Below are 144,179 nucleotides of genomic sequence, written 5' to 3' on the forward strand. Positions count from 1 at the left end.
ATCACATGGTACTTCTATGTACAGTGATGTACTAGAACTTTTGTTTTTGTTTTGTTTTGTTTTTGTTTTTGTTTTTTGAGACAGACTCGCTCTGTCACCCAGGCTGGAGTGCAGTGGTGCGATCTCAGCTGACTGCAACCTCTGCCTCCCAGGTTAAAGGGATTCTCCTGTCTCAGCCTCCCAACTAGCTGGGATTACAAGCACCTACCACCATGCCTGGCTAATTTTGTATTTTTACTAGAGACAGGGTTTCACCATGTTGGCCGGGCTGGTCTCAAATTTCTGACCTCAAATAATCTGCCCACCTCAGCCTCCCAAAGTGCTGGGATTACAGGCATGAGCCACCATTGTACTAATACTTTCTCATGATCAAGTTATTAACACACATTCATGAATTTATTTATTCATATACTCAACAGACATATATCACACACTTACTGTATGCTGTATGCTGATGAGATTAATAAGGCATGATTCTTGTGAGGCTGTACAGTATAATGACTAGACAGGCTACTGAACAACTTTGTTTAATCAACCAACATTTCCCAAGTGCCTGATGTGAGCCAGGTGCCATTCTAAATGCAGCAGTGCTCAAGAGAGACAAAAATACCTCTGCTGTTAGAACTTACATCCCTGTGAAGGAAACAGATAGTAAACAAAATAAATTATATATTAGAAGATGTTAAATGCTATGGAGAAAATAAAGCAGGGAAGGGTGATAGGGACTCCAGGTAATGTTGCGATTTTAAATAGGATGGTGTGGTAGATTCAGGAATACACTGCACAGATGTGCTTTCAGGGAAGAAGAGTGATCAGCAGAGAGCCTCTAGCCTTCAGCTCCTTCAGGGACTGCCCCAGATGCTGAGACCCATTGGGTCTCAGTTGTTCCCTTCACAGGGAAGCCCACATTCAGTAAGTGAACAAGATAGGAAGATAAAAGCCTGACCATTAAGACAGACCGATGGGCAACACTTGCTCTAGAACTCCCTCCTAGATTGGACAAGGCTTTGTAAGGCGTGTACTGCAGCCGACTTCTCCTGCCTAATCCTGTTACCTCCCCCTCCCTTCACAGGCATTGATTCCTAATAAATACCCTCTGAGCCAACCTCTGTCATCATATCTGCTGCTGGAGAATGCAACCTGAGACAGGTGGCCAGTAAAAGCCTCACTGTAAAGTTACATTTTGAGCCAAGAAGGAGAGGAGGGAGTAAGCCATGTAGAAATGTGGGCCAAGTACTGTTCTGGAAAAGAAAAGAGCACGTGTTAAGGCCTTGAGGTGAGCACATGCCAGGGGTTTTGTAGAGACAGCCAGGCACCCCATGAGGCTGGAGCAGAGTGAGGGAGTGCTCAGAGAAAGACAGTACACACAGGTCACCAGACAGACCATGTTGAGCCCAGAGACCATTGATAAGGGCTTTGGTTTTTACTTTAAATTAGATGGGAAGCCATTGGAGAGTTTTGAACAGAAGGCTGGTTTAATCTGCCTTCAATTTTTTAAAAATGTTTATTCATTTATTTTTCGAGACCAAGCCTCACTCTGTCACCCAGGCTGGAGTGCAGTGGTGCGATCCTGGCTCACTGCAACCTCCACCTCCTGGGTTCAAGTGATTCTCGTGCCTCAGCCTCTCAAGTAGCTGGGATTACAGGCACCCACCACCACACCCAGCTAATTTTTGTACTTTTAGTAGAGACAGGGTTTCACCATGTTGGCCAAGCTGGTTTCGCACTCCCAACCCCAGGTGATCCACCCACTTTGGCCTCCCAAAGTGCTGGGATTATAGGCATGAGCCACTGCGCCTGGGCTAATCTGCCTTCAATTTTAAAAGGCAAGAGTAGAAACAAGGTGTCAGTCAGGAAGTTAACTGAGAAATTAACAGGGTAATTGAGAAATGATGTGGCTTTCTAAGGGTGCTGCTGGTGAGAGAACATCAGATTCTAGACTTAGCTAGAAGGTGGTGCCAGTGAGATTTGTTGAATATGGAATATGAAGGAGTTAAGAATGACACCAAGATTTGTGGGTTCAGCAACTGGAAAAGTGGAGCTGCCATTTACTGATCTGTGGAAGACGTAGGAGGAGGAGCAGGTTTGGAAGGGAAGAAGGAGAATTCACTTTTTGACATAGGAAGCTTGAGATGAGTATTACGTCTCCAAGTGAAGGGGCTGAGTAGGCAGTTGGACACAGGAGGTGTTTGTTTCTTTGTTTGTTTGTTGTGAGATGGAGTCTTGCTCTGTTGCCCAGGCTGGAGTGTGTTGGTGTAATCTTGGCTCACTGCACTTCCACCTCCTTGGTTCAAGCAATTCTCCTGTCTCAGCCTCCCCAGCAGCCAGGATTACAGGCGCGTGCCATCATGCCCGAATAATTTTTGTATTTTTAGTAGAGACGGGGTTTTGCCATGTTGGCCAGGCTGATTTTGAACTCCTGACCTCAGGTGATCCACCTGCCTCAGCCTCCCAAGGTGCTGGGATTAGAGGCGTGAGCCACCGTGCCCAGCCTGAATATAGGAGTTTTGTGTATGCTACTGAATAGTAGAGAGGTCTGGACTGCAGCCATTATTCTGGGAGTTAAATGCACAGGGATGGAATATGCTGGGCCACCCTCTGCAGCGTCAGCAGATGCTCACTGGATGGTAGCAGAGTACAGGAGCCAAGTTTATGCTTGATCTTAAGGCAGCAGGATGGTCAAAGTTAAGTGAGAGAAAGGCTCTCTACAAATAATTGTTCAAAAATTTTAATCAGGGCTTTGCCTGTTAAACTAAATTAAAATGGAAACCAGGGCTGAAGAATGCCTGAAGAGACAAAGTCAGTCAGTCTCCCTAAGTGATCTTAACCTTGCTTGATTTGCAAATGTAAGTGAAACTTCACTTAAGCTATTTCTTGTAAATGCCTGTATTAAAGAAAAACAAAACTTCAGCTCAACCGTTCAGATGCAGTCAACAGACTTATAATTAAATAACTCGGGATTTTCCCACAGGATAGACCAAATAAAACCACTTTATAACTGTAATCAATTATTTTCTTTGCATTATTTCTGCATTCACTCTTCCAAGCTTCTCCAACAGAGCCCTGGAAACACTTGCGGTTTAGAGCAGCCCAATTCATGAATTGCTGTTTGCACAAATAAGCCCTTTAAAATATTATTGTGCCTTGGTTTACTTTTTTTTTTTTTTTTTTGAGACAGAGTGTTACTCTGTCACCCAGGCTTCAGTGCGCTGCTGGGATCTAAGCTCACTGCAACCTCTGCCTCCCGGGTTCAAGCGATTCTTGTGCCTCAGCCTTCTGAGTAGCTGGAACTACAGGCATGTGCCCATCATGCCCTGGTAATTGTTGTGTTTTTAGTAGAGATGGGGTTTTACCATGTTGGCCAGGCTGGTCTCGAACTCCTGGCCTTAAGTGATCCATCAGCTTCAGCATCCTGAACTGTGAGGATTACAGGCGTGAGCCACTGTGCCCAGCCCTCTTTTTTTTTTTTTTTTTTGAGGCAGGATCTCACTCTGTCACTCAGGCTGGGGGGCAGTAGCTCAATCTCAGCTCACTGCAGCCTCTGCCTCCTGGGTTCAAGCAATTCTCCTGCCTCAGCCACTGGAGTAGCTGGGAGGAGGCATGCACCACCATGCCTGGCTAATTTTTGTATTTTTAGTGGAGACATGGTTCATCATATTGCCCAGGCTGGTGTTGAACTCCTCAGTTCAAGTGATCCAACTGTCTCAGCCTCCCAAAGGGCTGGTACAGGTGAAAGCCACTGCACCTGGCCTAGTTTACCTTTATAATAGGCCTTATGTATTGAATTGTCTTACAAATAAGAAAAATCATCACCCAGAATGGTTCAATGTGAACAATAAGGTAAGGCCCACATAACTCTTAGCTTGCACAATGACAGTGAACTGACCCAAAGATGTAACACAGATCCAGTTTATTGAAAAAGCAGTTACTCTGTGTGATTTCTTCCAAAACACATGGAAAACATCTCAGCTACAACATATTTTGAAGGCAATTTACGTAAACAAATTAAGCTCTAAATTTAATTCTCCTTTATACATTTTGCAAAATCAGTGCTTAAACACAAAATGATTTTATCAAGTATAGCATGTACACTCGTAAGAGTACATGAAATCCAAGAAGGAGTATGTGTGTAAATAGCGAAGAGGTACGAGGACAGAAGCCTTGGAAACATCAACAAGTCTGGAAGAGAAGGAGGAACCAGAAAAAAAGACTGGAGAGGAGCCAGCCTCCTCCTGCTCCCCTTCCCCATGACTCCATGAGGTAGGAGGAAAATGGATATTGTGTGTGTTGTCCTGAAGACAAAGGAAGAAGGTGTTCTAAGGAGGAGGAAGTGATCAACTGTGTCAAATGCTGCAGATCAACCAAATGAAATGAAATGAATGGAAGTTTCCATGAATGGCAGGGGTAAAAGCTGATTGGAGTGGGTTCAAGTGGTGATGGAAGAGCCTTAGCACAGCCTCTTGGAACTGAAAGACTCTAGGTACACGAAGAGAATTTTTTTTTATATCAATGGCTTTTGGGGAGCAGGTGGTGTTTGGCTACATGGATAAGTTATTTAGTGGTGATTTCTGAGATTTTGGTGCACCCGTCACTTGAGCAGTGTACACTGTACACAGTGTGTAGTCTTTTTTTTTTTTTTTTTGAGACAGAGTGTCGCTCTGTTGCCTAGGCTGGAGTGTAGTCGCGTGATACATTGCAACCTCCGCCTCCTAAGTTCAAGCGATTCTCTTGCCCCAGCCTCCCGAGTAGCTGGGACTACAGGCACCCCGCTCCACACCCAGCTAATTTCTGTATTTTTAGTAGAGACGGGGTTTCACCATATTGGCCAGACTGGTCTCGAACTCGTGACCTTGTGATCCGCCAGCCTCAGCCTCCCAAAGTGCTGGGATTATAAGCATGAGCCACCATACCCAGCCCAGTGCGTACTCTTTTATCCCCAACCGCCCCCTCACCTTCCCCCCAAGTCTATGGTATTATTCTTATGCCTTTGCGTCATCATAGCTTAGCTCCCAGACACAGAGATAATTGATTTCTGAACTGCCCTGCTGAGTTAGAAGGTGGAATCTATGAATAAAGTTCTACCATCCACTGACAGCTATGTGATCTTGGACAAGTCACTTTACCCTAACAGTAGAAACAGCATGGTCTTTATAGTCAGAGAGCTTTGCTGTTAACTAACAGTAAAATCTTTAGCAAGCTAGTGTCTTTGTCAATTGCGCATTTCTAAAGTAAGAATAATAATGTTACCTTTTCGTGGTGTTGCAGAGATAACCTGTGGTATTTATTGTTAACTCGTGCTTCTTACCTTGGACTTTTTTTTTTTTTTTTTTAAGACGGAGTCTCACTCTGTGGCCCAGGCTGGAGTACAGTGGCCCAGGCTGGAGTACAGTGGAGTACAGGGAACCTCTGCCTCCCTGGTTCAAATGAGTCTCCTGCCTCAGCCTCCAGAATAGCTGGGATTATAGGTGCATGCCACCATGCCAGGCTACTTGCTGTATTTTTAGTAGAGACGGGGTTTCACCATGTTGGCCAGGCTGGTCTCGAACTCCTGACCTCAAGTGAATCCACCTGCCTCGGCTTCCCAAAGTGCTGGGATTACAGGCTTGAGTCACCGTGTCTAGCCCCTACCTTGGACCTTAATCTCGAAATGTCTGTCCCGCCATCACCTCTTCTGACTCTAAATACCTGTATCATGCTAGACTTCCTTAAAGGAGTATTTTATAGTTGTACTGTAAGAATGATAATGATGATAATAATAAATGCCAATATTATTTCTTGTAATAAGAAGTTCCTATTTTCCTGAAGCCATACATTTCAAGTGAAATAAGTAATTCTAAATAGGATAATTTACATTGGATAATTTTAAACTATCTATAATTGCAGTGGTTTATTTGCAAAATTCCTAAAAGGAAAAATGTTATCACTGCCATCACAGCAGGTTTCCTCATCCAGATAAGGAAATTAGACAAATGCTAGTGTGTTTTAACTAGCTAAACAAAACTAAGTTAAATCAATATTTAAAAATTTCCCTAGTGGGCCATTCCTTAACAAAATGTTGAAATCCCTGTTGCTACATTGACTGAAAGGTCATGATGAATGGAATATGTAAGGCTTGGCTCATATAAACCTAATCAGATGGTTAGAGATGTTGGCAGTTTAGGACCTGCTGCCACAAATGTGTGAACAACCTTTTGTAATCTATTGACCTGCATGTTTTTTCTTTACCCCAACTCATTCCATACATGTAGGCTGAATCTTCAGTTATTTGCTTTACTGGTTCAACAAAAGCCAGGAAGAACAACTTTGTAGTAATCAGAGTGTTAGCCAACTGTATATTGTTTACTTTATTGTAAATACTGGTGAACTGTTGTTAATAGCTTTATATTCCTTTATGCAAAAAAATAATAATAATAAATAAGTTCCTACCTTCAACATTTGGATGAACTAAGGTATGTTAGCTTCATGGGTCAGCATTCTAATGTGGCCTTGACTTTCTACTCTTCACATTTCAGATACTTTGAGTGTAATCACAGGCTAGCCATTTGCCTGTTGCTATCAGATCCACTCTATGTGTACCTTGCTTGGTCTATATTGCAGGGAGTTGACTTCTGCAAACTACATATCCCAGACTTGCTTCCTGATAAGTTGGTATGATGGAGGCAGTGGTGGGACATTGGAAGGTAGGAGGAAAGAAGAAACCACGGTATTTCTCCTCCACTCTTTCTGCTTAGGGAGTGTGCCTTCTCTGTGGCTCCAGTCCCCACTGGCTACAGCTTCCCTCTTTTGTCCCAGCCCTCAACAGGCAGTCTCTGCTGGGGTTCTTGGTCCCATTGGGCTTACCTAACTCCTGTGCTCTGGTACCATCTGTTCCCTTTGTCTCTCCAGTCTTGCTGTCCCTAATCTCTTAAGCCTTTCAGTTCTTCTAACACCTTTATAACTAGTTCCTTGTATTAAATTTCCTTCCTGGAGCCATCTGGTGTGCCTTTGTTCTCTTGTTAAGACCCTGACTGATACAATTATGGTGATACTGTTACTTAACTTACAGTACTGTTAAATTAGGTTTGGACTAAAGCTTCCACTGTTCATATTTTAATTTTGGCCTAAAGGTTTCTCAGTACACAGTGAACTATAACCTAACTTGATGTGTAAAAGACTGTCACCTGCTCTTGTAAAAGTAGCTGAGTCGCACCCAACCACAGGCAGCCCTATTCAAATAAAGCAGACACCAGCTGTTTCCGTACCTCATTTGCATTTTCTGTACATACTTTTTCCTTTTACTGTCCGTAAATGTTATCTGACCATGTGGCAGTCCTGGAGTCTTTCTGAATGTGTTCTGGTTCTGGGGGCTGCCTGATTCATTGTTCTTTGCTCAAACTCTTAAATTTAATTGTTCTACAGTTTTTCTTTTAACGCCATCATGAGGATTGTAGGACATAACTCACTGAGAATATGACATTACATATGTAAATTATAAGGCAATATTTCGCTAATTGAGTATTTTCAAAAAAAGATATAAACCATATAATGATATAAATGATAGTCTCATAAAGAATAACTTATTCGTATGCAGTATCCAGATTATCCAGATTCTTTTCTTTTTTTCCGAGACAGAGTCTCACTCTGTCACCCAGGCTGGAGTGCAGTGGCGCTATCTCCGCTCACTGCAACCTCCACCTCCCGGATTCAAGCAATTCTCCTGTCTCAGCCTCTTGAGTAGCTGGGACTACTGGCACATGCCACCATGTCCAGATAATTTTTGTGTTTTTAGTAGAGACAGGGTTTCACCATGTTGGCCAGGCTGGTCTTGAACTCCTGACCTCATGATCCGCCTGTCTCGGCCTCCCAAAGTGCTGGGATTACAGGCATGAGCCACCGTGCCTGGACCAGATTCTTAAATTTATAACTTGTAATGGCTATAATTTGGTTAACTCCAATCAAGAGGAAATACTTCAAAAACTTATCAGTGTCTTTCAACAGTTGTTATAACGTATACCCAATCAATGTTTATCTATTCAATACATGTTAAATCTGTGGAATAGACTGAAAATGAAGTCTACAGTGATTTATTGCTTTTGGACATGCTTCGTCTCCTTGGGCCTTCACAAAAGATTTGGAGACACAATTTCACCCCAGAGAGGAAAGAAGACTTGGTAATTTTGTTCAGTGGTTTTGCCAGGAGTTCTTTTAACCCATCCTCTGGATTTTACCCAAGGTTTACACTGCAGACCAGCATAATTATCACATTGCAAAAATCTGAAACCACTTTTACAATGTTTTATTTATTTAAAAAGCGAAACAAAAGTGTAAAGTTTCAATATTATAGTAATAGTGGTCTAATATCTCTACTTTCCCCCTCATTACCAGTTTTTACTTATTTTTATAACCCTTTAAAATATTCCTTTTTCCTGTAATAGGCATCCCTCTCTCAGATCCAAACATCGCTCAGTTTAGCAGAAACATCAAGGAACATGGGTAAAGTAGAAATACCGTGCTCGACATCTTCCCTGATATTTCCTGAACTTGTTTCTCAAAAGTATCCCTAATGACAGGAAAGAGGATCTGTACCTACAGGGGTTAAAGGGTCAGGCAGCTTTCACTTTTTGGAGGGGAATTTACTAAGTCCTCATCATTCCTGATGACTTTGTGCATGTTATGGAATGTCGTTCCTAAAATCCACACTTCTATCTAGACCCAGCACTCTGAGGCCATCCCCTAAGTCTCATGAATATAGAGTATTTTTTATTTTGCCATTTTCATCCAGTTGATTTGATCGTAAGTGTATTAATTATCTGTTGCTATGTAACAAATTACTTCAGAACTTAGTGGCATAAAGCAACAAATGTTTATTTATTTCCTGAGGGCCAGGAGTTTGGGAGCAGCTTAGCTGGGTGATTCTGGCAGAGGGTCTCTCTTGGGGATGCAGTCAAGACATTGGCCAGTAGGGAGTCATCTGAAAGTGTGACTGGGAATGGAGGATCCATTTCTAAGATGCCTCATTCATTCACATGGCTGTTAGTGAGAGGCCTCAGCTACTCATCACATAAGCTTTTCCACATAGTTTCTTAGGCAACATCATAACATAGCAGCTGACTTCCTGATAGGAGACTAATCCAAGAAATACAAGGTATCTGACCAAAATGGAAGCCATGATGTATTTTATTACCTAACCCCAGAATTGATAAAAACGTCCATGGTCTATTGGTTACACAGACGAATCCCGGCACAATGTGAGAGGGGAATATACAAGGGTGTAAGTACCAGGAGGTGGGGCTTGTTGAGAGCCATCTTGCTGGCTGCTAACACACCAAAAAAGTTTTTGCTTCCATAATTCTGAATTAACAGAGTTATATTAACATTGATGTATTTTTTTTGAGAAAATGTTTTCTGGAATAAGCTCCATGAAACCAATTAAATGTCTTGATCAATTTTCTATACAGCTCAAGTATCCTATTTCTAATTGTATTTTCATATTTATATTGCTTACTTAATGTCTTTTCTTGAATTTTTTTCCGCATTTGTTTCCTAAGATGTTGTTTGTTGCTCAGGTTTACTAGGGCTTTTTGCTAATCAGTTTTACTATCGTGAGTTTTCTGTTGTGGCTTTTAGATCTATCAAGTCAAAATTTCCATCAAGTCAAATTTTCCAAAGCTAGGTTGAACAGATGTAACTTTGGTGAAGACTGATTCTATATCGATATTTATCAGTAACTCCAATTTTGTATTATGAACAGTTTTAACTATAGTAATTTTCATCCTATGGTAATTATTTCTGTCTGTAATTTTCCTTATGAGTTGGATTAAAGGCCACTATTTGGTAGTTATTCCTTAGCTAATCTATGAAGTAGTGGCAAGTAATCTCAGGGGTTCAGAATTGCTTCACTGTCCAGGAAGGTCCTATAGCAGAATTCACTAACTTTGTTATCCATCTTTCTGTGCCCTGTATTCCAGCTGCCCTCACCATCACTGAAGGAATATATAAGCAATATCGCTGGCATCAAAACACAAAAGGTTGAAGTGTTCCCCAAGGGTTAAAGTGAACCCTCAATCGCCTTACCTCCTCTTCCTAAGTGAGACTTTTCCCCACCCTTGCACCTGACGCTTACCCAGTGAGAACTCGAAAGTTGTTGACATCTGTGAGCTTTGATCAAATTAGGGCTACCAGCAGGTTAAAGGAAAAATCAGGTTTTTGAGGGCCAAAAAACACATTAGCCTTTTTCTTCCTTAAAGTTTTCTGAGCCTGGGTCCTGGAACCAAGTGCTCCTCCTATTACGTGTTTATTGAATAAATTAACAAATGTATGAGCAAATTTTAAAAAACTGGCTAATTCCTGAGCTCCATGAAGGGCATTAGTAAATCTTTTGAGGACCTACATTTTTTAATCTGCAAATGACGCTTTCATTGTTGTATGACTGAGAAACTCTCAACACGGAAACACCTCATTTTAACTTGATTGTGCTACAACGGACTTTAGATTATTTTTCCTAATAAATGAAATTCTACAGAAATGACAGTTCTCTGCCTTTTCTCCTAATCCATTTATTGGATTGATGTTCCATGAATTTTCAATACTTTACATACATTATAACAAGGTCAACTGTGACCTCCTTTCACCCCTTCTTGGAGAATTTCCTTCAACCGTGTGTGCTCAGGCCCTCTTTTGCTCTCTCTCTTCCCAAAGGGAACCCTTTTATAAGCTGAGATGAACCATTTAGATTCTCCCTTTGGAAATGGTCAAGCTGAGAAACCCAAACTGAGTTGTATGATCATGGCACTGAAGGTTCTCCAGCTAAGTCATAACATGCTTTGTGGTCTGTGTTTCAGAGAGATGAATGTAGGTGAGCTGTATCTGGGGAAGGGAGCTGGTACCAGGCCAATTACAGTAACCACGGAAAGAGGTGAGGAGAGCCACCAGGTACCTGCAGTGGAAATAAATGGAAAAACCACTTGGTGGTAACTGGACCGAAGAGGCGGTTTGTGGAAAGAACAAAGACACAGGAGTTCAATCTGGGTGACTGCTGGGGACACAGATGCCTTTAAAACATAGATCTCAGAAAGCATTGCCCCTTTGAGAGTCTAGATGTTCAGCAGGCAACTCAAAACGGGGAATTCAAACAAGCCTCCCTTTGTGACTTAATATGTTCCTTTAAAAATTGTACTGTATTAACAGTTTGATAGGAAAGCAATAGAATTACACTGTTACAGAGTGTTAAAGAAGGAAGAAACTAATTCTACCGTTACCGTTTTATGATTTTTTCCAGTCATTTTCCGGATGTTTAAAAATACGTACTATTGGGCTGGGTGCGGTGGCTCAAGCCTGTAATCCCAGCACTTTGGGAGGCCGAGACTGGCGGATCACGAGGTCAGGAGATCGAGACCATCCTGGCTAACACGGTGAAACCCCGTCCCTACTAAAAGATAGAAAAATATAAACGGGCGAGGTGGCGGGCGCCTGTAGTCCCAGCTACTCGGGAGGCTGAGGCAGGAGAATGGCGTAAACCCGGGAGGCGGAGCTTGCAGTGAGCTGAGATCCGGCCACTGCACTCCAGCCTGGGCGACAGAGCGAGACTCCCTCTCAAAAAAAAAAAAAGAAAAAAAAATGTACTATTAGATTGCTTTTAAAGAAAAATGTTAATTTTGGATAAGCCAACATTTCTGAGTCTAGGGTTTCCAAAACTAAGGCTTTTGGAGACGTGCTGGGTCAAAAATAGAAGCTCGGTAAATACTTGCTCAATAATGGCAGTACTGATGGTCTGGAACACTAAATATAAATAAAAATGTTTTCGTTTTTGAGGATTTAAATGTTTCCTTAACTTGAACGTGAAACAGATTTTTGTTTGTTTTGCTGTAACGAGAGAAGAAGGAACAAGAGAGTAACTGACAGGGTGAAGCAACCTCTCCCAGAAACTTTTGGACGCAAACGCCCTCAAACCCGGATCATTGGAAAGTAACGCCAATGGAGGAGAGAACCAGCGCACGCGCAGCACCAAGGCGGCCGCCGTCACCCCGCCCCGGGGCTGTCTCCGCCCCCGCCCTCTCTCAGTCGCCCCGCCCCCGGGGCTGACTCCACCCCCGCCTCTCTCAGTCGCCCCGCCCCCGGGGCTGTCCCCGCCCCCGCCCTCTCTCAGTCGCCCCGCCCTGGGGGCGGTCTCCGTCCCTGTCCTCTCTCCGCGTCCCGGGTTCCGGGGGAAGTGTGTTACGGGGACACTGGCCCGACTACTTTCGTTCCGTCCTCCATCGCTCTCTCCCGTGCAATGGCGTCAGGGCTGGTAAGAGTGCTGCAGCAGGGGCCTCGCTGCCTCCTTGCTCCAGTCGTCCCCAAGCTGGTCCCTCCGGTTCGGGGAGTGAAGAAGGGATTCCGCGCCGCCTTCCGCTTCCAGAAGGAGTTAGAGCGGCTGCGCCTTCTGCGGTGCCCGCCGCCGCCCGTGCGCCGGTAGGAGACACCTCGGGAAGGGGTGTCAGGGTGGCGGTCGCAGACACGGGGTCTTCCTCCCGCGGCGTTGTGCCTGCGGCTGATGCGCCCCAGGATTAAGCTTTAGGAAGTTTGCGATAGAGACACCCGTGAGCTGTGGGCGCGTGGCCTGAGGCAAAGAAAATGGATTTGTGCCGCGGGTGGTAGAGCTTCAGGCTGCTCCCGACGTTTTGAAACTACCATTTAGGATTTTGTCTACTGGAAATTGGGAGAAATGGGGCTGGCCGGAGGGTCTTCCTTATGTGGACTTGGGTGTTGTAGCCCCCATTTGTAATACCTGAGAATTCCGATAAGCGAGAAGAAAGCAGTCCACAGCATTGTAAATTAAGGAGAAAAAAAAAAATTAATCTACAACCTGAAGTCTACTGTCTAGAGAAAAAGGAAAAAAAGTTAGCTTTCGATTTTTGCCCTAATTAATGTTGTTCTGGTAACAGGTTTGGCAGAGAGACAGGTTTTTATGGCTTCAAATCAGATCATACATAATTTAAATTCCTTCATCTTTTTCTCTTTAATAATGTGTCTTTGACATGTTGTCATGGCATTACAAAGAGATGTACCTCACTCTTTTTTATGGCTCTGTTTATGGGCTTATGAGCTCCATATTATTGCCATTAAAACCTATGTAACAGCGTGTATCTTTATTTCACCTTTGGGGATGCATATGTAGTATGTAATTTTGAATGCTATTAGTACTTTAACGTTGCCCTCCAAAAAATGTTGATCCACTTTGTACTCCTACCAGTAGGAACGGTCTTCTAACAGATAAGTTTATGGCAAAAAATAAAATCTCTTCTTAATTCCCATTCCCTTGTTTATTATAAGGTTAAGTATTTTAGGCTCTCAAAGTTGGAAGAAACTTTATGGTTTGTACAGATTATATAGGTGTATATATTATATGTATATCTTATGACTTTCAACCCAGCTTTTTATACTTTGCTTCCCTTTGTTCCTTAAAGGGGTTTTATATTGTGTTACGTGTAAGTAATCCAGAGATGACTTAAAGTATACAGGAGGATGTGCATAGGTTATATGCAAATACAGGTATACCTCATACATATTGTAGGGTTGGTTCTAGATCACGGTAATAAAACGAGTCACGTGACTTTTTAAATTTCCCAGTGCATACCTAAGTTATGTTTATACTATTCTGTAGTTTATTAAGTATGCAGTAGTATTGTCTAAAAAGCAATGTATGTACCTTAATTTAAAATACTTCATTGCAAAAAAATGCTAACACAGACACAAAGTGAGCACATGCAGAATTGCTACAAACCTTTAATTTGTAAAAATAAAATGCAATAAATCTGTGAAGCACAATAGACCAAAGTACAGTGAAATGAAGTGTGCCTGTACTACACCATTTATATGGGAGACTGGAGCATCCATGAATTTCAGTATTCAGGAGAGTCCTCGGAACCAATTCCCCACAGATATTGAGGGATGACCATAAATATAACATACCTAGTGTTTATGGCTTGAATCTGTGAAATTATCATTTATGTTTCATACTTAGGTATAAAACATAGTTTCATGATTAGAGCAGAAATAAGGAACCTAAAAGGCTAATGGCTTAGTCTTTTATGTTGAAGAACCAATTTCATGTGACAATTGGATCAACGGGAAAATTAATCCGATCATATATGTAGAATATAGCAAGGGACTTCCAGTATTTATCTGACTTCAGTCTTAACATTTAGAATATCAGCCTGGCATTAAAAAGAAATATAACCTTCTTTCATTTCCTTTATATAATTAATAACATTACAACACAGTGAAAAATTTTTATATCACAGTAAGAGGTTGTTCTCTTTACCATCTCTTACTATCTTTACATTTTCAGTTCCGAGAAGCCGAACTGGGATTACCATGCAGAAATACAAGCTTTTGGACATCGGTTACAGGAAAACTTTTCCTTAGATCTTCTCAAAACTGCATTTGTTAATAGCTGCTATATTAAAAGTGAGGAGGCCAAGCGCCAGCAACTTGGGATAGAGAAAGAAGCTGTACTTCTGAATCTTAAAAGTAATCAGGAACTATCTGAACAAGGGACATCTTTTTCACAGACTTGCCTCACACAGTTTCTTGAAGACGAGTTCCCAGACTTGCCCACTGAAGGCATCAGAAATCTTGTTGCCTTTCTCACTGGTGAGGAAGTCGTGTGTCACGTGGCTAGAAACTTGGCTGTGGAGCAGTTAACACTGAGTGAGGAATTCCCAGTGCCCTCGACTGTATTACAGCAAACTTTCTTTGCAGTTATTGGAGCCCTGTTACAGAGCAGTGGACCCGAGAGGACTGCACTTTTTATCAGGGTACGTAATTATTAATTGGACATGCTTGAGAAAGACAGAAGGGAAAATTTTCTTTTGTAATTCGCTTCTTTGATACATCACCTTGGAAGTGAATGTTTGTCCCAAGAAAAACTGAGAAAAACCTAAAACTTTTTTATGGAAGGGCTGTAATTATTCCAGTTGTCTCTTATTATGGATATCATAAAAAGTGAATATTAAATTGTGGGTTGTGATTTCTGAAGGACCACAAGCCATGTCATCTTTAAGTTTACATCCTTAGGGCCAAGGATACTGCCTGCATGAGAGATACTCAGTAGATGTTTGGTGAATGAATGAAGTCAAAGGACAGTATGCAGAGGCCTGTGCTTCAGTACCAGCTGCTGTCTGCTCTTCCAAGTGATAAATCTTGGATTTCAAGTCCCTCTAATGCCTAACTCTTTGTTAGCTAGTGACTTAGCTAATTCGGTTTCTTAATTGGTACAACTTGACTCTCACTATCCTTTTGTAATTTATTAACTGGGAGAAGTTTCATCCTCTGCCATTGGATGAAAACATGAGATTTTGTTCACTTTTTGATAATAGAGAGTCCACACAATCTCTTTAAGTCATAAAGACAGTTTTGATTCAAGCATCTATCTGACTGACATTCAGTCCTTAAACCAGCATCACATGCTATTGGAATCTGTTCATTTAGTTTTGATACCAAGTTTGATAATTTTGTTAAGAGAATATCTGTATTTACTGACACTTCAGACTTTGTTCATAGGTAAGACCTATCTTTCTCCCCCCAATTAGTTTTTTCTATAAAAATTCTGACAAAGTCCTCTTTGATTTCCATTCTCTTTACTATAACCTCTGTGGAGTTTAAATAATTTTTGGTCACCATTTTGAAATTCTACAAGGTAGTCATGAAACTATGTTGGAAATATTTACCATATTTTAATGCCTCTTAACAGTTCCAAGTAAAGATCTTACGAAACATAGATAATTCAAATATCTGTTTATAAGTTGAGCTTTGATGTCTCTCATAGTAGAATTGACAGGTTTGGATTGTCCTGTTTCATTTGTTCATCCACTTAATGTTGAGTGCCTTACTATGGGCCAGGCACTCTGCTGAGCTCTGGAGCCACAATCTAAATAGGATTTGATCCTACTCACAGCTCGTTAGTTAGATGGAATGCAATGTGGAAGTGCTTTCCTAGAGGTGTTAAGGCGCAGAGTGAATTCAGAGTTCAGGCAACAACCAACTTTAGTAAGGGTAGGAAAGGTTTTATAGAAGCGATTTGTGCCCGTAAAAAAGATGTTTTGGGAAGACAATGTCAAGGGTGAGCGTGTGCTTGGGAACTACAGTTAATTTTTTGTGACTGAATCATATTGCGTTTGGAGAAGTGATCAAAGATGAGTCTGGACCTTCAAGAGCCAGTGTACAGAAGAGCCAACAGTGTTACTCAGAAAGTGGTTTGGGCGTCAGTATCAGTGTCACTGGAGAACTTGATAGAAATGCAGATTCTCAGGCACCCCCTCAGAGTACATAATCTCTGGGAGTAGGACCTAGGAATCTTTTTTTTTTTTTTTTTTTTTGAGACAGAGTCTGCTTTGTTGCCCAGGCTGGAGTGCAGTGATGCGATCTCATCTCACTGCAAGCTCCGCCTCCCGGGTTCACACAATTCTCCTGCCTCAGCCTCCCAAGTAGCTGGGACTACAGGCACCCGCCACCATGCCTGGCTAATTTTTTCTATTTTCAGTAGAGACGGGGTTTCACTGTGTTAGCCAGGATGATCTCGATCTCCTGACCTCGTGATCCACCCGCCTCGGCCTCCCAAAGTGCTGGGATTACAGGCATAAGCCACCGCCCCCAGCCGGAATCTGTATTTTAAGTAGCTCTCCAGGTGATATCTCTGCATCTGGAAATGAGAACAGCACTCTTAGCCATGCTACGGAGTATGTATTTTGATCTTGTATAGTGACAGCTGGAGTTGTTCTAAGTGGGAGGTTTTTAATGATCAAATGCGCATTTTAGAAACGTCATTTCTTCATACCCCTTCCCTATTCTGGGGAGGTGAGATTGGAGTATTCAACTTACACCCTACTAGAAAGTTCTAATAATAAATTAGTAAGACCAGGAGCAAATAGCAAAAAATAGAAGGTAATCACTTAAGAAAAATTGAGCTTTCTTTCTATGTTCCTACTAATATCTTCGATGGTGGGAAAGAGTTGTGTTTCCTTACCTTACACTTGGTTATTCTATATGACAGATAAGTTCAGTGATTTTTATATGTGTGCATATACATACATATCCCATAAGGCATATCTACTTCTGTACATTAAAACATTTCAAAATCCCCTACTGAGAATGGATTTATAAATTTTTTTTTTTGAGACAGTGTCTCACTCTGTTGTCCAGGCTGCAGTGCAGTGGCACAATCACAGCACACTGCAGCCTCGACTTCCTGGGCTCAAGCCATCCTCTTATGTCAGCTTGCCTAGTAGCTGGGACCACAGGCACGCGCCACTATGTCCAGCTAAATTTTTTTTTTGTAGAAACGCGATCTCATGGTGTTCAGGCTGGTCTTGAATTCCGGATCTCAAGTGATTGATCCTCCCACCTCGGCCTCCCAGAGTGCTGGGATTATAGGTATCAGCCACCATGCCTGGCCTAATATTTTTTATTAATGAAGTTGAAAGTGTTCTGGTGCTTGGAGGAGTGTTGTAATGAATTGACTTCATTTCATGAACTAAGGGGTCTTTTTAAATTTCTTCCCTCCTGCCTCCATCCATCCATCCATCCTGTTATCCTGTTACTAATGTTTGTTAATACAAGTTAATTGGAATATGTAAATTGCTGTAAATTAATGTTTGCTTCCATAGTTTCTATACAGCATAATGCTTTTTACTGGCAAAATCAATTCTGCTTTGAATGTTCATAATTTCTCAGTTATCTTAGTCATATAAATAATTATTAGTATGTTACAGTTTTAAAAGTTTATGTGAAATTATTAAGCGATTTTTAAAAAATTATTTATTATTATTTTTTGAGACAGAGTCTTGCCGTGTTGCCCAGGCTGGAGTGCTGTGGTAGCATGATCTTGGCTGACTGCAACCTGCACCTCCCAGGTTCAAGTGATTCTTGCACCTCAGTCTCCCTTCTAGCTGGGTTTACAGGCGTGCACCATCACGCCTGGCTAATTTTTGTATTTTTAGTAGTGACAGCATTTCACCATGTTGGCCAGGCTAGTCTCAAACTCCTGGCCTCAAGTGATCTGCCTGCCTCGGTCCCCCAAAGTCCTGGGATTACAGGTGTGAGCCACCTTGCCTGGCCAAGTTTTTAAAAACGTTATTAATGGAAGAAATATTGTTATCTAGAGGCTCTGAGTGCCATTTTACATGAGTTTCTGTAAGAAGTTACTACTTTTTATTTGTTAACTCAATTCTTTAAATATTTTTTTTTTAGTAGTAGGAATATAATTCTGAATTATAAGATAGGGCAGGGTGTGGTGACTAATGCCTATAATTCCAGTACTTTGAGAAGCCAAGGCAGGAGGATCCTTTCAGGCTAGGAGTTGAGACCAACCTGGGCAACTTATGGAGACCTCGTCTCTACAAAAAATTTAAAAACTAGCCGGGTATGGTGGTGTGCACCTGTAGTCTCAGCTGCTGAAGAGGCCGAGCTGGGAGGATTGCTTGAGCCCAGTAGTCCGAGGTTTCGGTGTACTTGTGATCACACCTCTGCACTCTAGCCTAGGCAACAGAGTGAAGCCCTGTCTCAAAAAAGAAAAAAAAAAAATTATAGGATTCTACCTTCTGTGGAATTTTGGTAGATCATAGTACTTGAAATAGGTTTCTTGGGCTTTCAAGTTTTTTTAATCCAACTATGATTTTTGTAATAAAATGTGTGTAAAAACTGGGGGAATGAAAAAGAATAGTACATTTTTGTCTTTTGTTTCCCATTAAGTTTTAAATTTCTGTTAAAAATGTACTCTGTGGCTTCTCTAATTTAAAAAGTGTAAAGAATATATTTTGAATTGTGGTCCTATTGTTCTTTCTACTAATTAAAATGTATAAATTGTATTTTTATATGTAGGACTTCTTAATTACTCAAATGACTGGAAAAGAGCTCTTTGAGATGTGGAAGATAATAGATCCCATGGGGCTATTGGTAGAAGAACTGAAGAAAAGGAATATTTCAGCCCCTGAATCAAGACTTACAAGGCAGTCTGGTGGCACCACAGCTTTGCCTTTGTATTTTGTTGGCTTATACTGGTTAGTGAAATTTTAATCATAACTTTATAACTTTGAGGAAATCCTAAAAACAGACTCCTTACAAAGCCTTAAAAACAGACTCTTCACATTCCATAAGGAATGTTAACATAACCTCTTCAAATTCCGTAACGTAACTTCTAATTGCATTAAAAGATTTAAAAAAAAATCTCTTCCCCATGTTATTATTTACTACTTCCCTTCCTGCTAGTTATGCTTAGGGGAAGAATCTTGAGTTTTGCTAATAGTGGCTTTTGTCAGCCAATAATATTTGCTGTAGACTTTCAGTATGTTATCTTAAATTTTTCTGTGTAAAAGTACAAATGTTGACTTGTTCATGTTACAGATTGAACCTTAATCCATTCTTGTCAGTAGCTTCAACTGAGCCTAGATCTGGAAAAGGAAGGGCCTTAGTTATCCATCAAAATGTATAAATCAACCCATGTTGAGAGCTTTTTAGTTTTGTTTTTTTTTTTTGAGACGGAGTCTCGCTCTGTCACCCAGGGTGGAGTGCAGTGGCCAGATCTCAGCTCACTGCAAGCTCCTCCTCCCGGGTTCACGCCATTCTTCTGCCTCAGCCTCCCAAGTAGCTGGGACTACAGGCGCCCGCCACCTCGCCCGGCTAGTTTTTTGTATTTTTTTAGGAGAGACGGGGTTTCACCGTGGTAGCCAGGATGGTCTCCATCTCCTGACCTCGTGATCCGCCCGTCTCGGCCTCCCAAAGTGCTGGGATTACAGGCTTGAGCCACCGCGCCCGGCCAGAGAGCTTTTTAGTTTTGTTAGTAAAAAGTTGACCTGCCCCAAATTAATCTCAGATGTTAAGATTAAAGTGTTAAATGTAAATAGTGAATATTTAAAATAGCTAGATTAAGATTTAGGTAAATATTTTTCTAATCCTTGTATCACAAAAAGACTTTATAAGTATAAAAGAAATAGAAGTTACCACGTGGGGAAAATGGATAGTGTTGTAAAAAGTTTTATTTATTGAAATGCAAAAACAGTGAGCTACTCTTTGTTACTTGTCTGTTTGGCAAACCTTTTAAACATATCTTTTATCATCAGTTTATACACTGCTGATAGGAAAACAATGTACCATATTTCTGTGAATAATTTTGACGAAATGCCAAGCATCTTAAAATTTTTTATGTTCTTTGATTTTGGTATTTCAGCTTTTGGTTGTTTGCCTTAAATTTGCAGACAAATTTTGTGAACAAAGACATTTGTTGTTTACCTCTTTATGCTCCATACCTTGAACAGTTGCTGGGACGTGGTGGTCAGTAAATAGTTGTTGAACTGAAAAACAATTAGAAATAAATTTGATATTCCACAAGAGGGAAATGATACATGTACATGATGTAATATATAGTACAGCTATTACAGGCAACACTTTAAAAGAATTTTTAATGAGATTGGGATATTTTAGAGAATGATCTTTTATCTTAAAAAAAAATGTAAGAAGTCATTTGCCGTATCATTACAGTGATTACTGTTGGGTAGTTGTGTTTTTGTAGATTTTACATAATGACTTTAAAACATGATCAATGATAAAACCAGCAACGTTAGACTAAAAACAAAATTCTATGCTTGTTATTCACTTTAAGATGACTTTTTCTGTTTCTCAAGATTTGTGCAAATTTGTGTTTATTATTATAAAGTTTAACTTATATAACATTTGTTTCATTTCCAATTATTGTCATAACAGATGTTTTTTAGCAAATTTATTGTTGTTCTTTGTGTAGCTTCACTAGTTTTTCTTTAATTTGGCTTCAGTCTTCACTTTCAAATCAGTTTATATCGAATCCGATTTAGTAAATGCAGTTGCTGTGCATGAAACTTTCTGGAGATGCTTCTTTTAATGGCACAGATGAAATTTTAGGTCAGAAAATTTCCAGGAAGTAGTTAAATATATTTCAGAAGTAGCACAACAAAAAGGATTATAGTTATTTGATGTGCACATTCTACATTCTCTGCTCCCCTGAAGGAACATTTCACATTTTTTAAGAAGATAAATTGTTATGATATAGAAATACCAATAAAGCAGAGGAATACCTACATTAGATTTATCAATAGAATACTCATAGCCAACATTGAGTATTACCTCACTTGGAAATAAATTAGACTGGGTTAGAAATATATAAAATAATTTTAAAATCTGAGCCTGTTTTGAAGCTCTTTTTTTTTAATTTCATTTCATTTTTTTTTTTTTTTTTTGGAGGTCTCACTATGTTGTGCAGTCTGATCTCGAACTCCTGGGCTCAAGCAATCCTCCTGCTTTGGTCTCCCAAAGTGTTGGTGTTAAAGGTGTGAGCCATGGGGTGGCCAAGGTGGGCGGATCACAAGGTCAGGAGATGGAGACCATCCTGGCTAACACGGTGAAATGCCCGTCTCTACTAAAAATACAAAAAGCTAGCCTGGTGTGGTGGCGGGCACCTGTAGTCCTAGCTACTTGGGAGGCTAAGGTGGGAGAATGGTGTGAACCTGGGAGGCAGAGCTTGCAGTGAGCTGAGATCGCACCACTGCACTCCAGCCTGGACGACAGAGCGAGACTCTTTCTCAAAAAAAAAAAAAAAAAAAAAAAAGTGTGAGCCATCACGCCTGGCCTAAAGTTCTTAATTTGAAGTATAGAACTGGTTTCTCATTTGTGTTAAAGTTTAGATGACAAACTCAAAAGGCATAATTTTTTCAACAGAATCTTTTCCCAAGTTATGTCACACATTAAAAATAAAAATAGTCATAATTCCTGATAATATTTTTACTAGTTTCAGGGTTTTGTAAGGAGATATTTATTTACATATTCTTCCAATTCTCTCATCAACAATTGAAAACATAGATACTACTTGCTTTTTTGACTTGATAGAGTTGTATATATTTCTAATGAAACATGAGTGTATCTTTGTCTAATTACCATATGTAATGAACTTGCAACAAATCTAGTTAAAATCCAAAAGATGATCTATCAAAGCTATTGTGTTACTTCTAATGTGTGTTATTGAAATAAGATGTAGATGGCATAATTGCTTTATAACTGCTTTGTGTACTGTCTTATGATATTCCATGTAATTTAAGACTACTATTTGTTCTCTTTCTAGTGATAAAAAGTTGATTGCAGAAGGACCTGGGGAAACAGTATTGGTTGCAGAAGAAGAGGCTGCTCGAGTGGCCCTTAGAAAACTTTATGGATTCACAGAGAATAGACGGCCTTGGAACTATTCCAAGCCCAAAGAAACCTTGAGAGCAGAGAAGAGCATCACTGCCAGCTAGCCAGCCATGAATGTGGCAGCCTGAAACTTGAGACTGAAAGTGAGATAAATGTCAAAGGTGTTTCAAGCCAGACATTTTCAAAATTGTGAAGAAATAGGTGGTTTTTTTTGGTTTGTTCTTCTTTTTTACTGTGTTCCCAAAATTAAATAAATGTTAATCAAGTCACAGTGTTTTTGATTTTGTTTTTCTAAAATCTTGGTTTGATCAAATCTTTTTTTTTTTTCTTGAGATAGAGTCTTACTCTGTCACCCAGGCTGGACTGCAGTGGTGCGATCTCGGCTCACTGCAACCTCCACCTCACAGATTCAAGCGATTCTCGTGCCCCAGCCTCCCTAGTAGCTGGAATTACAGGCATATGCCACCATACCCGGCTAATTTTTGTATTTTTGGTAGAGATGGGGTTTCTCCATGTTCATCAGGCTGGTCTTGAACTCCTGACCTCAGGTGATCCGCCTACCTTGGCCTCCCAAAGTGCTGGGATTACAGGCGTGAGCTACTGTGCCCAACCAGATCAAATCTTTTCTTGACATTTTTACAAGAAATTTTCCTAAAGTTCTTGATTTAATTGTATAGAATTTGTATAATTAGGTGTATTTCATTTGCCTCTAGCTTTGAGGTATCATAATTTATGTATCTTATGTGAATTTTTTGCTGTAATACCAATACTTATTTTCTCCACATGTTACATTGCATTTTAATTTGATATACCCAGTAATGGCAGGAGGTTGATGAACTTTGCTTCTGTAATACAATTTTAACTGAAATAGTAATGTTAAAACTCTTTGGGAAATGCATGGTGTAGATTATAAGTAGGCAGCTATTTACATGATCCCCAAATTCCAAGTTTAAAATTCTGTATACTTCTAGTATGTTTCTTACTCAGTTTCTATTGTAAATAGCAGGAAAAGGCAAATGTTATGCTTCTCAGAAATTGCCTTTTCTAAGAAGTTGAAACTCAAAAACAGCTTAAAATGTTAATGGTGAAGGGAAAATAAAGCATAGATTTCAGTTCAATTTAGTATTCTAGTCATAATAATAGTACGTACCAAGCACTCTTCTAAGTATTGGAACACATTTAATTCAGCAGAGAGGTTTTGGTGTTCTAATCCTTTGTGGTCAGTTCAATAATCCCCTAACTGCAAATTCCTTTTGATTTATCATTTTTTAAAAACTTTTTGGCAACAGTTATTTTTAGTTTGAGTCTTCCAGTAGTCACTCGCGGGGGTTAACAAGAATAGCAGGACCTACGAGTTGAAAATAGAAAAGAGGTAAAATGTTAAAACCAACAGCACTTTTACCATGAATTTATTTATTTATTTTTTAGACGGAGTCTGGCTCTGTTGCCCAAGCTGGAGTGCAGTGGTGCAATCTTAGCTCACTGCAACCTCCGCCTCCTGAGTTCAAGGGATTTCCCTGCCTCAGCCTCCCGAGTAGCTGGGACTACAGGTGCATGCTACCATGCCTAGCTAATTTTTTGTATTTTAGTAGAGACGGGGTTTCACCATGTTGGCCAGGATGGTCTCAATCTCTTGACCTCGTGATCTGCCCACCTCGGCCTCCCAAAGTGCTGGGATTACAGGTGTGAGCCACTGCGCCCGGTCTGACGTTTTTTTATAAAGAAAGGTAAAGGAATTTTGAAGTGCCTTTCCTGAGACTGGCTAGGAAAGTGGAACTTGAGTTATATTACAGGGTTTATAGTTCCCCAAGATAAAGCAGAGACTTTTTGGAGGGGAACATTTGAAAAACAACTAGTTGACTGAATTGGTAGGTTAAAAGTAAGTTAAAGTTGACCCTTGAACAACGTGGGTTTAAATTTTGCAGATCACTATGTATACGCGGATTTTCTTCTGTTTCTGCCACCCTGAGACAGCAAGACCATCCTCTTTTCCTCCTCCTCTTCAGCCTACTCAGCGTGAAGACAAAGATGAAGAGCTTTTTGATCATCCATGTCCACTTAATGAGTCGTAAATATATTTTCTCTTCCTTTGATTTCCTTTATATTTTTTAGCTTACTTTGTTGTAAGAATAAAGTTTATAATACATATAACAAAATGTGTTGATTGTTTATTAATATCAGTAAGGCTTCCAGTTAGCCATAGGCTATTAGGAGTTAAGTTTTTGGGAAGTCAAAAGTTACATACAGATTTACTGCTACGTAAGGTGTCAATATCCCTAATCCCTGCATTGTTCAAAGGTCAACTATATTTTACCGTTTTTTCAGAGTTAACTTCAAATCCTAGTAATGAAACACAAGGATAGAGGACCAAAACCAGTGGTAAAATGCCATTTATGTGTGTTACTCACAAGTAAACATGATTCGATAGGCATCTCATTGGTACTGTAGGAGAAAGGAGATTATATGATGAACTTTTCTGGAAAGCAGAAGACATCTTATGACCACTTATTCAGCGTCTGTGAGATGGCAGAATCTAGCTGTAGTATGATTCTAATTTTTTTTTAAGGTAAACATTAAGAAAGTCTAGAGAATTCATTTGCAAACCCAGTAATCCTTTTTCACCCCCGCTAAATAGTGTTGATTGTGCATTCCCAAATTTCGCCTGCTCAGGGGAGTTTGCAGGACCTTAACCTACAATCTTGGAGGGGAACTATCCTTTTAGGTTTTCAAGCTTTTAAAACTTGAATGCTTCCAAATTTACATGTGGGACAAGTCTAGCTCTAGTTGATAAAACTGCTTTGCAAGTAGAGATCCATATGCCTCACGTAGAATGTAATTTCAACATATTTCTAAGTAAAGGCTTCTTTGAACTTAAGTTGCACTTTTTAAAAGCACCCACTAAAATAGGGTAGAAATGTAGAAAATTTAGAAAAATTGACATACATTTTCAATTGTGTATCATATATAGCTTGAAGTTTGGAACCAGTCTCTGAGTAGCTATTTGTCCTATGAGCCTAACTGCATAAATATGACATGTGGGCAGAAGGAACATGTGAGTACAAGGGTGTCGTCAAATGGTGCATGTGACCAAGAGCATTCAGTGACCATGTGAAGGACTAGCTTTTTGACTAATGCCTCGTCCATGTTGAGAAGACAGTCATAAGACTGGAAGGAAGCACTGACATTTGAATTTAGGTTCACACCAGAGAAAGCCATTAGTCATTTACTTTGAAATTCCGACTTTTTCCACCTTTTCCCACTCTCTAGTTCCCTGTGCCCAAAGTGTAGTTGTACCAAAAACATCCCCTAGCCAAAAATGCAACATTAATGTCTACAAACTTAGTTACATAACCCCTATTCTTTTAAATTCATACTCTTTATTGTATGCATATGTATAATGAGGAATATTTTTCTCAAAATGTTGTATGTGGTCACAAGAAAGTAAACTAGAAACTAATACTAAACTCCAAGTAAGAATGGAACAAATGGGAGCTTTTTGTGTTCAGCGCTGTACTGATTTTGGCCACAAGATGGTGCTGTAATCCTATTGCACAATTTAGTATGTGACTTGTGCCATTATGGGGAATCTATTTTCTACCGATACAGGAAAGATTATGTCTATATGGCACAGGATTACCATGAAATATGACTTTTCAACGCCCCTTTCGGCTCTCACATTCCATGAATACTTCTTCAGGAGCCAGCTCACCTTGTTCTTCCCTCGCCTTTGGATGTTACAAGAATATGATGTATGAACAGTGCACCTCTGATGTGAAGGTATGGATTTTTGAGCTCTTTTCTATTCACTGAAAAGAAGGAAGACTGCAGGGCTGCCATAGATAAAACTTTTAAAAGACTTTTTTGCAGGCCTCTTCTTGCTGTTTCTTTCTTCCTACTTCCTTTTGTTGATAGGAGAAGATGCACTGCGGAGGCAAGGGAATCCTGTATCCATCGGGACAGTTCCTGAAGCCAGACGTAGACAGTCTTCCCATCAGGATGGCCAGCTCACAGCATCCCTCAGCAGAGGGGTGTGCCCTGAGGATGCTCAGCTGCTGGCATGCTGCCCAAGTTCTCCATCCTAAGCCCACTTTGTTTTTTTTCCCCTCAGTTCATCCCTGTTCCATCTCCCCCAGCCTTAGTTTGCAAAGCCCCTCAATCGTTTCCTCTGGGACCTAGAGGCTCTTAACTTTGGTTGGGTATCAGAGCACTTACTTGAAAGCCATGGTTCTCTCTGTATAATACCAAGAATGATTACTAGATCTAATCCCATCATGTAAACTAATCACAATTTTTCCTGGAACTTACGCAATCAAAAATCACAATCGTACATGCTCCTGAAAAAAGAAAGATGTTTTGGCGTTGCTGATGTTTGTGCTTTCCATGAATACTTACTTGTTGTTCATTTATCTGCCTGCCTATGAGTATTTGCTAACTACAGAAGACTAATGGTTTAAGAAAACTTTCTGGGAGAAAAACAATTGGGAAAATTAAAAACATTAACTTATTCCTTCTTCAATTGAGGAAGAACTAACTACATTATTTGATTATTCAGAGTATCTTTTCATCTGAGCTGTTGCATATTAAAATCGCAAATGAAGGCCTGGCACAGAGGCTCATTTGCATGTAACCTCAGCACTTTGGGAGGCCAAGGTAAGAGGATTGCTTGAGCTCAGGAGTGAGACCAGCTGTGCAGCATAGCAAGACCCTGTCCCTATTTTATTTTATTTTTAAAATTTTAAAAATTTCAAATGAACTCAGTTTGCTCTATTCTGATCCTCTTTTTTGCAGAAGACGTGAGTAAAGAGGTCATTGGAAGAATATTTCCGAGAGGGGAAGAGTTTGACTTTCTGACGATGCTTCCTGTGCATCAACTATTGATGTTAGCATTTTCACACGAAGACCTATCAGTAAGGGCCAGGAGACATTTAGCAATAGACTTACACAGTTAATAAGACAAATCTAATTTTAAAACATCAGCTGACCATCTTCAGATGAACTGACTTGACACTGATGTTCACGGGGTTCCTGGCCGTCCACCACCAGGACTCAGTTCTTGGTCCTGGGATTTTTTACTGTTTTTTGTCTAGGAAGGATAGGCATGGAGGCCGGCCACTCTTCTCTTGACCTTTGGCAAGAGATTATAAACTTCAGATGAAGGGGGTATAGCACTAAGAAATTTAAATCTCATTTTCATTTTGCCACCTAGTATTTTTTTTTTTTTTTTAGAGATGGGGTCTCAGTAGGTTGCCCAGGCTGGTCTCAAACCCTTGGGCCTCCCGAAGTATTGAGATTCTAGGAGTGAGCCACTGCACCAGGCCCCTAATAATAATTTTATCTGCAAACATTAACAGTGTACTTGGTGTGAAGAAGAACGGTGATTTCTGATTTTGCAGATTTCTCATTTAAATCACACCATCTCTATTTTTATCTTCAAGATTCAAAAGAGGGTCAAGATGGGATCATAAACTTAGATGAAGGAGGTATGGCACTAAGAAATTAAAAATTTCACTTCCATTTTGCTACCTAACCATAATTTTATCTGAAAACACTAACGATGCACTTGGCGTGATGAAGAACAGCTGTTTCTCATTTTGCAAATTTCTCATTTAAATCACAACATCTCTATCTCTTTTTCTTCAAGATTTAAGAGATGGTCGAAGGCACAGTTTGGGAATCCCCAGAGAAATGGGGCTCTAAAGCCAGTCGTGTCTTCTACTCCGGCCTCCCAAAGCAGACTCTCAGTAGGCAAATGACACAGTGTCTTTCCATGTTCACAGGAGGTCGAGGACATAGAAGTCACCTCCCAGCTTACCCAGCGCTCACCTCTCTCCCAGCTGTCACCACTGATCACTCTTAGGAAGTGGGCAATTGCTCATCTGCTGGCCCAGGGGAAACGCCTGCATTCCTGCTCTTTCTTACTCCCCCTGCATGTGAAGCTCATGTATTATTCAGTTTTTCATTTTCAGAAAACAGCACTCCCGGTACAAAGGCCATTCCCTTGGGCCTCTTTGTAAACTTCTGTTATGATTGGGATTTTCTTTTGCTTCAAAATTTCCTGTCATATCTCCTTTTTAGGACAGAGTCAAAGGCCAGTAAACCGGAGCTTTCAGTGTATTTGTGTCAGTACCTACTCTCCTCCTCCACGGTGTCCAAGGCAGAATCGGAAGTACCCATCTCATGACCTGTCAAAAGAATGACTACACTGATGGTTTGTCTGTTTTAACAAACGTCTGTCATTTTGTTACTTTAGGAAAACTGCAGCCTGTCTCTTGTTCAAACTCAGTGTGACATCTAATCTATATGATAAATTACTTGCTCAAACATGTCTATATACTGAGGCTGGAGGACTGCTTGAGGCCAGGAAATTTGAGAGCAGCGTGGGCAACATAGCAAAGACCCCCATCTCTACAAAAAAAATTTTTTTTTTTAAATTGCCAGGTGTGGCGATGCATGCCTGTAAGTCCTAGCTATTCAGGAGGCTGAGGCAGAAGGGCTGCTTGAGCATAAGAGTTCAAGGCTGCAGTGAGCCATGATCACACCACAGCATTACAGCCTGGGCAACTGAGAGATCTTGGAGTGATGGTGTAAATGAGAACTTTGCAAAATGAGAAATCACTGTTCTTTATCACACCAAGTACACTGCTAATGTTTGCAGATAACATTATTATTAGGGGCCTGGTGCAGTGACTCACTCCTGTAATCCCAATACTTTGGGAGGCCCAAGGGTTTGAGACCAGCCTGGGCAACATAGGCAACATACTGAGACCCTATCTCTAAACAAAAACAATTAATAGATAGCAACATGGAAATGGAATTTTAAATTTCCCAAAAAAAGTTTTAAGGAAAAAAAAAAAAACATGTCTACACAGCAAAAATGATCTATCACAGGCCTGTACTTTTTGTGGCAGTCTCTAAGTCTAAATTTATTTCAGTTTCCCTCAGGGAAAGGAGTTTCCATAAATTTGATCATTTTGAAGTAAGACAAGGCCTACAGACCATTGACTTAAAGATACCAAAATGTAAGCCGGGCACGATAGCTCACGCCTGTTATCCCAGCACTTTGGGAGGCCGAGGCAGGCAGATACCTGAGGTCAGGAGTTTGAGACCAGTCTGGCCAACATGGTGAAACCCTGTCTCTACTAAAAATACAAAATTAGCCAGGGGCAGTGGTGCGTGCCTGTACTCCCAGCTACTGGGGAGGCTGAGGCAGGAGAATTGCTTGAACCCGGGAAGTGGAGGTTGCAGCCAGTCGAGATCACGCCACTGCACTCTAGCCTGGGTGACAGAGCAAGACTCTGTCTCAAAAAAGAAAAACAGAAGAAAACAAAGTACACATACATAATTGTGAACAGCAAAGCTCAGCCCACTTGACAAATAATTCCAAATGGCAAACTGATGGAGTGCCGAATGTGAGGTTTTAATGTATAAAGGCAAGGAGGACTCAAGGGCTAAAAAGAAAAAATGTTTTTAAGTTTTGGTAAATATTTTAAACTTAAATTCTGATTTAGGTTAGACCACATAAATCTGTAAGAAATTAGTTTTTTAAAAAGCAGGCAAATGGTAACATCAGAATTAGGATGTTTGTAGGCTGAACGCAGTGTGGCTCATGCCTGTAATCCCAGCACTTTGTGGGGCTGAGGTGGGTGGATCACTTGGGGTCAGGAGTTCAAGACTAGCCTGGGCAAGATGGCGAGGTACATCTCTATAAAAAGAAAAAGGAAAAAAAAAGAATTACGATGTTTGAGTTCAACTTGGAAAGTTACCTCAAAAAAAACCAAAAACAAAAACAACAAAAAAACACAAAAAACCTGTCATTTCGAAAAACTCCTGCCTATCACCAATCACCAAAAACGAAACAGTCCCTGTTCCCTGAGATTTCCAAAATACATGGCACCCAGCAACTTCATTCTGCACTTGCTACAAAATCCGTTTCTTTGCTGAGAATTCTTAGCCATTGCTGGAGTGAATGTAGCTAAGATTAGAACTAGGATTACTGTAGTAGTTAACTCTGTTGCAGTGATCTATAAAATGAGGTGTGTTGAAGCGGGTAAAAATGTTTGATTGTCAGGTCTAGAGGAAAAGGATAGGAAAAGTTTCCGGGCTTTGAATTTCCTGATGTTTACATAAGTACAAAAGTTTATAAGAAGACGCTGACGTATGTTTAAAAGGCTCAGTTTCTTCTATTGTATTTTCAAATAGCAGAGAAATAGCTTTATTTTTACTACTCATAACAGTTTATTTTTACTTTGTACAAAATACAAAAATGCAAATCCAAGGAGTACAGACCAGTAGTGACAGGCACACTGCACAACAGCAACCTTGTCTAGCAAGACATGGGTTTTTTAAACTTTATTTTAGTGAATACATGCATTATATAAAACAACAACAACAACAACAACAAAAACACAAAGAGGCTAGAGATTTCACCGTTTCTACCCCCAAAATAATGCTTGCTATCAAGACTTTGGAGGGGGATGGGGGAAAGGAATTTAAAAGGCAAATAATATTTTTTTCATAAAAAGTAAAAGCTACCATAAAACATTTTTTTTTCTGTCACACTGATTAAATTTCTTCTGAGAAGCCGCACATATAGACAAAACAAAACAAAAATTCCTGAACTGGACAAACAGCAAATACTCAAGAGGGTTGTTAACCTAGGTAACAGTTCAGTAGTTTAAAGAATCTTTTAGACATTTCGAAGCCTTTCTAATCATTCCTCAGTACAGTGTTCCAGCCATCCTGCTTGTTTTTTCCCTCCAATACCTCCCAGAACAGAAACGCTTGCATCAAGTCTGTTCCTAAGAACTAGTTTTGAAAAAGAAGCGATGTACAAAAATATTTAACAGAACTATGAAAGATGCAGGAAAGGAGTCTTTCTTTGTAGCAAAGTAGTCGTTGCTTTGCATGGTTTCTTTTGTGTACTCTTCAGGGTTTGTTTATCTGCCCCATGAATAACACAGCACCTACAGAATTAAAAGAAAACAATGCATGACTCTAAATTAATAATCCTTAAAATAAGAAACAAGGATGAATAAAAAATAAGAAACAATCAATCATGTTTGACCTCTTGCTCAATAGTGTTGCCCATTAGAACTTTCTGCAGTGGTAGAGATGGTCTATATCTTTGTTGTCCAGCATAGTAGCCACTAGTCACATGTGGCCAGAGAGTGCTTAAAATGTGGCTAGTGTGACTAAGAAATTGAATTTTAATTTTATTTTTTATTTCCTGAGACAGAGTCTTGCTCTCTCACCCAGGCTGGAGTGCAATAGCGCAATCTTGGCTCACTGCAATTTCCGCCTCCCAGGTTCAAGCAATTCTCCTGCCTCAGCCTCCCAACAAGCTGGGATTACAGGCACCCACCACCATGGCCAGCCAATTTTTTGTATTTTTAAGAGATGGGGTTTTGCCATGTTGGCCAGGCTGGTCTCGAACTCCTGACCTCAGGTGATCTACCCGCCTTGGCCTCCCAAAGTGCTGGGATTACAGGCATGAGCCACCGCACCTGGCCAGAAATTGGATTTTTAAAGTTAATGTTAAGTAGCCACATGTGGCCAGAAGCTCCCTCATTGGCTGGCTCAGTTCTGGAGCATGCCAATTAGAACATCACAGATGCAATGAGATAAGAGGATAAGGAACTATCTTGTATTACTGATTACATAAAATAGTAAAAGCTAAAATATACATATTAGTGCCTACTCTTGTACCAACAAGAAGCCAACCTCTCTACAAAGATAAACTTATACTTCATAATTGTAATAAGCAGTCAGCACTACTGTTGTCCTCATTTTAAAGATGAGGCTTAAGGCCAGAGCCAAGTTTGAACCATGACTCCCAGAGCAAAAATCTACTGTATTAACAGTTCCCAAGGTATTTCAATAGAGTGGGCTTATAAAGTGACACGGTTTGGCTCTGTGTCCCCACCCAAATCTTGCCTTGAATTGTAATAATCCCCATTTATCAAGGGCAGGACCAGGTGGAGATAACTGAATCATAGGAGCGGTTTCTCCCATACTGTTCTCGTGATAGTGAGTGAGTTCTCACGAGATCTGATGGTTTCATAAGGGGTTCCCCACTTTGCTCGGCTCTCATTTTCTCTACTGCCACCCTGTGAAGTGGTGCCTTTCACCATAATTGTAAGTTTCCTGAGGCTTCCCTAGCCATGTGGAACTGTGAGTCAATTAAACCTCTTTTCCTTATAAATTACCCACTCTAGGGTATTTCTTCATAACAGCGTGAGAACAGGCTAATACACAAAAGCTGAAGTTATATAGCTTCTAGCAAAATTGAACGACCACATTTATATAAATATGGAAAAGTCAATAGAGGTCAAAAGTGTTCCTAAGGGATGCTGAGCCTCTCTGTTAAAAACAACAATCCGCAAAACCTAGAATCTTGTCAGTGTGTAAAAGATTCCATCACATCTGTAAACACAGCCTTTGTTTTCCTATCTCTTTAACATGGGTGGTTATATTCGAAGCATTTGCAACTACTGACATTAGGGAAATGGATTATGGGCACCACTGTTGGATATAATGAAGAGTGCAAGATACCTTTTGAAATTCTAACAAAGAGGGAATGATGGAAGAGGAGAGTCACTTACCTGTAGGATTATGTCGGATGAAAAACAGAAAAGGTCTGTCTACTATAAACCAGGGAGGCGATGATCTTGCAATTAGAATTGCAGCTATGGGAAGAAAAGGAAAATATGTTGTGCACATTACATGAGGCCATGTAAGCATAAGGCCAGCAAGTTAGCTAGCTTCATGGAGCCTCAGAGGCTGGTGTCTGAAGACACACTTAATGTTTGTCCCATAGGCTGACCATGTTACAACAGGCTCAGTGGTCACCATTTACTAAGCCTACCTTGGGCCAGGCCCTTTACATTACTGTGTCATCTCTTCTACAGAAGCACCATCTCTGATAAACGTACTTACTCCTCATAGAGTTTTGATGAGAATTAAATGACATAAGATATATTATAGCTCTTGGAACAGTGTTTGTCACTAAACACACCTAATGCATATTCATTGTTATTATTAGCTATTTTTTTATTCACACCATCTGCTTTGCTGATAAAGTCCCTGCTCCTTTTTTTTTTTCTTTTTTTTTGAGATGGAGTCTCACTCTGTCACCCAGGCTGAAGTGCAGTGGTACGATCTCGGCTCACTGCAACCTCCGCCTCCAGGGTTCAAGCAATTCTCCTGCCTCAGCCTCCTGAGTAGCTGGGACTACAGGCGTGCGCCACTACACCCGACTAATTTTTGTATTTTTAGTAGAGACGGGGTTTCACTATGTTGGTCACGCTGGTTTCGAACTCCTGACCTCAAGTAATCCATCCGCCTCAGCCTCCCAAAGTGCTGGGATTACAGGCATGAGCCACCGCGCCCGGCCCCTGGTCCTGTTTAGCTTCTCTAAATCTTTTCTGTATATAAAGGCCCAGCCCAATTCTTAGCTTTCGTGTCTGTGCCTTCTCCTTTGGCACACTATTTAGGTTTCCTTTGCACTGGAATGTAGACCACTCATCCAGGACCTACTACCTCTGCTATTCAACTCACCAGGTGTAGGCATCTGACTTGGAAAGCAAACTTCTTTAGGCTCATGGGTCTTGGTCATTCCTTGTCTGCCAGGCTTGCTTCCACTTAATAAGCCTGAGCCAGGGCCTCAAGGAAGGGTAGGCGTGTGGCATTACTACCACATGCCTGTTGCAATGGCTCAGTCCTCTTGCTCAAACCCCATAAAGTATTGAACACTTGGGCTTGATGTTATAAAGGAAACACCTGCAGTTATGCTGGAGCAAGGCCTTTTCCCAGGGTTATTAAAAACAAGTATTAAATAGCAGGTGTTATGGACTGAACTGTGTCTCCCCCCAGATTCATATGCTGAAGCCCCAAACCTCTAATATGACTATATTTGGAGATAATGCCTTTGAGGAGGCAATGAAGGTTAAGTAGGGTTCTATTCTAATAGGACTGTTGTCCTTATTTGAAGCGGGAGAGACACCAGGGATGTGTCACATGGAGAAAAGACCATGTGAGGACACAGGGAGGGGCAACCTCTGGAGATCCAGAGATCTCAGGAGAAACAAACCTGCCAACACCAACAGCTTGATCTTGAACTCCCAGTCTCCAGAAGTGCAAGTTCTGTTGTTTAAACCACCCAGTCAATGGTATTGTGTCATGGCAGCCCAGGCAGACTAAGACAGGAGGACCTGGGCAGTTACATGGGGCCTTGCACTGGGTTTAATACTCTGGTGTTGCTATCTTGAAACTCTAAATACATTTTGAACAAGGGGCTCCATATTTTCATTTTGCACAGGACCCCACAAACTATGTAGCTGGTCCTGATAGTTACACTCGGCAAAATTGGTCAATGACTTTTAGATGTTACTACTTAAAATCACCTAGAAAAGATAAAAAGCATCTTAAAATTTCCAACCCTCTTATTCCAGGGTCTTTGTTTTAAATGCTACTTTAAAGGAATTTTAAAAATGTTTATTCGAGGCCGGGCGCGGTGGCTCAAGCCTGTAATCCCAGTACTTGGGAGGCTGAGACGGGCGGATCACGAGGTCAGGAGATGGGGACCATCCTGGCTAACACGGTGAAACCCTGTCTCTACTAAAAAACACAAAAAAACTAGCTGGGCGAGGTGGCGGGTGCCTGTAGTCCCAGTTACTCGGGAGGCTGAGGCAGGAGAATGGCGTAAACCCGGGAGGCGGAGCTTGTAGTGAGCTGAGATCCGGCCACTGCACTCCAGCCTGGGTGACAGAGCGAGACTCCGTCTCAAATATATATATATTTATTTATTTGAGAAAGGCAGTCACACATCCATTGTGAGTATAACTGGTATGTTTCAGTAACCAGGATATTTGACCCAGCTGCAAGTGTAGCTAAGATTTTCACTTTATGGGCTCAGAGAGTTGGCCAAATCTATTCATCTAATTTCCTACAGATAACGAGGGGTGAAAAAAACTGACTTACGATTGTTCTGTTTTCTCCTTCATTATGTAAACCACTGAGGAGGAAGCAGATGTGGATGTTCTAATTATCAAGGAAGGCTGTAAAACAATCCTGCCACAATTGAACAGATGCTGGCGAATTCTTCAGTTTATCCTGGATAGACCTGATTGCCTATTTTCTTTTAAGTATTTGTTGTTTATTTTATGTTTAAATCTGAAGATTGGTCTTTTTTTGCCAGTAAGAAGCCAGAACATGTTTTATCCTCCTGAGAGCAGGGGTCAGCAAACCATTGTCCTCAAGGCAAGTCTCCCAGGCTAAATCCTGTTTTTATAAATAAAGTTTCATTGGAACACAGCCACATCTGTTTACTTGTATTGTTGTTGGCTGTTTTCATGCTACAATGGCAGAGCTAAGAAGCTGTGATGGAGACGGTATGACACACAAATCTGAAATACATACTTTCTGGCTCTTTATAGAAGTTTGCTGACTCCTGTCCCAGAGGAGTTTCTCTCCCTGAAATGCTTTTCTTTAATGAAACAGATTCTGAGCTTTGTGGTTACAGGTCTTCAATCTGTCTGTACTCACTGCTGTCTCCCGAGGGTCAACCCACACACAGTGCCTGGCTGGAAAGAGGGTGCGTTACATATTTGCTCAACCAATGAGTATACAGGAGTGTGTCTGCTCCCCTGCTAGAGGAAGTCCTGCCACGTGACCCAGTGCTTACTTGTTGCTGCTGAAGCTTTGGTTCCATCTTCACTGACTTCAATTTTTGCTTTTTGCAAGATATGAGAAACATGGAGGTTTTCTGACCCTGTTTCCAGAAAATAAAACAGTATCAGCATTTGTTTGATTGACAGGCCATTGGTTGGTTGGGGAAGTAACCTCAAAGCTCAAAGCCATGGCAAATTCCAATTTTTAAAGTGTCAGAAGACATGACCTCTGACAGTCCTGGTGTTGAAGGCTGCAGACAGCTGTTACTTGTGAATTTCAGTCCCTGCTAGGTGAACTGTGATACTCACTTCTGGAGAGGGGCCCAGGCCCTCAAATGATTTAGTGCCTCTATCAGTTCAATTCTGATCACTAGAATTGTATTTAAAAAATGAAAAGAGCAGAGCTATAAAAAGGAAGCCCAGTTTTCTGGAAGCAGCAAGGCAACAAGATTATTTTTCAGTTACAGAATGCAGATGCAAAAGGGATTTCAGACAGCACTGACAGATGGGGAAACTGAGCCCTAGAATGTGAAGTAATCTTCCCTGCAATCATACAGCTAGTTAGTGGCAGAGTAAGTCCGGGCTCTTCACAACAGCCACTCATGTCATGGGCATAGGAGTGAGAGAAGAGTGCTGAACAAGAGAAGAGTTTAGATTCTCCTGGAAGGGCCAAGGCATACATGCAGTTGTGTCTCAGGGACCTTCTGGTGAACTCACTTTACTTCTCAGCAAATTCTGACCATTCCAGCAGCACCCATTGGGTATAGCGTTCACAGAGAATGCAAACTGAAGTTGACATGAGTCTGGATGGGACATAGGTCTGGATGCAAAGGGAAAATGTGCTTTTTGTGTCATCTGCTTTTGAACTATCTGCACCAATGCCCAGCTCTAATATGACCAAATTGTGACTGAGATGCACATTTATAGGGCCCAAGTTACATGCAGTGTTAAAGAGAACTCTCCAGGAGAATGTGGGGCACCTGGTTCTTCCTGTGAATACCCCCTATTTAGCATTTCAGCTGCTATGAATAACCTCGAAGGGCAACGTGCAGATGAAAATGGTACTTCTCAGTCTTTGCTGGGCTGAGGGACTGTGTTAAAATGGATTCTGGTTCAGTGGGTCTGGGTTACACCCAAGACTGTGCATTTCAAACCAGCTCCCGGGTGATGTTAATGCTGCTGGGCTGGAGGCCTGAGTTTGAGTCATGAGGGATTAACGGCTATGAGAATATCCATGGAGCTCAGGTTCACCAGGGCAGTCATGTTTGTCCCCAGAACAGGTACTAGGTGTTTACTAGCACGCAACTGAAGCAGGCAATGAGCTAATTTCTTACCATTCAAGGTTATTTGCAAACTGGAGTACAAATCATGTTCAAGCCATGACTTTTCCTTGGAAAGATTGCTATGTTCTAAATTTAAAGAACAAAGGACTGACCATTCAAACATAACTCTAGAGAAAGGTACATACACTGCTGGCAAATGAAAAGTATGCCTTAATTGCTTTGGCAAAGAAAAATTTTCATCAGATTCATTTGAATTTATATTGTTTCAGATTAATGAGCATGAAATGCCAAAATACATATCTGGGTATAGTGTATGCCTGCAGTCTTGATTTTTTCAAGCAAAAGGAAAAAGTTGGCATTTGAAAACAGAGCGACAATATCTAAGTCAGAGCCAATATTAATAAAAGCAATACATGAAATACTCCTTTATGTAGTCACTGGGGCTTCCCATGAAATGTACGTGCAAAATGTAAGGACGCTTACTTAAATTTAAGGTCGAGAGCAATGACTAGATAAAGAAAATGAGGTATGTATATACCATGGAATACTACTCAGTCATAAAAAGAATGAAATAATGTCTTTTGCATTATTGACAACTTGAATGGAGCTGGAGGCCATTATTCTAAATGAAGTAACTCAAGAATGGAAAACCAAATACTGTATGTTCTTGTTTATAAATGGGAGACAAGCTATGGGTATGCAAAAGGCATAGAGAGTGGTATAATGGACTACAGAGACTCAGAAGGAGGAGGGTGGGTTGGTGAGGAGCTAAAAATCTACTAATAAATATTGGGTACAATGTACACTACTTGGGGGAGGGGTGCACTAAAATCTCAGACTTCATCGCTATATAATTGATCCATGTAACCAAAAACCACTTGTACCCCAAAAACTATTGAAATAAAAAGATAAAAGAAAAAAATAAATAAACGAAGGTCAATAAATAAATAAACAAAGGTCAACAGCATCATCTGGCAATATATCGAAACCTTGTACAGTTTTAGGGCAACACATTCCTAATTCTGATCCTTTTTCCTCTGAACAAATCAGTCTCAGTTTGTAACACTTTCTTCAAGTATACAAATACATTTCAAATTGAACATACTTGTTATTTTTGTAAAATTTGCCTTTGATGAATCAAACATGTCGGTAATGCCAAGGGCTTTCAGCGGCTCCTTCAAATCTGTTTGTGCTACAGCTGTGAACCTAGCATGAAAGCAGAAATGGAGAAAAAAATCACGAGGCTATAAATGCCGCAACATGATAGAGTCGGTGCATGTTTACAAACTGATTCTTTTAAAGTAATATCTGAATACCAATCTGAATTGCATCTTAAATTTGAATTCCAAATTTAAATACTAGATAAGTAAAGGACACCTCATCTCTCAAACAGCTGGCAAAATGAGTTGTACATACTAACGGCAAGAATGGGCACTCCCACCCTCAGGTGTAATTGGCCCCCTGTTCCAATACTTAGGAAGATCTACAAACATAAACATACTTCTTTTATACTGACGTGGAGGCTGAGTGTTAACAAGTTCCCAGTACTCTGGAAGATCTGTCATTCTTCCCCATATCCAGCTAAAGTTTCTCCATATTCATCTTGGCTGCTCTAAGACCTGCCATCCTTATTGGGATTGGAGATGGTCAAAAGAGAGGAGAAACATTCCTGATAGTTCATTTTGGGATTCTTTTTTTTTTGAGACAGAGTCTTGCTCTGTCGCCCAGGCTGGAGGGCAATGGTGCGATCTTGGCTCACTGCAACCTCTGCCTCCTGGGTTCAAGCAATTCTCCTGCCTCAGCCACCCAAGTAGCTGGGATTACAGGCACCCACCACTATGCCTGGCTAGGGGTTTTAGATATTTGTATTTTTAATAGAGACGGGGTTTTTCCATGTTGGCCAGGCTAGTCTCGAACTTCTGACCTCGTGATCCGCCCGCCTCGGTCTCCCAAAGTGTTGAGATTACAGGCGTGAGCCACCGCGCCCAGCCCCTTTTGAGATTCTCAAAGTATTTTACTATTAAAACAGGAGCAAAGATTAGGCATAGGTGACATGGTATTATATTTGGGTATAACATAGGTTTCCTGAATATTTGTGAACTACTTGGCCTTGGGGATACATGGATATAGATGTGTAAATGTCAGTTACTATCATCAGAGGATGCTTTATCAGATTTGATCTCATCCTGTGGAAGAGCACCAAGGAGAGGGGGGCAGATTCTCACCACAGATGGGCTATAATGGTTAAGAACCTGTTCTTCACCCATTGAGACCTATGATGCCACCATCTTATTTATTTATTTATATCAAGCATTGCCTGCCTGAAGGCTTATTTTACCAAAAAATAAAAAATAAAAATAAAAATAAAAATCTTGAAAGGATTAGTAACACTTATTGTGAATGTGTTACTCTGATTACTTAACTCGGTGACCAAAGAATCAAAAGCTATTAGAACTCTCCACTACCACCAAGACCTGGGTTGTTAAAAGCTCTGGATGGTAGGAAGGCAGCAATGTTGAGAAGTTCATAGAAAGGGAACAACGTTCATTGCTTCTTCACAGTTCTGGACAAAGCATTCGCTGACCTGTTAGAACATGAAGATTCATACAGGATTTGGGGTTACTTTTCCCATGGCTTCAAGTCGTAACAGCTCGAATTCCATCTCTCTCTTACTCTTAGGGTATAATAGAAAAACTGGCTGCTGTGGTCTTCATGAACTTCTAGCTAAATAAATAAACTAAAATGGAGCTCCTTATGAAAGCACATGGAGTTCTACTAAACTTCACTGTACTTTCATCCATACTATGATGACACACATATTTTCAGTCTTTTAAATACAATGAGATATGTCAAAAAGTCCCTGCAGTACCCTGAAGAGCTTATGCTCATGTGAAGGTTTAGAAACCAAGGCTGCCCTCTCTCCTTTCTTACGATCCACATCTTACCATACAGGAAGCACAGGCATTGAATAAAAGCGTTTAGAAAAGCATGGCCTCGTAATCTCACCATGAAATTTCTGCAGAACAGAACAGGCTTCATGATGTGCCATATTTTTGCCTCATGTTGTCTGGTGTCCGACATAACAGCTGCTGATTGAACAATGCCACTGTTTTCTTTGAGGGGAAGGGGCCACTTACTTGGGCAGGATCACCTGCACCCTCTTGGGCACCATGATGCTCATCCAGCTGTCTATGGTCTTGGCGCTGATGTGTGGGATGATGGCAGACAGCGGAGTGGAGCTCTCGGTCGGCAGTGCAATCAGCATGCTGATGCTTTCCCCGTGGTAGGGCAGTTCAATGAAGTTGTACCATAAATCACTGGGGGCACTTGTCGACCCTAAAGAAATCAGAAGCAGGTTCAGTGTATCCTTGTTGACTTCTAGAAGTGGCATGAGTGCTTGCTGGCCACCGGGATAGCTTCAGAGAGCAACTCAGTTGGAGAACTTCCCTTTTCCACAAATAGCTTCCTTAGAAGGACAAAGATAAGGACAATTATTTCTTCCTTTCCCGGTGAAGAATTCTCCTTTCTTCAGTCTAGACAGAATGCCTTTGGGTATCACTGAAATCACTTTAATTCTGTTGAGGAGAATTTAACTAAATCATAAAGTACTTAAAATTCAGTGCTTTGCAAGAAGTTGACCCTTACATGAATAAAAGAATACATTTAAGCTGCCTTAGAATCATTCCTTTTTGTTTTTAGTTTTTTTTTTAAAAATAAACTGTATTGTGTATATTAAGGTACACAATATGACGTTATGGGATACGTATAGATAGTAAAATAGTTACTATGGTAAAGCAAATTAACATATCCATTATCTCACGTAATTACCCATTTTGCTGTGTTGGGGACAAGACCAGCTAAAATTGACTCATTGAGCAGGAATCCCAACATGGTGCAATTTTATTTCCTATAGTCCTCATTTTGGATAAGCCTACATGTGCATGTGAAGAGAGAGAGGGATACACAGCATCCACAGGGCCCACTCTGTGCCAGGCCTATATCCTGCAACAGGTTGAGGATCTACAGCACCTCGTGGGGTAGGCATAAGAAGCGCTATTTTGCAATTGAGGAAGCCACCTTTAGAGAAATGAAGTAACCTCCAAAGGATGCATGGTTAAGAAGTGAGGAGCCAGGAGAGTCTAACTCTTAGGGTATAACAGAAAAACTGGCTGCCGTGGTCTTCATGAAGCTCCTTATGAAAGCACATCGAGTTCTATTAAACGTCACTGTACTTTCATCCATACTACGATGACACAGATGTGTTTTCAGTCTTTTAAATACAATGAGATATGTCAAAAAGTCCCTTCAGTACCATGAAGAGCTTATGCTCATGTGGAGGTTTAGACCAAGGATTGTCTTCTTCCTACTTCACCACCCTGCCCTATTCACTCTTCACCCATTCCAGGAATCACCATTGGGGTTTTAGATATTTTATGGTACTTCTACTCAATAATGAAAACCCAAGAATAATGTAAGCCAGCATGGAAAGCAGTCTACCTACAAGATGCTCTACAGACAAAACAGATTCCACATCCTCGGGAGTTCAGCAAACAAGAAGAGAGAAAGCAAGTTTCCTGCATGATTTTCACTGATCTTTTCTTTGGAGATGACATGTGCCAATCACTGCCTTTTAAGACAGGGAACTTCAATATGCCAGTTCTCCATAGAACAGGGTTGGGAGGGATGGACAGAGGGAGAGATGAAGAGAAAGACACCAAGGGAGGGAAAGAGAGTGAACTTGAGGAACACTGAAATATGATAAAAATAGTGAGGTTATTAGAATATGTGGCACTACAGGATGACACTACAGTTTTTCCCTAAGGAAGAAACAACATAGACAACTGGCAGAGGAACTGGGGCTCTCCTGGTCCTAGCACACTGCATTTCCTGCAGGGCTGTTCAGTAACCCAGGTGCAGCCTGCCTCAGCTCCCATGTACTTCAAACTCTCACCCGAGCCTGGCTTCTGTCTTGCGGCAACCTAAGAATGAAAGAGAGGATTCTTCGTCTTTACTCTTAGCCTGAATAACAAAATGGTCTCAGCAGAAACAGAAAAATCAATGGGAAAGTGAGAAAAAAATCACTTCCTAATGAGCTCTTTAATCCTTGAAGAAAACATTAAGTCCCTATTCTGGCAGAGCTAATTTTCTGAAACTGTGAAATTTGGGAAGTGGTTAATAAGTGATGGCTCCAGGGCATGAAATAAGGACCTGGAGGTGTTAACTGCTTCTAGAAATGTTTACTATTCTGTTAAGAAGGATCGAAGTAATGAATAATGAAAAGTTATGAGCTGGAATGTGTTTGAGGGAGGAGAGATATCATCCAGCTTCACCAGTTAATCCATCCTTGGCTGGATCCATCATTAACTGACAAGTAACACTAATAACCACGAACCATTCTGCATCCAGTCACCTCTGCTTGATGACTGAGTTCCCCCCACTCCTTCTGCTTCTGACCACAGAAGCTGATGACCAGTGGTAGCCAGGGTGCATCAGACATGTCCATACTTACCTTTATTTGGTGCCTTGAGGAGCTGGTAGATAAAATAACACCTTTTCTGTCTACCTGGTCACTCAAGCACTGCATCCTTTTATAGAGGGCACGTGCCAAGGCCACGAGATCTGGGGTTATAAGACCTGTATTCAAATCCTGCACCTGCAGCACACTAGCTCTGAGACTTTGGCAAGTTCCTTGACTCCAAGTCTTAGTTTATCTGTAAAAAGCTATAATAATGGCACCTACTTTACAGAATGGGAACATTCAATGAGACAACACATACCAAGAACTCAGCATAAGCTGGGCCACAGCAAAAACTGCCATCTAGTGATGTAAGACACTGTGTAAAATACCTCGCTTCTTGCAATGCGAGTTCCCTGCTCACAGTCTAAACACAAAATTGGCCCACCCAGGTAAACCACATGGCATATTACGTAGCTGATAAAAGCATAACTCCCAAGCAGAATGAATCAAGTAAGGAAGGGGACTTGGGAGCCTTGTGTCAGAGCATGGAGCCTCTCGTCATCCCAGAGCTTTTCCCTTTGAAATCCCCTACCCGATGCTCTCTATTCTTTAACCTCTGGAAGGCAGACTGAGTATTCTTTAACAAGGATCATTTCTGCAGTGTATAAAAAACGTAAGTATAATATGTTGATTAACTCTGAAAAGGAGCAGAGATGAAAAAGAGAAAATAAGGATTTTCTCTTAGATGAATGGTGGGAGATAATAAGTGAAGAATCAAGTATTAAAAATGTGGAGGAGATTTAGAACTTTCTCTAAGTGGTGTTTCGGGTGACCCAGTTTTTCCAGAAAGCCCCTGAAGTAATCCGATTTCCACTTTAAGTGCTACTAGGGAAGACGTAACTAGGCTCACTGAAATGTTAGGAACTCAGCTTGTACAATCAGGGAGGGTATCTTAAATATTTAATATCAGAAAACCTTCATAGATGAAAGTCCCTCCAATTACCTTCTACTACAAGTAAATATGGATTTCCTGAGAACTTAAGAAACTTTTTAGACTGTACTTTAGTAGAAATTGAAATGGACATTTTGAAAAAACAACAGCAAAATGCCCCGCCGTGTGCAGCACTCTACATTCTAGGCCGGAGTCCAAAGGGAGTTTGGAGAGCGTAGCTGGGGAAGGAGGGTGGCGTAAGCAACTGGGTGAGTATTGGTGCCATTTGCTGCTAAGGAACTATGGGTTGAGAACTAAATGGGCAAGGGCAATACGTATATTTATTTATTGAGACAGGGTCTTGCTCTGTTCCCCAGGCTGGAAAGCAGTGATGTGATCAGGGCTCACTGCCACCTCAACATTCTGGGCTCAAGTGATGCCCCCACCTCACACTCCTGAGCAGCTGGGACCACAGGTGAGCACCACCATGCCTGGCTGATTTTTAAACATTTTTTTGTAGAGAGAGGGTCTCACTCCGTTGCCGAGGCTCATCTTGAACTCCCGGGTTCAAGCGATCCTCCTGCCTCAGCTTCCCAAAGTGCTGGAATTACAGGTGTGTGCCACGGTGCCTGGCATAAATGAGTTTCATCTACGCGACTAGAATTCAGTGGGCAACCAAGTTAAGACGTAATGTGAACAGACAGGTATGAGCTGGAAACTCAGGAGAAAAGAAGATGGAAATATAAATGTTATTCTTTGTGGGGTTTTTTCCAAAATAAAGTATCAAATGTCTAAATTCATAACCATAAAACATTTGTAACAACTGACTTGGAGATTCCTATGCCATTCATTCCTATTCCAGGAAATTACCTGTAGAAATTTACTGATTCAAGTATTGAAAAATGTATGTACAAGAATACTCACTGCAGTGCTATTATAGAAAAAAAGCAAATGGCCTTCCATAGGATATTAAGATACATTTATGGGCCGGGCGCGGTGGCTCAAGCCTGTAATCCCAGCACTTTGGGAGGCCGAGACGGGTGGATCATGAGGTCAGGAGATCGAGACCATCCTGGCTAACACGGTGAAACCCCGTCTCTACTAAAAAATACAAAAAACTAGCCGGGCGAGGTGGCAGGCGCCTGTAGTCCCAGCTACTCGGGAGGCTGAGGCAGGAGAATGGCGTGAACCCGGGAGGCGGAGCTTGCAGTGAGCTGAGATCCGGCCACTGTACTCCAGCCCGGGCAACAGAGCGAGACTCTGTCTCAAAAAAAAACAAAAAAACAAAAAAACAAACAAAAAAAAGATACATTTATATTATGGAATATTACGTGGCTGATAAAAGAATCAAGTAAACCCTTATGAATTGGCACAAAAAGTTGTCCACTGTCTAATGAAAGCCGATTATAGAATAGAAATTACAGTACAATCCTATGTATGCAAAAAGTTTCATAGACATATTTTACATATCCCTAGAAAGGTTCTCAAATGATATACTTGATACTTAATAGGAATTTTTATCCAAGGAAACAGGATTTTAGGGGAACTTTTACTTTCTGCCACATATATATTGAGGTATTCTGAGGATTTTGCAATGAGCATGAAATAGAATTCTACTAAAAATGATTTTAAGGCTTCTTTTTTTCTTAATAGAAAAGTTTCTACCCTTGAAGTGCTTCTACTTTATGGGGCATAAATCAGAAAGGTTTTCTTCTTAGTGTTCACTCTCCTTTTGTGATCAAGCAAATATTCTCAGAGCCCTTAATGATATCTTGGGGAGAACAGTCAAGAAGGCAGATAAACTGAATGACAATGTTTTGGCAAAGTGACCCGGAATAGTGAGGCATGGCTGAGGCCCAGGAAGCATCCGACAGGTGGCACCCTGGGCCCTGTGGGTTTGGACAGAGCAGTTTGAGCCAGGCCACTCCTGTAGGTCAGAGTGAGGAAACAGGCAGAAAGTGACAGACGGTCTGTGGAAACGGAAACGAACAGCCACCTGGGGTCACTGTAAATGGTAGTACTTTCTTCACAGCCCTGTCAAGACAATCCTTCCCTGTCTTATCATGAGAAGCTGGGTTTTGGCCAAAGCAAGAAAACAGGGAACTTATGACACTCTCACGCTCTGCTGCATGGCCCAGAACAGAGTCGCGTCCAGTTCCAGGTTCCTCAGTGAAACCCGATGACAGGCATGGAAAGGAGGTTGAGAAGGGTGAGCTAAGCCGTTCGCCATGTTTACTTGTGAGGGAATGAGAAAAGGAGTGAGCAGGGGACTTTCTTATTCTGGTCTGAATTAGGTACAGATCAGTCAGGGCAGAAAGTAAACAGATAAGACATCAAATTGGGCCATTTAGGCAGAATTTGATGAAGGACCACTTGTAAAGCATAGACAGGATACAGAGAAACATGATGGACAGTACCCTGGACAAGAAACGGTGGGCACCATGGCTAGCCTTGGGCTGGGAGGGAGGAAGAGGGGGTGGTGACCCAATGAGAAAGAGCTCTTGGGCACATCCCCTGGCAGAAGCCGAAACCTTTGGTAGAGGAATGCAGCTGGCCCATGACTCCGTAAGCGGAGGCCTGGGAAGTAAATACCCTGACCCCTTTCTCCTCTGTCCTTCCTATCGCCTGCCGGCTCTCACCAGCCAACCCAGCAAGAAGCCAGAGAGCAAGGGGGCCCGGGGCAGGGTGGAAGCGGGTGAAGAAGCAAGGCATGAATCACGGAAAGAGGGAAGATACCAACACACTATGGGGGCTCTGTAGGGTTTAAATCTTTGACAATAAGAACGTATTTGTGCATTATTTTCTATAAAACACACATATATCCTAGGCAAATCAGCTTCCAAATGAAGAGCTACCGTGACATGGAACTCTCTGAGAACAGCCTGTCTACTCAAGAAATGCATGTTACATTTCTGTAAAAAAAAACATTTTGAAATCTTCCATAGGAATGTTAATGGAATCCTTGCATTTTAATCTTGAACTATTAACTTGTTGTTTTTTTTTTCAGCAAGAGAAACATACAGTAAATGAGGGCCCCCTCACTTTTTATTTTATTTTTTTATGGACTGTAAAGTGTGTACAAAAGATTGACCTAAAATAAAATCACTTCATTGAAACGCTAGCACGGCCACCTGCTCATATCCCAGGCAAAGTGATTTTAGAACTTCATTTGACCCTGGCGCGGTGGCTCATGCCTTTAATCCCAGCAGTTTGAGAGGCCAAGGCAGGTGGATCACTTAGGCCCAGGAGTTCAAGACTAGCCTGGGCAACACGGCAAAACCCCATTTGTACAAAAAGTAAACAAATTAGCTGGCCGTGGTGGTGCATGCCTGTGGTGCCAGCTACATGAGAGGCTCAGGTGGGAGGACTGCTTGAGTCCAAGAGGTCAAGGCTGCGGTGAGCCATGTTTGTGCCACCATAGCTGGGTGACACAGTGAGACTCTATCTCAGATAACTTTTTTTTTCAAATTCAGAAATAATTTTTCTGAAATCCTACCATTAACATTTTTTACTGAACATCCTCTGAGACCTATCTCTATAGACATGTGAATATAAAGAATTTTACATGTGAGATTGACATCTGCTGTTCTATATCTCGTTTTCTGAAATCAACCATATATTGCATAATCCTTCCACTTATATAAATCTAAGTCTCATGATCACATATACATTCCACTGTATATCTGTATTTGGCTTATATTTATTTGTCAGTATGTGCTTATGTTCAGAGTATAGATTCCCTGGAGTGGGACTGCCAGAGCCAGGACCCTAGGAAGTCCTCAGACCACAGATCGCTGCCACAAACAGTGCCCAAGGGTCCTGCTTCCTCCCCACCAAAGCCACCAAGGGATTTTATCAACCTTCCTAATTTTTGCCAATCTGCTAAGAAAAAAGAAATCCAATTTTTAATTTGGTAATGTAAGACTGCTAATGAGTTGCTGATGCCTTCATAGGTTTACTGCTCACTTATACTTATTTCATGAATTGTCCTTTCGTCTTTAAGTTTTCAACCAAAAAGCCTACACATGCCATGCATTAATACTTTTTGTACATAACATATGCATACATTATGCATATTATGCTATGCATAGTCACCTTTGTACATAACACAGATTTACGTGAGCTTTATAAAAATCCTGCCTCTCAGCACCCTGCTCTGTTTCCCACTTTTTTAAAAGATGAAAAGTTAGATTTGCTCTTGAATTAAGTTAAAGCACTCAAGGGCCTTTCTGCCGCCAGCATATCCTAGAACAGGCCTTGCCGAGCATGAACTCACCACACCGGAACACGGAGAGCTGGGCCAGCATTGGCACTTGATAGGTTTTCCCGTCGGCTGCCATGAAAGTGCGTTTCTTTGTGTTCTCAGGTTGGAACCGTGATTTCCACAGACCCTTGAAATACACTGCGTTGACGAGGACCAGTCTGGTGAGCACACCATCAATAAGATCTGGGGACAGCAGATTGTCAATCATATCTGTGAAGCCAAAGAACAAACAAGGGAAAAATAACCTCAGGACTGGTGGCCGGCTTGAGGGCAAATGGCAGTTGTCATCAAGTAGAATGAAAAATCAAAGGATTTTTAAGGAATGTTAAAGAGAATCTTCTAAAACTACCCCTTTGTACTTTCTAGGTTCCCCCTCCCCCACTAAATATTAAAGTTAAAAAGAAGTTAAAAGAGAAACCGAAAAGACTTTAGAAACCCCTAGCTAGGGGTTACGAAACTTTTCATCAAGGAATTCTTTTATTATCAATTCCCTGCAAGTCCATGCTTTTAAAAAAATCTTACTCATCCAAATAAGCTATATTTGATAATGAATTGTTTCTTTTTTCTTTTTTTTTTTTTTGCGCCAATAAATGGTAGTAAGGGTTTCTGGTCAGTACAAGATAAGCAATTTTGTTCTGTTTTGCTCCACTTGGTTTAATTCAATCCCAGTCAAAAATAAACACTTCAGCCTGTATGTTATTAAGGGTGAATGCTTCATTTCTCTTAAGATTTTAGAAACGTCAAACATTATTTTGGAATCTCTGGATATCACAAGGCCTCATAACTGCTTAAAGAAGAATGGAAACAAAAAATCAGTGTCTTTGTTTATGGATCAGGCATGAAGCAAGGTGCTAATATTACAGGCAATAGAAGAGAGGATTTTGAATGTTCTCACCAGAAAGAAATGAGAAATGTTTGAGGTAACTGAAATGTTAATTACTCTGATTTGATCATTACACATTGTATACATGCATCAAAGCATTACCACTGTACACCATATATGTACAATTGTTATGGGTCAATCAAAAATAAAATAAAGCCCAGGCACAGTGGTTTATGCCTGTAATCCCAGCACTTTGGGAGGCTGAGGAGGGAGGATCACTTGAGGCTAGGAGTTTGAGACCAGCCTGGAAAACAGAACTAGACCCCATCTCTACAAAAAATAAAAATTAAAAACATATTAGCCAGCTGGGTATGGTGGCAGGCACCTGTAATCCCAGCTCCTTGGGAGGCTGAGGTGGGAGGGTCGCCGGAGCCCAGGAGTTCGAGGCTGTGTTGAGTTATGATTGCACCACTGTACTCCAGCCTGGGTGACAGAATGAGACCCTGTCTCTAAAAAAACACAAAATAAAATAAAGTATATCTTTAAAAAGACAGGAAAAAATAAGGCCTGTCCTAGAACTCCTACTTTTAGAGGAAAATGCTCTTTACAAGATGTTGGGAATGGTCCATCTTACTTGTATCAGAAGTGAAGGAGTGAACACAACTCTTATCATTTCAGGATGCTTCCAAAATGCTACCTGTGGCTGAAGGTTTGGTCTTCCAGTTAGCTTCCTTTTATTATACAGTTATTATACAGGTAGCTTCACAATTATTCTGAGGTCTTTGAAGGTTCAGTTGTGTAAGTGTGGGTCTGTATGTGTGTGTGTTTTTAAATAGGGATCACTAATGCCCAAAGCTATTAAAACTTAGTTCACTGCATTATTAGCTCAAATATATATGTGTGTGTGTGTATGTGTATAAATGCATACTATAAATGCAAGTTATACTACTTTACATGGTGAGAGTAAAACCAATAGCTTTTGAAGAAGCGAGAATATCTAATTCAGGGGTGAGAGCATTAAGTCCTTTTAAATGAAACTCAAGAGGATTCTGATGTACAATAAACAAGTGTTTACATAAGTCATGGTAAATAAACACTGACGTTTCCCACAGTGTGCTAAGACAGTTCCATCACCACTCACTACTTCCACAAGGGGGCACCAACACTGCCTTAAGTCAGGACAAGGAAGGAAAATACCTAAGCCATAAACAGCCGTCATTCAACTCAGCACAAGGCTGGCTGCAAACACACGCTGTCCTGTGGGAACGAAGTTAGAACTTTATGACATCCCACTAGCAAGCTCGTAATTGACTTCCCAATAGTGAATGTTGTTTCTTGCCTCTGCTGGGAACATTACCAAGTTCAATTCCTACTTGCCCTTAACACAGAGCTCAATGGTCCCCTGGACTTCTAAATTTTGTCTGATCATCCTCGTCACCTCCTAAGAGATGCCTCTGCTCTCGATTTCTGTAAAGCCCAGTGCCTGGCCCACCATGACACCTGCAGTATTTTATTCTAGCTAATTTTAATGTGTCTGCCTCCCCCAACTACACTGAGACCTGCACGAGACTCTGCCGTTCACTTTTTGCTTACTCCTAGCACTACACTGAGCATATAGGCAGTGCTCAATAAGTGTCTGAAGAAATGTTCTTAGCCCCTTTTTACAGAGACAAATAATGCCTCCAATTGCCCCTGGGAGGACTAAGATATAATATGGGGACATGAAGAAATAAAAAGAAAATGCATAGTTTAGAGGCAAAGAGGCACATGGAAAGCTGCCATCAGTAACTGCCACAGATAGACATCTATCATCCATCCATCCATCCATCCGTCCATCTGTCTGTCCTTGGATACCTACCTACCTACCACATGCCTGGTACTCTCTTAAATAAGAAACCAAGAAGGAAATCTGGCCTCAAAAACTATGAATTAGAGAGGTGCAGGCTGACATAAAATAACTTGGAAAAGTATACAGCTGCAATTTTAATAAATACCTTAAAGTGGAATTACTCAAGGCTATGGAGGGATAAGAAGAGGGTGACCTGACCTAGTCGGCGAGGTCTGAGATGGATGGGACTTCAGATAACGGCTATAAAAATAGCTCACACTGGCTGAACATTTACTAAGCGCAGGGCCCTTTGCTAAATGTTTTATATGTATTATTCATATCATCACACCAGCCTTAATATTGTCAGAATTATTCTAATAGGTATCACTATTACATCTCTCCATTTTACAGATGAGAATGCTGATGCACAGGAAGGTTAAATAACTTGCCCGAGGTTGTACAGGTAGTATGTAGCAGAACCGAGATTCAAATTCAGAACGTGTGCTTTAAATGTTCATGCCTGCCACTCGTGGGATGGTAGAGAAACGGGTCAACCTTAACCAGGGAAGAGGGAGAGAAAGCACTGTAGGCAGCAGGGCTGTGTGTGTGGGGTTCTCCAACAGGAGACAGGATGGTGAGTAAGGGGACTGGGAAGAGGCATGTGTGGCTGGAACATAAAGTACAAGGATGAGACGCCGAGGCTGCAGAGGCCAACAGGCCAGACCCATTCCTGATGTACTGCAAAAGGCCTGTGTGTTGGGCTCTCCCACTCTCTGTAGGGAAGGAACTATCATTTCCGTGAGACAGACCCAGCAATCTTCCGGACACAGACAGTTGAGCTCCAAGTCACTTCTGAGCTCTACCATGTGGTCATGTACCTTTCAGTGGGGGCAGTTCACCCCCAGGTAAAGGCAGTTTTGGAAATCAGCAGGGATGTTTTTAATTGAGTGGGCAGTGGCCAGTGGCCAGAAATGCTATCTGTCCTGCAATGTTCAAAACAGTCCCATCCAGTGAAGAATTGTGCTGCTTCTTCCATGGCTTTTAAATACCCCACTGGATCTCTGCATTGGTAGGACACCTACTTATAATTATCCGAGCCTAGAACCTCGTTCTTTTTCATGTGTAAACACAGGGTGGGTTTTTTTTTTTTTTTGGATCCTTTTCATGTATGCTGAATTTGCCAGGAATGTGACTCCCATGCAAATCAAGCAGAGCCTGTGCTTTGTTTTGTTCAGAAATTTATCAAGAGTCTTGCACCGTTACAGAAAAACTGCATCAGCAATAGTAACAAAGTTCACGTTTATGAGTCACCAGTACAACAGGCCTGTCTGTCTGCTTTTATAGCTGTCAATTCACAATTATTCTGAGACTCTGACTACTTTATTATGTATTTGAGTGTAGTTGTACCCAAGGGTTTACCTATTGAACTACATATATACATTTATTTTGTTTTCCTTTGTATTACAGTTTGGCACTGTCTCAAATTTTTAAAAATGTGTGTGTGTGCATAAGGTAATATGATGTATGAATTTCGTTTCAGAATAGTAAAGAGAGTATTAAAAATATTTGTTACAAACAGGGGAGTTAGGGCTGACAGGGCTGCAAAGCGCTGCAGGGGTCTCCATGCTTCTTCCCAGCACATGTGGGGGTTTTCTCCAGGTGCTCTGAAGACTGCCACATGGTCTAACTAATGTGGTTTAATATTACCATTCTACAGATCAAGGCAGCGACTAAGAGGACAAAATGACATGTCACAGTCACACAGCTCCAGCCACAGAGCCAGGACCAAGAACCAGTCCTGAGGGCGTCTGCTTCCGACCACTCTTCACAAGCCTACAGATGCCAGACACCTGGAAACTCCACTGAACACCCTCATATGTGCTGGCCTCCTGATGGTTTATGGTTTTAGGAAGGGCACCCAGACTGCATGGTCCAGGTCCCACTAAGAACGGACGCCACGAATTTACCCAAGTCACCTGGGATCTCCTCCACCCTCCCTGAGCCTTCTTTGTCCACCCCTTCACTAGTTCTGCTAATGGGTCTCCAACATTTGGGTGTGTAAGAATGGTGATGGGAGGCAGAGGCAGACTGGGAGTTGCCAGCCACTCCCTCGGAGATTCCAATGCAGTGGGCTGGGCTCCAGGGATTTGCCTTCTCAACACACAGCCCAGATAATTCTGCTGCAGGGACACCAGTAACCACACTTTAAGAAACACACCCTGAAAGGCCACAGTTTCCCTAGGTTTCGTCTTTGGGCTTCTTCTCCCTATATACTCTCTCCCTTCTATGAAAAAAGGCTCTATGGCCAGGCACGGGGGCTCATGCCTGTAATCCCAGCACTCTGGGAGGCTGAGGCGAGAGGACTGCTTGAACCCAAGAGTTCAAGACCAGCATGGGCAACACAGTGAGACCCCATCTCTTCAAAAAAATAAAAAAAAAACTAGCCAGGCGTAGTGGTGCACACCTGTAGTTCCAGCTACTGGAACGGCTGAGGTGGGAGGATTACTTGAGCCCAGGAGGTTGAGGCTGCAGTGACCTATGATTGCATCATTGCGCTCTGGCGTAAGAGATAGAGCAAGACCCTGTCTCCAGAAAAAAAAAAAAAAAAGGAAAAAGGGTCCCAAGTCTGTACTCCCAGACTTCACATTCTCCTGTTGTTTCAGACCTACAGCTCCTCCTGCATGTCTCCACCTGGACCTCCAGGTTACAAATTAAGGTTTATGTTTGTTTGTTTTTGTTACTGTTGTTTTAGACAGAGTCTCATTCTGTCGCCCAGGCTGGAGTGCAGGGGTGTAATCTCAGCTCATTGCAATCTCCGCCTCCTGGGTTCAAGCGATTCTCCTGCCTCAGCCTCCCAAGTAGCTGGGATTACAGGTGACCGCTATCATGTCTGGCTTATTGTTGTATTTTTAGTAGAGATGGGATAAACCATGTTGGCCGGGCTGGTCTCAAACTCCTGACCTCAGGTGATCCACCCACCTCGGCCTCACAAAGTGCTGGGATTACTGGCATAAGCCACTGTGCCTGGCCTACAAATTAAGTTTTAAAACACCAACATTAGACTCTACTTTATTTAATGGGAGAAGAGACACCTACAAATGCGTAATCATTTTGAGATGTGGAAAGGGCTGTAATGAAGGGGTGTGTAAAAGTTGTAATTGTATGCTAATCATAACGGACAACAGGGTACCCATGTCTTTGGCAATGGCAGAAGCAAGAGGCCTGGAAGGCAAAGAGATCAATCAATCTGGAAGGATGAGGAGGACATTCCAGGTAAAGGGAGAGGCAGATGCAAAAACAGGAAGGAATGAGCACGAAAACCTTCCAAACTGACAAGAGCCTGGTGGGCAAGGACGCTGGAGACCAGATATGGCAAGGAGAGGAGACAGTGCAGGGGCTGGATTCTGTTCTGTTGCCCAAACTACAGGAGAAATACCTCCCAGGAGCACAGTGAGCGATGGCAGATTGAAGGGGAAGGTGGGAGACCGAACAGAGCTTCCCTGGGTCCAGAAGTTTCTCAACCGACTGGCCATTGGATTGGACTTGCAGACGCCACTTTGAACCCTGGAGTCTAACTCATGCTTTCATTCACAAACTATGCAATCATATGACATACTGTGGCCACTCACCTCTAGTTTCGTTTTTAACCCATGCATTGATGGAATCACAGGCAGAGGCTGGATCCTCAAAGTTCACATTCCGGACCTCAGACTGGAACACATCTTTGTTCCTTGTAACAAAAGGCACTTCGATTTCAGAGGCATTCTTCACAAACACGGCGTTAGCCACTGTCACAATGTCTTTATTCTTCTTGGAGACGATGGCCTTGTTGATCTTCTTTAATATTTTACCAACTCCTAAAAGAGAAACCAGAAAATACTGCAGTATTTCCATAAGAATCTAGAAAAGTTTTAAAAATCTTTTATATTGCAGCAAGTAAGAACAGTACAGGCCAGATGCAGTGGCTCACACCTGTAATCCCAGCAATTTGAGAGGCTGAGGTGGGTGGACTGCTTGAGCTCAGGAGTTTAAGACCAACCTGGGTAATATGACAAAACCCTGTCTCTACCAAAAATACAAAATTAACTGGACATGGTAGCACACCTGTGATACCAACTACTTGAGGAGGCTGAGGTGGAAGGATCGCTGGAGCCCAGGAAGTCAAGGCTGCAGTAAGCCTTGATCGCGTCCCTGCATGCGGCCTGGGTGACTAAGCAAGACCTTGTCTCAAAAATAAAAACAAAAGAACAGTACAAACAGGATAGCTATGAGTAGCAAGAAACTAAGTCTCTGTCCTCTCAGGGGCTTATTTCTTAAGAAAAGGAGAGAATGGGGTTAAAGTCTAACCACTGAAGCTCTCAAAAATCAATTGTGCTTCTGCATCAAAACAGGGATATTCCACGTGCTCTTGCCACCTTCCCAATGCAGACCTCATTCTCATGGTAGCTTTTCTGGGCACCAGATCAGTATGAATGCTGGTACAGTCCTCAGTTCTATAGCCAAGGGGGAATAAATCAAAGCGAACTTCCTAATTCTTTCTCTCTTGTCTAACATTATTAAGCGCTACTTCCTTTCTTGCCAAAGATTTAACAATGTAATTTCGTTTTTTCTATTTTGGAAAAAAAATGAATAAAATAAGCGTTAGAAAGACTATAAAAAATTACCATGTGCCACCATCCAGAACAATGTGGTTTTTACTTGGTATCAAGCTCAAAGAGTAAGGAGATTAATTTTATGGCAATATAAGCTTTATTTTACATGAGCCATTCATACATGCTCCATTTAGTTTGAGAGGGTGAAAAAGAGGCAAATAAGTTATAAGGATGCAATGTGTTTCTACAGAGAGCTCAAATTACAGATCCTTCTTCATCGCTTGGGGTCTCTTCAAAATGACACTGTCCTAAAACATCCTGCCGGAGTCACCTTGATGGTCCCCTAAAGAGCCGATTTGTCACTGTGTGTGAATGTACATGCTCTTCAGACCCTTTACACAGGGTGGGGCCGTCTTCTCAGGGCCCACAAAGAGGGGCGTGTGTAGGACTTTACAAAGTGCATGGCCCTCTCTTAGACGCTCATGACCACATCTTACAATTGTTCTACGGTGCAGGCCCATTCTACAAGTAAGAAAACGGCAGCCTTTAGAGGCTGAAAGACACTTCCAAGGCCAATTGCCAGCTCCTGGCCCTTTTGGGGTAGGGGTGAGGCAGTGGTGGATGGCCAACAGGCCAATATTGTTAGAACTTCAGAAATAATGGCTTAAAATCAGTGTGGCTCAGCATTAAAATAAACAACAAAAATCCAGTTGCTATTTTGGAATTGTCTCGGCTGACACGGCCTGGATCACACTAGGAAAGGCCATAAATTTTAGCAGTGATTCGCCACGAAGTTATAAATCACCAAGAGTTTTCTGAACTTCCAAGCAAGGGGCGGAACAGTGTGTTCCAAGTATTTAGTCCTTCTATGCTTCCAACAGGTGAACAAACTGCAAACTCATGCAGAAGTGTAATGCTGCATCAACAGAGCAGTGAGATTAGGCATTTGGTGCTGGCAGCCCTGGAGGCCACGCTGAGCAGAGTTGGAGGTGGGTGCAGAGCGAGGCACTGAAGGACACAAATCGCCACCTCCCTGATCTTACTCTCCAGCTGACGATGCCAGTGCAGTCAAGATTCTCAGAACTTTCGGGCCAGCCCGGGTGGAAGAACATGGGCAGGAAGACTCCCTTGTTTCCAACAAAGTAAGCAGACCTAGATGTGAATGTGACTTTTGCAAGGTCACAGAGGGTGTTGGTGGCCCGGAAGAGCGGGGGAGCCAGTCCTGCTCCCCTGCGAGCTGCAGTCAGGGAGACAGCAGACAGGACACAGCTCTGGGCAAGACCCCTCAGCTGAAGCAAAACAGTGCCAGAGGATGAAGCTCGTGCAGTTAAACGGGTCATTTAAGAAAGGTTTTTCGTTAAATCAAACTAAACCTTTTTCATTGGGCCTTACTTTAAAACATTTTTTTAGCTCTCTCTCTCGCTACATATCTATCTATCTATCTATCTATCTATCTATCTATCTATCTATCTATCTATATTTTTTCTTTAAGCTCTGGGATGCATATGCAGAATGTGCAGGTTTGTTACAGAGGTATACATGTGCCATGGTGCTCTGCTGCACCCATCAACCTGTCAGCTAGGTTTTAAGCCCCGCATGCATTAGGTATTTGTCCTAATGCTTTCCCTCCCCTTGCCCCCCACCCCTCGACAGGCCCCAGTGTGTGATGTTCCCCTCCCTGTGTCCATGTGTTCTCATTGGTCAGCTCCCACTTATGAGTGAGAACATGCGGTGTTTGGTTTTCTGTTCTTGTGTTACTTTGCTGAAAAGGATGGTTTCCAGCTTCATCCATGTCCCTGCAAAGGACATGAACTCACTCTTTTTTTATGGCTGCATAGTATTCCAAGGTGTATATGTGCCACATTTTCTTTATCCCGTCTATCATTGATGGGCATGTGGGTTGGTTCCAAGTCTTTTCTTAGCTTTATATTTTGAAATAATTATAGATTTATAGGAAATGGCAAAACAATATGCAGGGAAGTCCCACGTGCCTTTCACCCAGTCTTCCCAATGGTACTGTCGTTGCATCAGGAAATTTCCATCAGGTCAGTCCACAGGGTGCATTCAGACTTCACTCATTTTCCATATACTCCTGTTGTAGGCTTGGGGAGGGGGGGTCTGTGCAGATTTGTGTGGCCACCGCCACAATCAGGACGCAGGATGGCTCCACCACCACAAGGCCCCTGGGTCCCCCACAGCCACCCCTTCCCAGCTCCTCTCACATGCTTTACAAGCACACCTACAACCACAGTGCAACTCAGCCCTGGGCGCCATGGAGGTGGTGAGCCAGGAAGCGTCCCCTGCAGGAATGAGGGCTGAAGCCTTGGGAAGGGAGACCTAGTGACAGACCCCAAGCTCCGAAAGTACAGAAAAGGGACCAGAGTCTAGTTCTCCTAAATGCCAGCACCACGCTATTTGTTCTTTAGAAAAGACTGACCCCAAGCCCCAAGTGGCACCAGCGAAACCTCTTCTGGCTGCTCTGCTTCTTGGGGCTGTCAGCAAAAACCAAGCCATAAACCCTGTGGTCACAAGACTCAGGCAAAGGCCCCGCCAGGGAGCAATCGTGCACACGCACCATTCACGCCGTATTTCATCACCGTGGTGAGCTGCTTCTTGGTCCTGCCGTCTGCCCCCAGCTGAAGCATCCCCAGGACGGACGCAATCCCATGGGGAGAGATCACGATGTTGTCATGAGGCCTCGACTTGACAATCTGATTGAAAACCTGGATCCCCGTGTTGGAGCCTAGTTCCTCGAGAGACAGAGGGTTGAAGTTGGAGCAGATGGAGGGCAGCGTCACAGAGGCCAACAGGAAGAGGGGGAGATGCCAGTTCATGGTTCCTTCCACCAAGGACGACCTGAAAAAGTAAGTTAAAAAATATTTAAATTATATTTAAATGGGTACTTTACTACTTTTTTGTTTCTGGTTTTTTTTTTTTTTTTTTTTTTTTTTTCCAGATGGAGACTCGTTCTTTTGCCCAGGCTGGAGTGCAGCGGTGCCATCTCGGCTCACTGCAACCTCTGCCTCCTGGGTTCAAGCAATTCTCCTACCTCAGCCCCCTGAGTAGCTGGAATTACAGGCATGCACCACCACGCCCGGCTAATTTTTGTATTTTTAGTACAGATGAGATTTCACCATGCTGGCCAGGCTGGTCTCAAACTCCTGACCTCAAGTGATCTGCCTGCCTCAGCCTCCCAAAGTGCTGGGATTACAGGCATGAGCCACTGTACCTGGCCTGGGAGACCATTTTGTACTCACCTAGGTATGCTGGACTGTACTCAGCATAATTGAATGCCATATGAATACATTTAAGACAGAACAGTGTAATTAAATCAGTTTTCAAAACACATCTTGGGGAGGTGGGGACGGAAAAGAAGCAAACTTCCATCTCTTGGGTCCTTACAATGTGCCAGGTCCTATACTAATCAGTATTTAATTCTCGGTTATTTTATTTTTATTTTTATTTTGTTTTTGAGACAGTCTCACTCTGTTGCCCAGGCTGAAGTGCAGTGGCACAATCTTGGCTTACTACAACCTCCACCTCCCAGGTTCAAGTGATTCTCACATCTCAGCTTCCTGAGTATCTGGGATTACAAGTGTGCGCCAACTCACCTGGCAATTTTTTTCTTTTTTCTTTTTTTTTTTTTTTTAGTAGAGACGAGGTTTCACCATGTTCGCCAGGCTGGTCTCGAATGTCTGGCCTCAAGTGATCCGGCCTCCCAAAGTGCTGGGATTACAGGCATGAGCCACCATGCTTGGCCTAATCATTATTTAATTCTCAAAAACGCCTTTCATCCAATTAAACCAATATTTACTGAGGGTCCACTGTATGTTGGGCCCTTTTATAAGTGCTAGGCATATGACATAACTAACTGGACAAGACTCCCACCCTCACCGAGCTTACAATCTAGAAGGGAGACAGAAAATAAGCCAGCAAGCAATAAAGCATTTTCAGAAAAGGATAAAAAGCACAATAATAAAATACAGGGACGTGAGTGGACGAAGGGCTGGCGGGGTCGGGAGGTGGTCATTAGATAGGGTGGTCAGGAAGCCACCTCTATGGCAGGGACATGGATGATGAGACCTGAATGGGGGAAGGAGCCAGCCACACTCTGATGGGTACAGTACGCTGGGCAGAGGGAGAGCAGGGCCGAGGCCCTGAAATGGAAATAAACTTGGTGTATTAGAAGCCAGTGTGGATGTGAAGTCAAGGTCGTGGAGTAAAGAAGGGAGACAGGTGGGTGAAGCCAAAGGAGAGTTCAGATCTGGGAAGGTCCTGTAGAGCCTGGAAAGGCACTGGGATTTCATTCCAAGGGTCACAAGAAACCCCTGGAGGATTTCAAACATGGGAGTGAATCCCTTGGGTTGCTATTATTATCTTATAATCACATGTGCTTGATTCTTTTACCATAAGCACACTGTTTTTAAAATTAAAGAATGATTAATTAAAGTTAAGCGACTGCTTTAAAGTTACAATAGGGTAGGACAATTGGTAAATTCATCAATTTTGAGGATGGTGTTGCTTACATGGATGTTCTCAACTACAGTGATTTGTTTTAAAGAAGCTTCCCTCCTTAATCACCACTCACAGAGCTTTCTCTGGCTATGACAAGTAAGAGGTAGGAAATTTGCATGTATTTATGGAAAAGCAAATACTTTCATTAAGTAAGAACTTAACAGTGGCAGCTGGTAAAACAAAAGCAGCATTTGTGATGTTGCTAATTTGGTTCTTCCCTGAGAGGCCCGAGCTCCTGCTGAGCACAAGTCTCCCGTGGAGTCAATGTGTCCCTCTCTGTTGTTACGTGTGGGAGGTTGGGGGTGACTGCAGAGAATAAAACAGAGGGGAGCCTTCTAAGAGACAGGTGACCTGGAGGGAGGGGGAAATCGTGTCTCTGTGTGCTCTGGGGGAGGGCACGGGCACAACCACAGTGTTAGGCAGAACTGGCCCCGTATTTGGTGTCTCCTTGCCTTCCTTTCTATGCACTTTCTGTGCTTCCCATCCTAGGGAGTAGGAGATGTTCAATAAACACTTGTCAGATTAATCCGATGGCTCGTAAATACTTTCTATTTTTATTAATTAATTTCTCACTGCATCAAAATAGTGTTTATGGAGTATGGCTAAGAAAATGCTTGTGTTTAATTCTGATCCTCACAGTCAGCTCAAGACACTCTCTGAGGGAAGAGCCATCACTACATTCAGCAAGGACTGTGGGCTCACACAGAACTCCCTGCCTGGCTCCCCGACACAGGGGGCCCCACCGTGAACCACTGAGGCCATCGTTCCACTTGACGTTGCAAGTTTCTTATGTGTTGTGAAACAAGCGCTTTGCTAAAGATTTAGAATGTGCCGTGTTTCTCCAGAGCTTAATTGTACAACAATTGTATAAACCCAGCCTGTCTAAATTCAAAACATGTAAGTGACCTACATACGCTGCTCCCGCTTGGGCTCAACTGGCCGGCGTGGCCTATTTTGACTTTGGCACCTAGGACTGGCTCTAATGCCACGACAATCCCTTGAGTTTCCTGGAGCCTACTGGACTTTGGAGAGCATCCAAATCATGACCGCGGAAGCTTTATTCATTTCATCTAAAAACTAGAAATGGTGTTCTCCCCTTCCTTCTTCCCTCTTGCCTTTCCTTTCTTTTGGGCAATAAATATCCCCTTTAAAATTTAATATAGCACAAAGTCATCACAAGTATAAAACATTATGTACAATCTTTGTTACAAATGGCCAAATCCAGTGACCAACTTCATCCATCTCAATTGTTGACTCTTGCATTATAGTCTATTCTGGTGTCTACATTCAGCCCGCTATAATCTGTATTCCTGAAGCCTCCCCAAAGAAATCCTCCTAGATTAGTGAATATTTGAATAAATATCAGAATTTGGATTCACAAGGCATGGACATTAAACTGGTTTTGCCTCTGGTAGCTTAAAGTTGATAGACTCAAATACTACAGATATATATACACACACACATATATCTATCTGTTCTATATATATAGATATACATTTTCTCTCTATATATATATCTCAAATACTACAGATATATATTTTCTATATATATACCCATATCTATCTATATATATATATATAGAGAGAGAGAGAGACAGAGAGAGAACATTGTAAAAACAGGGTGAAAGGATCAGTGACAATGAGAAATCTAACAGCTCCAATGTCTTAAAGTCACAAGGACAGTCTCCCAAATAAATAGCTAACTTATTTAGAAGAATTCTGCTTGGTTATAAATTTTTGCTAAAAGAACAGTTTTACTATGACATGGAAGAAAGCTGTTATGGGTGTTTTTCTGGGTTTCTTGGACTTGGGAAGTTTTTGAGAGCTGTCTATGTACAATTTCATAAAAGTGCACTGGGACAGTGTTAGAGCTATGCAGAACTTGGAATCAGAGCTATTTTTGATTGATGTGCTGAGCACAACTTCTCCTTGGCCAAATGCTCACTCGTCTAAACTCACCTGGCTTATATACGTGTCTAAGAATAAGCTTTCATTTTTCTCCAAAGTTCAGTAGCCAGGAGAGGGGGTGTTGATCTATAAATTACTTTAGGCCCGCATAATTCCTAACAATGAAACACACTCATGTCCAAATAGACAGTCGCTTACATGAAGTAACTTGGAGTTATCAAGTTTTGAAATGCTTGATCTCTGGAACAAGCAGATGCCATAATGGGAAGTACATAGAAACCTCCTGTTTATTTTCCTTTTTAAGAGAAATTACACTTTTAAACTTTCAAATCAGAGGGAAATGAGTGCTGCCCAAATGTACTGCATAGCAACAAAATGGAAGATTATCGTTTGCTTGAATATTGTTTTCCAACAGTAAAAGTAAGTCTCTAGGCCATCATTGGAGGGAAGATCATAAGCCCATCAATAGAGCCATCGCCACAGGCATATCCTTCCAAATGCCAGGTATCTCCTTCCCTATGTTCTTCTAGTTTCTCTTACTTCACACCTTTCTCCTTTCCAGTATGGGGAATGTTTACGAAACAGCTGGGTACTGCTTTGAACTTTAACCATGATTTAATGTAGTAAATAATGGGATGGTAGTTTTGCAAATGCCAGACTCCAAATATATCCCTAGCATTTATAAATAGACCACTTGCCAATTGCAGACATTAGAGGAACCCACTCTCTATAGACCCAATGGTGTCCACCCTCTCTTCTACACAGGTGATGCTCAAATATGCAGCTCAAATCCTCAAACTCTCTGCTGAATTTCAGTGCTATACTTTTCAACAGTTTGCTACCTGTTTTCAATTCATTGTTCAGAAAAATTATCCACTGGTGGGGAGGGGCACTAGTCTCCAAAAATCTACCAAATCTTCTCTTTTTCAAGAGTCATAGTTTCTGTTGATAGAGCTTGCTTACCCAAGCCTGCACCTCTGCTTCTCTCCCTTAGCCCCCACCTAGCAACCGTGACACTTCTACCCAATTCCTTCCACGGTGTGTTATACTTTTCCTGATCGTTAAAGATGGGGTTCTTTATTCCCTTCTTTGAATTTCTATAGCATTTCCCATTTGCATGCCTCATTTTGGTTGTTTTCCAAGTGTGTTTTTCTTTTCTCCCAAGTAGACTGGAAGCTCACGGAAAGCAGGGACTTTAGAATCCTGGTGCCCACAGGGTCAGCTTAGGGCTAAGCTTACCATTCATTGGTAGACACAAAATCAGAGGTTGACCTGTGGGACTAATCCAGGAAGTGTTTGCTGTGCAATACAGAGTGCTCTAAAAATAATTTTAGCAACTAAAAGTCAAAAAAGTCACAAGTTTAGATTAGGGTTATTCTCAGGAAAAATGAAAAGGAATGAAAGTTCTGGTACTACTGGGCCCTCACCCCCCATGGCAAACGTTCTGCACAGCCGCCACCCCTTATGGGCTGGGCACCCACTTCCCAGCGTGCCTCGCTCCCGCTGCTCCCTGCTGCTTCACACCCCACCATCGCCGCCACTGCCATCACCTCTCCAGGCTGCTTGAGCACCTGTGACCAGACCCCTTAGCCTGGAACCGGTGCTGAACAACTGAACAGTGGAGACCAGGATAGAGTCACAAAACAGGAAGCTCACTTCCGACCTAACAAATTCTCCTTTTTATGAAATAAAATAGTTTACATATAGTATACAAACAAATGATAAATAATATGACACTAGTCTGCTCTATGTAGCAAAATAAATAAGTTGTAGGCAGACAGTTTGGTAGGAAAAGCCACTGGAAAGACTCTTCTGGGTCCATTCATAGCTGGAGGGTGCACACGTATTTTGGGAGGACACGGAAGCGTCTAATGAAGGAAAAGTTCTCCATCCCCTCTCATTCTCTATAAAAGGTTTAAAGTGATCATGTTTTATAAAATGTGTATTTTTAAAAACATTATATCATGGGAGTTATCAAATATATGCAAATATTTAATACTCCCCACATATTCAACATACAGAAAAAGCAATTATCAACTCATGCCTTGGTTTATTTCTACTCAAATCAAAGATGATTTTGAAGTTAACTGTAGACATCATATAATTCAAAATAATTTCAACATATAGTCTAAGCCTAAAGATTTCAAATATATATCCATAACATCATTATCACACCGCAAAATAACTCCTTAACACGTTAAATATCTAGCCCAGGTTCACGTTTTTTCTAATTGTCTTCTTTTTTTTAATAGTATATTTGAATTATGATCTAAGTGAGCTCCATATATTGCAACTGGTTACATCTCCTGCCTTTGTTTTGTTTTGTTTTTCATCTTCTAGTTGCTTCATTTTTTTTCCCTTGGAATTTTTGTGTTGAAGAAACCAGGTTATTTGCCCTGTAGAGTTTCCCTAGGGTAGATTTTACTAACTGCATTGATGTGATGCTGTTCAACAAGTTCCTCTGACTTCTGTCCCTCCTGTAAACTGTTAGAGCTAGAGCAGGGGTCTGCAAGCTACGGCCTATGGGCCAGATCTGGCCACACTTTTTGTTTTGTCTATGGGTGCATTTGTGCTATGATAGGGAGCCGAGCAGAGGTGCCTGGCTGCAACAGAGACGGTATAGCCTGCAAAGCCAAAAACAGTCATCACGTGGCCCTCTACGTGAAAAGCCTGCTGACCCCAACCGTAGGGACTGATCAGATTCAAGTCGATTTTCTCTTTTTGCAAGCATATTTTGTATAGGTGCTGTCGAGGGTGGTGAAATCAGTAGATAGTAGCTGACTGTCTCTTTTTGTGGTGTTATCAGCTGCTCATGATGACCGCCTAAGTGCACTGTTTTATTAAAAGTTACCAAATGTGGGTGCTGTTACAATTCTAACTTTCCTTCCTTACTTATTAATTAGAATATTTATATAAAAAGGAGTTTTCCATAATCAACTACTTGGTTGCCCTGAGGTTTATTTTGTGTTACAAGGGCAGGATAAATTCTTCATTCATTTCCCATATCTAACAGTTTTCAAAATAATTCAAAATAGGTTGATTGACGAGAAGGTTTTGTTTTGTTTTCTGTATCACTATAAACTCATGTTTTTCAACAGACTTTAAGGGTCTTGATCCACTGCAAATACTATTCTTATTGATGCTCAAAATGAGCCTCTTCACACTGGTTCTTAAACCTTCTGATACAACCCTAAAGTCTTGTTAGCCTCCTTGCTTTCCAGTTTGACTAGAGGTTTAGGCTCATTTTATGTATCTTCTGTTCCAGATGGAATCAGCCACTTCTCTAGGGAGCTCTGGTTCCTTTTAGTGAGAAACAGTAGCACTGAGCACCCTTATCTAATAAACTCTAAATTAACTGTGGAAATGCTGAGCTACAGTGATAAGGAAAATCCAAAGTCCATTTGCACCACTCTCTGGACTATATCCAAATACTGAAATTCAAATTATGAAAGCCAGACTGCTGACACTGTTTTACACTGATGGTTCACACATCACTGGAAAATCAAATTATGAAAGACCAGCTGCTGACACTGAATCGGTTTGCCTCCCATGACCATCTAGACGGAGAGAGGCTCGCTGGATGACGACGAGAAAAAGGAGTCCGCTGAGCATTAAAAGCTGGGCTGGCAGAATCAAAGTGCAATGCCCTCGTGTGACAGCAGAGTCTCCTGAATCAAGCCCAGCCTAAAAATGGAATCCTAACAGTGCAGATGCCAGCGATAAACAACTGACACACAGCCCGGCAAGGAGAGTCCCCACATTTATCTCAGCCTCTCCCCTCCCTGCCCCTCAGTGAAAGCTGACACCTTCTCAGGCACTAGGAAAGTCTTGCTATCCTAGCCTCGTGTTGCTAGGATCCTGGTTCTTGGAACCTAAGACCCCTTATTAATATATATGGGCTAGAGCAGGTGGAGAAAAACAGCAGGCATGTTGTGTCCGAATCATGACATCCCTCAACAGCTTTTCCTGTCACGGCTTCCCAAAGAAGTAAATGTACAGGCCGGGCACAGTGGCTCATGTCTGTAATCCCAGCACTTTGGAAGGCCGAGGGGAGCAGCGTGCTTGAGGCCAGGAGTTCGTAACCAGCCTGGCTAACATGGCATAACCCTGTCTCTACTAGAAATACAAAAATCAGCCGGGTGTGGCAGCACATGCCTGTAATGGCAGCTATTCGGGAGGCTGAGGCATGTGAATCTCTTGAACCCGGGAGACAGAGGCTGCAGTGAGCTGAGATGGTGCCACTGCACTCTAGCCCAGGTGACAGAGCGAGACTGTGTCTCAAAAATAAATAAATGAATCAATAAAAATGTACAGGAAAGGTTTGGGGCTGCCAAACTGAGACTTCTGAATGGCCTTAAGTGGAATCGTGCTGTCCAGCATTCAGATCAAATGTTTCCCAACAGTACTTTGCCAATACTCTTAAGGGTGTTTGGCAAGAGACATTCTAGAGACTCTTCAGGAGGTGAGCCATGGAGATTAAGGCTGTCTCTGTAAGTTGACAGTAATTGTTAATGGACAAGTAATCGGGGTTAAGCCTCACATATGGTCTCTGTCTCTCAAACCTGTATAAGCAATACTGAAATAATGTCCACTAAGACCTGTCTTCATTTTCCAAACATCCACCACATTTTCTTATGACACCAAATCAGGTGAACAAGCAAACTAAAGTGCCTCTTGGTTATCCTTGGGAAGTGTACTGAGTATTATCAAAATGACTCAGCGTCTTTAAAATTTAGAGAACAAACGGGAAATGCCAACGTATCAAGGAGACAGCAGCTTGATAGTTTTAAAATGGGTTCTTTCAGGTTACTGGAGAAAGAGACATCGGAATTTTTTCTTAAATTTTTGTCTGCCTTCAAAGTGTATGCTCATTCTATGACGCTAATGAATTTGGCCAAAAAGGAACCTTAAAATGTTTAGGAAATAACTTTTCAGCTGCTGAAAAGTATGGCAGCAACATCCAAATGGTTCCTGCAACAAAAAGACACATATTTTATTGTGAAGTACACTCTGACGTCAAGTGCCTTTTATCCACATATTATATGTTCTAAAATCTCTTTGGGTTGATGGGAAAAGGCTAGGGGGAAGGAGGGGATTAGAGTTTTGTTAGCAGTCTGTCTTTTAAAATTCAAGATTACAGGATATTTATTCTATTTTCCTCTAAGTTTCCGGGAAAATACACCTAAGGTTCAAATTCCAATCCTACTACCCATTAACCAAGAGATCCAAGGTAAGTCACAATCTGTATCCGTCTTAGCTTTGTCCTCTGCCATATCAGAAATCGTATCTCAAGGGTGGCCATGGGAATTCAATAGGTGCAAACAGAAAGACATAGTAACCAGCCTAATACCTGGCTCAGAGCAAGTGTTCAGTAAATGCTGGCTGTCTTCTTCTGGTCTTCTTCAGTGTTCAAGACCTGAAATACTCTGATTTGTATTTCAGCAACTATTTAGAAAGTCTCAAGAATCAAGCTAAGAAAACAGTCAAACACTGCTACCTTGATGAAGGCCTGTCTGTATCTTTGTAACTTCCTTAGACTATTTAAGACTCAAAAATAGATTAAGAAAATGCTGGTGCATTTTGCTGTCTCTGTAAGAGAACTGAGGGGTACATTACTATGGGAATGAAGGGGGATAAGTGTGTCCCAGAAAACCTATAATAGTGCTGAGATATGTTTTCCAGTCTGCTGACAGATCATTAAATCTGGTTTACTTACGTATCAAGTCCTACAGACTTTTCTTTTTGACATGTCTTTAAGATGTAATGGTCCAAATGGCTGATTTCCTAATCCAGCAACCAAGAGGTGACCCAAGACATTACAGTCATATTGACCAATGGTTCTCAATCTTTAGAAACAAGGAAATACCTTTTTAACTTCTCTCTTCAGTAAGAGACACGGAAGTACCTTTTTTAGACATAAAAAATATTACACATGTATGTTTTTAGTATTTGTAAAAATACATAATAAAAAACCATGACTTCTTAAACATGTTAATAAAATGCAAATTCTTTTTATCAGTATCTAGGTACATTTTTTAAAAATCGTATGTTGAGATATTATTTATCAATCTAGACTCAAAACTGGGCCATGAACATGATTTCTCTGATCCTTTAGAATAACCCTCATATGGCTATGGGCCCTCAATTCAGAGATGAGAGACTAACACTCTCTGGATTCTTGCCAATAAAAAAATGAGTATCAAGTGCTAGAAGTGTAAATTGATTTTTAAAAAATCTTTCTTAAAGGCAATCCCTAGTATGCATAAATAATCTTAATAATGTATCTACCTATTGGAACACTAATACCCCTTCTATCAATCAATCCTAATGTAATAATAAAAAAGATTCCGCTCCAAAAATGTTTACTATTATTTTCAGTGTAAAAGCATTGCAATATTCTTTGCAATAAATAATGGTAACAGCAATTATAATTGCAAATTGAATCTCCAATGGAGGGGACACTGTGGGTGACCTTTTACCAATTTTGTGCACTTATCCCCTAGTTTCTAGGTGCTTTGTTGCTAACGGTTTATACCTGTTACCTCGGACAATTACTAGTGGGAGTTGAAGGCCACTTTCTTAGTTGGCCTTAAGTCGTTGAGAGTTCACAAACACCATTCCCTTCCTGAGGACTAACAGCCATTGACTACTGGTCTGGTTGTTCACTGACTCTCCAGAGCTCCCCATGAGCTCTGAATGTAGGATTTTGCCTGATATTTCTTGCTTGGTTTCTTCCCTTTCTAATTCCCACTCTTCCCCTTCCCTTACTGTTTCACCTGGGAGCATTTCCTTAATGAATCCCTTGGCTCAGGGATTGCTTCTGGAAGAACATAACCTAAAATGTCCAACAATAATGAACACTTAATGACATCCATCCAACACAATATTCTTTGGCTGTTAAGAACCTATCTCTGAAGAAAACTTAAAGACATGGTAATATATTCTGGATATATCTTAATTGGAAAAAAATCTACGGTATAATTAACTATGTAAAAATTATACACAGGCACAAAAAAGACGAACAGGACAGATATTAAAATATCTATATAGTTATTTCTGGTGGTGGGAATATGAATATTATTTATTATTCTGTATACTGTTATGTCTCCTTCAAAATTTCTGTAATGAAATCGCCACTTACAACAAGGATCCCTTTTCCTTTTATCAGGAACTTATACTCTGGAATAGCTGAAATGTGTTCTAAACAGGAGGAGAGGAGGTTATGGAGCACAACAGTGGCTAAATCAAAGGATCATAAAACTTTAATAAAAATAGTATTTATTGGAAAAGGAGAAATAGTTGAAAAATAATAGAGTGGAATCTTTTTATATACACTAAGATGAATGTTACACCCCATTACAACCCACAGACTATTTCATGTTGAGTTCTTTCAGTAAATGGTGGTGCTATTTTGGTGAACATGATTTGACCTATTTATGTGGCCAAATCTACATATTAGATATTTAATGGTGGGGATTATGACTTAATTTTTTTATTCTCTGTGTTTAGCATAGTACCTAGTATATAGTAGTAACTCAATATAGGTTTATGAAATAAATTGTAATTCCATGGAAAGTAACTGTTTCATTACTATTTTAGGTATCAGCAGCAACTGTTATTGCTAACTTTTAAAAAAATTCCAGTTTGCTTAAAATTTGTGGAATACCTTCTTAAGTCCTCTAAGAATAATAGCCATCATTTATTGAATGCCTGCTGCTGTGGTTTGAATAACTAGGTCCTTCCAAAATTCATTTGTTGAAATCCTAACCCATGGTATTAGAAGCTGGGTGTTTTGGAGGTAATTAGATCATAAGGGTGAAGCCTCACGAATGGAATTAGTGCCCTTATAACAGAGGTCTCAGAAGGCTAGCTAGTCCCATCTACTGTGTGAGGACACAGTGGGAAGGCAACATCTATGAACCAGAAAGCAGGCTCTCACCAAACACTGAACCTGCTGGTGCCTTGATCTTAGACTTCCCAGCCTCCAGAACAGTGAGAAATAAATTGTTTTTTTATAGACTACCTGGTCTGTGGTATTCTGTTACAGACTGAAACAGAATAAGACATCTACTGTATGACAGACACTGTACCTGGAGCTTCCTTTTCAACATCCAGTTTAACCCTCAACTTAAGAAGTAGGCATTAGTATTTACATTTTATAGATAATAAAAACCAGGGCCCAGAAAAATTAAAGACTCTGGCAAGACTGTATAAATGGTACATGGTAAAAAGACCTGATGCCTAAAAGCCAGTGCTCTGTATGCAACACTGCATCCTGTGACAGAGTTTAAAGGGTCAACTGAAAAAAAGGTGAAGAAACACTGTCTTCCTTCTACCTCTCTGTCCTTTGCTTAAATCATCGACTACTCAAAGTAAACAAGTGACCAGTTTTACAAGGCACTAGAATTGAACATAATGTTTGTTACTCTAGTGGCTCTCAACTGGTGGTGGTGGGTGATGTTGCCCCTCTGCCCCCAGAGTAGATGTGGCAATGTCTGGAGACGTTTTTGGTTGCACACGTGGGAAGGAGGTGCTACTGGCATCTAGTGGATGGAGGCCAGGGATGCTGCTAAACTTTCTCCAGTACCCAAGACAGCCCCCACACTAAAGAGTTATATCAGTAGTGCCAAAATAAAGAAAGCCTGCTCTAGGGCACAAGAGAACACACATTCCCACTCTCCCCCCAGGTGCCACACACTGATACCCCTGACTTTCCTTAGTTTAAAACCAAAGTCTCCGTCTAAAGTCCTAGACTGTTTCTCATCAAATCTATGACTGCACTGATACCAATTTTCTTTCTTTCCTTTTTTTTTTTTTTTTTTTTTTTTTTTTTTTTTTTTTTTTTTTTTTTTTTTTTTTTTTGAGACAATGTCTTAATCTGTTGCCCAAGCAGGAGTGTAGTGGCGTGATCTTGGGTCACTTCAACCTCCGCCTCCTCAGTTCTAGTGATTCTCCTGCCTCAGCCTCTCAAGTAGCTGGGATAACAGGTGGGTGCCACCATGCCTGGCTACTTTTTGTATTTTTAGTAGATATGGGGTTTCATCATATTGACCAGGCTGGTCTTGAACTCCTGACCTCAAGTGATCCACCCACCTTGGCTTCCCAAAGTGCCAGGATTACAGACGTGAGCCACCTGACGTGGCCACTCCCTGGAATTTTCAAGTCAAGCCTTCTCTATATGGGAGAGGAAGGAATGAAGCCAGTTACTTTTGTGCATCTTAGAAGGGAAAGGATATGGTATCAGTAATTGAAGATTTGGCCTGCCAGCCCACCTTATCCAATTTGTCAACCCAGGTTCATCTACAGCCTGTTGAGAAGTTTGGCAGCTAGAGATAGATATGCACATAACATGCGGAGCCTCCTGCAAGAAGCACTGGGGAAGGTGTGAACCCCAGGTTGAGTGACTGGGCAGCTGTTCCTCTGCGGGAATAGAGGAGCCCCAGCCTCCTGACACAGTGCACCTCCTGAAACCCACAAAGCAGCAGTAGGGAACTGTGGATGGCATTATCAGTCCTCCCCACCCACCGCCTGGTCACTCCTTACAGGCTGCCTTTTTCTTATTAAGCCAAAGCCAGCTCTATCATTCAGGTTCGGGAAACAGAACAGTTAGGCACTGAGAGAAAAACCTAAAACATTCACATATAACCTAAATTATTCTTACAACCACTGTTCTTACTCCCTGGGAGCTTTCTAAACCGGTTCTACCCAGTTACCTGCTTAGCTAGGCAAAACGGAGCCCAAACCCCTACTTCCCTCCTGTCCCTCTTGAAAAGGGAGTAAGGCTCAGCTAGAGGGAAAGCAGAATCAGCAAGTGAACGCTGCATTAGGTCTCCAAACCACCCTGTGCAAATCACCCCAGAAAGGCCACCTGAAGGAGGGCCTGTTCTGTCTGCTGGGCGGCCCTCTTTTTCTCACAAGGGGAGTCCACGCCTTGTGGATAAACAGAGATGCCTTTTCTGGGCTGTGAGAACTCCGCTTTGGCAGTGTTCATGGAGGATGTCAGGTTTTATCAGGCAGGAACTCAGCAGCTCCTGCGTTCCTATTTCAGTGAGCCAGGGAGAGGGGCAAGGAAACCAACACCCAACAGCATACAGAAGACTCAAGATTCCTGGGGCCCAAGTGCCCAAAAAAACCCACTTTGTTCCTTTGAAGTCAGGGTAGTATTTCCAAGGTTGCCGTGTAAACAAGTGTACCCTATTAAGTTGGTTTATCCCTTCATTTATCCTATAAATATTAATGAAGCACCGTGGTGCCAGGCCCAGTGCTGGGACGCTAGGGAGAGAACAGGCATGAAAAGGGGCTTGGCACCTGCCCTCCCACCTCTCAGAGTCTCAAGGCGTGGTTCTCCACCTGGGTGACTCTGTCCCTCAGGGAGCATTTGTCAATATCTGAAAACTTTTTTTGGTTTTCACCACTGGGTGGGGGCCAGGGAGGGTAGTGCTATGGTATCTGGTAGGTGCGGGCCAGGGAGGGTGGTGCCATGGCATTTGGAAGGGGGAAGGCCAGGGATGCTGGCAAGCAGCACCAACAATGCACAGGGCAGCCGCCTGCAACAAAAAATTACCCAGCGAAATGTCAGTAGTGCCAACGTTGGGGAAGCCTGGTATAGAGGGGAAACAGACCTTAATCAAATTGTCTTATTACTTAATTGATATTTACTTTCATTTTCACATATTTACTTTACAAATGCTCTGACCTCAAGGAGAGTGTGCAAGAATGGAAGCAGAAGCACACCTGGGCCAGGGTGAGAGGCAGTGGCCAGGGAAGCGCTCCCGGGAAGGGTCACGTGGGCGGACATTGGAGGATGGGCTGGATGTGACTGGACAAAGGGGTGGAAAGATGGGGGCAGGGAAGAGTGTTCCAGATAGAGGCTCTCAAGTGCAAACAAACCTTGTGTTGGGAGGTACCATGGATTATTCTGGAAATATTTTTCTTTTCATACCATCATCACCTTACAGCCTTTGCAAGACAAGGGCGACCCTGTGTCCACGACCCCAACAAATAGGCAGCTCATCAAGACATACTGCAGAACCCAACCGGACAGAAGTTGGAAGAATCATTCACACTCCAGTGTCTATCTTGCTCCATGGCTCTCTTTCTCAACATCCAGCACTGCGCATGACAACAGGCAGGAATCAAAACTCTAATTTTTCCTAGAGTTGACATTAAAAGCCTGAGTTTCATAAAAGGAAAAACTGATAAACTATAAAACTGATCAATTGAACCTCATCAAAATGAAAAGTTTTACTCTGCAAAAGATCCCGCAAAGATGATGAAGAGACTAGGAGAAAATATTCTCCAATCACATATCTGTCAAGGGACTAGTATCTAGATTACATGGAAAACTCTTAAACCCCAACTATAAAAAAATCAGATTAGGAAATAAAAGACATGGACAGATAGTCCATTAAAGAGGATGTATAGATGGCAAATACGTCCATGAAAAGATGTTCAACATCATTAGCCATTGGGGAAATGCAAATTAAAACCACAATGAGATGTCACTACATGTCCAGATGAATGGCTAACACTAGTGACAATAGCAGCTGCTGGTGAGGATGCAGAGAAACTGGATCACTCACACATTGCTGGTGGGAATATAAAATGGCACAGCCACTCTAGAAAACAGTTTGGTAGGTCAGGTGGCTCATGCCTGCAATCCCAGCATTTTGGGAGGCCAAGACAGGCGGATCACCTGAGCCCGAGGTCAGGAGTTCAAGACCAGCCTCACCAACATGGTGAAATCCTGTCTCTACTAAAAATACAAAAATTAGCCAGGTGTGGTGGCAGGTGCCTATAATCCCAGTTACTCAGGAGGCTGAAGCAGGAAAATCGTTTGAACCTGGGAGATGGAGGTTGCAGTGAGCCGAGGTTGCGCTATTGCACTCCAGCCTGGGTGACAAGAATGAAACTCCATCTCAAAAAAAAAAAAAAAAAAAAGAAAAAGAAAAAAAATTGGTTTGGTAGTTTCTGTTTATTATTTATCTATTTATTTTTAATGTAAGTTTGGCCATTTCTTACAAAACTAAACATGCACTTAACTGGATATTCCAGCAACCCTGGACATTTATCAGAGAGAAATGAAAATCATTCCACATAAAAACCTGTATACCAATGTTCTCAGCAACTTTACTTTTCAATAGCCCCAAAGTGGAAACAGCCCAGATGTTCTTCAGTGGGTGAATGGTTACACAAACTGCGGTACATCCATACCACAGACTACTGCTCAGTAATAAAGAGAAATAAACTACTGATACACTGAACAACTTGGCTGGATTTCAAAGAATTATGCTGAATGGAAAAGCCTACTTCAAACGGACGCATACTGTGTAATTCCATGTATGTACCACCGTTGAAATGACACAGATGCAGAGATGGAGAACAGATCAGTAGGCACCAGAAGTTAGAGAACAAGAGAGGGAAGGGGTGGGTGTGGTGGTAAAAGGGAGGCACGAGGGGTCCCTGTGGTGGAACTGTTCTGTATCTTGCCTGTGGTGCTGCCCATACAAGTCCACACATGTGATAAAACTGCATAGAAGTAAATACACACACCCTAGTGAGTACATGTAAACCTGGAAATCTGAATCTGAATAGGGTGGGTGGATTGTGTGATGTCGGTTTCCTGGTTGTGGTACTGTACTACAGTTATGCAAGACAATGCCTTTGCAGGAAACCAGGTAAAGGGCATATGGGCGCTCTCTGAATTACTATTTTTTTTTTTTACAACTGCATATGAATCTATATAACTATCTCAAAATAACAACAAAAAAAACCCTACTGTAAAATTTTAGTCAGCAAAAATGCCAATGTACCTTAAGACAGATCTTTTTATTTCTTACTTTTCCCTGTACTGCAAATGTACAATTATGCAAAAATGTAATATTTTTGGTCCTTTTAAAAAGAATAGCTACAGTTTTAGTGTGCTTGCATAACTGTACATTTTCATAATTATTTGACGTATAACAGTATTAATTCTTATTCTATAAGAAATTAACAAAAGGATTTAGGACACTATACATGGCCCCTGCAGGTTCCTAAGACAAACTACCCAAGTTCAGATGTCACCTCCACTGCCAATTAACTGTATGACTTTTGACAAGTGCTTGCCTTCAATGTGCCTCAGCTCCTCCATCTGAAAACTGGTGTAATAGTAGTTCTTACTTTAAGAGTTGTTATGAGGATTTTAAAAAGTACTACGTCTCAGGTTCTTAGGACAGTTCTTGAGGCCCCACTCAAAGCTGACCTCTGCTGTTACCCCATTTACCACCATCATCATGAAGGCCTGGGGTCCTCTCTTCAGCCTCTGAAGCTCTACGCCACAGTCCAGCTTAACATTTCCTCGAGTGCAAAATGTTCAAATATTATAATTTCTGAAAATAAAAACGAATGTTTAAAGCTGTCTTTAAGACTTTTGGTCTTTTTTCAATTTCCTTTATTTCTTTGCTAGTAGAGGGAGTCAAGGATCTCTAGTATATGACTTTATCAGACTTTCACATCTGGTCACAGGTCCTCAGCAAAGGTGACTTGAGAGGCGTTGCCCTCCCCGGGGGAAGCAGCTCAGCCCTGTGACTCCATCGACAGCCCTGGTGATGGGCTCAAGAAATGATTGATGGTCACTGGCGACTGAGGAAATGGGCGTCAGGCTCTGGCGATTTTCCTTGTGTTCTTTCCAAGGCTGCCAACCTCATGAATAAGGAAGTGTTTTCCTACCAGCCTGAAACTGAAATCGGGTGGGATTACATTAACATAACTTTTAAAGAAGTTTTAGTGTGTCAAAGCCAGACCAGCCCTGCCTCAGTGGTCAACAGACTCCATGATAGAAGTCTAGAGTTTAGGCCAACTCTCATCACAGTTTTGTTTAGATGAATGAAATACCTCATATAGAAAATGCTTGATCATTGCTCAAAGAGATCATTTAGAAATAAATCCGAGCTCCGTTGGAAAGCCTATTACAATGGTAACTGGAAGGTGAGGTAATCCAGGAGGAAAACCTTCCATTTTTGCAAGCAGACTGTAAAACACAGTGCTTCTCCAAAAAGGTTTAGAAAGATATATAGAAGTCCCTTTATCATAGAAAACTACGATGAGAGGAAAAAGTACTCCTCACCCCAACCCTGCTGTTCTCCCAGGCTCCACATCTTCCTAAGTGACACCACCAACCATTCATCCAAGAACCTAAGCCAAAGTCTGGAAACTGTCCTTCATCCTTTCCTTTATCCCACAGAACCATCAACAAGCAAAAAGCTCTCTATCGTTTGAATGATCCACCCCTCTCCAGTTCCTCTATCCCCAGCCCAAGCCACCAACATCTCCGGAGGAGGACACTGGTCTCCTAGACCCAACTCTCTGCCTGCAGTGCCCCAGTGACTCCAAAACCTGAGTCAATCCCTCCGATGACTTCTCCACGCTCTTGAAGAAAATCCAGCACCCTCTCTCCACAGCCTCTGAGTCGGCCTGCCTGGTCTGGATTTGGCTTCCTTTACCACAGACAGCAGGCCCCCCTCAACCGCAGGAAATACGTTCTAAGACCCTCAGTGGATGCCAAAACCATGGAAAATGTGGAACCCTATATACACTATGTTTTTTCCTGTTCATAAGTACCTATAATAAAGCTGAATTTATAAATTAGGCATAATAAGAGATGAACAACAACAATAAAATAGTATAATAATAAAACATATTGTTATATATATGGATAATATGCTGTAATAAAAGTTACTGGAATGTGATCTCTCTCTGAAAACATCTTACTGTACTGCATGTACCAATTTTCAGACTGCAGGTAACTTAGGCCACCAATAAGGTGGGGACTACAGTGCTCTGTCGTCCTTGCAGATCACAGAACATGCCCGGTTCTTCCCAGCCTCAGGCCTTCATGCCTATGTTCCCTCTGACTGGATCACTGTCATCTTCCCTTGTCTCTGTGCCTGTGAGCCCACTGGGGACCTTGTCCATCCTGTTCACCATGGCACCCCAGCCTCCAGCATGGCACATGGACATTGAAGTGCTCGATATATAATGGAGGCATTGATGAAAAAGGAAAGCTTTCAATGATCTGTTGATTGCCATCATGTATTAAGGTCAATTACAGTAGCCACCATCTTATAAGCAGGTATGGTCTAAAATATTTGGGGAAGTCTTTTAAAAAAAAAAAAAAGAATGCATACTTATTTCTAGAGCAAAGTTTCATAACCTTGTCACTCTTGACATGTGGGTCTAGATAATTATTCATTGTAGGGGGCTGTCCTGTGTATTGCAGAATGTTTAGCAGTATTCCTGGCCTTTACCCAAGACATGCTAATAGCACCCCACCCAGATGTGCCAACCAAATGTCTGGAGACACTGACAAATGTCCTTGAGGGAGACAGGAAGGATCATCCCTGGTTGGGAACCACTATTACAGAGGAAGGTTAGTAATTGGTGGTTAGCATTTTAATTCTGCCTTCAAAATGCCTACTTAACCCATACTTTGTCTGAATCACACAAGTAATGATCCATTTTAATATGGTGTCACCTGACTGCCATTTACATCATTTTAGTGGGAGCATGCATTCCAAATCCCTAGCGATATTTATGAACCACCATGGAAAGGTTGAATTGTCTATCCTGAGACTCTCAGCTTAGCCTGCTGCATCAGTATTCTAGGCGACATCTGAAGTGAAATGGTACAAAGAATGGAGGGGAAGGTATAGGAGTCAGAAGAGAGTTGGGGGATGGATGGGTCTTTTCATATCTGGTGTGACCGTTCATTTGTGTTTGGCATATAAAAACAGAATAGAAACAAGATAACACCTTAGTGTTTTGGGTCCTTCTGGAAAGCACCATCCCATATAATTCCATGGTGGGGCAAAACCCAGGAATGAAATGTGAAAGACTAAGACTCAACACTGATCTCACTCCCTGTTTGCCTCTCTTCGATTAATATAATATGCTGCTGAGCTTGGAACACCTCTACAGGAATGCAAAATGATTTCCTAGTTTTACCTGCCACACTGCAACAATATTTTCAATTATTGGCTAAACTGCAAATGCCCCATGAGTCATTTAAATAAATCTCACATGTATGAAATAGTCAATTGTGTTCTCTGAGCAATTCCCAGCTGTAAAAATAGAACCACACCGAACATATTTTTTTCTGCAGCTAATTGAAAATACTGCACATATAATGTATGATTTAAAGCACCCAGGAGGAATTTTGATTTGCATTCCCTATTTTAAATGTACAATCAAACGCTGTCTTAAAGTGCTCCACACATTTAATTCAATATTGCTTGCCTGAAGCCCCAACCACTCCTAAATTTTAGCGCTATGAATGGATGTTCGAAGGTTTTTAATGCTCCAAGTGACTTTTTAAAACAATGGCTTTAACAGGGCTGCTTTTCCTGAGAAAACAAACACTCCTAGACACGACTGGTTCAAACCTCTATGGCCCAGAGAAAAATTTCCAAAATAGCAATAAGATGCCTGCCAGGAAAGAGAGACCACGGAGAAGGACATCCTTCGTTCAGGAGTCAAACCTGTGGTCCCATAAGTGCTCATAGCTGTTGCCCTGGCATTAGAAACGCCCTCGACATTCATCTGTGGAGGTGAAGAAAGAAAGGGTGCCCAGAAGCTTGGGATCTGGGAAAAAGGGGTGCCACAGGATGTGTGATCATCTTCCGTTTCTAACAGAGCTTGAGAGGTTGCACAAACAGTTCATATGCTCTCCTAGTCAACAAAACAGTGATTCAGGGCCTACGTCAAGAGGGAAGCACAAGAGTAGAAGCTTCAAAGATGAAGGGAAGACAGAGCCCGACCTTAAGAGCCTGCAGACTAACAGAAAACAGAAGTCCTTAAGGACTAAGAAAAGAGGTAGAAAGTGACACGTTGAGTTTCGGTCAAACGAAGTTGGCTATTTGCTTTTACTTAACATGAAACAACACTATCAGTTTATGTGTGCCCCACCATAGGGTAAATTAGTAAGAGGAGGTGAAAATCAGAAGAGCAGCCATACCTCTCTCTCCCTACTGGGAAGGATAAGACAGTGACCCACAGTGGCAGCACCTAACAAACCATAACCAAAGAATTAAAAGTATCCACATTTAAAGTTAATTCTGGGTGTAGTGACTCACACCTGTAATCCCAACTTTAAGAGGCCAAGGCAGGTGGATCACTTGAGGTCAGGAGTTCGAGGCCAGCCTGGCCAACATGGCAAAACCCAGTCTCTACTAAAAATACAAAAATTAGCCAGGTGTGGCGGCTGACATCTGTAGTACCAGGTACTCAGGAGGCTGAGGTGGGAGAATCACTTGAACCCGGGAGACAGAGTTGCAGTGAGCTAAGATCACACCACTGTGCTCCAACCTGGGTGATAGAGTGAGATCCTGTCTCAAGAAAAAAAGAAAAAAAGTTAAATGACATAATGAACACCAGATATGTATTTATTCAACAAATGAAAGTACTAGTCATAACTTAGTGTTCTTCCTTAGATAACCCTTGACTTTTATTTCACAAATTAAGAAACAGATAGGAAATAATGAAGGGACTCAGAAATTATCTATTTCAATCACCTGTCACCAGAGGCTATTCTCTTACATTATCTGATATTACAAAATTCATCCTTTAGACACTCCCAATATCTGGAAATGAAGGGCCCCAGTATGTGGAACTTTGCTGAACCACTAAATCTCTTGGGCTGACTGACTAGGAAATTCCCTACAGGCCACATAGAACTAAAACAAATGGTTTTAGCTCTCTGACATGGGCCATTAACTTGCTTTCACATGGTACTTACCAACTGATATGGCTTGGCTGTGTCCCTACTCAAAATCTTGTCTTGAATTATAATCTCCATAATACCCACGTGCCAAGGGCAGGACCTGGTGGGAGGTGACTGGATCATGGGGGCAGTTTCCCCCATGCTGTTCTTCTGATAATGAGTGAATCTCATGAGATCTGATGGGTTTTATAAGTGTCTAGCATTTCCCCTGCTGGCACTCACTCCGCCCTGTCACCCTATGAGGAAGGTGCCTGCTTTTCCTTTGCCTTCCACCATGATTGTAGGTTTCCTGAGGCCCCCCTAGCCCTGCAGAACTATGAGTCAATTAAACCTCTTTCCTTAATAAATGAGCCAGTCTCAGGTATTTCCTTATAGAAAGGTGAGAACAGACTAATACACCAATCAAGCCTCCTATAACATGTGGGCTTCCCATGAAGATTTTGTTAAGGTGGGGAAAGTCCTTATTGGTCAGAGGACCCTCTTGTTATTTATCTGTCTCTTGTGAGTCTGGTAATTGTTAGTCAGTCTCTCTGACCTGCAATGACCCTGGGTATCCTGCCAAACTCCAAGTTGTCTTCTCTGCTTCATGCTGGGGATCTCCCTCAGCGATGCCATCTAAGCAGCCAGTGTCTCTGACACCATACAAATGAAATGCAGCACCATTTGGTGATCCAGCCTATGTTTATTCTTCTCCCTTTGGCAACAGACACTATTTACTTACTATCTTTCCCAGGGCAATAGAGGGAAGGCAGGAAAGTACTGAGCTTGTATTCTAGAACCTGAGGAGGAAGTAAGGGAGAGGAAGAGCTCAAATGTAGCTAAATCAGCTTCCTAACACACTTAGTCTACAGGTAGGTTCATTTAAGCAGTTCAGAAACTTTTAAAAAGGTTCAGAAGAAATAAAACAGAGAACATCTTTCCTATCCTCCCTGCAAATATATCAAAGGTGTCATATTAAAATACATGGATTCCAGCAGTACACGTGGAATAAATATTTTCCATCTTTTATTAGGTGACTAAAGGGCTACTTTGAGATATGTTTTGGCACCCACAAAAGTAATCCTGTGACACTGGGTAGACATTCTTTTCTTTTTCAGTTTTCCATTCTGGCTCTTATAATCAAGGTGGGTTTCTTATACCAAGCCTCTCTACCCAGGCCTGTTGTAAGAAACCCATGCAGCTTTGGTCCATCCATATCCTTCAGTGTAATTTTTTGGCATGAATGAATGAAAAACAGTGACCCAGAAAGAGTCTGAACTGCGTACAAGAGGTGGGTGGTCCCTGGTTCCTACATTTTGACTTCTGGGGAAAAATTATATAAGCCATTTTCCAAAATACAGTAAGTAAATAAAAATATATGTATCTATAGGCACAGGATGTAGAAATACTTCTAAAGCAGGAAAAGGGAATGAGGGATGGGGAAGATATGAGAAGACAACTTCCACTTTAAGAAAGGTTCCTGTGCTTTTGTCTCCAACTCTTTGCTCCTTTTGCTTTCTTCCTTCAGTACAAAGAGTTTGCAAAGAAAATCTCAAAAATTTTTTTTAAAAAGGTGATCACCGTCCCCCTCTTCCTGCCAAGCAAGCACCTATCAAACGAAAAAAGTTCTTCAAAGCTCAGAAACCATGTTAAGTGATGGGAAACACAGTTCCGAACCTGGGCTTTAGTCACCCAGCTACTGAGCTTCTTCCTATAACCTGATTCCATTTCCTTTGCTACAGTTGATGCTAATGCCTTGTGAAGGGATTTAAGGGCTGGGGGACATTAGCTATTTCCCAGAAGAAACCTATGCCCATTTAATACTACTGTGGAACAGGCCTGTTGTCTAGTCCTGGGCCTGTCTGCAATGGGTAAGCCATGTACCTGATCTGTGACTCAGTTTCCTCATCTATAAGATCAGTGACAAGCCTCCTTCCCTACCCTGAACTCCAGAGAGCTGCTATGAGGATCTCATGAAATGCGATGCTGAAGAACAAGTCAATAACTCTTAGGCACCACAGAACTTTTGTTCACAAGACCAGCCTGCTGCCCCACTGCCCAACATCCAAAGCTAAGGTAGGAGAACAAGGACTTCTAGAATGAAAAGTCAATGACAATGGAAGTTCTCCTTCTCAGTTTTATCTAACCTCTAGTATAAGAAACTGCACCAATGAATCTTTAGGGATGAAGGGGGCTGAGCTGCTTCTTGTCATGAAGTTGCATTTTATAGGGGAGAACATCTCCCCAGTTACTCATAGCCAATTATGGAGACAATGATCCCCAACAATGGGGCTGGTGAGTAGCTGCACAGAAGATGGGAGAGGAAACTTTCATGAAGTCCCTACTATGTGCACAGCTCTGTGAACACATCATCTCACAGACTCTTACACACAGAGATGCAGAGAGGTTGGGGAACCTGCCCACATCACATAGAAAAAAAGAGCACACGGGGGTGCCCACCACCAAGAGATTGGCACTGCCAGGGGCTTATCCCAGGGACAGGTCACCCTGCCTCCCCCCTGCCCAATCCCCTGGGTCTCTTTTCATTCCCTCAGTCAGACTGCAGGATTGGCACTAACCCCATTCCCCAGCTTTTACCTCTCTTTTTCCTCCCAGATGCAGAAGTATGTTTCCAGCACATCTGACCAACTTCTCCCACATTGTAAGAGTGAGGCTCCCCTCCTCCAGCATTAATTCTTTATTTCTTTGATTAGCTTCTAATTCCCATGTGTGCTAGGATATAGGGCATCCCCCAGATAAGACAGCCCTCTTCTTTTCCCAATGAGAAAATCCCTACCCTCTACAAGTTTTGGTCAATCTGCCTGAATAAACTTTATGACACACATGAAATGATATACACTATGAGTCAGAAATAGTACTTTTCATTCCATGTCCACCTTCCATGAAGCAATTTAGCTCACAGTCTTTCCAGGTAGTGTCCATATGTCTGTCCTCAATTTTTGAGTTGTCTAACCGTTCTTCTAAGCACAGCACCTCCTTACCTTCCAAGTTGCCTATGATACAGCACTTTTCAAAACGATGTGCGACACTGCCACTGAAACGCCCACCCTAGGCCATCAGAAGCCCTTCAGAGTGCATCAAGAAAGTTGCCCTCAGAGGTAAAAACACATTCATGATCCGCACAGCATATTAGTCATGCTGTTACTTTTAAAGTGACCTTCAATGGTCTGAACAAAATTTCAAATGACAGAGGGCAGCTAGCTCCTCAGGAAACCCATTTCCTCTTCTTGCCAACCACAGAGCTGGGCTACATTTCCTAGCCTTCAAGGTAGGTGGGTGTGACCATAAGGCTGAACTGTACTTAATGAAATAGGAGTAGAAGTGCCACATTCCACTCCCAGGCTTGGCCTATCAAAAGCTCCCATATGAAGTCCTCGGTGATCTTTCTGCTTCCACCAGCTCAATGCTGACCAGTACAGTGACCTTAGCAACTGCCTGTTAAATAAAGTGGAACCACAGACAGGAAGAGGCTGGGTTGCCAAATCACCAGGTTTCACATAAACGTGCCCACTTTGGGCTTTATACAAGTGGAAAATAATCTTCTCTCATGTTTAAGTTACAGTACATATTTGGGTTTATTTGTTATAACAACTAGCACTATATTAACTAATACAATGTTCAGTATCTGGCAACTCTGAAGTTATAACCTCAGGAACAAGTACTAAATCTGTATTCAATTTCTCTGCTTCTCTTTTTAAAACTTAACCCCTTTTCATGAAGTAATCTCGATAAGCATTCATTATATGCATTGATTGAGAGAATTTCAGGCGAATGTGCCTTCCCCATCTGTTCTCAGTCAGTCTCTCATGGATCTCATCTATCTAGCTTTTTTTTTTGTGAACTCTAATGATTTTGTAAGGACCCTACTAGATAGCAACTCCCTTTTTGCAGAACAATTTTGAGGAAATTTTTTGCTTCATGTTCAAGCACACAGTTTTCAAGCTGGGACACTCTTTTTCACAGAAAAAAATTCTGCATTTCAGTGCCTTTTCATGATGTACTCACAAACTGCTCAGGTACCATTTTTCAGCTTATGTGCCTGGCCCAGAAGGGATCAGGTCTTAACGCAGGCTTGTGTATTCCTGTGTCTTGCTGTCATAGATATTTAATGTTTCACACCTTTCCAAAGTTGTCCATTAAAAAACTTCTGTCTTCCTTTTAAGGGAATCAATCTCTCCTCTGTGAAGGAGTTACCTGTTTTTCTTTGGCCATAAAGAGCACGTGAGAGACTAAACAGCCAACTCTCAGCTGATAGAAATCAATAAATACCAATTCTACAAAGTTTCGAGCAAAAAGGATTTTGTGGAGAGTCAAGTAAAAGAAAAAATGAGGACTGTTGTGCCCAGGAGGGCTATCTAGACACTGGTGTTTATCAGCTATGTGCCAACATTTCCCTCTGCAGAGAGATTTACCTCTGGCACAAAGCAGTGTCTGACACTTAAGACACTTCTCTGCATGAAGGGCTTGGCATTAGCACTACTGAGCCCCCCTGTTGGCTGTCTGAAAGCTGGGCGTTACTCCCCTAATCTCACATAGGAGGACACCTACCACTCACCCAGATTCCTCAGCTACAGAACCATCTCGGGCTACCAGCCTCTCACACGGTGAGGCAATGCACAGAAAGCACTTTCCTGACCTATGGCTCGCACGGGCATCAGGGACTGCTCCAGTCTTCAGGGTCACAGACTGCTCTCCTGATGTCCTGTCCTAACTGAGAGGGAGGGGAGGGGACTTCCATGCAGCCCTCCCCAACAGTTCAGTCCACACTGACCACTGCCAGCTTGACCTCCCAAACATGTCACTGGTATCAACTCATTTTGGCAGCTGATTATTGATCCAGTGCAGGACTTAGGGACAAGGTGCGAGTGGTAGAAGCGGCTGGCTCTGGTGGAGGAATATTTTATCACCACGGTACATGACGATAATAAAAAGCAAATCATCTGAGGTAATTTCATTATTGCTTTCAGATCTTCCATAGACAATGCACCCTGATTGCCTCCCCCTCCCTCACACCATATGCCACTGTTCTAGACGATCTCGAATTGTTATTAGGTATCAAGGATGTGCCCTTTCTACCTAAACAGATAAACCCCTCAAAGATTGGCCTGTTTTGCAGATAATTCTATGTCCCTCTAAGCACCTATTACAGAGTAAGTGCTCAAAAACTAGCTCTTCAGCTGCACGCCACCCAAATACAACAGCATGCTGCCTTCAACTTCCTTCATGTCCTGTGTGGGGTGTACACATTAAGAACAAGGCTTGTGGAATCTCTTTTACCCTCTGGAATGAATCTTCCTCGAGAACATAGGAGTGAATACAGAAAAGACACAATAGAGAAAAAGAGCATGAATCAGCCATGGGGCTCTAGGATCGGGTTGTAAGAGCCACCAAGTTATGGGGGCTGCTAAGGGCTAATCAAGGGTGAGTGGCAGGTGATGGCAGTTCTGTCATCAAACTGTACCCAGACTTGACATCTGGAGAGGTAACAGGTGACAGGAGTCAGAGACGTGAATTCTCAACCTGCCACAGCCCTGACTTTGCCAAGTGACTTGAGTCACTGTATTTCCTACTTCCCTGCTTGTTAATTGGGGACACTATGATCTTTCTCTGCAAGGAGAGTAATATCCTCATCATTCTCTATTCTCTAGCCATGGAAATAAAGCACAGAGAGGGAAGTATTTTGCCTAAGGACACACACTACTAAGTGTGGACCTGGGGTTTGAAACCAAGTTTATTTGACCTCTATCAACTCATCCTCTGCCCAGCAATGCTCTGACCTTCAATCTGTGGGGCCGTGTATCATTGCTCAGCCACATGGCTTAGCCTCAATCATTACTAAAGATAGTGTTTCAGGATCCAAAGTCTCCACCCCAGAAAGACACAGATCTGGAGTCTATACCCCATCAGTGGGAATCAGATCAGGGTGTTCTACACATCTGAATCTCATTTTTCTCGCCTATAAGCTAGGAATGATTTCTACCTTACAAGGGTTGTTAGGATTCAACAGGATCATGTATAAAATATACCTAATAGTACTTGACACACTCATGATGCATAATTTTCCACTTCCTTCTCCCCTTTGAAGTACTTTTTGGGCTCTTCTATGCCAGGTATGGTGGCAGGAGCCCAAAAGAAGAAGATACCCCACTTGGAGGTTCCTAACATGGCAGAGAAAACACACGCAGAACCAGAACACAAGGTAGAGAGTAGTACATAAGCATAATTTTGCCACTGTACGTGTAACAAATGTACTTACCCCACTCATTGAAATTTTAGGCTAAAAAGTGACATATGCATTGGAAAAACTATGTCTTCATACGTTCCACTATGCTAAATTAATTCAAATTAGTATGATCAGCACTTTGATATTCATGATTTACCACCTTGCTGCACAAGAACAGGTTTATTATGAATACTGTGGCATCCTTAGCCAATCCTCCAAAGTGTTATTTTAACTAACATGTCATTAAGAAATTAGCATAGGTTTGGCATAAGATAATAGGAGTCTTTTAGTATATAAATTTCAAAGAGAAAAATCCACACCTTTAGACAGAAAGCTCTCCCTTACAATTAAGTCATCACACAGGCTCTCCCTGGCATCCCCCAATCTCACTGTTAGAGCAACAATTCAGGGGTTGGCATATACTCAGACTGCTGTATGAAGTCCAAAGTGGTTAACTGCCAGAAAGATCCTTAAAAAAATCCTATCATTGGAAGCAGAAAACACATTTCTTATCTGGGAATGCTTGCTAAGGTTAATCCAACATTCTTAGAACTCTTTTGTATATTGATGGAATCAAATCACAATTAAATGACCATCATCATGTGCTTTAAAAATATTCACATGTTTAAAATAGTTATTTGTTGGTATCTGGACATCACTGGACACAGTAGAATGATTTGCTCACAGTCAGAAAAACAAGAATGAAAAGAGAAGCCTCTGGATGCTACCCTTGCAGAGACCTAAATATTAAACCAAATAGATTATTTTTCCTACTGCATAGACATTTTTTGTTTTGTTTTATTTTGAGACAGAGCCTCCCTCTGTTGCCCAGGCTGGAGTGCAGTGGCACAATTCCGCTTACTGCCAACTTCTGCTTCCGGGGTTCAAGTGATTCTCATGCCTCAGCCTCCCAAGTAGCTGGGATTACAGGCGTGTATCACCATGCCCAGCTAATTTTTTGTATTTTTAGTACAGACAGGGTTTCACTATGTTCAGGCTGTTTTTGAATTCCCGGTCTCAAGTGATCTGCCCACCTCAGCCTCCCAAACTGCTGGGATTACAGGCGTGAGCCAGCACGCCTGGCCCTGCATAGACATTTATTCGTTATTCACAACTAACCTAATGGAAAAAAGCAGCCAGCATGACAGGGCTACCTGCAACGTGCTCCCTGGAAGATCTCTTGGTAACACAGTTGTTTACATCTCACAAATGCAAGGGTGGAGTCTGAAGGAGGTTATTTCATGCAACAGCCTTCCTTTGCCTCATGGCCAACGCACAAGAGCCTGAAGCCTGCAGGCAGGACAGATGACCAGGTGATCATTGGGGAGTACTGCCCACTGAGAGTGCTGTAGGAAAGGGGTCTGGAAACAAAGCATGCAAAGACACAGAGCAAGTCTCTCATTCATCAGGTCAAACACACAAGGAAGACATGAGTCTTGGAGAAGTGCTCACCTGTACTTGTGTGACAAATATTACCCAGTGTCACAACCACAGCCACCTTGTGTCCCGAAAGTCAGCTCCATTCCTGCCACTGTGCTTAGCGCCTAAGATATACTCTTCGCTTCATCCTCACAACACTTAAGGGGTGGCCCTAACCCAACTCACGGATGGGCTTGGAGATGTTTAGAAATTTGGCTTTGGCTCATGGCCTCCAACATGTAGCCTCTAGATTCAAACCAAAGCCCGCTGGCCTCCAAATCCTCCACACTCTTAATTACTATACAGTGGAGGAAGAGGAGGAAACATGTATTTTAAAATGACAAATTTTGAAATAAAGGTAACTATAAACCTTAGAAAAAGAAGTTAAATCCTAAACGGAATTCAATTAGGCATCTTTGAAAGGTCATGGCACACTTGTTCTGTGGTTCTGCTGAGTTTCATCCAGCTCAGCTTCAGTTATTCACTTGGACTCTGTGTAAATCTCTCTACCTTCTCAATCCAAAGGTCAGTACTAATTTTAGATTTCAGTCCCAGAAAAAAACAAGTGTCTAAGGAAGGAACTAGGGGGCCAAAGGCATAAAACCATGATTCAAACTTACCACAGAGATACTGGCCTCTTTCTGTCTCATGTGTTTTGGTTGTGATACTAGGGATATTACGCAGCACGGCGAGCAGGTAGTCTTGAAAGGAGGAGTGTGCTTTGACACGAATTTCTTTTCAAGAAGGTATAAACATTGATGGGATGTAAATCTTTGAAAATCCATGGTATCAGCTCACAGTTCACACATCTACACACCCGGGTCCAGGCTCCGGCACTGACATATAAAGGCTGTGCGACCCGACATATATACAGGGTGCGCGACCCTGGCATACAGGCTGTGTGACCCCCCACACACTGTGTGACTGTGGACCGTTTATCTCTGCCACACTCTTCCTTCCCAACTACACGAGTGGAAATGATATCAGCATCTAGCCGAGAGGCAGGCACGAGGCTCTAGGAGACCACACAGAGCCTCTGCTGGCTGGGAAACAGAAGGAAAGGCAGCTGGGGAACGCCAGGCAGCACGGTCCTCTCCACACTCCCTTTCCTCCTAACCAAAGATCGACCACGCAACTCGGAATTCAGCCAATCATAGGACCTCACTCCTCTGCCCACAGCCATTGGTACAGGGAAGGGCATGTGACCATGTGACTTAGCATCAGACAATCACAGGACCTCACTCCTCTGCCCACAGCCATTGCAATGTACAGGGAAGAGCATTTGACCATGTGACTTAGCATCAGCCAATCATAGGACCTCACTCCTCTTCCCACCGCCATTGGTATAGGGAAGGGCATGTGACCATGTGACTTAGCATCAGCCAATCATAAGACCTCATTCCTCTGCCCAGTCATTGGTACAGAGAAGGGCATGTGACTGAAACTGAGCTAATCAAATTCCTCTCTAGGATTCTGCCCCCCGCCCCCCAACCAGCTGGAACTGGCAGCTCTTTCTTCCTGTCTCAAGAGGCTGTAGGGAGGTAAGCCTGGAGTTACCTACAGTCATGGTCCCGGAGAGGACAACCACAACTAGCAGACAGAAGCAGAGATGAGAGGCAAGGAGAGAGAGAAGAAAGCCTCCAAGTCCTCAGTCTTTGGTTCCAGCCAACTTCAGGGCCAGAGTCACCTCTCCCATGCTTGAGAGTGGGCAGTGTCAGCCAACAGCTCTCCACCTTGTTTCCAAGTTATTTTGATTTGGGTTTGTGCTCTTGTAAGCAAAAGATAATGCAGTAGTTAATAGTTTCTATAATCTTAACAGTGACCAAATCCTCAGTAAGAATAACTTCTTGAGTGAATTTCTTATTTAAAAACTGAAGAAATAAATTTTAGTAGAGGAAGCAAACACTGCCTTTATTTACATAGCACTTTCACGAAAGGAAGAAAGAAACATCCGTTTTCATTTGTAGTCACCTTATTCATTTCCGAGTGGGCTTTGTATTTGGCATTAAACTCTTTCACATACCCACATCCACCTTCAAGATTTGGCCCATAAAAACTTAGGATAAAAACAAGTGGTTATTTTTTCTATAGCTATATTTGCTGGCACTACATGGAGGGCTAGGGGTAAGAGAAGGCACTTATGCTATTTTTGGTATGCTCTCAAGAGAAATTCCCCAGGTTACCAGAGTTCCCAATAGGGGTTGGGGGTGGGGCATGGTTTACAAAAACAAAGTGCGTTTACCAAGATTTGCAGCCCTAACAGGAAATCCTTTCTGACTCTTGATGGGATTTTTTTCTTTCATATTAAAGTCTAATCGTATTATTCTTCAAAGAATTAAATAAGAAAAATGGAAAGGCACAATGGATGTAAATTCCAATTCTCAAATGATCTTCCGAAGCAAAGGATAATGTCTTAGGTCAAACTGTGGCAAAAGCCTGGGTGTTCCTGATCTAATCTTGAACTAGGGTGCCCACCCCAACCTTTGGAGAAATCCCAGGACATGTTTGTCAAAACATATGAGTGGAATTACAAATAGAGAATTGCTTGGGCTCAGTGGCCATCCTCATGCACAGAAAGAATCCCAGAAGGGATGCCGACTTTCCTGGACTGGGCTTACATCCAGACCTAGAAATCTAACAACAGAATAAAGACAAGACTCACTGACTGTAGAAATAGACTTGGCCTGTTGGATGGGAGGTGGTATTTCTCAAAAGAGAAATAAAATCGTACTAATCGTTCAGTATCCTTAAATTGGGAACTTGGAGACAAGAGATAACCTAAAGAGGTAGTTTATTGCATTTGACTCCATTCTGTACCTAAGGGTATTTTTAAAAAACCCAACATTGGTTTTCAGATTAGGCATGCAATCTACTCATGAGGAAAGATGGTTTGAAAAGAGAAGATGGGCACATTTATGTGTGGAGAACAGGTTGACAAGATTCAAGTATATGGGACCTAATTTATTTAAAAATTTATAAATGCTCTAAGGAATACAAACTAAATCTTCACTTTGGCCCATGATGCTCTTTCTGAATACTAATGCTGAATGATTTTATAGGCTTAAAAAAGTGAGAGACAAGAACTTTAAGGTATACAGGCACAGGATAATGCTTTTATGAAAAAAATTTATCTAGACTTGACATTTATGAGAAAGCCACATCAAAAGGAAAGGGAGCCAATAATTTATAGGTTTTAAAAATAAGACACCTTTGACATCATTTATTTCAACATACCCAATATATAGACAAGGAAACTGAGTTCTAGATGGTAACCTACACACTCTATTGGTGGTGCGGCCCATATCCTCTCCCAGCCTGCTCTTTCTACCTAATTTGATTGAAGATATCAGCCAAAAAAAAAAAAAAGTCACCAAGAGGTCATATATCACCATCACCAAGGTGAACAGAAATAAACCAAAATACATCCTCCTACCCTGTAAAACCATGAAATGCAGAGTGCACCCCAGCCAACAGACCTCAAGGAGGGCAGAACCATGCCAAAGGAAGGTTCAGATGAGGATAACGGAAGTGAACACCGACAGAGAAGTGCTTCTGTATTAGACTTCCGCTTTTCTCTTAGTAATGTTTTATCTCAAAAGACAAGGTTAATCAAAAATTTAAAATGTCTGAGGATATATATTAAATTTGCTAGTACCAAAATGAGGGCTGGCGGTCTGGCAGGGAGAGCTCCCCTTTGAGTCTGGAATACACATACTCTTCCATAAAGCGTGCAGTAAACGTACAAGAAATATGAATATGGTTTACTTCAGACATCTGGTAATTGCCTTTGGGCCACACACCGCTGCTGGTGCAAATAAAACTAAAACACAGGCACGTCTTTCCAGAGCTTAGAGTCTACTGGATAGTGCATGTTGCTACAACACAAAAAACTGCCATCATTGAGGTAGGCCCGGGGAGGGGTGTACACTGCACATGTGCCACAGAGGGTTGGGGTGGTGACTGCCAGCAAGGCCTTTTTGAACCCAAGTCTCGAAAAGGAGAAATCAGCCAGACAGTGAACACAGGAGGAAGGGAATTCCAGGCAGAGGTACAGAAGGAACAAAGGCAGAAAAGCACTGGGCAGTACCAGTGGAGTTTACAGGAGGTGCAGTTTGGCAAGAAAAGAATGTTTCAGGCAGAGAGCAAGGCAGGGAGATGGGAAGGGAGTGAAGAAAGCTTTGACTCTGTTGGGTCATTACGAATGGCCAGCAGCCTGGTGAGCCCATGGAGCACTGTGGAAAGTTCCCTGGCTGCACACTGACAGGAACTGAGTTCTGGGTCAGGACTCTACTCTAAGGCATCATTTGGGAACACACTGTATGACTCTGGGTACCACATGTAAAACAAGGTTCCCCATGTTCCCAGAGTTGGGGACTCCCTGGGATGGCCTGTGCCTCCATATTTACAGACTCCCCACTGCTGTTTGGCATGTAGAATCGACCCTGCCCTATCTCCACCCAGGGGGGCTGCAAGGAAGTGGGGCAGTAGTCAGGTTTGTAGAAATGGTTTGTAAACAGTAGGGACTGCCATCAACACTAGAACTCTGTATTAATTACCCTACAGAAGCTCAAAAGCATCTTCAGAAACTCAGGTACAACACTGTATAAAGATAGCGGAGAGCTCATCTTTTAATCTGAGATACCCAACTTGTGATATGACAATGGCCACTTCTTTCGAGTCAGGGGTTTAAGCCCAGATCAAGAGAGAGCCATCAAGTTTTATTAGCAGGGACCCAAGAAGACTTGGATTTGGGGCAGCAGGAGGAAAGTCACACCAGCAACAACATGGAAGAGAGTTAGAAGGGACGCAACAGGAGGTGCACGACGCTGTGCAGTAAGCACTAGGCATTCCCAGGCCGTCGATGGTCATCTCAGCCTAGGGTCTCTAGCTCTGAAGCCCATGGGAGTCAGAACACTACTATAAGCAAGGGTCACAGGTCCAGGGGAACCAGAAAGCAACCGACCTCCAGTATAGACAGGCACTGGAAAGCCAGCAGCAGCTGAGTGTTGCCACATGGAAATGTAAGCATCCTATTCCAGGTTTTTCGGCTTTTTTTTTGTTTTTGTTTTTGTTTTTTGGTTTTTTTGTTTTTTTTTTGAGATAGAGTCTCACGCTGTCACCCAGGCTGGAGTACAGTGGCGCCATCTCAGCTCACTGCAACCTCTGCCTCCTGGGTTCAAGTGATTCTCCTGCCTCAGCCTCCCAAGTAGCTGGAATTAAAGGTGCACACTACCACACCCAGCTAATTTTTGTATTTTTAGTAGAGACGCGGTTTCACCATGTTGACCAGGCTGGTCTTGAACTCCTGACCTCAAGTGATCCGCCTGCTTCAGCCTCCCACAGCGCTGGGATTACACGTGTGAACCACTGCACTCTGCCTATTCCAGGTCTTCTAGCTTTTAAGAGAAGCTGTACATCCAAGTGGCATCTCCAGATGTCTAAATATTAACTCAAGTTTTATATACTTTGTTCAGGCCAACAACACCGCTGCCTACTGCTAGAAGTGGCACACCAGCCACCATTTTGCCACTTTTGGACTCTAAAGCAAGGCAAGGCCAGCGTGACTAGAGCGGACCTTTGCGGAATTTCACAGCATAGAGAAGCAAGAGGATCTGGTGACGGCCTGGATGTGGGCAGTGCAGGAACCCAGCATCACTGTGAGGCTCCTGCTCCAACACCTCCATGAATGGTGGCGCCACTGCCAAAAAAAACCGGACAAATCTTGGCTAATGATGAAGCAAATATGGGGTGGGTGGTGAAAACTAAAATCAATTTTGGATTTACTGTGGGGCGTTTTTCTGGTCTAAAGGGCATGGGTAAGTGCACCAGACTGCAGGTAACTGATTGGAACACAGGAGCATGCTCAAGCTAGCTTACAGGCCAATCTAGGACTCACTTCATATTGGTGACAGTTGAAGCTGTGAGAACATGGTTCACCCAAATACACAGGGCACAAGAGGGATGACAGCGAACCCTGGGTAACCTCAAGAGGTAGCAGAGATGCCAGGGAAGAAGAAGGAAAACCAGAAGGTGGCAACCAGGGGTGAAAAAAAAAAAAACCCATCGGAAAGGAATGGAAGAACCTCATCAAATGCCACGGAGAAGCCTAGTGGGTATCCATAAGATTGCTTGTTCAGACGAGAACACATGGACACAGAGAGGGAAATATCACACACCAGGGCCTGTGGCCGGGGCAGGGGGGTGTTGGGGAGGGATAACATTAGGAGAAATACCTAACGTGACAGGTTGATGGGTGCAGGAAACCACCATGGCACATGTATACCTATGTAACAAACCTGCACATTCATGTACCCCAGAGCTTAAAGTATAAGCTCATGTACCCCAGAGCTTAAAGTATAATAATAAAAATTTTTAAAAAAAGATTGCTTATTCAGGAAGTCATGGGCCTTGAACTTTGAGGAGACTCTGGCTGGCTTGCAAATTGCTGAACGGGAAGGGGAGACCAGTTTAAGAAGCCTGGAGAGACGTGGTGGTCATTACAGGTGAGCTGAGGATGCAGGGACAAGGGAGGTTAAGGCATTCTTAAAATAATACTAAAAAAGAAAAAAGCTCATAGGGAGAAACTGAAGATAAAAGTAAGAAAAGGGAGTAACACTCACAAGGAGAGAGAGGCATTGCGAGTTGGGATTCAGGACACAGCTGGAGACATTAGTCACTGCCCCAAGGATGTCATCTCTCTAAATTTCTCTAAGTTCTCAGTCTAACTTGATTTTTCTTTATAATTCTACCCTATTCATTTATCATACATTTACAATATATTGTGTTTGCTTTTAGTTGGTTTTCTCCCACAAGAATGACAGTTTCAAGCGAGCAAGGATCTGCTCTATTTACCACCTATGAGTATCTAGCGAAGTACCGAGACACAGTAGAAGCTTAAGAAGATTTATTGGATGACTGGGTAAACACAGAAAAGTCTGTACAGGGGAGATGGGGGAGGACGTCAGGAGACCCTTCTGACCTCTATTTTCTTGGTAGAATGGGCTACAAAGTCATCGGCCAAACCAGCAGGAGGAAAAGGATTGGAGATCGATGCATTGAAGATTACAGTGGGAGTCCGGTTTGCAACCCAGAAGGAAAGAGCTTGCGGGATGGAGGCACTAAGAGTTTTCAGAAGTTGAGCATCTCAGAGAGGGCAAGACTTGGAGGTACTTAGAGGACTTAGTAGCTGGAGTACATGGAAGACACTGGATTTGAGACAGTCAAGGAAGTGCACATCTAGAGCGTCCCCCGCATGGACTTTAGGTCTAGAGGTGGAGAAATAGCCCAAGAGCCAAAGTCCCCATGCAATGGGAAAGGAACTGGCTGGAAGAGGACAGCAAGGCGGAGATGCACCCAGTGACGTGGCCAGGTCACCACCTCATTTCCAACTCTGCCACCTCAAACAATCTCTAACTGGTATTTAATCACCCTTGTGCGGAAGTGAAAATTAGTTTCTTTTGGAGACAGTAATTTTAAAATTAAACTAATATGAAGTTCATGGGACACAGAAATTTTCTGCATAGATTCATTTTTGTTTTAGAATAAAACACGATGACATTTTCATGACCTTCAGTAATTGCCCTGCATGGTACAATATTTTCAAACATTATTTTAACAAAGAATCAAAATTTGGGGGTTAAAAGAAACCTTAGATTACTTAGGTTAGTACCTTCATTTGCATAGCCAAAATTTTTTCTATTGAAATACTGCAAATAGCAAACAGTTACTGATTTAGACCTTCAGATAGTGTTGAAACTGCCTTCAATTTTTGAAGTGTGGTTTAGGATATACAAATTAGCAATGTAGACATTTCTTCCAGTTATCTGTGCTCAAGTTCTGATATAAAATCTTCAAAGTACACAATTATCACATATATTGTTCCACAACAGTTCAGACAAGTAGACGGCTTCTTGGCTTGAAAGAGGAAGTCTCACACCTTCGAACACCTTTTCATGCTGATGCTAAATATAAGAACGTCCCCTGCAAAGTAGTCAAAGCAAGACAGCAGCATTCGAGATTTCTCCAGACACACACACAAAGAATGTGTTTCGTTCATTAAAACACTAAAACCTTCAATAGCATCTTCCATAATACCTGAAGGTGGAGTGCTGTCTTATGTAATAGAAGCCTTCCTTCGCCGCTCAGTTTGTGGACACATTAAATGCCTAATTCCTTCCAGAATTTCTGAGTACTGTACTTTCACTTTACCTGCAGTCACTTATCCGCCTCGCAACTCCCGTTTCTCCAGATGATGAAAATAGCAAAGACCTGCTCGCTCGGGTTAAGTCGGCTGCCAGAGGCCAAGTTAAAGGCTTTCCCCACACCACGCGTCACCTCCCCCTGCACAGGCAGAGGTAACAAGTAAGAGTGCGCCAGTCTCTCCCCATCCGGCGGCGCGCAGCCTAAGTCCGGGGTAGGGGGACGCCGGCAAGCAGCTGGAAACCTCAGGTTCAGGGTCAGGGCCGGCTTGGATGGGCAGGAGCCACGCCGGCCCCGGGGCTCCCCACTGCGGGTACCTCTGGACGCCACTCCGGGGCGGCCCCGCCTTGCGCTGCCCGGGTCCCGCTCGAGGCTCCCCGCGGGCGGGACCGGGATGCCCGGCGCGCACCCAGCCCCGGCCAAGGCGGCCCGCGGGAGGCTGAGAAAGTTCACTCCTCCCCGACGTCGGCACCCCCGGGTGCCACTGGCTCCGCAGGCCCGGCAGCTTCCCGGCCGGGCGCAAGGTCGGGGCGCGGGGCCGGCGGCGCGCGGAGCCCCGGGGAGCGTCCCCAGCCGAGGGCAGCGCCGGCCGCGCCCGGGAGTCACGGCGCAGCCTGTACTCACCGCGCTCGCTGGATCCCCAGGGGGCGGCCGCGGAGGGCAGTGCGGCCGCAACTGGAGCGGGAGCTTGGTCTCGGCGGCGCGGGGAGTCAGAGGACGGAGCGAAGCGGCGGCGAGGAGGGTCACAGCCGGAAAGAGGCAGCGGTGGCGCCTGCAGACGCCGCGCAGCCCGGGCAGCCCCACAGCGCGAGCTGGCTGCTGCGGCGGCGGGGGCTTTATCGGCGGCGCCGCGCGGGCCCCCGCCCCTTCCTGCCGCCCCCGCCCCCGGCCCGCCTCGCCCCGCCTTCCCGCCGCCTCCTTTGTGTGGCCGCGGGCCTCAGCGTCCCCGCGCCCGGCCTCCGGGACGCCCCCTCTCCGCCCGCGACCTCTCGGATGCCGCTCCCCCAGGGGTCCCTGTAGCGGGGCTGCGCCCGGAACGCGCCGGGGAGACGCGCAGACCCCGAGGTGCAGCGCCAGCCCGGGCCCGGCTGCACGTGGGTCTCCCGGATGGGGGTGTGTGAGGTGGGGGGGGGGGGGATACCGGGGCTTGTACCGCGTCCCTGAGACCCAGGGCATGTCGTCTTGGCTACCCCCTGGAAGAGACAGAGGGCGCCCTGAGACAGTGCTCACTCCTCCGGGTGATGGGGAAAACGGTGCCAGGACGCGGCCGGGAAGGGGCGGATAACCCCTCGAGGCGTTTTGCAGGGTGTCCTAGAGCTGACTTCTCCCTGCCTAGGGGACAGAGGAGCGGCGGCAGGTCGCCTTAGGCAAATACAGACGAAGGGATCCAGAAAACTGGATTCCTGGCTATGTGACAGTATGAGGTACCCGCAGCGTCCTGGGAACTCAGCCCTTCTCAGCCAGTAACCACGGCTGCTGGGACCCGGTGCGCGGTAGACAGGCGCATACCCCAGGGGCCTGCAACAAATGACTGTCCCGCTCCGGGCTCTGTTACCTGGATCTCTCTTAGTTGGTTCCTCCTTTGCATCTGGTTAGGTTTCTGGGGACCCAAGGACCCAACTTTAATGACAATAATTTATGTTGCCATTAGTGTAGAATCCTTGCTAGCTGGCAGACGGCCCCAACAGCGAGGAAGAAATGTAAATCTCCCTATACACAGCCCTTAATTAAGGGTACAGCTACTGATGAGTCACTTGAAAGATCAGCCTGCAGTCACCCCTTGGCATGCAGGTGGCCGTGCTAGAGTGTGCACGTGTGTGTTGGGGAAGGGGTTGCTCTTAAAGTGTAAAATCTGGACCAGCCTAACAGTGTTCTCAGTCTGTCATAGAGGGAAACAGGTTATGGGAGGCTTGGTCCTAAAATAAGGAGCAAACAGTCTACAAAATGAGCATGTTTAATCATTTTACAGTCATACCAAACATTTATATTCAGTTACAGGGCATGGTATACATCCTTCTTGTTCTCTGTGCCTGAAATGCTTTTTGTCCCAGAATCTTCTATGTCTGTCTGCATCCTTACACTTTAGATCACAACTCAAATGTCCTCTCCCCTAGGAAGCCTTCCCTGGCCACTTGAGATAAAGTCACTTTATCCCCTCTAACCTATGACTTCCTTCATGGCCCTCATCATGAATTGATTTTTTTTTTTTTTTTTTTTACCTTATTTCTTGCCAGTTTTCTTCTACTCTCTTTCATTGGAATATACTCCCAGAGACCAGGGAAGAGAAACTAATTTCAATATTGTTTCCACCTCACTCTATCCCTATTGCCTAGGGCCATACCACACTTATAGCAGTTACTCAGTAAATTTTGTTGATGAGTGGATAAACTACTTGTCAAGTGACTTTTAGACATGCTAAGAACTGTTCCAGTGACAGTGTTGTGCTTGGTCCCGTCAGGGCGGGGTGGGCTGGAGCTGGGAACAATTCAAAGGAGGGGGAAAGCCCACAGGTGTGAATGAGCTTGCTCAGTGTGGTAGAAAAGCTGGGAGTATCCTCTTCCAGATGGAAGGGAGTCATTCAAGAAACTACTGGAGAAATAACTGGAAATGTGGGCGAAGTCAGATTATTATGAAAATGTGTCAGAATCCCTGCATCCATTTCTGTCTCAATCACCTTTCTAAATTAAAATTTGTAATAGAGATAATTGTAGGCTGGCAGGCAGTTGTTAAGAAATGATTCAGAGAGGTCTCTTTTACACTTTGCCAAGTCTTCCTCAATGGTAACATTTTGCAAAACCATTGTATAATATCACAATCAGGATATTAACATTGATACATTGATTCCTATCTCACACACTTTGGTTAATTATGTGTAACTTTAAATTTTTAGTAAAGTTACTCACAAGTTAAACCAGTGAGAGAAATGCACAAAATAGCTATTTTGAAGAGTTTCAGTCTTGTCTTGAAGGAGCCAATGTTTTTCAAAAAAAAAAAAGAAAAAAAAAAAACCTTTTTTGTTTTTCCAATTAGAGTATAAATAGGGTCCAAATTCTTCATCTATGAAAGAGATTGGAAGTCCTTGGGACTTACCTCTTTGGGTTACATTTTAATGACTGACATTCACTTCCTTTTCTTTCCTGTACTGTCGAAGGAACATTTTGAGCAATACTGTACATGACTTGTCAATTCCGAAATCAGACAGGATGCAGTGCTAACTAATATGCTAAACTAAGCCTAGCCACTAATGTTCCTTTCTCCCTCGCTAGACATGCGATGAGGCCGACCATGAGGTCTCCCAAAGGAAAGTGATTCAAGACAAAGACCCATTCTGCCAGTGGGATATGCTGGGAATACCAACTATACTTGTTGCTGAGTGTGCATGACTGATGTTGGCCGACCTTGCTGATGCCAGCAAGAGGAAACGGAAGTAATAACCCAAATTACACTTTCCATGACACTCAAATGGCCAGGCTCTTTGACACCCACCATGAGGGGCTGTTCCAAAGATGTTGTGTTCCTACCTCAGTTGGTCCCCACAAGCAGCAGGTTCCTCCTCCAGTATTCTCCAATATTTGACCCTTTTTGAGATGCGTTTCTCATAGATGTGTACTTCCCATCGACGTTTCCTTCCTACCTCTACTTCAGTTTTGTTTGAGAAATCCAAATCATTTAACACTTCTACCTGGCTGTTTCTTTGCGACTTCACATTCACAGCGGAATTTCATTTTGTCCTGCAATTGTGTGGCTTGCCTTAATCTGCAAATAGAGCTTCAGATTGTTTATTCCTTTGACCTGGAGTTTAGCCAGCTCCAGCCAGGCTCTGAGTTTGGCTTTGTGTCCATAAGCCACAGTTGGGAGAAACGCAAGAAATGCCCAAACAGAATAAAACAAATGATCTATTTAGTCTTGTTTCCTCTCTTGGAAGAAGTCCAGTGTTGAGTGCCTTGGAATAAATGAAAATCCCCCACCCCACCTCCACTGCTGTCCCATGCACCCAAACAGTATGACCTTGTGTTTAAGTAAAAACTGTCCTTAGCTCTCAGTGGGATGATGGTGTTTTGTCTGGAAGACTGACGGATGTTATGATAATAAGATAATGGATACTCACTTCTCTCCTATTTAACCCCTATTTAAAAGACATTACACCGTAACTGCTTGTTACACAATATTATAGTTGCAAATGTTGTTATGGAAGATTGTTTCAACCAGGGGAAAAGAGACTGGTAATAACAGTACACTTATACAATTAGTTTCTGAAACTGTTGCATTGCTTTGGGGTTTTTTTTTTAGCTTAGAAAAGGCATTTGTCTTTTTATTTCCCTTTAAAGTTGGCTTTCTAATAAATTCAATTTCCTCTTTCTGTAACTTCTGAAACAGATTAAACCAGAGCATCAATTTGCACTTTGCTATTGTCGTCACTAGTTTTCTGTTCAAGAGCTTTACAGAGAAAAGCAGCTACTAAGCGCTGGACTGTATTAATTTCCCTGCTTTTCTTTTCTTTTCTTTTTTTTTTTTTTTAATTTTGAGACAGGCCCTGCCTCTGCTGCTCAGGCCGGAGTGCAGTGGCACGCATCTTGCTCACTGCAAGCTCTGTCTCCAGGTTCACGCCGCTTCTCCTGGCTCCCTACAGCTCACAGTAGCTGAGATTATTGCATACCACCAAACCCCTGGCTAATTTTTAGACATTTTTAGTAGAGATGGGGTTTCACCTGTGAAAGCATTAGATGGTTCTGATCTTCTGACCTCGTGGATCCTGCCTTTGGCCTCCCCACAGGCGGATTGACAGGTGTGAGCCACCGCGCCTGGCCCTGGGCTGGGTATTATTTTCTACTAATATGTGACCAAATAGGATGGAACAGCCAGGTTCTGAGAGCCAGATACTGACCCTTCAAACACACAACCCCGCCTCCTTCCTTTACCACCAAACAGACAGCTGCCTTTATTTCCATGGGCCCTTCCGCATCTTCTTACCCCGGCCATCGGCTCCCTCTCCTTTCTCCCTCACTTCCTCGGGCCCTCCTTCTCTCCCAAAGGTTACCAGTAGCTTCCAATGGCAAACCCAGTAGTTTTTCAACATTCCTTATCACCTTTGAGTCCTTGGCAGGATTTCACCCTCATGTGTGGCCCATTTTTTGGAAACTCCTTTGCCTATTTTCTCTCTTCCGATGCCTTAACTTGCCTTTTTCCTTTTTTCATCAAATCTTCCAACAGGTGGGCACCATGCAGTTGACTGTCCTCAGCTCCCTCTTTTCTCCACACTCTCTCCTAATGGAATGAACATTGATTTATCTGTGGCCACCAACACCTGTTCCCCTCCTCGCATTTTGATAGTGGAAACACCTCTCCTATTTTATGCAGCATTTTATTGGGAAGGAAATCAAGGTATCCTTACTTTCACTAGCCAAGGGATGGGCGTATGACCAAGCTCACTGGATTCCCTCCCAGTTCTTTGAATCTTGAAAAGAAGGAAAAAGTAGTTGCAGCTGACTCATTTCAGCTTGATGAATGATGAATTTGTGAGTTCTTCCAATCTGGACCTCAGAGCTGCCCTAGACCCTGTCCCGTCTGAGCAGAGGTCCACAGTGAACTCTGTTTCTGTGAGAGTTTTCTACTTGTTAGCCAGATTCAGTTTCTGTTGCTAGCAACCTAGGACGCCTAACTGACATATCTTAAATGTATGTAACTTTGCTTAGTTCTGGATGAATTCTAAGCCTGTATCTACAGATGGCCTTGGCCACCGTCCCAAGGTACCACTCATCTATCTCCAAGTGCCTGGCAGACACCTCCACTTAATATCCCACCATCACCTCCCACCTAACAAGTCAAACCCACTTATTATCTTCATCCCCAAACCAGTTCTTCCTCCTGTGTTCCGTGTGTTTTACAGACATGACTTCCATCTCAGTCACCAAAGCACAAAGATGGGAATGAATTGTGACTGACTTACTTTCTTCCTTCCTTCCTTCCTTCCTTCCTTCCTTCCTTCCTTCCTTCCTTCCTTCCTTCCTTCCTTCCTTCCTTCCTTCCTTCCTTCCTTCCTTTCTTTCTCTCTCTCGCTCCTCCTCCCTCCCTCCCTCTCTCTCTCTCTTTTTCTTTCTTTCCTGCCTTCCTTTCTTTCTTTTTTTTTGAGACAGAGTGTCACTCTTGCCACCCAGGCTGGAGTGCAGTGGCATGGTCTCAGCTCACGGCAACCTACGCCTCCTGGGTTCAAGTGATTCTCCTGCCTCACCCTCCCAAGTAACTGGGATTACAGGCACGTGCCACCATGCCTGGCTAATTTTTTGTATTTTTACTAGAGGGGGGTTTCACCATGTTGGCCAGACTGGTCTCAAACTCCTGACCTCAGGCAATCCACCCGCCTCAGCCTCCCAAAGTGCTGGGATTACAGGTGTGAGCCACCGCACCCAGCCCCTTTTCCTCTTTTTATTCCTCCCATTTCCAGCCATTCCTTGGGTGCTGTTAGTAGTTTTTAAATTCTTTCCCCCAAGTCCCTCTGAGTCACCCCTTTTCCATTTTTGCAAGTCAGTTCAAACTCTTACCACTCCAATAGCACCCTAACTATTCTCTCAGCTTCCAGATTCTGTCTGTAACTGCCAGCTTAGTCTTTCTAAAGTGCTGCTTCGGTCACGCTATTCCCCAGCTTAAAATAATTCCACCGTTTATCTCAAAGATTCCGATTCCTTGGTTAAGTCAGTCTTCTGTAGAGGTTATGAGCATAGGCTCTGAAGTTAGATTACCTGTGTTCAAATCCCAGTCTCACCACTATGTAATTTTTTTTCAAGTAATTTCACCTGTGAGCCTCAGTGTCCATTTTGTAAAATGGGGGATAATAATAGAATAACCCACTCATAGGGCTATGTGAGGATTGTGTAGTTAATTCACAAAAAGAACTGAGTATTTGACACACAGTAAATGCTTAATAAAAATTTACTACAATGAAAGCTCTCTACAATTTAACCCCAACCCACCTTTCTTGCATTATCTTTTCATTTTCTCTGTGTTTTTAAATGCTTTCCCAATCAGAATTACTCACCTATATCAAGATTGTATTTTTCTGTCATCATGCCATTGTTTAAACCATTCTCTCCGACCTGAATACCCTTTTCTTACTCCACCTGTATCAGTTACCTAGTGTTGCATTACAAACTATCTTTTTTTTTTTTTTTTTTCTTTTTTGGGACAGAGTTTCGCTCTTGTTACCCAGGCTGGAGTGCAATGGCGCAATCTCAGCTCACCGCAACCTCCACATCCCAGGTTCAAGCGATTCTCCTGCCTCAGCCTCCTGAGTAGCTGGGATTACAGGCGCATGCCACCACGCCCGGCTAATTTTTGTATTTTTAGTAGAGACTTGGTTTTGCTATGTTGGCCAGGCTGGTCTCAAACTCCTGACCTCAGGTGATCTGCCTGCCTCCACCTCCAAAAGTGCTGGGATTATAGACAGGAGCCACTGTGCCTGGCCCTAACTATCCCAAATTTTAATGGCTTAAAATAACAAGCATTTTATTTGTTTGTGATTGTTTCGGTTGAATGCGCATGGTTTGGCTGGGATGGTTCATCTCTGCTCCACCTCCTGTTATCTGACCTCACTCGTGCAGCTGCAGGACTCAAGATGGCCACACTCATACATGTGGACTCTCAGGGAGAAGGACTGGAACCCTCAGTCTTCTCTCTAGTTTTTCATCTTTACGGGCCTTTTTCACTTTGTTGGATTTCAAGCTCTAAGGCTTTTCTACATGGTTTTCCAGCAGTAGTCAGGCTTTATAGGATGGCTCAGGACTCCAAGGTGGGGAAAACAGAAGCCTCAAGTTCTATTAAGGACTAGCCTTGGATTTGGTACAATATCACTTCTGCTGTCACAATTCAGAGCAGGTCACAGGGCTATCTCAGATTCAAGTAGACTCTACCTCTTGATGAGAGGCGTATTAGACAGCTCGGGCTGTCGTAAGTAGATACTGCAGGCTGGGTAACTTAAACAGTAGATGTTTATTTTCTCACAGTTTTGTAGGCTGGAGATCAAGGTGCCAGAAGAGGTTTGGTTTCCAGTGAGGCCTCTCTTCCTGGCTTGCAGATGGCTGCCTTCTCACTGTGGCTTCGCTTCTTTTTTTTTTTCTTCATATATATATAGAGAGATCTCTGCTGCTGTCTCTCTTTCTTTCTTTTTTTTTTTTTTTTTTATGAAATGGAGTCTCACTCTTCTCACCCACTCCAGGCTGGAGTGCAGTGGCCCAATCTCGGCTCACTGCAACCTCCACCACCCAGGCTCAAGCGATTCTCCTGCCTCAGCCTCCTGAGTAGCTGGGACTATAGGCTTGTGCCACCACACCCAGCTAATTTTTGTATTTTTAGTAGAAATGGGGTTTCACCATGTTGGCCAGGCTGGTCTCTTGCCAGGCTGGTCTCGAACTCCTGACCTCGTGATCCACCCACCTTGCCCTCCCAAAGTGCTGGGATTACAGATGTGAACCATGGAGCTCAGCCTCTGCTGTCTCTTTCCCTTCTTAAAAGGACACCAGTCTTATTGGATTAGGACCCCACCCTTATGATCTCATTTAATCTTAATTACTTCCTTAAAGACCCTATCTTCAAATATAGTCACATTAGGGGATTGGGGCGTCAACATATGAATTGGGGGGGCACAATTTAGTTCATAATAAGAGGAGCGGTGAAATCACATTTCAAAAAGGCGTGCTGGAGGAGTGGGATTACTTTGGCTATTTTTGGACATAATCTGCCGCCACTCTTTGCCACTGAAATCATTTTCATCCTTCACAGTTTTCCCCTCTCAGCTTAGCCAGTGTCGATTTCCCCTTACTCCATGCTCTTGTGGTTCTGAGTGTGGGCTAAATATTCCACACAACCACATCCGGCCTTAGATGTAAGCATTTGGTTTAGGTTCCAACCTCAGGGCAATGGGCCATGTCTTGTATATTTTCATGTTTTCATACAGTGCCTTGCACAGAGAAGTCCATAATAAATATTTGTGGAATGAACAAAAAATGCAATTAATTTTACTATTCTAATTGGTGCCTGGGCAGTTTGCAAGCTTCTGTTCCTCCTTATGCGTCCCACGTTCCCTACCTCTTCCAACTCTTAGAGCATTGCATGATGGGAAGAACTCAGAAAACGGAACACTGGGACCCGGAAAACCCGGGTTTTTATCCAGTTTCTACCGCCTCTTAATTGTGATCTTGGGCAAGTCATTTGAATTCTCTGAGGCTCAGTTTCCTCATGTCTAATAAATAAATAAATAAATAAAGAGATAATTGAATATCTACTATAGGGCTATTGAGAGAATATAAGATAGGTGAAGTACTTTGTAAAGTCTAGAAACCTTCCCAGATTACTGCTATTATTAATTCTGAAGCACACATTTGATCTTCATTGGTCCAATTTAGTTCCTTGCTGGCTCTGCCTTATGCAGACTGCTGTGGTCTAAATGTTTGTGTCCCCTCAACATTCCTGTGTTGAAACTTAATCACCCATGGGTGGCATTGGGAGGTGATTAAGTCATGAGGACAGGGTCTTCATAATTGGAATTAGGGCCCTTATTAAAGAGACCCAAGAATGATCCTTACCCCCCTGCCATGTGAGGACACAGCAAGAAGACTGTTCTCTTGGAAGCAGGAAACAGGCCGTCACCAGACACTGGATCTGCTGGTGCCTGGATGTTGAACTTCCCAGCTTCCAGAACTGCGAGAAATACATTTGTGTTATTTATAAGCCACTTCGTCTAAGGTATTTTGTTATAGTAGCCCAAGCAAACTGAGACACTTCCTATAGTGTTTGGCTCATTATATGTTGCCCAGATTGGTCTTGAACTCCTGGGATCAGGCGATCTTCCTGCCTCAGTCTCTCAAAGTATTGGGATTACAGAGGTGAGCCACCATGCCCAGCCTGACAGCTTTTAATAAGATCCCCAGTGAAGTCATATGAACGCGAAAGTTTTAAAAACTGAGTTAACTTGCTTATCTAATGTACAAGGCTGCTGGGGTCCCAGAACCCGAATGACTTGCCCAAGGTTGCGTAGGTAAATGAGGAGCCCGTGAAACACTGGGTAAGAGCCTGTGCTTAGAATTATACAGGCCAGTTCAAGAATCCAGGCTGTCATCTTTGCCAGCCTAAAATCTTGGTAATTCCCTGAATACCTCGAAGGCTCAAGTTACTTTCTGTTAAAGGAGCAGCAATGCTGCTTCAGAGGCTCATTGAGAAGTTAAAATGAAAAGTAGGTAGAAAGCACCTAGAGAACTCTCAATAATCAGCTGTTAGAATCATTATTCTAACTTAGATGTCCACATTCTGTGCTGCTTCATAAGCATCCCATGTTGCATAGAAGAAATGGGAAATAGTGTACTTAGATACATTTGGTCTTTCTGAGACTAGTGTTATATCTAATTTAGATGTTATGGTTTGTAAGAATGAGGACAAGGAAGAGAGGCTTCCAGAGGAAAGTGAATAGAAAACTGTACAGCTGTGAGATTGCAGATATTTGCTTGCCTGACTCTTTCTGGCTTGGTTTGTGCATGAAGACCTGCAGAACCAACCAACCACTGGAGGAATGTCCAGGTGGGTGAGGCTTTTGCCCACACTTTCCCCCACAGCTTTCTGGGGCTTCTCCCCACCCTCTTTCCTCTCACCTCTGAGTGCTTGCCTCCCTTTGCCACCTCAGTGTTCTTATGCAGGCTTCTCACAGCCTTCCAAAGTGGGGCTCTACCTCTTCCTGTCTCCTGGTAAGCCCCACAAATTCTGGGCCTTTCTTCCACATATCAAGAGTCACCTGTGCCTCACACTCGTAATCTCAGCACTTTGGGAGGCCAAGACAGGAGGATAGTTTAAGCCCAGGAGTTTGAGACCAGCCTTGGCAATATAGTGAGATTCCTATCTTTTCAAAAAATCAAAAAATTAGCCAGGTGTGCTGGCATGCACTTGCGGTCCCAGCAACACAGGTGGAGGCTGAGGCAGGAGGATCACTTGCACTGAGGAGGTGAAGGCTACGGTGAGCTGTGTTTGTGCCACTGAGCCTGTGCAACAGGGTGAGACCCTGTCTCAAAAAAAAAAAAAAAGTTACCCGCCCCTTGCCTTATTTTACAGGACTGGCCAGTTAATCAATTTTAACACTGGCTTTACTTCCTTTCGAATAATATTTGCATTTTTCTGTGATGGAGTATTTTTTTTCTTTTATTCTTAGGTGACTTGTAATAATTGTACTTATTTATGGGGTACAGTGTGATATTTTGATACATGTATTAATGTGTAATAATCAAATCAGGGTAATTAGCACATCCATCATCTCAAAGATTGATTATTTCTTTGTGTTTGGAACATGCAAAATCCTCTCTTGCTGCTTACTGAAAATATGCAATAAATTATCATTAACTGTGTTCATCCTACAGCACTATAGAGCACTAGAACTCATTTCTCCTGTCTGGCTGTAATTTTGTATCCATTAACCAACCTCTCCCTAGCCACCCTCTCCTCCCCCTTCCCTGCCTCTAGGAACAACTATTCTACTCTCTCCTTCCGTGAGCTCAATATGTTTCAGCTCCCATAGACAAATGAGAACTTGCATGTACACATCTTTGTGTGCCTAACTTATTTCACATAACTTAATTGTCCTCCAGACTCATCCTTGTTGCCACTAATGACAGGCTTTCATTCTTTTTTATGGCCGAGTTGTATTCCATTGTGTATGTGTACCACGTTTTCTTTATCCATTCATCTGTTGATGGACATTTAGAATGATTCTATCTCAGCTATTGTGAATAGTACCGCAATACATTTAAACATGCAGATATCTCTTCCATATACTGATTTTCTTCCTTTTAAATAAATACCCAGTAGTGGGATTGCTGGATTATATGGTAGTTGTATTTTTAGTTTTTTGAGAAATCTCCATACTATTTTCTATAATGGTTGTATTAATTTGTGTTCCCACGAACAGTGTATAAAAGTTCTCTTTTCTCCACCTTGTTACCAGCGTTTATTTTTTGTGTCATTTTGACCACAGCCATTCTAACTAGGGTGAGATGATATCTCACTGTGATCTTGATTTGCATTTCCCCAATGGTTAGTGATGTTGAGCATTTTTCATTGGCCGTTTGTTTTTGTTTGTTTGTTTGTTTTAGAAATATCCATCAGATCCTTTTCCCATTTTCTAATCAGATTAGGTATTTTGCTGTTGAGTTATTTGAGTTCTTTGTATATTCTGGATATATTAGTTCCTTGTCAGATGTATAGTTTGCAAATGTTTTCTACCATTCTACAAATTGTCTCTTCACTTTGTTGATTGTTTCCTTTGCTACGTAGATGCTTTTTAGTTTGATTTAGTCCTATTTGTCTATTTTTATTTTTGTTGCCTGTGGCTTTGAAGTCTTAGCCATAAAATCTTTGTCTAGACCGATGACCTGAAGCATTTTCTCTCTGTTTTCTTTTAGTAGTTAGTTTTGGGTCTTACATTTCAGTCCTTAATCCATTTTGAATTGATCTTTATACACATATGGTGAGTGATAGGGGACTACTTTCATTCTTCCGCATTTGGATATCCAGTTTTCCCAGCATCACTTATTGAAGAGACTATCCTTTCCCAATGTATGTTCTTAGAGACTTTGTGAAAAAAAAAAATCAGTTAGTTGTAAATACATGGATTTGTTTCTGGGTTCTCTATTCTGTTCTATTGGTGTCTGTTTTTAATACCAATACGATGCTGTTTTGGTTAATAGTATAACTAATTTTCTAGTGTAATTTGAAGTCAGGTAATGTGATGTCTTCAGTTTTGTTCATTTTGCTCAGGGTTGCTTTGACTATTTGTGTTTCTTTGTGGTTCCATGCAAATTTTAGGATTGTTTTCTCTATCTCTATAAAGAATGTCATTAGTATTAAGATAGGAATTGCATTGAATCTGTAGATCGCTGTGGGCAATCTGATCATTTCAGCAATATTAATTCTTCTAATCCATGATCATGAGCTGTCTTTCCATTTTTTTTTTTTCTGCTTTATTCAATTGCCTTCATCAGTGTTTTTTCATTTGTTTTCATTGTAGAGATCTTTCACCTCCTTGGTTAAAATATTTGCATTTCAATGACAACTTTTCTTATCTCAGACCCCCAAAGAGTGAGTAATGTATCATTCAATGGTACAGATGTGTTTGAGTGGAGTGACAATGGGAATCTTTTAGCACTCCTCAAATCCTGTGACTGTGAGCAGCAGCCAGCACCATCTTCCATCAAAATGGTCTCTAGAGACCCACACTCTATCTATTCCTCTCCCTACCTTCTTTTCCTTTTTCTCTCCCTCTCTCTCATTTTGCAAACCATTTGACATTATAAGGTTAAGAACACAGACTTTGGAGTCAGACTTCCTGGGTTCAAATCCACACTCTGTCATTTACTTTCTCTGTAATGTGGACAAGTTGCTTAACCTCCCTGGGCCTTAGTTTCCTTACCTGTAAAATGGGGTTGAGAACAGTAGCTACTTTATCATGTTGTTATAAAGTGGAAAGGCATGCATATTTGGTGAGTGTCTGAAGAGTGCCTGGCTCAGAATAAGTGATGTGTGAGTTGTTGCTACTGTGAGCCTAAAGCTGAGCTGTGTACTATGGGCCCAGAGATGAATGACCCAGTTCCTGTATATGGATTTATCTTTTATTCCTCCTTTGACTACAGGGATATATATGGAAATCTGAACAAAGAAAAGATAAAGAGAAGATAGTGACATGAAGCTAGGAATGAGGATGGTACACAGGTTTGTGTCTGAAGTCCTGAAACTCCTGGAGGTGGGTTGCAGATTTGTCTCTAATGATGGCATTATACCAAAGCACAATCAGAAAATGCTGTAATGGAGAGAGTGGAGGCAGAGTAGCAGTATCATTTATTTCATGCACCTAGGCAGCCAACCACATTGATGTGGTTGCCTAATCCAAGGATAGATTTTTTAGAGCAGTGGTTGTCAACCTATTTTTTTTAAAAAACTAATCTTAAAAAAAAGTAAACCTTTTTACTTTGAGGTAATTTTACATGAACATAAACGTTGTGAAAGATAATATGGAGAATCTCTCTTATACTTGTTATAGCTTGGAAATTAACACTGGCACCTTATCAGTAGCTAAACTCCAGCTTTTATTTGGACTTCAACAGATTTTCCCCCAATATCCTCTTCTGTTCCAGAGTTCCATGAAAAATACTCACTGCATTTAGTCGTCATGTCTCCTTAGTCTCCTCTGGTCTGTGACAGTTTCTCATTCTAGTTTTTCATGGCCTTGACAGCTCTGAGGTGTACTGGTCAAGTGTTTTGCACAATATCCCTTAATATATGTTTGTTTGATGTTTTCTCATGATTTGATAGGGGTTAGGGGTCCTGGGGAAGGCTACCAGACAGGTGAAGTGTCCTCATCACATCAAATCAAGGGCACATGATATCAATACGACTCATCAGTGGTGGAGTTAACCTTGATCAATTTGGTTGAGGTAGTGTTTGCCATGTTTCTCTACTGTAAAGTTACTATTTTGCCCCTTTCCGTATTCTGTTCTTTGGTTGCACGTCACTAAGTCCAGCTCACACACAGGGAGGTTTCGTTCTGCCTTCTGGAGGTGGGAATAGCTACCGTCTACTTATATGAGATGGAATTCTTCTGTAGGAAAGATTTGTATCCTCTCCCCTATTCATTTATTTAATTGAATTATATATTTATATAAATGTGGGCTCATTTATGTTTATTTCATATTATGAGCTGTAATAGAATACCACACTATTCATTTATTGCTCAAATTTTTCCAGCATTGGCCACTGGGGGCTCTTCTTGTGTCCCTTTGATATGCCCTCTTTCTTTGTCTTTTTTTTTTTTTTTTTTTAGGTTAAATGTTGTGAATCCATTAACTTTTACAGAATATTCTTTTGTGTTTTGACCACTCTTTGCTTTCTGGATCTACAAGACGTTCCAGGCTTAGCTTGTATTTTTTCTCTACCTTAGCCCTAGAATCAGACATTTCTCCAAGGAGCCTGGGCTACTTTTATTGGAGAAAAGTAATTTAGAAACCAAGATCTGGGTCTTATGTGTGTTTGCTGCCACTGAGGCATGGCACACTTCTGAATGTCAAGGTTTCGGTGCACACGTCATGAACATAAGTATGAAATAATCCACTTAGTCCCTCTTTATCCCTATGTCTCCATTGTTCTGAATGCTTACTCTGATTTACTCGTGAAAAGGTTTTTATGTGTGTCGGTACATATAGCTTGGTAGTATTTTATGCTTCCTGCTTCTTAGTCATGAAAAAGTGCCAGACCACATCAAGACAATTAGCTCAATATAGCATTCTAGCTGATACCTTTTAACACATCAAGATGGGTATCCACGTAATAAATTATATACTCAGATAAAAATCTGGCAATACATTCATGGAAGGCTTATTTTATTCTATAACGCTGATTATAGTAGTGTGTAGGAGATAGGGTTGTTTATCTGTAAATACTATCACATTTTCTGCTTGCAGAATCTGGATTTTGTTGAGGCATTTATCCATCTATCCTTCTGCTAATTGCCTTAAAAGAAAATCCTGGTTAATCTTGACCAATCATGATCATTTCATTCTCTTTGCCAAATGTTTGGCTTAGGGGTGGAAATGTGACCTAATTTAAGCCAATTGTGTATATGATGGTCAATTGGTGGGAGAGCTTCTGAGAAAGGTTGTGTTGAGGATTAAAAAAAATTCAAGCAAAAAGGAGATCCATTCTTCAACTTCATGCCCAGGACAACAGCAGCCATCTTGTGACCACGAGAGGAACTAAGGCAACATACTAAGGGTGGAAGAGACAAAAGATAGAAAGATTCTGGGTCTTTGATGATGTCACTGAGCTGCTGAGTTAACCAACCCAGGAGGCCTCCTACCAAGGTCCCCCACCTTGGATAAGATAAATACTCCTTTTTGTCTTGGCAATTTTGAGTTATTATTTCCCTTACTTGCAGCCAAAAGCATCTTAATGAACACACACTACTTTAAAATATTTTAAGGCAGTCACCAAATATTTTTAGATCCTACGCCCTTTCTAGAATTCGTTCATTCACTGATTTTAAACAAATATTTACTCAAATATGGGAGTAAGAGAAAGAGACATTGATCAAATAATCACACGTACATATGACAAAGTATGATCAGTAAGAAGAACAAAAAATATAAGAAACTTTATGAGAACAACTGAAGGATAGAGTTTAGCTTGGGAAGAAGCCCTGTTAAGGTAAGACTTCACTGAGTAAGCAATGAATGAACTGACATCAGAAAGTGAAGGGAGAAGGAGAAAAGTGTCCTTGCAATAGTGTGGGGCAGCAGCGTGTGCAAAGCTTCCATGTGGGAAGTAGCGTGGTGCCCTGGAGGAACCTGAAGAAGATCTATGGGACAGGAGGAGAAAGACAGAGAGAGGAGTAGCACATCTAACACTGAAGAGGTTGGCAAGGTTCAGATGACATAGGATAAACCTTGGAGACCATAGTAAGCATTGTTCTCTCTGTCCTAGAAGAAAAAAGAAATACAGTGAAGTGCTCTAATCTGGGAAAGATAGGATTATATGATCTAATATATTCTAAGGTACCCTCTGGGTACCTTAAGACTCAGTCTTGTCATAATATTGCATTCAAATGCAAAACACTATCATTGGATTGAGAAATGCAATTAAGATAGTTCTTATTATTTGTGCCTTTTAAAGGGCAGAGAATGTTAGAACTTGCATTAGTCTGTTTTCTCACTGCTGATAAAGACATACATGAGACTGGGTAATTTATACAGAAAAAGAAGTTTAATGGATGCACAATTCCATGTGGCTGAAGAGGCCTCACAATCATGGCGGCAGACAAGAGAGAATGAGAGCCAAGTGAAAGGGGAAACCCCTTATGAAACCATCAGATTTTCCGAGGCTTATTCACTGCCATGAGAACAGTATGGGGGAAGTCGTCCCCATGATTCAATTATGTTCCACCTAGTCCCTCCCACAATACTTGGGAATTATGGGAGCTACAATTCAAGATGAGATTTGGGTAGGAACATAGCCAAACCATATCAGAGCTCACCCAATATCTATGTGCCTCTCTGCATTTTCCAGCCTTCCTTGCAGTTTTGTTGGGATCATGGGACTGGGTTCTGGTAGCAATGATGTAAGCCATTTCCAGGTCTCTTTCTTAAAAATATTCTGTATGATGCTGTGGCCCTTGCTTCATCTGCCACAGTGATGTTGGAGGCCATCTTTCCAAGTGGCATAGCTTCAAGGTGTAAGATGGCTGGTGATGTGCAGCAGACTTCAGTGAATCAGAAATAAAATCCCCCCCTTTTTTTGATAGAAAGCATTTCTTTATTTGAATGTCATTCCACCTGCCCTGAAACTCAAACCCAGCAGCAGCAGAAGGGGTCAGGACCAAAATAAATGTTACCAAATTAGACAATGAACAGCGAGGACACACTCAGAACTTAATAATGGGGTGTAGACAATACCAAGCTATCCTAACAGCACACAGCACAGGCCCTCAGAGGCCTGCCTGTCAGAGCTCTGCGGAAGGCTCCCTTGTTCCTTGTTCAGGAAACTCCAGTCCCACCCAAAGGTTAGCCGGGAGCCAGTCAGGGGCCTGCGGAAGTTTCTGGTGCTGGGAAGATCCCAGCTTCTCCAAAAGCAGGGTTTCCCTTTCTCAATTCACACTGGAAGCTGGAGAAGGGTTATTCCCCACATGCCCAAGAAAATACCGCTTTTAAGGTCGTGAGTTTTCACCGCGTTTGTCACTGCAGTGTAACATGACTACACTAGCTTCCCAGGGCTGCTGTAACAAATTACCACAAACTGGGTGGCAACAGAAATTTACAGTCATGCATCACTTAACAATGAGAATATATTCTGAAAAACGCATCATTAGGCAATTTCATTGTGCAAACATCATGGAGTGTGCTTACACAAACCTGGATGGTATAGCTTATTATGCACCTAGGCTATGTGGCATAGCCTGTTACTCCTAGGATATGAACCTGTACGGCATATCACTGCACTGAATACTGTAGACAATTGTAACACAATTGTAAGTATTTGTGTATCTAACTATATCTAAACATACAAAAAACACACTAACATATGGTATAAAAGATTTAAAAATGGTGCACCTGTATAGGGCACTTACCACAAATGGAGCTTGCAGGACTGGAAGTTGCTCTGGGTGAGTCACTAAGTAAGTGGCAAATGAATATGATGGCTTTTAAGACACAACTGTACATGACTGTAGACTTTTCTGAAACCATTTAGACACACCACTTCACCAAACATGCATATCTTTGGGATGTGAGAAGAAACTGGGGTACCCGGAGAAAACCCATGCAGACCTGGGGAGAATGTGGGAACTCCGCACAGACAGTGGCCTGAGCTGGGAATAGACTTTATTTTTTTTCTCATCAATGTTATAACAAAATGACTTTGAACAAAATGATGTTATTTGAGGATGTGCTATACACTTAGGCTACACAAAATTTACTTAAAAATAAAATGATTAGGCTACGATGTATGATGGCTATGACATCACTAGGTGATAGGATTTTTTCAGTTCCATTTTAATCTTACGGGATTTCTGTCATATATGTGGTCTGTTTTTGACCTAAAAGTCATTATATAGTCCATAACTGTGTTCTCTCACAGTTCTGGAGGTTAGGAGTCTGAAATCAAGGTATCACTGGGGCCATGATCCCTCTGAAGGGTGGAAGGAAGAATCCTTCCCTCCTTCTTCCAAGCTTCTAGCAGTTATTGGCAATCCTTGGTGTTCCTTAACTTGTAGCTTCTTTACTTCAGTTTTGCATCCATCTTTACAAAGCCTTCTCTGTGTATGTCTGTGTGCTCAGATGACCTTATAAGGACACTAGTATTGGTGTCTTGGTCCACTTTGTGTTGCTATAAAGGAATACCTGAGGCTGGGTACTTTATAAAGAAAAAAAAAGTTTATTTGGTTCATGATTCTGATGGCTGGAAAGTTCAAGATTGGGCATCTACATCTGGTGAGGGCCTCAGGCTGTTTCCACTCCTGGCCAAAGGCAGAAAAAGACCCAACATGTGCAGAGATCACCTGGTGAAAGAGGAAGCAAGAGAGAGAGGAGTGAGGTGCCAAGTTATTCTTTAATAACCAGTCCTCTCAGGAACTAGTAGAGTGAGAACTCACTCATCCCCTAGGGAGGACACTAATCTATTCATGAGGAAAATCCATGCCCATGACCCAAACACCTCCCATTAGGCTCCATCTCCAACACTGGGGATCAAATTTCAACATGAGATTTGGAGGGGACAAATACCCAAACCATAGCAATTGGATTAAGGGCCCACCCTGATCCAGTATGACTTTATCTTCACTTAAGTAATTGCATCTGCAAAGACTCTATTTCCAAATAAGATCACATTCTGAAGTTCTAGGTGGACATGCATTCCAGAGGGGACACTATTCTACCTGCTACAATGACTGATACAGGATATAACAGCAGTCCCCAACCTTTTTGGCCTCAGGGACCTGTTTTGTGGAATAAATTTTTCCATGGAGTGGAGGAGGAGGGGAATGGTCTTGGGATGAAACTTCCACCTCAGGTCACCAGGCATGATGATCTTAGAGCTTAGGTTCTCATAAAGAGCTCACAGCCTAGATCCCTCGCATGCACATTTCACAATAGTGTTCATGCTTCTGTGAGAACTGAATGCCGCTGCTGATCTGACAGGAGGCAGAGCTCAGGTGGTCATGCTGGTTCACTCACCACTCACTTCCTGCTGTGCATCTCAGTTCCTAACAGGCCACGGACCAGTACCAGCCTGCAGCCCAAGGGTTGGGTACCCCAGATTTATAACACATAGCAGTGCTGCTTTAAAAATACCATTTTTCTCCTCTCAGACCCCCGTGGCAGCTGTATGACTCTCACTTCATTCCCCTGTCCCTCTTTCACCTTTAGTATTTTCCTAGCTTTCAGACTGAATGGCCACCGTTCTACCATTGCCTCCCCTTTTCCTCACATCTCTCTGTACCACCTCTCCGTACATTCATCTTGATTCGGTATCACAACGATCACGGGAACTGGGCCGGAAAAGCAGAACTGCATTAGAAGGCAGAGCAAAGGGGAGGAAATTAGGCAGCAAAAGCAAAATTTTTTAGTGGATGGATGGATGTGGAAGACAAGAACACACTCAAGTTAACAGGCCTTCCCAGTCAAATTTGCATTTTTATTTGCCTTCTGCCTGTAGCGTCTGAGTCTGATTGTAGGGGGCAGGCAAGAACATGGGTCAGAAGGCCACTGGGAAGCTGTGGTAGCAGTTCTCAGAGTTTGGATCAGAATGATGATGGAGGAATGCCAGTGGCAAAATATCCCAGGGGATAATACTACTAGGACTTAGGAAGAGTGGGTGAGAGAGAAAATATCCTCAGAGCTATGCAGCCTCTTTTCAGAAAAATGCACATCCAAAAATTATTTTACTAGTACAGGTGACTCCTGTCTACAGACTCCTGAAGCCCTTTTTCAGTCCTGAGGTTCATAGCCTTGACTCTAGAGAAATCATCATAGACCTCTGGAATAATGAACGATAGACCTCTCTTTCAAGTTTCTGAGAGCTACTGGGCAGCAGCCAGGTTGAGACTGTGAGGGTTGCCTGGAGTAGTCCAGTGTTGCCCAGAATGAGTGAAGCCATCAGTTTTAACAGCCTGGTGCCTGAATGGAGCAGTGCCACCCACACAGAGATGGTCCATGGGGACAGCCACAAAAAAGGCTTTTATAACTATTTTCCAAATCAAGAGCAGAGAAGAGATGCAGCTTCAAAATGGGAAAAGCTAGTGGATATTCAGGGGAAACCTCGTGTATTTTCATGCTGCTGATAAAGACATATCTGAGACTGGACAATTTACAAAAGAAAGAGGTTTAATGGATTCACAGTTCCACGTGGCTGGGGAGGTCTCACAATCATGGTGGAAGGTGAAAGGCAAGTCTCATATGGCGGCACACAAGAGAAGAGAACTTGTGCAGGGAAACTCCCCTTTATAAAACCATCAGATCTTGTGAGACTTATTCACTATCACAAGAATTGCATGGGAAAGACCCACCCCCATGATTCAATTACCTCCCACTGGGTCCCTCCTACAACACATGGGAATTGTGGGAGCTACAATTCAAGGTGAGACTTGGGTGGGGGCACAGTCAAACCATATCACCTGGGGCAGAGGCAAGGGGAGGCAGATCCTCAATAAGCAAACATCCAGTATAGACGCTGAGAAGTGGGAGGGCGTGCAACAGGGAGTGAGGCATATTAGTTCTTGTGATCCTTAGCTCTGATAACAAGAGTCAGGTGGGCTTCTCTTGCAGCTTATCCTGGCCTATCTGCTAATGACCAGTCATGCAGGTGACTACTGTGAACCTGTGTGGCTGCTCACGATAGCCTGCCCCATCCTGTGTAGAGCCAGTCAATAAAACTGCACACTGCTTTGTTTCCTGTGTTATGATGACATGTTTGAGCTTGGCCTTCAGGCATTTGGAAACTCCCAAACCAGTGGACTGGTAGAGAGGGGGAGTAAACTGAGTCAGATTGGACTGAGGTCACTGGGACTGATAGAATTGGGAGTGACCTTTTCAGGGAGCCTGCCCAGGGGAGGAAGCCAGCCACCTTAATCACCGAGTGAGATGGGATTTAATCTGGGCTGATAACAGGAACCAAGTGGTCCAGTTTGATGGCTACGGGTAGTAAGATCTCTGAGTGGTCATGGCAGCCAGCATCAATAGAAAGTACTATTTTGAATCCAGGGAAGGTGCTTTTGGAATGAACCAGTATTACTGACAAATGACTGCTGGGTTGAGGGCCAGGATTCAGCTCACTGGAGAGGGAAACAGGTAGGAAGATGCTGGGGATATTTTTAGGGTTTTGGTCCAGCAGGAAATGGAGGACTCATTAGGAACCTGGCTGGACGTAGTGATTGGGACGTAGTGTTGGTTGTGAGTGGCACTGTAGCTCGTGTAGGAAGTACACAGCAGGCTCAGGGACTCTTTGGTAATTTTTTTTTAAAATCTAGGCTCTGGGCCAGATACTGAGCATGGCCCTAGGGTTTGGGAGCTGTGGATGTGTTGTCAGGCTGCCTCTCATTGGCTGGCAAACTCTGCCTGAGTTGGCCCAGCAGGTAACAGGTCTCCAGTCTTTACAATGGGCACGCCTAAGGCAGTCAGGCTCTGACACTGCTTGGCATATAGTTTCCTGCTGAGATGTGAGGCCGGCCCAAGCCCTGGCAGGCTAAACTGGAACCCCCCATCCCCTCCTGGGGTACTGGCCTTCCACCTTCCTCCAGATCCCCTAGGCAGCTGCCTACCAGACTGGGCACTCCCTCTCCAGCTCCAGCATCGGGTATCATGGCCCTTGAGAATATGTTGCTTTTTCCAGCCCAAGCCTTGGAACTAGATGACCTGGTGTGAATTCTGGCTCTGATACTTCTTGCAAGTCTAATCCTGAATGCATTTCTTCACCTTATGAGCCCTAGTTTCTTCATCTGTAGGTAAGAAAAATAACTCTAAAGCAAAAGTGGGTAAGAGAATTAGATGAGATCATTCATATATAACACTTGGCATAAGGTCCAGCACATCTAACTACTTTCTGATATTGGTATGCTTCATAATTGGTTAACTGGGGTAAGAGCTGTCCCTGGCCTTGCTCTGGCTCCTTTTTGTTATGACTTTAGCCTTTTCCCCACCAATCTAGGATGCTGAGAGTCTAACATATCTCCAGGTCTAATGTGCTCCAGGGAAATTCTGTGATTGCGTTTGTGTGAAAGGACATTCACATGTACACATTTTTAAGGGAGGGTTGGTGATCAACGCCCAAGTCAGTTCACTGAGATTCTTCCTCTTTTTATTATTTCCAGTCTGAATGGAGAACAAACAGACCCCTGTCTCTTCTGGGAACACAGTGAAATTGACACCTCTATTTTCCAAAAACCTTGTTAAAGGCTCAGTACATAGGACTGATGGGAGAAGACTTGGTTCATAGCAGGATTGACAATAGGATTAGGAACTGTAAGCATATGAGAAGATATTTATAGGAAGTTTTGTGACATGTTATTCTCCACCATTGCCAATAACAGCACAAGAATAAATTAAGTAAGTTATAAGAGGAAAGAGTCAGGTTAGATACAAAGAAGAGATAGTCCAAATAGACCCAGCCCAGAAGATACAAAAATTGGGATTGTCCCAGGGATCCTTGAAGGTACATTTAAGGCATAGAATGCAGTGACATTAACACTGGCAAATACCCATTCTGAGTCTACCTAGTCTGTGTAGTTTCATAGGGAAGTAATAATTATCATGGGTTTTTTTTCTGATAATGACTTTATTTCTTTCTTCTTTGCCTTGCATTGTGTTCACTTTCACCTCACCATAATCTCTATTTTCTTTTTCACTCTGCTTCTGTGATGATAATGAGAGTTAGGGTCCAATTAAGTTGAAAATTAATACCCTCTTTTCTTTTAAATTGCCATTAAAATATTTTATCTCCCACCTCCGCCCCAGGCACTGTCCATGGAGTATTTTTTAAGGCTATTTACAAGTCTCCACATAGAGTGGAAGATGGTAGAGGAATGGGAGATGGGGTCTTGACTTCAGGTTTTATCAGTTTGCCAGTCTTTTGAGCATGGGCTTCTGTGGTTGGCTTCTATTGCTTCATTTTCCTGTGCTCATTTTTCATTCTTCAAGTTACAGAACCTTGATGTTGCTTTAGGGAACTACCTCCTTCTCTCCCAGATACTTGATTCCATTGGAAGCAGTCCTGGGGGACTGCCAATCAAGGTGGCCCAGCCCTCCCTTGGGCAAGATTGAGTAGCTGACACAAGTTAGGCCAAGTAGATACTCTCCTCCTGCAATTGGAATCTTAAACAATACGGCACAAAAAGATGGAAAACAGCTGGAGATTGTTCATCATGACAATGGCAATTTGAGGTGACACATTAAATAGTTTCTGACACTTTCGTACCTGGAGCTGCTCTGTTGCTTACCCTGTCTGAAATCTGCGTGTGTGTGTGTGTGTGTGTGTGTGTGTGTGTGTGTTTCAAGCTTTTCCCTTTATCATTATGAAAGCCTGTATCCTTTCAATAAGTTTTTCTTTTTGTTAATTTAGTTACAGTTGATTTCTGTGTTGGAAGCAAAGCATCCCCAAAGATACTTTGATATGTTGTCCTTCATGAGACTATCAAAGACCGCAAAACAATTCTCTTAGGTCCTTTAAAAAAATGATCTTTTCTTGCTTTAAGGCATTAATAAAATGTTGATTATTGGCATCGAGATAGTTGTAACATTTTGCAGGAGTAACCAGATGGTGACATTACATAGAATTTCCTAATCCAATTTATCTTGAAGTTTGTGTGTTTGTTAAATCTTGAGAAAATGTTTTATCATCATCATTATGTTGTAGCTCTACTTTTTAAAAACATAGCTATAGACTTTCTTATGGGGGTAGAATTTGGATGTAATGAAAGCAGCTTGTTTGGCAATGCCTCAAAAGGGTATACCCTAACTTCAAAACAATTTCTGTCCAAAATATCTGAAAGCAAATGAATATTCTCAGAAGGGAAATCTATCCTAAGTGGATACAGCCAACATGTAGATTTTATTACAGCTCTGTCCGGACCCAGTGACATACACATTGCTGTTGCTTACACATAAACCTTTCACAGATTGTGATAAATGCTTCTTTGATAGAGTAGGCATTGCTTTCAGCAAAATCCTTAAGCAATGGACTCTGACCAAAAGCCACATGAGTGGTGGAAAAAGACCTTTGCTTTGGATTATAGCGAAGATTGCAGATTAAATTATTATGGTCAAGTAAGGGCTAGAAAAAATTCCACATTTGCAATAAGAAGTCTATGGATAGTTTTTACATTTACATTTGTTCTACCAGAGTTAGTTTGGTAGGTGACACTAAAAGAAAAAAACATAACACTGAACCGTCGTGTTGCTGTTAGAAACTCTCACTGATAAATATCAGCTTCCACTCAATGCAAACACAATTTATTCACAGGCAAGTATTCCCTATTTCCCCTCTGCTCCTAGCTCTGATTTATCTCTTCTTTTACAAATATATCAGTTTTCTAGTGCGGTGTAACAAACCACTCCATAAAGGAATGGCTTAAACCAGCTTACACATTAATTAGCTCATGAAACTGTGGATTGGCCTAGTGCTGCTTCTGCTCTTGGCTGGACCTGCTCATGCATCTGTGATGAGCTGGTGGACCAGCTGACAGCTGGCGGGCTCTTGTGTGTTTGGGTTGGTTGGTTGGTTGTTGGTCTGGGATGTTTTCAGCTGGGACAAGTAGGCTGTCCTCTACTCATCTTCGATAGCGATGTCAGGGTTATTAGGGAGACGGAGAAAGAGAAGGGGAGAGAAAGAGGAAGAGCAGAAGAGAGAGAGAAATGAAGAGGAAGTATGCAAGGCCTCCTGAGGTCTGAGCTGAGAGCAAGCACGTAGTCATTTCCACCCCTTGTCAGGAGGCGCTACAAAATCACATTGCAAACAGTGTGGATAGACAGAGGCATGCAAAATTGATGCCATTATTAATTTCCTGTAGGTGGGAATATAACAACTCTGCTAGTCTGGTTTTGATTATTGTTGTTTTGTGAAGCCAGACTAGAAGAATGGGTGGAGAGGGATACTCAACTAGAGAGGAGAGAACTGGAACACAGAGAATTGCTGTGGGTTGAATGTCAGAAAGAATTTTGGGGATGTGGCAAATGAGAGGCTTTGGTGCAACTTCAGTATAGAAAAGAAATGGGGATGAGAGGCCGTGGTTTAGCAATTTGATCCCCTCTGATATTCTCTGAGACACGCAAGCAAAGAGTAGAATTTCCATTAAGTTACTTTTTGACTACTGAATCACATATACACATATATTTGAGACAGATTCTTGCTCTGTTGTCCAGGCTGGAGTGCAGTGGCGAGATCTCGGCTCACTGCAACCTCTACCTACAGGTTCTCCTGCCTCAGCCTCCCGAGTAGCTGGGACTACAGACGCGCACCACCTCACCCAGCTAACTTTTTTGTATTTTTAGTAGAGACAGAGTTTACCCTGTTGGCCAGGCTGGTTTCGAACTCCTGACCTCAAGTGATCCGCCTGCCTTGGCCTCCCAAAGTGCTAGGATTACAGGTACGAGCTACCGCACCCGGCCTGAACCACCTATTTTTTAACACAACTGTGAGAGAGTTATATAGGTTTCTAGGACTTATTTGTATGAAGCATTTAGACATCTAAAGGAAAGCCTTGAAAAAAGAAAACTCTACCAAACTGGAGGAAAAGTAAAACATTGATTTTTTTCCTTCCTCAGGAGAACAATCAATCATATTTAGATGTTTAATATTTCCTGAGCACTATCAAGTTCAGCACGTCAAAATTTTGAGCAAATCCAGTGTTCTCTGAAGGCTTTGTGAATTTAGTTTTTTCAAACATCTATGGAAATGTAAAGAAATAATGTTATTGACTAGCTCTTAGGTGTACAATGCTGCCAGTGTGTTTCAGCATTTGGCAGATAGCTCCTCTGAGTCCACACTTTTGTTTACTCATTTCTACCCTGATGGTGTCGGTGCTTGAAATCTAGAATACCTGTGGTATGAATGGAAGGTGCCTTGGAAGCCACAGCTTAAGGGCTCGAAAGTTAACCCACCATGTCTTCAAATCCACACTTGACCAACTATGTGAACTTGGACACATTTTCTGACCTGTCTAAGCTTGTTTTTAACCTTAGAGTGAAATAACCATTCTTTTGTTAACAATTCAAGATTATTACAAGAAATTAGGATGACGTATAATCAGTGTCGATCACATAAATGTTTAGACTCCTCAGAAGAGGCTATAGACCATCTTTTATTGTGCTGGGGTCAAGTTGCTTCGGATTCTCCAAATGGTCACATAAGCTTGTTTAAAGTCCCGTGTCAGGAAGCCATTGAACCCACAATGACATTTCCTTTACTTATTGTTTGTAGGAGAGAACCAAAGGCATAGCTATCAACTTAGGTGTGGGGCTAACTGTGCCATTGGGACCATTTGGAAATTAATCAATAATCAGATATAGTTTTCATTTTTCATATCTTTATTCCAGATCTTAAGACACTTACAATTTAGTTGGGGAGAAAAGGAACAGAAAACATTAAAATGCAGCAAGTATCTACTCAAATGATAAATGTGGAGTTTTAGGGCAAGGAGAGATAAGTAAAGGCTGAAGTACATCCTGAAGGCTAGACAGGTTTTCAGTGTATAAAGGTGGCAAAAGAAACACTCTGAAAGATACCTGGAGGTGAATATAGACTAGAAAAGATGCTAACAATTAGAGAGATGGGGGCAGGGGCTGATCAGGTAAGTAGAAGGTAGATGATGGCAGGTTTGAAAGCCAGGCAGAAGACTCCTGATAGGGCGGAAACCTAGAGTACCACAAACTAACAATTGCTGAACAAGTGAGAGATATCATGATTAGTTTCAGAGCCTGGAATCATGTGTTGATTGGCAGGATGTCAAGCATATGGTGATGAAACCTGGCCTAATATGGAGGTGGTGGTGGTGATGGTGGTGGAGGTGGTAGTGGTGGTGGTGGTGGTGGTGGTGGTGGTGATGGTGGTGGTAGGGGCACAAGAAAATCTCCAAGACTTTACTATTAGAGTATCAGAGAGCTGTAGGTTCTAAGTCCATTTTGTCCAGATTGAGCCAACACAATTCTGGCTCATTCATATGCTTTGGGCAAAGATTCAGAAGGCAAAAGGTCCTCTGTTGGATACTGGCAGGGTGAGCTGAGATTGCCTCTCCTTATTGCCAACTTCTCCAAAGCCAGAGTATTGCCTGTTAGATGCTTACAAGCAATGCCTCATCCTTCAAATGTTTAAGAAACAGAGATGAGAATGTGTGCCTCATCTGGCAGCTTGTTATAATAGCTAAAATTTCCTTTATAGCTGAACTCTATAATAAAACAGAGAAGAGTTTCTCTTCGTATCTCTGGGCAAGGGCCAAGTAGAAAAGTGGAACATGGTGGATGGAATAGCATGGTCATCCCCTCAATCACTAATGTTCATCATTGCCTTCTTCAGATTGTCAATTACAGATAAATTGGCTCACACAACATCACAGGGAAAACTCAAGGTCCAACACATCTTCTGATTGAAGTATCGGTGGACTTTTCTGCCAACTAAAGGATGAGAACTTAAATGTTTTCCTGTGACTTCTAAATAAATAATATCTATGTTTCCAAGCTGGTGTTCAGCATAGAACAAAGGAGGGAAAAGACTGCACAGAAGAAGCCCAAGAGGCAAAGCCCATTCCGTTTTCACTTGAGATGTTTTCTTATTGAGAAGGTCTGTCAGGCTGGATGAAGGGGAGACTGAGAGGGAGTCATTCTCTTGAAGGGGGAATCATACTAACATTTTAAACTTGGAAATTTACCTGCCAGAAGTCTCTATAAGAATTAACATGTTTTTGGTTTATTTTTTAGTTTTTAACTTTTATTTTAGGTTTGAGGGTACATGCGTAGGTTTGTTATATAGGTAAATTGCGTGTCACAGGGGTTTGTTGTACAGGTTATTTCATCACTCAGGTAATAAGCATAGTACCCAATAGGTATTTTCTCTGATCCTATCTCTCCTCCCTGCTCCACCCTCAAGTAGGACCCAGTGCGTGTTGTTCCCCTCTTAATGTCTATGTGTTCTTGTTGTTTAGCTCTCACTTATAAGTGAGAACATGAAGTATTTGGTTTTCTGTTCCTGTGTTAGTTTGCTAAGGATAATGGCCTCCAGCTCCATTCATGTTGCTTCAAAGGACCTGATCTCATTAATTTTTATGGCTGCATAAAATTCCATGGTGTAAATGTACTACATTTTCTTTATCCAGTCAACTGTCGATGGGCATTTAGGTTGATTCCATGTCTTTGCTATTGTGAACAGTGCTTCAGTGAACAATCGCATTCATGTGTCCTTGTGGTAGAATGATTTCTATTCCTTTGGGTGTATACCCAATAATGGGATTGCTGGGTTGAATGGTAATTCCGTTTTAAGTTCTTTGAAGAATCACCACACTGCTTCACACAATGACTAAACTAATATACACTCCCACCAGCAGTGCATAAATATTTCCTTTTCTCAAGAAATGAGATCATGTCCTTTGCAAGAACATGGATGAAACTGGAAGCCATCATCCTCACCAAACTAATGCAGGAAGAGAAAACCAAACACCACATGTTCTCACTCATAAGTGGGAGCTGAACAATGAGAACACACGGACACAGGGAGGGGAATGACACACACTGGGGCCTGTTGGGCGGGGGGAGGGAGAGGATCAGGACAAATAGCTAACGCATGCAGGGCTTAATACCTAAGTGATGGGTTGATAGGTGCAGCAAACCACTATGGCACATGTTTACCTATGTAACAAACCTGCACATTCTGCACAAGTATCTTGGAACTTAAAGTAAAATAAAATGAAATAAGTTTTCTTTTCTCTGCCACCTTGGCATCATCTGACTTTTTAATAACCAAGGAATTAACTTTTTAAAGAAAATTAAAAAGCCATTCAAATTTAAAGCCATTCAATAGGTAATCACTAAGGGCTCACTGTGCCAGACTGTCCCAGGTGTTTACTGAATACATCAGTAAATGACACAAGTCCCTGCTCATATGGGGTTGACTTGAGAGTGAAGCAAAACAGACAAGAGCCTATAGAAATATACTGTCCAGTTTTCATAGTGCTAAGAAGACTAAGTCTGGAAACAGGGATGAAGAGGGATAGAGCTGGTGATGGTGGTGTGCCCTTTTAGACATGCTGCAAAGGGTGGGTCTCTGCACTAAGGTGGTACCAGAAGGAAGTTAGGGACTGAGCCATGTGGTCATCTAGCAAAACAGTGTTCCCTGCAGAGGAACCAGAACATAGGGCTGCCAGATAAAATACAAGATGCTGGTTCAAGTTGAATCTCAAATAAAAAGCGAGTATTTTTTAGTGTAAGTGTATCCTAAATGTTGCATAAGATATATTAAGTCAGTTTATCTAAAATTCTACTCGAAACAGGAATGCTGTATTTTGGTTTGCTGTATCTAGCAAGGGTCACCAGGTCTTGAGGAAAGGGTGTGCTTGGTGTGTTCAAGGAACAGCAAGAAGGCCAGAGAGTGAGCAAGGGGAAGACTGATAGGAGGTGAGGTCCTGATGGGAGCAGGTGGCTGGGTCACAGTGGGCCCTGTGGGCAGCTGTAATGACCTTGACCTTGGCTTTTCCTGTGGGTGTGAAGGGAAACAGTGGGAGGCTTAGAGCAGAGAAGTGTCAAGATTCATTCATTTTTTTCAACTGTTGAATGAATTTCATTCAATACTCATTCAAACAAATTATTGGATACCTATTAATATTCAAGTGAGCTAGGACAATGTTCTTGCTTTCCAGGTGCTCATCAACTGTCTGGGGCGGATAACAGTTAACAATGCAGTTAAGCAACAATCTAAATGTTCAGCATTGGTAGTTCAGCTCAGAGTACCATAGGTGGATGGATTAACTGGGTCAGAAAAGTCTGGGAAGCATTTCAGAGATGCTAGATGGTCCAGGAAGGACAGGTGAGAAGGGTCATATTTTTCTTCTATTTCAAGTATGGAGATGCCATCCTCTAAAATGTGAGTGGGGCTCTGGGAGCATTGTGGCCTCTGCATCCAGTGTCGCCTGGCGACAGTGCTTTCCCAGTACATCTCAGATGGCCCATCCAGAACCAGATGGATTTCAGGAACATCAGGAACACCAAGTAAAGGGCCAGACAGCTGGAACTCTCTGAAGAGAGCCAAAGTAGATCTTGTCCACCCTGACGTACCACAGGCATAGCCTTTGCCTGGAGTAGATATATGAGCCTCAGTACCTGTGTATTTAATAAACTCATGATTACTTTTCCTTGGGGATTCCTGCCTGTGAGATATCAGCATCCAGCAAAATTTTTGGCATACTGCAGAAGCAGATAAGTGTTTGTAGAATAAGTATCCAATTTGTGCATCATTTTGAAGAAAAATTTTGAAGTGTTTTTGAATAATCAGCTTCATTGATTAGCTTTAATTTAACTCATTTTTTTCAAGCTTTCTTAGTATAGAAGAGATCTTGTGTCCTCTGGCTTCTCTGAAATGTCCAGTGAACTTCACAGAAGGGCTACGCCTATAGCTCAGAGCCAGGGGCCCAGGGTCTAGAACCTCCTGGATCTCAATTCCTAAAGTACTTCTGGGAAATACAGTTGGTGCAGGTCCCCCAAGCAAAAAACTTGGTTATGACTGGAGAGACAGTCTGTGTGCAAGCCACTCCCTGAAAGCTCAATTGCTATAAAGGCTGCTGGCACTCTGAAGAAGGGTCAGAAACAAGTTCCCGGAAACTCCCTGTATTAGCTTTCCAGGGCTGTCATAAAAATTACCACAAATTGGGTAGCTTAAAACAACAGAAATCCATTCTCTCCCAGTTCTGGAAGTGAGACATCAGACTTGGCAGGTCCTCTCTGAAGGCTCCAGCAGAATATTCTTCCCTGCAGCTTCCGGTAGCTCCAAGACTTCCTTGGCTTTCGGCCACATCACTCCAGACTCTGCCTCTGTGGTCACACTGCGTCTCCTCTTCTGTCTCAAAACTCCCACTGCCTCTCTCTTGTAATAAGGACATTTGTCATTGGATTTAGGGTCCACCTGGATGATTTTGTCTCAGGATCCTTAAGTTAATGACATCTGCAAAGCCCCTTTCTCCAAATAAGTTCACATTCACAGGTTCCAGGGGTTAGGACATGAACATATCTTTTGGGGGAGACATCATCCAACTCACTACACCCCCAAAATATAAGACAGTGAAGGAACCAAGAGAAGAGGAAAGTTAATAAATACAGTGAAAGCTACGAGGTTTCTGGTATTATATAATATGTGCAGACACATGTCACAGCAAATGCTGTCATCACCCTATCCATATTCCCTCAGCACTCACCACTCTCATGCCCGCCAATGGCTTCTACCTGTAAGTACCTTTCGCTTTCTGCCTAAGGGCTTTCTCTGCTTGCTGCATTGTGTTTGGCCCGGGAGCAGGTGAGGTCGGCTAAAAATATCAAAGCGTTAATGCCCCAGTGAAAAGATATTGAATAGAAGTTGGGGGCCAATACCTTAGATTCTTACTTTGGTGGTTCCACTTGAGAAAAGCAAGTTCTATTCAGTCTTTCAGAGGTCCCTAGTGGGACCGAGCTTTAATTGTCCACAGCAGTAACTTTCACATTAATGTACTCAGTCTTGGCTTCCTTCCTTTCTGCATCCCACTTCCCTTCTCCACTATGGATGCTTCCTGAGATCACCTCTGCAATAAACTACCTGCACTCAATACTTGGCACAGGGTATGCTCCGGAGGGGATGCAACAGGAGATACACTTAAATATATGTGCTTCCATTTCTGGAGTATTATGGCCAAGCATTGTGCTAAGAAATTCATTGTATCTAATTTGCTTGTTAACAATAGCCCTTTGAGTCCCACATTATTGTCATTTTATAGATGCAGAAACAGAAGCTTAGAAAATAAAGCGTTCTTTAAGTTTAAGCGTTCACAGGTTTGTAGTTTATGGAAAAGTGTCATAAAAATTACCACAAACTTGGTAGCTTAAAACAACAGAAAGCTGGGATTTGAACTAGCTCTATGAGACTTCAAAATCAATGCCCCTGAGCACTATATTGTAGCATCTTCCAATATTAAAACTCCAGTCTTAGGTTCCCTAGGAAACAGACTCTAAGAGATTGGTGTGTAAAAAGTTCTTTGGGGAGTGTGGCCAATATCAATACTCACAGGGAAGTGACGAAAGCAGGGTTGATCAGAGGGAGGAGTTGGACTGTGATACAGGCACAAAGGCTTTGTCCCATTCCACGGGGAGCTCAGAAACTGGGATGGCCTTTCAGAGTTGTCATGTCTTGAGGCAAAGGGGCTGTTTGTTTTGTTGTTTTGTTTCTTTTTGTTACTGCCCGCTGGAGTGCAGTGGTGCAATCTTGGCTCACTGCAACCTCTACCTCCTGAGTTCAAGTGATTCTCATGCCTTAGCCTCCGGAGTGGCTGGGATTACAGGCATGCGCCATCATGCCCAGCTAATTTTTGCATTTTTAGTAGATACGGGGTTTCACCATGTTGGCCAGACTAGTCTCAAACTCCTGGCTTTAGTGATCTGCCTGCCTTGGCCTTCTAAAGTGCTGGGATTACAGGCATGAGCAACCTCGCCCAGCTTAGAGGAGCTGGTTCTTTATACCCTCCTAGGATGAAGTAGTCATTGGACATGCACTGCAAGTGAGAAGACAGCATTCCCTGGTGTGGGGTTGCTCTACTTAACACAGGATAATTTCTGGAGGGCAACTGAACTGAAAGTCTTCAGCTTCCACCACTCCAAGCAATTAAGTGAATGGGTGGCCACCCTGAGAGGGAGGATCTGGGTGCTTCATTAAAACATGCTTTCCAGTCCGCCCCCGATGCTGCTGGGATCCGATTTTTTTTCATATAACAAGTTGTGGAAACAACTCCCTCAGAATTCTGGTTGATCTTTTTCTCTGAGAAACCTTACAAGAAAAAGGTGAATGGGATGAATGACAGGCTTCATCACTATAGGTGGTCTTGAAACCGCACCTGATCTGCCCATGCTAGGTGTATCTCACCCTCAGCTGTCTCTTCTGCTGGTTTAGGTGGTTCGCTTAGTAAATGATCCAGACTCTCAACCCCGAGGAGTCTGAACACTGCTCAATATGCCCTTCTCAGGCTATGGCTGCTGCATGTATCCATTTGCTGTCAAAATTGAGCAAGGAAGTGTGAAGAGACACTCTAGTGGGTCACCTGGTGCTGAACATATTCTTCCTTCTTGCCACTGTGCAACCTTACTGCCTCTTGAGGATCAGAATCCAGCACTCCTCCCAGGATGGGGACAACCTGCTTTGCTTTCTTGTCTCTTGGCATGAGAAACCTGAAGTGCCTTCGTTCAGCCCAGTAGCTTAAAGTTTAATGGGACTCTTGCTTTGCCTTTTGGTGCAGGTATTTCCACCCTGGGAACTAGGACCTTTTAATCCACAGAAACTAGACTTATGTACATTGCTGGGCACAAGAGTGGCCAGAGCACTTCTCCTTCCATCCCTTGGTTCTGGATATGCGTATTCTGCATACTGGAGACCCAACATTATAGGATCATAACTGATTTAGAATGTATGTTGAACCTTGGGGGAGGGGATACCTTTGCAGGGTATAATCTCCAAGTCGACACCTTAATTGCACCTTCAAAAGTCCATGCTATTGCTCTATCGGGCCTCTAGCTGATGAAAAGTGTGGTAAGTAATGGGACCCAGAGATACCATAATAATGTTCTTTGGTCCAATGTGATGTTATATAGGACTCATGTCCTATAGGGACCAATATACTCACATTGTCACTATATGGCCAGTCTCCTCAAGGGATGATGTCATATCAGGGCAGTAATGACAAAGTTTTCGGTTGATCCTACAGGGAGCTTGGGAGCAAGAATGGCCCTTCAGAGTTGTCATGATTTAAGGCAAGAGGGCTGGACTTTTATACCCATGCCACAACAACCAGTTATTGGATGCTGGCTGTCCCAAGAAAGGCAAAAAACTGGGCAAGACAGCAACAAGTTCTTTAGCTGACACAGATGCCAAAGACCAACTCAGCTGACAGCTTTCAGCCCCCAGATGTCCCAGCAGCTGGGAGGGCTCTGGCTGCATAGCATCCACTAGGGCTCATTTATCTTCTGTGAAGGAACTATGTTTGTCTTTTCTTCTTTCCTCTCTGGAGAAATGGATTGACCCTGAAGAGTCCTTATTTCAGGGCAGTTAGCCGATTGCTAATGGTTTTGGTAGGAATTGTTTCAATGATGTTGGAAAGAGGAAGAAATCCAGACAGTTAAGAAATAACTGAGAGATAAGGTGGCTTGGCGAGTCTAAACCTCTCATGCAAGAAACTTTATTGGGAAGAAGAGGGATTACATAGAGGGAGAATGATGTAGAATGCCCCTTGTTCCCCAGTGGGTGTGCTTCCAAAATAGATGGCTGGGGCTATGAGGAAAATTTGGAACTTTTTTTTCTGCTAAAGCTAATGAGTCCCCAGGGGAACTGAGTTTGTAGCTACAGCTTCATTAGTATCATCCCAGCTGAACCAACTGGCTAGAGAGTACCCAGGCTTCAGGCAAGCAACAGCAGTCAAATCCAAGATCAGCGGTTGGATAAAGTTATTTACTACATCAGGCAGACAGGGTGGGTGTCTGTCCATGTTATCTACAAAACACTACATCATAGTATGTGAGGTCTGGCACGAGGGGATCTGAGTGTGGTCATCTGAAACTTTTTTTTATTTTATTTTATTTTATTTTTTTGAGATGGAGTCTTGCTCTGTCGCCCAGGCTGGAGTGCAGTGGTGCGATCTTGGTTCACTGAAAGTTCCACTTCCCCGGTTCACACCATTCTCCTGCCTCAGCCTCCCGAGTAGCTGGGACTACAGGCGCCCACCACCACGCCCGGCTAAGTTTTTTGTATTTTTAGTAGAGACGGGTTTCACCATGTTAGCCAGGATGGTCTTGATCTCCTGACCTCGTGATCCACCTGCCTCGACCTCCCAAAGTGCTGGGATTACAGGCTTGAGCCACCGCACCTGGACGGTCAGCTGAAACTTTGAGAAACCTTTCCTATTTATGTCCCAAAGGAACAACAAAATATTTAAATAGAGATGAGCATCATGGGCCCTAGGACATTTTAATGAGACAGATCTGAAGAAGGGCAATGGATTTGGATGTGGTCAGGACTTTCCATGTCATCAAATCAGCAGGCCCAATGCAACAGTACTTTCTTAACATCATTTTTCAGTTATACGTCAGTTTAGTCTGTAAAATAAGGAGAACGAGCTCACTGTGCTATAAATATAACTGATGAAGGCAAGTGGAATTTTCTTCAACTCAGAAACTATTTGAATAATTTCTCAAATCCTAAGTTTTGTTGCATATATATATTTTTTCCTGCCAGGAAGATGGGTCCTCAATTAAATCAGGAAGGAGTCAAGACTCCTTAAGCAGGGCATGTAGTGGAAACCTAAGCAAACTTCATCCAACCCAAAACTCAGGGCCTCCATCCCCTGTCCATCAGGATAGGCTGGGGACTCATACTTCTCATAGACAAGGAAGGAATCTTCGGGCTGGCCACTCCTGGATTCCCCAGCTCGGAACACATGTTCAGGTGAATCAGCCATACAGCATCATTCCAAGGCCATGCTTAAGTCATTGCCAACAGGTGAAGTTTACCCTACATTCCAATCCAGCATACCTTTGCATGACTCTCACATTCTTATCATGCCATCTTTCTGCAACTTTCCTCGGGCCAGGTATGCTGAGGAGCATTGCAGCCAGGTGCCCGCAGCAGCAATACAAACTACAAATAGGAAAAGAACAACAAACACAATAATGATGAAGTTCTTCCAAGCACCGGGGTGTCGATCTTGGATGCACCATAGCAGGCCTGTGGAGGAGGAGGGGGCAGCTCTCTGCAGGCCCAATATTCGGTTTTGTTCTCAAGAGAGGCCATCATCTGTGACCAGTTGGCAAAGAGGTTCGCTGCACACCATCAACGGGTGGAAGGTGAGAAGTTTAGTGGGTACCAGAAACATGGCCATTTAGCAAGACATAAGAAGTTATGTGTATTAGTTTGTTCTCACACTGATAATAAAGAGATATCCAATACTGGGTATAAAGAAAAAAGGTTTAACTGACTCACAGTTCCACATGGCTGAGGAAGCCTCACAACTATGGCAGAAGGCAAGGAGGAGTGAAGGCACGTCTTACATGGCAGCAAGCAAGAGTGAGCTTGTGCAGGGGAACTCCCATTTATAAAACCATCAGATCTTGTGAGACTTACTACCATGAGAACAGTATGGGGAAAAACACCCCTATGATTCAGTTATCTCCACCTGGCCCCACCCTTGACACGTGAGGATTATTACAATTCAAGACGAGATTTGGGTGGGGACACAGCCAAACCATTTCATTATGTCTTTCTGAGAGAACATCACCCCTGGCCTGATGCCTGGCTTATTGTCCAAATGGATTGTTCCCCTTCTTTGACACGTGGTGGAAGGCCAGAGCAAGATACTGGGACACTGCATGTTCCACAATGAGAGGATGATTGGCCTCCTGCATGAGGGGACTCACCATCCCAGAGTGGGAGTAGAGTACAAAATAGGTGTGACCTATATCACTTGTTCTAGGCCTTTCCACCATGGGGTAAGAAAACTGAACTGGTAGGAGCTGGTTTGCTATTTCTGCGGCTACTTAATGATGCGCTCCCTGGTGGGCAGGTCATGTGATAAGGGCAACAGCAGGTTGCCTTGAGCCCAGGCTGGGGCAAAGGTGTGTCAGGAATTGGGTCCTGAACTCCTGTATGAAGGGGGGATCCTGTAGAGTCCAGTGGTCTCTGTCAAAGACTATCCTTCAGTTGTCACACAAGATGACAGGGACAAGCACCAAATGGAACTTGGCACTCAAGGGGCTACCAGTCAATATGCTCCTCTGTTGCAGGCATGAATGCCAACTGGCCACAGTCTATGTCTGGGTATTCCCAGACCTCAGTCTCTGAAAAGCATCCTCCAGCCAACCTGCCATGGGGTCCTGAATGTGCATCAGCACGAGGACATCCTCCACACTGTCCTCCACCAGTTGCAAGACATGACATGCCACAGAGTTGTTGCCCCATGACATCGTAATCCACCTTCAGCCCCTTCCAGAGTCGGGACCAGAATCCTAAAGGTACACGTTTATGTCCTTGCCTTTGCCACAAGCCCCACTCAGACCCCTCAGGGTAACTGGCCACATCTAATTCAGGGATTGTCCCTGCACTAGAACACACAGGCTTGTGTTTGTTTCACTGCAGCTTTAGCTCATTCAAAAGCTGCATCCTTTCTCGTGGGCCCCTCCTAGCAGGTGCTCTTCTTGACTAAGTGGTATGGGGTCCTAAGGAATTGGGCCATATGAAGAATAGAAGGAAGCCCTTACTCTAGAAGGCCTAGGAAGGTTTGCCCTGCTTTGGTGCGGTGGGATGTGGATAGGCCTGCACCATATCCATAACCTCAGACAGAATGACTTTAGTCTCACCTGACAAGATGACATCCAAGTATTTGACTGACAAGCCTGGATCCTGGACTTTGTGCCAATTGCTCACCCTCTGTTAGCCAATTGAGGTGGCAGGGTCAGGGGCATAGTTGGTAAACTGGAAAAATACTCTGAAGTTAGCATGGTATCATCAATGTAATGGAAATCACGTACCCCATCTGGGACAGTTTCCTAGGATAAGAGGGTAAAGGTTCATTCTCCTTCCCAGGCGAATGCACATTGTCCTTGACTCTCTGCGGAAATGGGGATACTGAAGAAGGCATTGGCTAAATCGATAACACAATCTTATGTGCCCAGGGCCTCTCCTACCCTCGTCAGGAGGGAGGTGCTGTGGTTTGGATCCGTGTTCACATCAGATCTCATGTTGAAATGTAATCCCCATTGTTGGAGGTGGGGCCTGGTGGGAGGTGATTGGATTATGGGGGCTGATTTCTCACACATGGTTTAGTAGTATCCCCTTGGAACTATCCTCTGACAGTGAGTTTTCATGAGATCCGGTTGTTTACAAGTGTGTGGCACCTCCCTTCCTACTCTCTGTTGCTCCTGCTCTGGCCATGTGATGTGCCTCCTGCTTCACCTTCCGCCATATTGTAAGCTTCCTCAGTCCTCCCCAGAAGCTGGGCAGATGTCAGCACACTTCCTGCAAAGCCTATAGAACCATGAGTCCATTAAACCTCTTTTCTTTATAAATTACCCCTTTTCAGGTATTTCTTTATGGCAATGCAAGAATGGCCTAATACAGGAGGTGATATTGGGAACAGCTGCATACATTGAGGAGACCATCTTATTTAATTCCTGGTCATCTACTTTCATTCTCCACGTCCCATCATGCTTCTGCAGAGGCCACATGGGGCTGCCGTATGGGCTGAATGCTGGCCTTCCAGTGCCCACCCAGGCTAGCTCCTTAACAGCCCGGTGATCTCATCATGCCCTGCAGCAGACGGTACTGCTTCAGGGCTACTACTCACCCTGGGACTGGCAACTGTCCTGGTATCCATTCCTCATTCCCCCAATCACATACTTCACCACCCAACTCTCAGTCGGAATCCCCCAGCAGTTGTTTGGAGGCTCAGGCATGATAATATAGCCATTCCCAAAATATATTCTGGGATGGGAGCTGTGTATACTAAATAGAGTTTTGGTGGCAGTCTCCCAACTTGTCACACTTGTCAGCCTGTCTGACCTTCATGGCCCTGCCAATCTATTGCTGTTAGAGACCCTTGGAACTGATGAATGTTAACATATGTGAAAGTGTGTTCGGTTCCAGTATCCAGCACAGTCTGTTTATTTTTAGGGAACCAATATGTAGTTAGTGCTACCTGTGGCCTCTGGTCCCCAGACACCTGGCCACCATTTCTCTTATTGGAATTCTGGAGCCTTGGCCTTCATCCTAGTCTAAAGGGGCTGGCACCTGCCATTCCCTCTGCACAAGGGGCAGTTGGCTGAACCTGAAGCTCTTTAGTGAAGCACTGTTTTCTGGCTTGAGCTTTGGCCATTGTCCCCCAGAACAGCATTAGGCTGTTTAAGCCTTTTAATGAAAAGATGTCCCTGCTACTACCAGGTTATATCACATTTGTCTGCAGGTCACTCCAACAGGCCTCTTGGCTGTCTCCTTCCCTTTGGATCCCTTGTCTTTCATCCCAGCAGCATGCACCCCTGGTCCACACAAGTTTCTTCATTTTTCCTAATTTGGTGGCCACCAAGGCCACCTGAGACAATGGTTGTCCTACCAAGAGGCTCAGGATAGACACTAGTGCACCAAACCATTGATTGAGTACTGATATGAGTGTTGCAGGGTTAGAGATAACCAGGTCTGTACATATTTGTGTCTTTCCACAATGTCAGGCTTTACTGATGCTATTTCAGTCACAAAAGTCACGAACTGCATGGAGTTCCAAAGGAGGCAATTCTTAGTACTTCCCATTCACTCAGTGGTCAGAGCCATGGGCACCAGCTCAAGCCACTCCACCAGTCAGTCAATATTGCAAACCAAACATAATAGTATGTGTAAAATATAAATGTTACAGATTAAGTGTTCCATAACAAAGTAACTTTTAACATCAAGAGGAAAAAGATACAGGAGAAAGAGTTAATGAACCAGTCCAGGGGACCAAAGAAGACAAAAAGGGTCCTGGTCTAGGCTATCTGTTTCGCAAGAAAGAGTCTTTGATGTGGCAGAGCCCTAGGCAGCAGATGCTTAATTCTTATGAGTGGCTGCAAGATGATGTCAGTTAAGACAGCCGTTTTGAGCTGAAGGCTTGCTCTTTTACAGTCATGGAGTCCTCTGGTGAGAACTGGTGGAAGAGTGAACTTGTTTGTGTTCTTATTGGTTGGATGCAGTCTTTATGTTTTTATTTGTTTATTAAGCAAAATATCTTGTTGGCAAAGTATGCTATGAAATATAAAATGAAGCCTTTTTCTAAAATGTAGTTAGTTATGTCAAGGGTGCTCTATCCAAGTGCAGACTGCAAAATAGCATCTTTCATGCTAGCAGGAAGACATTCATCATGACGACCTCGGTAAGGCTCAGCATAGAGAGCATACTTCATTCTTTATTCCTGGAGGATTTCCCACAATTCCTCCATAGTCTGCTTTTGTGAAGGAGGTGAGGGCATCTCCCTCATTTAGCCCGGCTGCTTTACCACTGGCATCCCCCAGCTGAGGGGGATGGCTTGATCCCCATTACCAGTGCCACAGCAACACTGCCTGAGGGCGGGGTGGACTGTGCCCTTTTATTCATCTCTAGTTCAGAGAGTATAAAACCCTCCACCCCCATGTCCCATAGATGGAGAAGCCACCCCATGACTGACTCTCCCCTTCTGCGTGAACCTATTCCTCAGCTCCACCAGTTCCACAGTGGTGCAGTCCTGCAGTGTGCTGTGCTGTTGTCTTCCAGGTAGGGACAAATCTTGCGGGTCTGCTCCCTGGGGATGTGGGGAAGGTAGTGGCCCTTCAAACGGGCCAACCAACAAGCCAGGGTCTTGGCGGTATCTGGCACCTCGTGGTAATCACAGTTCACTCTGTAATAGATGAACTCTTCCTCGCCTGTGCCAGGAGCTCAGCCTCTGAGTGGTCAGAAGTAGCCAGCCAACCATGGCTGCCACTGCTCAGGCATCTGACCCATGCTCAGTCAGATCCACCCCCTGCAACAATTCTTTAAGATCCTTCAGCGTTTTCAGGGCATCCTGTACTCATGTGGTGGGCCCCATCCATCAAAGATAGCAGCTATTGGGCCCCACATTGATGTGGATGGCCAACCTGGGATTTCCCCCACCGATTTCCCCTTCCCTGATCCCATTGTCTTGGTGCTCACAGGATTTTCTCTGACCTCCTGCCTGCCTTGTCAATTACTTCTTGTGCCAAACCCCTGTTAACTTCAATAGGGAAGGCCCCAGTTTCAAGAGGCAGAAAAGGAGACCCAGAGCCAGCAAACAAGAGGTTTTATTAGAGGCTTACATACAGGCAAGAGAATCCAGTGACAGAAAGCAGAACAAGGTATCCACCTTACCTACAGTTCAATGGCAGCAGGCTGAACTAGATTACTGCATAGCCCAGTGGTGTGACAATGGGCTGGGCAGAAGAACTGCAACCACTTGCAAACAGCATGCAGTTTATGTCGCTGTTCACTTAACCCCTCCCCTTACCACCTCCACCTGGCAACCTCCATCCAACCCAGACTCAGGGCCTCAATCCCCTGGATGGCCCGTGTTCCATGGGATGGGCCCAGGGCTCAGATATTCTTCACGGACAAGGAAGAAATCTCTGGATTGCCAACACCCAATTCCCTAACTCAAAACATACATTCAGGTGTGATACGGTTTTGGGTTGCGTTCCTTCCCAAATCTCATGTTGATTTGTAATCCCCAATGTTTGAGGTGATTGGATCATGAGGACGGATTTCAACCCTTGCTTTTCTCATGATAGTGAGTGAGCTCTCACAAGATCTGGTAGTTTAAAAGTGTGTAGCACCTCCACCGTCACTGTCTTCCGCCTACTCTGACCATGTAAGATGGGACTCCTTTCTCTTCACCTTCCTCCAAGACTGCTTCCTGAGGCCTCCTTGGTCATGCTTCCTGTACAGCCTGCAGAACCATGAACCAATTAAACCTCTTTCCTTTATAAATCACCCAGTTTCAGGTATTTCTTTATAGCAGTGTGAGCACAGACTAATACAAGGTGCATTGGCCATACAGCGTTATTTGAAGGCTATGCTTAAGTTACCACTGTCAGGTGCATTTACTTTACAGATAGATAGCAGAGGTGGGGAGAAGACGGAAGAGTGTGTGCATCTCATTCTAAATAACAAGAGGAGCTCCCTTCTTATGGATATAAGAAGCATTGTCTTGGACTGAAGGAGGAATTGACCAGGTATTAAATATATCTGGAGGTCAGGCAAGTTGGTCCATCCTTGGAAACAATAGGCATGCCCTTTTCAGAAGACAGTTTAGACTGGTTTCATGTTCACCATCATTGAAGACACCTCTGAATGCCTGGAATCTTCTTCTTATGCCATCCAAACTTTTCCCATGGCTATCTCTTTTTCATCCTTCAGATTTCTGAGCTTAAATGCCCCTTCTGTCAAAAGGCAGGAGTTACTGTTAGGTAGGTAAAGCGGATACTCCCTATTATTCTCTCTCAGCCCCCTGAGTGTTTCCTTTATGGTACATATCCCAGCGTGTTATTACTTTATGTACTTGTCTGTCTCACCCATGTGAATGTGAGCTCCAGGGGGGCAGGAACCCAGTCTACATTATTTCACAATCAAATCTTAGTACCTGGAACCTAGTAATCAGTGAGTCATTATGTTTCTGTTGATTGAGAAAATTAACAGGTTTTACTTAAAAAGGATCATAAGGTAAAGGCAATGCTTCATTTTTAAAGTCATGGTGCACAGCTCAGTCTTACTCTGCCATTAACCAGCCCTGTGACTGGAAAAGACTTTCAATCTCTCAGTCTCGCCTATAAAATGGGAATTGAGAAGAGTTCATTCTAATTCCAGGGATATGCAGCTAGAACTTTCTGTGTACATTCTGGAGTTGTGTGAGTGCATTAGTCTGTGCTGTAGCCTCAAGACGGGAGTTTCTCTTTCTAACTGGTTTATGTACTTCATTTTTCACAGAGCAGCTTGTTTTGACCCGAGGCATATCTATGACCAAAATTGAACAAGCCCTTATTGGAAAAATATGTCTGTGTAATTAAATTCCAGTATTCACAATTTCCAAAACCACTTTACAGACAGAATATGATCAGTCAGTGTAGAAATCCCCAATACAAATTAAATTAAGCATTAGGGTCCATTTGAAATGGTTACAAGCGATACAAGAAATCCAAAGCTTTTGTGGTCCATTCAAAATATTTCAAATGCTTGAAGAAATGACAGTATTGACTGAGGTATCAACTTGTTATTTCATGCTAAGGACAGAGGTATTGAAACGTGAGAAATCCTCTTGACAGGCTCACTGGCAGGGACAAGGGCATAAAATTACCATTATATTTGTTCTTTAATCCAAGGCCTAGCAGAAAACCACAGAAAAATGGTCATCTTGGCTTAAGGAAACTTATGACCCAGATATGAGATACCAGTTGAACACTGGGCTCAGTCCCTTTGTACAGGTCGATGCCATTTTCATATGTACCACACGTCATATCTGGTCTGATTTTCTGGGTGTCTGTGGTGTCAAAAAGTTTTTTCTGGCATTAAGATATTTGCTAATACCCAACTATTCATTTCATCCTTCTTAAGTCTCTAGTGGGGACTTCCAGAAAGAAAAACTCAAAAGCAAGTTACGTTATTTAAAGCCCAGCACCTATAATTGTTAGTAGCATTATTTACACTTTCTTAAGTAAGTTGGATTCAAGTATTTTGTTGACACAGTAGTGTAAATACTACTCACAGTACTGAACAGCTGAGGTGCAGGGGTAGGTAACAGGTTGGAAGTGAGCTCATCTGCAAGGACTCAAAAGACCTGGTTAGCTGAGAATGACCTGTCTGGAAGTGTGAGTTCTTACACAAAATGGTCAGGCCACTATGCAAAGACTTTGTCTACGTGACCATGGTGACCTAGTGCCTTTATTAACAGGACACTATGATGGGGCCTTACCCACCAGTTTGGCTCCACATCCAGAGAGAGATTAAATGCACTTCTTTGTTTCAAGGGAGATTAGAAACCTGTAATCCAACAGGGTGTGTCCCAGAAGCAGCATCTTTCTTTAGAAGCCTGAATTCCACAAATGTTGGTTAGATAGTTTTTTCAGCCAAATTACAGTGGTTAAGGATGGATTTATTCCGACTTCAGCTTCAATCCCCGATAAAAACAACAACAAAATAGGTTCCTACGTGTAAGTAAACACACTCTAGATCCTGGTCCATCTACCCCAGGCAAAAATGTTTATTTCCAATCTCACTCTTAGAAGTCTAAGATTAAGAGGACTTTCGTCATTCTCATTCTCCCCTTGTGTCTTCCCATTTCTCTGCCGGTGTCTTACCCCACGGCATTTTATGACCATTTTTTCCAGAGTGCTAGGCGATTTGTCTTGCCCCTTCTTTATGTCTGGTCAAGAGGAATCCATTTTCTCTCATTTTAGCCCTAGAACCTTCTAAAAGTGTCAGTTTTAAACATTCACTCCTCTCATATACATTACATATTGTATATATGTTAGAAAATATGTACATAATGGGAAATATAGGATTAAGTCCATGAAGTATAGAAACATAGATAATACTTTATTACTTTACACATTGAGGATATCATAGACAACCTTATGCATATTTGCCTTCTTTTCCAGACTCTAAGGACACCCCTTATATCTCCTATCCTCCCCAGTCCCATGGCTGAAATTGACTGGTAAGATTTTGAGGCTTTGGTCTGTATGAAAATTCAAGAAGCCCTGGCATGGGTTACCATATTAAGCTGTTTTCAGTCACATACGACACAGTGAAGGAGTTTTATCTGCTCTTTCCTGAGAGCAAGTTTCGCCAGGATGGAGAATGGGGAGCATACACTGAAATGGGTACAGAAGATGGGAAGAATCACAGACGGTGCCTGAAGCAGAGGCTCTGGCCCCGCTCACCCAACATTGACTCTATCTCATTACATTTACATTCCCAATTTCTGCCAGGAAGAAACTATCTGTGCCTAGTAGGTTAAGCCTCCCTGCTTTTTTTTTTTTTTTTTTTTTTTTCAGCCTGGCTAAGAACCAAGAAGTACTAAGTTACCTCTTTCTTCTGGTATACTTTATTTTCAGTTTTTGCCCTCTATAGAGTGCCAGGCATCATGCTAGTTGCTGGTGGGCATTGGCAAATTAAGCAGAACTCTGCCTTCATGAGGCTTATAATCGAGAACCAATAATAAATAGGCAAATCAACTGTGATTCTCTCCATGAGGGAAACAAATGGGGTTCTGTGATTGGTAAAACCGATGAGTGAGTCATTATTATAGGCCGGGGAGAAGAGCTTCTCTGTGGAGATGAAGATGGAGGATAGAAGAGGCCACATGTGGGCAGGAAAACAGGAGTTCCAGATGGGGCCACCAGCAAGTGTGGAAAACCATGACTCAGAGGGCAAGCCAGAATTTAAAGAAAAAGGAATAAAAAGTCCGAGTGCAGTGGCTGTAATCCCACTACCTTGGGAGGCTGAGGCAGGGGGACCACTTGAGGTCAGGAGTTCGAGACCAGCCTGTCCAACATGGCAAAACCCTGTCTTTACTAAAAATACAAAAATTATCTGAGCATGGTGGCCAGCGCCTGTAATCCCAGCTACTCGGGAGACTGAATGACAGAACTGCTTGAACCCAGGAGGCAGAGGTTGCAGTGAGCTGAGATCAGGGCCACTGCACTTGAGCCTGGGCAACAGAGTGACACTCTGTCTCAAAAAAAAAAAAAAAAAAAAAAAAAAAGAAAGGAAAGAAAAGAAAAGAAAAAATAAAAATCATGAATTATAGATTCTACCTGAGTCTTCAGCAAATGTTTTCCAGAAGTCAGTGCTCACTCATCTAAGTTTTCCAGCAAGGTTTGGTAGAAATGAATATGTGAGGGTGTATGTGAGGGTGCGTGTGTGTATGTGTGTGTGGCAAATAAACAAACATGTAACCTCCAAGCTCAGTTATTCATCTCTTTGTTTTATAGTTCTCCACCTACGAACTATGGACTATAAACTATGTTTTATAGTTCTCCAACCAGTTGACTAGTAGGCTGGGGAACATTTGAGTAGGATAGTAGAATGCTATGTTTAATTTTTTTCTTTATCCTTATTTTGTACTATTGCAAATCAGAGGCCAAGAAAAGAAAAAAGAAAAAAAAAAAAGAAAGAAAATTTCTGAAATCTAAGCAAAACATAATTTCCCAATAAATAAAGAATGCTTTTTGCTTTTCTTGAATTCTAGAAACTTTGTCTCACTACTCTTTCTGCTTCTATTACATTTTTGAGTGTCTGGGTTTCCATCTCCAATTAGCAAGCACCTCAGAGAAGGGGAATAGTCAGTGCGGGGAAGAGGTTTGGAAATGTGCTGTGTGCCTCAGTAGGACCTTGTGTAGGAAAGAGAATAACTGAGCTTGGAGGTTACATTCAGCATTCTGGTGCTGTGATTGCCAGGAAGTTTGTGTATTTTGGACTAGCTGTCTCTTGTGTGTGGCTCCCAGCCTCTCCCCCTTTGGAAAGTTGTCCTTCCCTCCATGTTGGTAGGATAAGGGCCCTATTTTGCCCTGACACTAGGGTGGGCACATGACCCAAGACTGGCCAATCAGAGTAGCCCATTACTCTGACTGTGGTGATTGGCTCAGTCATGAGCACATGACTCAAACAGGCCCACCAAAACCATGCCTTGAGATGTGATCTGTGAAAGCAGAAAGAGAGTCTCTGTCTTCTCTGAGGGCCGGGAGTTATAAGGACAAGGTGGGCTTGGGGCTATGAGCAGACATCTTGCTGATAGACGGAGAGAGAGCCTAAGATTGAAACACAGCAGAGGTATGTGGAGAGAGAGGGAGGAGAGAGTACAGTAATCACAAACTGTGGCCCAGATCTCATCATACTGAAACTGGACATACATTTCAGATTTCCCAGCCAATATATTACTTTTTTTTTTTTTTTTTGCTTCAGTGCTAGTTTTAGTTGTTTCCATCTCTTGTGTACACACACACACACACACACACACACACTCTCTCACATATTCATTTCCACCAAACTTTGTTGGAAAAATTAGATATCAATTCATGTATGCTTTTCATCCACCACCAAACATTGGCCATTTCTCATGTAGGACAGTTAGGTAGTTTTTCTGGACTCAAATATATAACAGAAAACTTTCCATTCTTCAAGCACAGATTATTATCCAGAAGAAAAGTCTAAGCATATGTTTGTATCTGTGATAAGAACAAACAGTGCTGAGAGTGAGTTGCTTAATGGAAATTCATTTTCATTTTCAATGTACTTTGTTACAACTTCATTACCTAATTAGAAGTGGTATTTTCAGTCAACTCTTTGTTCTTATTCATAACAAGAAAACCTATTTTTCCTTAGGTTGATAAACAAGTGAATATTTTTTTCCCTGTATCTTGAATTTAAAAAGAAAAGTCATAAACTGGGGAGCTCGGTGGCCTGTATTTGTGACTTGTACAAAATGCTCCCACTTCCTGAGCCATTGAAAGACAAACTGCTGTTGAAAATAGTGTTCTGGTTGTTGCCAGGCCACTTAAGCTAATACCGAAGATGAGTCATTAGATTTAAACCCTAGGAAGTGAAGACTCAGAAGGAGAGGAGATGGGCCTGTGACCTCCTTTTCCATCCTCATTCACTGCAGTCAAGAAGGAAAACCCAACCATATGGATAAATTGGAAACCCTGGGGGTCCTAACTTTAGACCTACTTCTACCAAGGTTAAGAAACTGAATAATAAAATTCTTTAGCCTGTCTCAGTTTCTGTACTACAAGTGAGATTGTCTAAGGGTTCTGGTGATAATTCCATTGAAAAATCTTGGATTAATAAAGCAGCCAACAGCAGACTTTTTTAGTGATCTTAACGCTTCACAACTTGAAACACCACTTAGAGAAAATGCCGTGAGTCTCGGGAAATTGTTACCGTGTTGCCTTGGAATACTAACTGTAGTTCTGCAAAATCAGGTTGGCCTGGAAAGTCCTAGAATTCTGTTCAATACAGTAGTAGTCTTTTTCTTTGTCTCCATTAATCATTTAGTGAAAATGACCAAATATAATATTATGAATCTCTGAGGCAAGTCAGAAACTATTTGAGCTGGAAGAGAATATAACCTATTAACTTTCTAAATGAAGGAAGAGTAACTCATAGCAGTTGTGAGACTTGCTCAAAAGGTCTGGTTGTTGTTTAGGGGTAGCTCAGGCACCGAGATTAAGTGTTTATTAAGTGTTTGTCACCCCTTCTACTCAGCAGCTTCCATTAGCCTTTCTCAAAGCATGTGCCTTAGAATACTAGTGAACAGATATTTTGTACAAAAGACTTTATATTTTGTACAAGACTTTATATTTTGTACAAAAAGACTTTACTAGACAAATGTATTTGGGAAGTTAACGTGTACTGTAGCTCTTCTTGGAGTATACCGAAGACCAACAAAAAAGGTTATTTACCTATATTTATCAGAGAGTTTTCCCAGAATATTTGACCAAGGAAAGTTTATTCTGTGGAACACTCACTCAACATGAGTAGGTCAAGTTTTCCATGTGAGAAAGACTTGTAAGTCTGTTTGGTATTTGTTCTGCCTCGTAAACTCAAGCTTCTGGGTACCTTTTTTAAACTCTGTTCTGAGGTTTATTGGGCCAGCTTAAATTATAAAAATGCTAAATTAAAAAATTAAATATTCTACTAGGGGAAAATTTCAGGCATATTGTTTCCAGCATTTTAACAGCAAAATACCAAAATGCCATAACTTAGGAAATACCAAAGTGCCATAACTCAGTGAAATTTAGCATGCGGTTTTTGGAATCAAACAATCTGACAATTAACTGTCTGAGTAAGCTTGAAATATGAACCCATGAGTCACGATG

The 144,179-nt window shown here is 42.6% G+C and overlaps 2 protein-coding genes and 1 long non-coding RNA gene across 8 annotated transcripts; 2 read left to right on the forward strand and 1 right to left on the reverse strand.

Annotated features, from left to right (window-relative positions):
* The first annotated feature begins 12,168 nt into the window (after positions 1-12,168).
* Positions 12,169-28,579, forward strand: MRPL44 (mitochondrial ribosomal protein L44). 3 transcript variants are annotated; one of them, XR_635839.4, is made up of 5 exons: positions 12,169-12,429; positions 14,309-14,777; positions 18,838-19,016; positions 22,103-22,331; positions 24,096-28,579. XR_635839.4 is itself a non-coding variant. In XM_009183179.4 (5 exons), the coding sequence occupies exons 1-4, from the start codon at positions 12,251-12,253 to the stop codon at positions 22,272-22,274; spliced, it is 999 nt and encodes a 332-aa protein (XP_009181443.1). In that variant the 5' UTR covers positions 12,169-12,250; the 3' UTR covers positions 22,275-22,313; positions 24,096-28,578. The 3 variants fall into 3 exon arrangements, 2 of the variants coding, with proteins under 2 accessions (XP_009181443.1, XP_003908061.1); XM_009183179.4 differs by having other exon boundaries at positions 22,103-22,313; positions 24,096-28,578; XM_003908012.2 differs by lacking the exon at positions 24,096-28,579 and having other exon boundaries at positions 22,103-22,959.
* Positions 28,580-30,381: 1,802 nt separating this feature from the next.
* Positions 30,382-95,874, reverse strand: SERPINE2 (serpin family E member 2). 4 transcript variants are annotated; one of them, XM_003908010.3, is made up of 9 exons: positions 95,662-95,874; positions 57,592-57,872; positions 54,054-54,281; positions 47,786-47,983; positions 40,258-40,456; positions 38,226-38,326; positions 35,852-35,938; positions 32,772-32,855; positions 30,382-31,133 (listed from the first exon to the last, which is right to left on the reverse strand). In XM_003908010.3, exons 2-9 carry the CDS (start codon positions 57,848-57,850, stop codon positions 31,096-31,098), a joined length of 1,194 nt encoding a protein of 397 aa, XP_003908059.1. In that variant the 5' UTR covers positions 57,851-57,872; positions 95,662-95,874; the 3' UTR covers positions 30,382-31,095. The 4 variants fall into 4 exon arrangements, with proteins under 4 accessions (XP_003908059.1, XP_009181444.1, XP_009181445.1 ...); XM_009183180.3 differs by lacking the exon at positions 95,662-95,874 and adding an exon at positions 95,047-95,353; XM_009183181.3 differs by lacking the exon at positions 95,662-95,874 and adding an exon at positions 86,872-87,278.
* LOC103876563 lies at positions 57,792-60,912 on the forward strand. Its single transcript, XR_635840.3, has 2 exons — positions 57,792-57,880; positions 60,171-60,912. It is a non-coding gene; the product is annotated as an uncharacterized LOC103876563 (long non-coding RNA).
* Positions 95,875-144,179: the final 48,305 nt, after the last annotated feature.

This window comes from Papio anubis, chromosome 10 (genome assembly GCF_008728515.1).
Source record: "Papio anubis isolate 15944 chromosome 10, Panubis1.0, whole genome shotgun sequence".
In the NCBI taxonomy this organism is placed as follows: domain Eukaryota; kingdom Metazoa; phylum Chordata; class Mammalia; order Primates; family Cercopithecidae; genus Papio; species Papio anubis.

What these genes read in the sequence shown, in the direction of transcription:
- MRPL44 (XM_009183179.4), top strand. Translation starts at nt 12,251, where the DNA reads ATGGCGTCAGGGCTGGTAAGAGTGCTGCAGCAGGGGCCTCGCTGCCTC. An exon ending in CCGCCGCCGCCCGTGCGCCG is followed by an intron (nt 12,430 to 14,308) that starts GTAGGAGACACC and finishes TTACATTTTCAG; the next exon opens with TTCCGAGAAGCCGAACTGGG. An exon ending in GGACTGCACTTTTTATCAGG is followed by an intron (nt 14,778 to 18,837) that starts GTACGTAATTAT and finishes TTTTATATGTAG; the next exon opens with GACTTCTTAATTACTCAAAT.
- SERPINE2 (XM_003908010.3), bottom strand. Translation starts at nt 57,850, where the DNA reads ATGAACTGGCATCTCCCCCTCTTCCTGTTGGCCTCTGTGACGCTGCCC. An exon ending in AAATTTTACAAAAATAACAA is followed by an intron (nt 35,939 to 38,225) that starts GTATGTTCAATT and finishes TTCTGGAAACAG; the next exon opens with GGTCAGAAAACCTCCATGTT. An exon ending in CAAAGCTTCAGCAGCAACAA is followed by an intron (nt 32,856 to 35,851) that starts GTAAGCACTGGG and finishes TTCTTCCCATAG; the next exon opens with CTGCAATTCTAATTGCAAGA.